The sequence below is a fragment of the Tasmannia lanceolata genome, unplaced genomic scaffold (assembly GCF_043159265.1).
Source record: "Tasmannia lanceolata isolate RefF3 unplaced genomic scaffold, GAP_Taslan_0.1 ptg000012l, whole genome shotgun sequence".
In the NCBI taxonomy this organism is placed as follows: Eukaryota; Viridiplantae; Streptophyta; class Magnoliopsida; order Canellales; family Winteraceae; genus Tasmannia; species Tasmannia lanceolata.
In genome coordinates, this window is record NW_027518689.1 from 6,670,620 (window position 1) to 6,812,203 (window position 141,584).

Below are 141,584 nucleotides of genomic sequence, written 5' to 3' on the forward strand. Positions count from 1 at the left end.
CCACCCCTTTGGCCCTTCATGACTCCTTTCTTGTCTCTTCACTTCTCATGGGGTTTAGGGGTTTCCTCTCCTTCGTGATCATTATTTCTTACAGGGTTCGGGGTTTCTTCTTCTTCAGGTTCACTCTCCTAGGGATATTACTCGAGCTTCGGGATTCCATCGCTTATAGGGACATTTCCTTGGGTTTCTTCTTCATTCAAAGTCATTCTCCTCATGTTCCTCGGGATCTTTTTCGAGTTTCGGGATTCCCTCAATTATAGGAATGCTTGTTCGGGTTTAGGCGATGATGGACGGCAACCTCTTGAGCCAAAACCCCATTTCAATCAAAAGGGATAAAAAAATACATAAAAATGCAAAACAACAAAAACTTAAAAAACATTCAAAGCGTATTTCAAAAAGCTGTTTCAAACTACGTTGGCTTGATCCCTTTCCACAGGGTACGTAGGCAGCTTGGGATCTTCATCCCAAGCCCAGTCAAACTTTCAATAAAATTATTTAAACCCTTCAAAAAATCATTTAAACATCCAAAAAAATCTTCCAAACCTTTCAAAACAAAAACCCAAAATGGGCAAGGATGGTAATTGCCAGGTCATTCGGAGCCCTCTTTTCATTCAATTTCCGATCTTGATCGTGGTCTTTCGGTTTTCATCGATTTTCTGACGTTTTATCAGGTTTTGGGACAGGTGACGACGTAGCGTGGCTCCTTCACAAGGATTGTCCTCGCTAAGCCCAGCGATAGGCTATGATGACCGCGAGACTTGTCCGATCTTTAGCGGATCAGGATCACTGAGCTCGATTCCTTTAGAATCGCTCCCTAAGTCTATCGTATGTCCCCTTTTCTTTTCCCGGGCATTTTGGGTTTACGCATACCATCGATTTTTTGATTCCTTTCTTTCCTAGCATCTTTTAGCTTATCATGTGTTTGCCTTTGGTTCCTTGTGTGTTTACTTTCAGCTTGCTTATTCCTTGTGTGTTTAGTTTCACACGCTTATTTACATGCTTAGCTGTAGATATTTACTGCTTTCCGGCTTATCATATCTGCTATATTACCTGCTTAGATGTAGCTGTGCATGCGGATGTTACTGCTTTCCTAGATGTGATGGGTTAGGAGTAGATGCGGTGAGTTAGGATTTGGATGTTTATTTTCTTTTGCCCATCCCCGGGTCGTGCATGCTTAGATAGACGTTTTCTCAGGGATACTCGTTCCCATTTCATCTGATTTTTGCCCAAAACTCTTCAAACTTAATAATAAATGGCATAAGAGACCAGGTGTTCGCACTTGGGTGAATTGGGGGTGCTCTTCGGATCTTCCTCATTCGTCACCAGGCACAGACTTTTGTATCTCTGGTTATTCGTTGCGACAGAGTATTGTATGGGATCCAGGGCCCATTTCCTTGGATAACGACTCTTCTTTGTTATAGGTACATCTTGGTTCCTGGCTAGTCCGTGAATCAAGAAGTATCTCATTTATATCGCCACCCATGCTGTGAGTGGCATTATTTCGAGAGTTCCTTGGTAGAGCTCTCCTTCACATTGTGGAGATCTTAGAGGATTGATGTGGGATCTCGTATCCCTCGCTCACCGTCCTCGGAATCGGGGTCCACAGCGACTCCCATAAAAACCCGATGTGGTGATCCCCTGTCGTCCTGCACAACAAGGGAGAAAACAGGATACCGCACTATTGTATTAAACCATGGAAGTTGTTCAAGGAGAACCAGAAATAGTTTTTCATGGTATATAGAGCCTCCTTTTATATTGAAAACTACAAAGTTTAAAATTTTAAACAGGTAAAGATTAAAAAAATTGAAAGTTCGATTTTGAAATTACTAATGGGTGATGGATAGTTTAATGCAAACATACCCTAAGATGATGGGATTATTACTAAAAAATCTGTGTAAAAAATTCTTGGTGAGATGATAAGATCTCAACGCAAGAAAATCTGGCATAAGATCAATACAGATGGGAGATGGTAAAAATCAACACAAGGAGATCAGAATATGGTCAGTACAGATGAATCTCAAATGATGTGGTAAAATTAGTACGAATAAGAGCATGCAAATCAAAATAGAATTGAAGGTTCAGGCCTTCCCTGTTTGTAAAGACGCCCGTCGACCCGTGCGCCTGCCGAATGCAAGTAAGAGAGGGGATTGAGGCAGGTCATCTAACCCTTGTTTGAAGACCTTTTGGATGCCGTCCGGTTTTTGCCCCGGTGTTGTAGATAGCAAAACGCATAAACGGGAAGAAAAAGAAAAGAACAAGAGAAATGAGAATAAAATAGTTGGAAGAGAGAGATTGTTGCTATGGTATTCTCTTGTGAGAATGTGTTGTGTTTGTAGAGAACCCTTGTATAGGTTTTTTTAGAGGAGAAAGGGAGAAAGAGAGACGTTGAAAATAATCAATCAAGGGATTTTGGTGCTTTTTAAAAAAAAACCAAACTATAGATATGGGATTTGATGCAAAATAGAAGGTTTGGGTTAGGGTTATGGGTTTTTGAATTGATTCGATCATTTAGGGAAGGATTTTAGAGTGAAGATTGGGATTTGGGAGGTTTTTGCAAATGGGAAGAGGAGATTCACGTTTTAGGGCCCAAGGGCATTTTTTGTAAATTTGAAGAAGTTTAGGGCTGTTTGGGTACTTAATAGGTAGGTGTCATGGGTTGAAATATGTGAAACAATGAGGGCTTTTCTCCTTTGTTTGATTTTGTTTTTTTTTTTAAAGACGTGTCTACATTTGCCCCTCTTTGTCACTTATTGAGTGCAATAAGTAACAAAGAAGTGAATAAATACAAAATGGGGTTCCTAGTTTTAGGTTTGATATTTAGAGTGAAAGTGAACGCCTATGTGTTGCCCCTCTTAGCTGCCCCATGTGAAGACATGGGGTAGCCAAGAAGATAGGTGCAAGATAGAGAAAACAAAACGCAAAGTAGTATTGAAGTGAAGCGTAGGGTAGAATAAAGGAAAAGGAGGAAATAAAACTTTGGGTTATAAATAAAGTAAAAGAGCAGGAAGAGAAAACTTGGGGCAACAACGTACATCGACATCTTTGTAGTCTTCATGTTGATATGGCAATGGAGATATGTGAGAATAACTACAAAGCTATCTCCATTTATATGTCTTGCCGTTAATGCTATGGATGCAATTTTAGAAAATGATGCAAATGAAAGCAAAAGTACTAAAGTGAAAATATAAATTTTGTAATTTGGTAGCAAAGTGAGGAGCAAGTTGCTCTTGTTTAAAGTAGTGGGTTACCCCAGTTGAAAATTAGTATGCCGAAAATAAGTGCGTTGATGCAAAGATGACTTTGGAAAAATGAATTAACTTATCCGAGGCAACATGATAGTGTGTAATTCCAGTGGAAGAAGAAATGTAAAGTATCTAGCATGTGTGACAAGTATAGCAAAGCAAAGTAACACGGAATGTGCTTTCAGTATAGACAACAACAAGAAAAATGTACTACTATGGGTGTAAGAAATGAGCATATGGGAGTCTCATGTAATAATGTGGTTGCAAGGGAAAGTAAGGAAAGGGAAATGGATATGAAATAGGAGGAGGAAGTGAAAAAGAAGACCAATAATATGGAGGGAAGTGATAGCCTATAGAAGTGTAGTTGTAGCTGGATCTTTTTGGTGTTCGTTGATTTTTGTGAGTATTTTGACAGGTAGTTTTGAGAGGTTTAGGGTTGGCCCTCGGTGAAATCTTTGGTTTTGAAGTTTGCGTGGAGGTGGATTGAGGGAGTTTTAGTGTGAAATGTGAATGGTTTGAATGAGTAGGCAAGATGTGAGGTTGATTTATTTTTCTATTTAGATTTTGTTTATGGTTAGTTGAAAGTAGTGTAAGCCCAAGGGTTCCCATGGGTTCAAACATTCACCTTACCTTCTTGTTTTGATGCTAGCAAACCCAAATCGATTAGTTTTTATGGACTAATGTGTTGCTTTGAATTGTTGTGCTCTATACAGGAATTTGATATATCATATCGCCATTACACAACTCATCTCAATACATGGCTTGCGGATCCACACACACCGTGATCAAAGAGCTTGCACTCATAGTGAAGACATCAACCTTTGAAGGATGTTCAAGTCAAGAAGCTCGAGACGATGATCCCACAAGTTACCTAGCAAGTTCAAGTAGAAGCTTGGAGATGAACCAACATGGTGACACCTCATGCACCATTCAACATGCATTGAAGATTGGAGGGAGTCACAAGAGCCAAGACAAGTTGAAGATGTTAAGTCACAAGTTGAAGAAGTCCAAGGAAGTGCAAAGGGGCCGATACATTCCAAGAAGACTCAATGGTATCATTTTTGAATGTATTTAGAGTCCTCTTGATCTTATGTTAAATGCACTTTCAAAAGGTTTTCAAATTGTTTCATACTTAACTTTTTATATCTTTGAAAACCATACACAAACCTAAAAATGTGTTTGAAAACCTAGGACTAAAGCCCAAAGACCATGGAAGCCCCTAATTTTTATAAGTTAAAAAGGAATTTTATACAAGGCCGGTCGACAGGGGGTTTATCGGGCGACCGCGGAAGCAAGGCTGGAAATCCAGCACTTGGCTTCAAATAGCGAGCCGATCGACTGGGGTGATCCGGGAGACCGCGGAAATGGTTCTGTAACCATTCCAGCATGGTTTGGGGCGAACGACCGCCATAGTCCGATCGACTGTGGATAGTGTTTGAGCTTAAATTTTAATCAAACTGATTGCCCTCGTCGGGTGACCGCCATGGGCCGGTCGACCGCGACGGTTTGAAATTTAAAAATATATAATTGAGCCCGATAAGGGCGGGCAACCGCCATACCTCGGTTGACCGCCGCGGCCTGAAAAACTAGCTGTTGGGGCTTGCGTAGGTTGACTTTTTCTACCCAGTTTTTTACTGTTTTACCCCCAAACGGTCATATCTATTTATGGGCTATATATACAATATCAAAACCTTTCTAAATAATGTTTTACAACATCATTGAACATTCTTTTGAACCTACACTTTCAAATCAAAGGTTATTCCTCTTCTATGCTTTGAATTTGCATTTTCATTTATCAAGAGGATCTCCATAGGGCTTTATCTTTCTTATCTTCTTTGGAGAGTTTTGTGACCTACCATCTTTGTAATCAACCTATCAAGAGGCTTGAGAGTTTTTCTTTTTATTTGTTCTTCGATTGTATTTGAGGGTCTCCGATTCGGCCCGATAAGAAAAGTGAATCGTGGAGTTTTGAGAGGGATTTTTGCTTCAGCCTTAAGGAGAAGCTTGATTGTTGTAGAGAGTCTTCGATTCAGCCCGTTAAGAAAGGCGAATCAAGAATTGTTAAGGGGGTTTTACACTTCGGCCCGTGAGAAAGGAGAAGCTTGACATTGTAAGAGGGTTGCTTGATCCGGCCCGATAAGAAAGGAGGATCACATAGTGGAGTACCCAAGGAGCTAAACTTGGAAGAGTGGAGTAGGCCTTGTCGATAGACCGAATCACTATAAATCTTGGTGTCCATTGTGGTGTGCTTCTCTTCTCCCCTTTGCTTTTGGTGATTGGTAATCTCTAACCTTTATTTGTACTTACACTAAATTGAACAAGGGTTAGTAAATACACATACGAAGTAATATCTAAACCCTAAGTCGATTATCTTGCTATTTGAACAAGGGTTAGATTAATAATTACTTAATTAGCAAATTAATTTTGATGATCCATCTAATTAAGCAAGGAATTTTTAATTAGCCAGTTCACCCCCCCCCCCTCTCTTGGGTTGCCCTACTTGTATTTCAAGTAGTTTGTAAAGTAGATGGCAAGGAAGTAGAAATGGGAAGACTTTGTTGTTGCGGAAAAATTTGGATATTGTTAACTGCAGAGTTTTGAGGGAAATGTAGAGAAAAATGTGTAATATGTTGTAAATCAGATGGTGTCATAGTGGGTGAGACGAAGGTATTTGAGAGTATGTTATTGAAGGTTGACCTATGGGCTAAGGAAGATTGGAGTAGATGAAGGAGGGAAATTCTATTAGCTTGTGTGTGAGTAGCTTGTATTGGTTGTGTAGCGAAAGGCTGAGAAGTAAATGGGGGCTGTGAGTGTGAATGTGTAGATGAGTGATAGATTCTTAATGTGTTAACTGAGGTTGATTGTGTTCCTAATTCCAATTGTTGGTTTTGTGTAGAGGAGTGGTCGGTTGAGGAGGTGTTTTGATCGATGGATAGTTTCTTGGTAGCAAGTTGGTAGCAAGTAAGTCTTGTACAAAGTATTTAAAAGCATGGCAATTTTTGACTAGGTGTCCGAGTGTTTTATGAAATTGGCAATATTCGTCTTCATGATAGTTTCTGTGTTTAGCAGCATTGGGCTTAAGTTTTGGATGTTGGATCATGTTTTGAGACAGTAGAGTGTGGAAAAGATCAGTGTAGTTAAGATTGAGTGGTCTAAGAAGTGGGTTTGACCATTGAATTGGTTTGTATACATTTTGTTGGTCTATGTTATTGATTGTGTGTGATTGGGTTGATATTTTGAAAGAAGGATCGATGTTGGATTGAAAAGGAAATTCTCCACTAGCTTCAAAGGCTTTCTGAATGGCAATGTCATGTCGGATTACTTTATCGAAGGAGGTATGACATAAGGTAGATAGTTGAAATCTCATTTTTGGTGTAAGGACACGAAGAAATGTAGAGACGAGGAAAGGCTTGGGGTGGTGTCCTGCTAGTTGACTAGTCAGGGTTCACCAACGGTTATAAAATTGAGTGAAGATTTCATCGTGATTTTTTTTCATGGTAGTGAGGTCATCTAATGTTATTTCCGTATCTAAATTGTAGTAAAAATGTTGAATGAAGGCGCAAGATAACTTGAGAAATGAAGTAATCGTAGTAAAAATGTTGAATGAAGGCGCGAGATAACTGGAGAAATAAAGTAATCGACTGACTGGGAAGGTGTGAGAACCATGCGAAAGCTAGGCCGGTGAGGCTTTGGGGAAAGAGTTGCATTAGCAAAGCGTCATTTTGTTGGATGGTAATACACTTAATGATAAATGATTTGATATAAGCATGTGGGTTTCCAGTCCCGTTATGAAGGTTGAATTGAGGAATGACAAAGTTGGTAGGGAATGGAACGGAAGAAATATAGTCGGGGTATGGAAATGAGCATATATCATGTAGGGAGAGTGAGTGGTCTTCATGAGAAGCTAGTTGTTCAACGATAATGTCTCGAATGGTTTGTTTTAGGCGAGCATGTGAAGGTTGAGTAGCTGGAGGATCTATGTTTTGTTTTTTACGAAGATTTTGAGAGGGAGAAGTTATTGGGGGTGTGGGTGGGGATTGACTTTGGTGTGATTGAGTGTAGTGATGGTTCTTAGAGTTAAGTTGATTATGAAGTTCAATATTCTCAGTTGCCAGGGCTGCAAGTTTTTGGTTTAAGGCTGCGATGGCCTCTTCATAATTAGTTTGGTGAGAGCCATCGATGTTTAACATATGTGAGTATCAGTTGGTATATCATGGAAGGTAAATTGTCCAGGCATGGTGATGTTGCTAGTGCTTTTATACTTAGGTTTAGATTGTAAAGGCTTGCGCTTGACAAACAAAGATTCAAGGAATATTATGTTAATTAATTGAATAGGTTGGGTTCGTAGTGTGTTGATTTGAAAAATTAGGCGAAGGGGGGAATTCGGGCATGCCAAATGAAAACTGGAAAGTTTAAAATTTTAAACAGGTAAAGACTAAAAAAATTGAAAGTTCAATTTTGAAATTACTAATGGGTGAGGGATAGTTTAATGCAAACAGACCCTAAGATGATGAGATTAGTACTAATAAATCTGTGTAAAAAATTCTAGGTGAGATGATAAGATCTCAACGTAAGAAAATCTAGCATAAGATCAATACAGATGGGAGATGGTAAAAATCAACTCAAGGAGATCTGAATATGGCCAGTACAGATGAATCACAAATGATGTGGTAAAATTAGTACGAATAAGAGCATGCAAATCAAAATAGAATTGAAGGTTCAGGACTTCCCTGTTTGTAAAGATGCCTGTCAAGCTGTGCGCGTGCTGAATGCAAGTAAGAGAGGGGATTGAGGCAGGCCGTCTAACCCTTGTTTGAAGACCTTTGGGATGCCGTCCGGTTGCTGCCACGGTGTTGTAGAGAGCAAAACGCATAAAAGGGAAGAAGAAAAAAAGAACAAGAGAAATGAGAATAAAATAGTTGGAAGAGAGAGCTTGTTTCTGTGGTATTCTCTTGTGAGAATGTGTTGTGTTTGTAGAGAACCCTTGTATAGGTTTTTATAGAGGAGATTTTGGTGCTTTTTTTTTGGGAAAACCAAACTATAGATATGGGATTTGATGCAAAATAGAAGGTTAGGGTTAGGGTTATGGGTTTTTGAATTGATTTGATCATTTAGGGGTCGTTTGGATACACAGATTTTAGAATCCGGGATTTCTTCAAAATTGTAGCTAAGAGACAAGAGGTGAAGAGGACCAACCGTCGTTTTTGACTCATTTTTTTACTTCTTGCCCTTCTTTCCATCAGCAAGAGAGTGGCAGATCCTCCCATATTTCCAAGTTTTAGAAATCTCATAATGCAGGAGAGGTTTTTAAAACCTGAATTTCTCACTTAAAATCCAAGAAACGCTGTCAGGACACAACAGCTTGATCATGAACCCACTTTAACACTGTTTTCAAACTAAAAACCTAGATTCTAAAATCCGCATAGCCAAACGGCCCCTTAGGGAAGGATTTTAGAGTGAAGGTTGGGATTTGGAAGGTTTTTGCAAATGAAAAGAGAAGATTAACGTTTTAGGGCCCAATGGCATTTTTATAAATTTAAAGAAGTTTGGGGGCTGTTTGGGTACTTAATAGGTAGGTGGCATGGGGTGCAAATATGTGAAACAGTGAGGGATTTTGTCCTTTGTTTCATTTTGTTTTTTTTGGTTTTTTTAAAAGACATGTTTAGAGATATATCTTGGTTTTGTTTTTCTTCTGGAAATTCAGTCGAGAGAAAACTCTAATGAGAGGTGTGTAGTGTAAGAGGAGGGACTAACTTCACCAGCCTTAGCTTTACTTCTTTTGCTAATTCCCTTATCCACTTAATTGCTCTACTATCTTGTTTTTCCATTTTCAAGCAACAACCTGAGAGAGAGTTCTCATACTTGATATGCATCACTCTCTCCAAAACCCAACGGCGAAGATGTTGAGATCCGCAGTGAAGCGAAAAGCCTCCTCTAGGCCTCAAACTGTGAGGCCATGGATCGCTAAATGGCCTCCTGCATGTGAGCCAAATCCTAGCGAGTGCAGAACTGAGATGTATCTTGTGACGGCTGGGGTACCGGTGCAGCCTGGTCCTCGGCTTCGTAGCCTCCGCCATCGTCAGAATCAATGTCAATCGCTGCTTGCTTAAGAGCCATGCGGTTAAAGGTCTGAACATCAAACGGGATAGTAGGAGTCATGGTCATCTCTCCATCCAAGATGATGCCAAAGTGGCGGAAGACACGGGTGAGAATCATGCCATAGGGTAAAATCCAAGTAGAGATTTGGTTTGGCAACCTAGAGGGGGGGTGAATAGGATGTTTATAAAACTTTTACCTTTTGAAAACTTTTACTAATTTCACCCTAGTTTTATCCCTTGGTTAATTAAGTTGAATTAGTTAAGCTTAACCAATTTTCACAAACGTATATAAGCTTAAAAACCCTTGTTTAAACAACCAACTTAATTATGAGAGTTAGTGGGCAAATTAGCAATGTAAAGATATTCACGTTGGATGGCAATGCTAACTCACTCAATTCTAAATAATAAGACAAGCACAAATAAGAGAGTGATAGAGGGAGTGAGAAATCGAGAAATACCAACGCAAGCGGCACAAGGATTTATAGTGGTTCGGCCAACGGCCTACTCCACTCTACTCAAGGTCGCACTTGAGGATTTCCACTATTGAGACCTCCACGACACCATGCTCCAAGGCTTTTACACTCCAAGGGAATTAAATGAGGATGCCCTTCCACCTTTACAATGACTCTCCTTCTCCGCCGAGTTCTAAGCGCTTCACCCAAGGGAATTAAAAATAACGGATGCCCTTACCACCGATCGAAGAAAGAAGAAGAAGAAGTATTAGCCTCTTACTAGGCTTGATTACAAGTTGTAGCTCCAAGGATGCTCTCAAAGATAAACAAGTTTAAACCTAACCAATCTCAAGTGGATTTTCCCAAAGTCAAGGCACAATGAAGGATTGGTGAGAGATTAACCCAAAAATGATTCACAAATGGATTTCTAGGGTTTATTAGAGTTGGACAATATTCCTCATGTGTTTTGGACCCTTGAATGGGTATATATAAAGTCCCAACTCCATGTGACCGTTTGGGGGGTAAAACAGTCAAAACTGGGTCAAAAAATCAACTAGCCGTTGCACTACAACGGCTATATTTTTTTTGAAGAAAAACATTTCTCGAAGTTCCGAGAATTCAAACAGAGCTTTTAATTTTAGAATCTGGACCATTTCTCGGAGCTCCGAGAATGTTCTCGGAGTTCCGAGCTCGGAGCTCCGAGAATAATTCTCGAAGTTCCGAGACTGGATTTCCAGCAAACACTGTTTCATTTGAAAATTTCGTATCTCCCTCATTTCTCGTCGGATTTCGATGTTATTATACTCTACGGATATGAGAAAAATGAGAGCTATCTGTTAAAAATATTTTCAAAAATATTTGAAAATGTTTTAAATAAGTTTTGGTAGGATTTAGTTGCTGGTCCAGGTTGTTGCTTCGGAACTCTGTTTTGTTCATTCTTGTGTTGAATGCCATATGGGTCCCAACATGGTGGTACACCACCATGGCCATTCACTTATCCATTTAAGTCCTTAAAGGGTGTGTTAGTCTCTTTGAAAAACATATTTTTAGGGGTTTAAACAATGTGCCTTGACAAGAAAATATGCAAGAGAGATAGGAATACATGCTACCCTTTCTATCACTCTCTTGAACTCTTCTTTTGAGCTGGGATCTTCTATGGTTGATCTTCCATGCTTGACATCTTCAAGTTGTAGTACAGGCTCCTTGGTCCTTTGCATTAGGTTCTTGATCCTCCAGCTTTGGCCTTCATGAACTTCTCTGTATGTTCAATGCTTGATATGGATGATGTTGAGCTTCTCCTTGGTGGATCCTCCAAGGTGTGATTTGTCCAAGAATGCTCTAGCTCCTTTGTCCATTGGTTGGTTCATCTTCAAGCATAGGCCAACAAGGTATGTGCTAGTATGATTTGACTTGTGTAGGACCTGTCTAAAGCACAACACTCAAGGCAGATGATTAGTCCATAAACGACTAATCAATTTGCGTTTGTTAATCATCAAAACAAGGTGATTGAATGAACCCATGGGGAACCCTTGGGCTTACAATCTCCCCCTTTTTTATGATGACAAACCAAATTGATTAGATAGGTGGGAGGAACCTCTTATGAGGATTAGATAGACAATTTAATCATTACTACTCCCCCTCAACATATGCATGAGTTATATTTAACAAGTTATAATACAAGAATGCATATGATAATGGATCTAATCAATTATACAAATTCTCCCTCTTTTGGCATTAGCAAAAAGGAAGGATTAAGTGTTTAAGCACAATTACATAAAGCATAAAAGATATTCAATGAGAATATGATGCTCCCCCTAACAACTTATCATGAGTTACCAATTAAAATCAAAGTATAATCCAAAGCATATTGGCATGATAAGAGCATATCAACATAGGAAACGAATCGACTAAGATAAATCAAGCCTATGTTAGAAAAATAAAGAGACATTCTAATTTTAGTACACATTCTTAGGGTATATCTTAGTATATATATAAATCCAATATAATTCTACCCTATGACCCGTAATATAATAATAGATTAGCAAGTTAAAGCTTAAATTTTACTTATCATGAAAGAAAACAAGCAAGTTTAAAGTTTAGCATGATAAGCCCCCTTTTTTTAAAAAAAATCTAATGATATGTTTTTTTTAGCATAATTAGTGAGAAAATGCTTGAATGGATAGTGTAAGCATCTTACAATGATCCATATAAATATAAAGATAGCAACAATTAGCTCTCCCCCTTAGTATTTGTCATTGGCCTTAGATAAACCTAAGATTTAAGGCATGACATGACATAATAGGCCAAAGATATGATAATGGACTACTTGGCCACCAAAACTTATTCTTGGAATAGATGATATCATATTTGATCATCCAAGCTAAGTCACAAGCCTAGAAGGATATGACTCTAAGACCTAGGCTATGGGCTTCTTGTCTTAAACTCTAAAACACACATGAAAGCACAAGACAAGCCCGAACAACCCATGTGGAGCAATCATGCTCCAAATGAGTGTACTTATCATATGTGAGGTGATAACCACATTAGAAATCATATGATAAGTAACTAAGGACAAATTTACCTTTAAGCTCCCACTTTGAAAATGAATCATGCAATGCATGAATCCAAAGGGATGTCTTTGCATAGACTCCAAAGGTTTTTGGATATATTTTCCAAAAGATACCAAGTTAAACTCAACCCTTGGGCTACAATGACACTTACTCTCCAAGTGTTGGTTTATCATGATAAAATGATAGCCATATTCTTGCTCATCATGATAAACAAGCATAGCACAAAAGATTTTCAATCTTTGGCTCATGCTCCCCCTAAATGTGATATGATATTTTCAAATTCACGCTTTACTTCCCTAAGTATGTAACATACATAACTAGCTAGGGAGATCACATATAAATGTATACCTATTCATGTTTGAGATGTTGGCATAAGGCCAATTTGTTAGATATTTTAATTAAGGTGAATGTACCATCTCCCTCTTAGAATCTAAGAAAGCTAAGGACACCAATTGAGTGACTTTTAAGATTAAGGTTTAATATCTCATACGTGTAGATATTATCAAACAATGGGTGATAACTATAGAATATATATATACCAATTTGAGTTCAATTCTATAGGACTAAGACATAGTGAGAATGGTCAATAAAATACCATGTCTTAGAGAGACATCCATGATTCATGAAGGTGAGAGTATACCTTATGAGAAAGAAATGATCATCAAGCTTTCCATGAATAAACTACCATGTTTGGACACAAAGGACATGACACATAATGTGCATGGTCCAAACATTACACCCACATCCACAACCACATGTAAAATGACAAGGCATTAGGCACAAAGTGCATGAGCCCATTCAAAATCAAAAATGTGTGGGAGGCACATGTTCCCATCACAATCTAATGTATACAACCACCTTAGTGAATTTTAATTTTACTCAAGTGAGTAAATGCCCAAATATGATTCTAGATTTCTATGATATTTTCATTTCAAGTCATACATTGAATATAGATTCATGATTTAACTTTCCTATATAATATATATCCTTTTATGAACTTAGGAAAAGTTCCAAGGATTTTATAATATATATGTATCAAATGATGCAAACTACCTTGGACACATGTATTCCATTTATGAACTTTCATGACTACTTGAACAAAATTCATTTAACATATCTATACATATTAGGGTTCATCTTAGTCATGAGATATCCAATTAAAGCTCTTTGAAAATACACTAATTTTTAACCCATCTATGATTCTTATTATATTTTATGAAAATTATTACGCATGTAATAGAATGGGTTTGATAAGACAACTAGGTGCAAAGTAATAAACAAGTTTATTCACCTAGGGCACATAAAGATGTTTAAGAAAGGATTTGAGTTGATTTATTAGACAATGCATTAAATATCTTAGTTTTGCTAGAAATGATATGATTATTTAACCTAACTCCTAGCAATTACCAAAAAAGGTTCAAGTTTTGAAGATGTACTTGAAGCTTTAATTTGAACACATGGGCAAGAGGTGTGGTTGAATATTCTATAAGCACAATTTATGGTTTTCACATTGAATGCTTTATTGTGGTTGTCATGTGATGAATGACATATTCTAAGTGCATGATGATTTTTAAGTATATGTGGGCACTTAAACTAAGAAACTCAAAATGATATTCAATTAGGCTCATCATATCAAAGTCTCAAATTAATTACATTTAAGCATATAGACTTTGAATTTTAAGGTGATATATAGATATATGTTAAGTAAATATGAGCATATGATATCTACATACACATGTTTTGGAAGGATTTTTAATTTTAGGCACAACATGTATTGATATAAAAAAAATTAAACAAGAACAAGCACATTGTATCAACAAATATATTTTTAAATGATATTCAATTAAAGCACATCCCCTAATCTAAAATAAACACAATATAGATCATGTTAGGGGTTTTGGAACCCAAACCATCTTGGTTCCAAGCAATTTTGTCCTAGGTGATAAGTCCTTTTTAACCCAAACAAACTTACTACTTTTTACAAGTTTAAATGTACATTTAAACTTGTAATGTCCAAATCTACCACAATAGTCACAAGATGCATAAGAGTAGGTAGATGGACGGGATGAACATGATGAATTACGAGAGTGATCATGATGGTAATTGAATTTTACATTCTCTTGTAACTTACGATTTTCCAACCTTAATGTTTCATTCTTGATTATCAAATCATTGATTTTCATTTTGTAGTTGATTGATTCAAGAGATTGAAACATTTTTATCTTTTCTTCTTCTTCTTTAAGGAGTTGGTTTTCTCCTCTTAGTGATACAATAGTTTCATTTAATTCAATAAAATTATTTTTACGCATTTTATTTTCTTCACTAAGATGTGCATGATCTTTTTCTACTTCCCTAAACTCCTTATTAATACTAGCTAAATTATTTTTCAAGTTTGAATTCTTAGCTAGTTGATCCTCAAGTTTCTTATTCAAATCTTGAAAAGCACAATGTAGTTCTTCAAATGTGAAATCATTTTTCAATGCATTATCATTAGACTTCTCGATTATTCCATTTAAGCATAGGATTTCACTTTGACAAGATTTTTCAAGTTTGTTTAAAATCTCTTTAGCATTAGTACATGATGATACCTTCTCATAAATGTGTGGTGGTAATGCACAACATGTTGCAATTAGGGCTTTTGTATTTAATAAAGATAATTTTTTATTATATTCATTTAATCCTTTAGATTTAGCATTTAAAATAAATCCATTTTCAATTATCTTTACCATATCTTTATCTATACCTTTTAAGTATGTCTTCATATGGATCAACCATGATCCATAATCCGAACCATCCAAAATAGGTAGTCTAGATCCCATCTTTTAAGTTGCCAAAAAAAAATGATCTTTTAACTCTTAACCGGTTAGGGTCTTAATCAAGAGCCCAAGCTCTGATACCAATTGAAATCCAAGTAGAGACTTGGTTTGGCAACCTAGAGGGGGGGTGAATAGGATGTTTATAAAACTTTTACCTTTTGAAAACTTTTACTAATTTCACCCTAGTTTTATCCCTTGGTTAATTAAGTTGAATTAGTTATGCTTAACCAATTTTCACAAATGTATATAAGCTTAAAAACCCTTGTTTAAACAACCAACTTAATTAGGAGAGTTAGTGGGCTAATTAGCAATGTAAAGATATTCACGTTGGATGGCAATGCTAACTCACTCAATTCTAAATAATAAGACAAGCACAAATAAGAGAGTGATAGAGGGAGTGAGAAATCGAGAAATACCAACGCAAGCGGCACAAGGATTTATAGTGGTTCGGCCAACGGCCTACTCCACTCTACTCAAGGTCGCACTTGAGGATTTCCACTATTGAGACCTCCACGACGCCATGCTCCAAGGCTTTTACACTCCAAGGGAATTAAATGAGGATGCCATTCCACCTTTACAATGACTCTCCTTCTCCGCTGAGTTCTAAGCGCTTCACCCAAGGGAATTAAAAACAACGGATGCCCTTGCCACCGATCGAATAAAGAAGAAGAAGAAGTATTAGCCTCTTATTAGGCTTGATTACAAGTTGTAGCTCCAAGGATGCTCTCAAAGATAAACAAGTTTAAACCTAACCAATCTCAAGTGGATTTTCCCAAAGTCAAGGCACAATGAAGGATTGGTGAGAGATTAACCCAAAAATGATTCACAAATGGATTTCTAGGGTTTATTAGAGTTGGACAATGTTCCTCATATGTTTTGGACCCTTGAATGGGTATATGTAAAGTCCCAACTCCATGTGACCGTTTGAGGGGGTAAAACAATCAAAATTGGGTCAAAAAATCAACTAGCCGTTGCACTACAACGGCTATATTTTTTTTGAAGAAAAACATTTATCGAAGTTCCGAGAATTCAAACAGAGCTTTTAATTTTAGAATCTGGACCATTTCTCGGAGCTCCGAGAATGTTCTCGGAGTTCCGAGACTGGATTTCCAGCAAACACTGTTTCATTTGAAAAATTCATATCTCCCTCATTTCTCGTCGGATTTCGATGTTATTATACTCTAAGGATATGAGAAAAATGAGAGCTATCTGTTAAAAATATTTTCAAAAATATTTTAAAATATTTTAAATAAGTTTTGATAGGATTTAGTTGCTTGTCCAGGTTGTTGTTTCGGAACTCTGTTTTGTTCATTCTTGTGTTGAATGCCATATGGGTCCCAACATGTTGGTACACCACCATGGCCATTCACTTATCCATTTAAGTCCTTAAAGGGTGTGTTAGTCTCTTTGAAAAATATATTTTTAGGGGTTTAAACAATGTGCCTTGACAAGAAAATATGCAAGAGAGATAGGAATACATTCTACCCTTTCTATCACTCTCTTGAACTCTTCTTTTGAGCTGGGATCTTCTATGGTTGATCTTCCATGCTTGACATCTTCAAGTTGTGGTACAAGCTCCTTGGTCCTTTGCATTAGGTTCTTGATCCTGCAGCTTTGGCCTTCATGAACTTCTTTGTATGTTCAATGCTTGATATGGATGATGTTGAGCTTCTCCTTGGTGGATCCTCCAAGGTGTGATTTGTCCAAGAATGCTCTAGCTCATTTGTCCATTGGTTGGTTCATCTTCAAACATAGGCCAACAAGGTGTGTGCCAGTATGATTTAACTTGTGTAGGACCTGTCTAAAGCACAACACTCAAGGCAGATGATTAGTCTATAAACGACTAATCAATTTGCGTTTGTTAATCATCAAAACAAGGTGATTGAATGAACCCATGGGGAACCCTTGGGCTTACATAGGGCAAGGAAGAGCGGTAGCGGCCAGGGGTCTGAAACATGCAGCGAAACATGATATAAGGCAGACAAAGCTAGCGGCCCTCTAGGATGATGTAGATAATATAGGCCTCTAAGGGTCTTAGGGCTTCACGCATCCCAGCACGAGGGATGAAGATGTGGTACATGAAGTTATGGAGCATGCGCACAACCGGAATGAGGTCGGCAGATTGTACGGGCATATTAGAGTGGTAGCGCCGTGTAATCCGACCATAGACAGTGTCATGATCAATATCATCAAGTGAATGTGTCCCATCTTCCGGCCAAAAATAGTGTAAGAGACCCTCATGGCTAATCCCAAGAAGTGTGGCAAAAGTGTGATAGGAGAGTTTGATGACAGTTTTCTTGACCTTAGATTCAATTTTGAAGAAGGAAGGGAAAATGGTGAGATTGGTATAGAAGAGACGCACCAATCGAGGGTAAACGGGTTCGTTGAGGTGAAGATGAGGGTCCAATGAAGGGCATCAAATTTGGCCTTTAAATCAAAATTTTGAAAGACAGGGGGATCAATGTACCTGCCGGTGAGGATGCCCCTAGTGCCGACATCAGCCCAGAGTTTCTTGGCCTTATCCCCAGTGAAAAAGGAGTTGGACACAACCTCGGCCACCACAGCCTTCGCCTTCGCCTTCTTCCTCGGAAACGTCTTCAAGAACGTATTCGGGGTCAGCAACTTGGGAGGAGCCTCCAATGTTGAGATTTTTGGTTTTAGGAGCCATGGTGAGAGGAAATGGGGGTGGAGAGAAGGATAATGTGTTAAAAAAAAGAGAATAGCCCTAAAATGGAAGAAAATAGGAGAAATGGAGAAAGGAAGAAGGAAAAAATGAAAAAGGGGTGAAATCCTAGGGTTTGAATGGAAAAAAACTAGGGTTTTAGGAAGAAGAGAGGGATTTTGAAGGGAGAAGAGGGTTTTGGAGGTGGATGTAGGGGGAAAATGAATAAAAAAAAAAGGAATATGGAGTTAGGGTTTAAAGAGTAGTGGAAGGAAGAGGGAAAGAAGAGAGAAAAATAAGAAAAACCGAACCAGGTGCAGGGTTTTTAACGCTCCTGGCCCGATTCTCGGAGCTCTGAGAAAAATTCTCGAAGTTCTGAGAACACACGTATTTTTTTATTTTCTACTGGCCCGAATCTCGGAGTTCCGAGAAATTTTCTCGGAGCTCCGAGGACCACCTGGACGAAATCTCGGAGTTCCGAGATATTGTCTCGGAGTTCCGAGAAACTTTCCAGGTTCCCTCTGTCCCTATTCTCGGAGTTCCGAGATTTTTTATTTTATTTTATTTTTTTTGAAATGTATGGAGGACATAGTTACATGATCCAATGCATGTACAAAGCATGTAGGTGACATTGCAAGTAATGAATTACACATATGACTTACCGAAGGTTTAGATGATGGCACATGGCCAAAGTTTTAGGTATCTTAATTAAGGGTGATGGTACCGACTCCCCCTTGAAATGAAGTGGGATATGGGTACCAATTGAGTGAGTTTTAGAGTTAGGGTTGGATCATCTAAAACCATGTAGTCACTATCAAAACAAGAGATATATATATAGATATATACAAGGAGAAATGTGTCTTCTATTCATGCTTCATGTGCAAACTCTTTCACTTGATCCAAACTCCAAATGTTGAGTCCACTCCTAAGGTCACAAAATCGATCCTCATTAAGGGGTTTTGTGAAGATATCCACCAATTGTTCATTGGTGTGGATGTACTTAATTTCAATATCCCCTTTTTGAGAATGATCTCTCAAGAAATAATGCCTTACCTCTATGTGCTTAGTTCTAGAATGTTGAATTGGATTTTTTGTCAAGTTGATGGCACTTGTATTATCACAATGGATTGGAACATTACTAAATGCAATATTGTAGTCCATGAGAGTGTTCTTCATCCATAGGATTTGTGCACAACAAGCGCCGGCCGCAATGTATTCTGCTTCAGTAGTAGACAAGGCTACTGAGTTTTGTTTTTTGCTAAACCAAGACACTAAAGACCTTCCTATAAATTGACAAGTGCCACTTGTGCTTTTTCTATCAATTCTACAACCGGCAAAGTCGGCATCCAAAAATCCTACTAGGTTGAATTCATTCGATCGTTCATACCATAAACCTGAAGAAGGAGTTCCTTTGAGATATTTGAATATCATCTTAACGGCACTCAAATGAGACTCTTTAGGACCCGATTGAAACCTAGCACTAATACACAAACTAAACATTATATTCGGCCGACTAGCGGTCAAATATAATAGACTACCTATCATTCCTCTAAACTTTTTTCTCATCAACCGGTTTTCCACTTTCATCCTTTTCTAATTTGGTGGAAGTGCTCATAGGGGTTGGCTTGATTTGTGAGCTATCCATGCCAAATTTCTTAGGGAGTTCCCTAGTATACTTCTCTTGGTTGATGAAAATTCTATTTTTACATTGTTTGATTTGAAGTCCTAGGAAATAGGTAAGCTCTCCCATCATACTCATCTCAAACTCTTTTTGCATGGATTGTGCGAATTCTTCACACATCTTATCATTGGTAGCACCAAATATTGTGTCATCTACATAGATTTGATCAATAAGCATATCTTTTTCTTTTCTTTTAATGAACAAGGTTTTGTCAACCGTGCCCATTTGAAAGCCACTCTCTAATAGGAAGGAGCTAAGCCTCTCATACCAAGCTCTAGGAGCTTGCTTTAGACCATACAAGGCTTTGTCCAACCTATATACGTGATTAGGGTATTTGAAATCCTCAAAACCGGGAGGTTGTTCAACATAAACTTCCTCCATAATATACCCATTTAGGAATGCACTCTTCACATCCATTTGATACAACTTAAAGTTTTTATGGGATGCAAATGCAAGTAGCATCCTTATGGCTTCCAATCTAGCAACCGGAGCAAAGGTCTCATCATAATCGATACCTTCCTCTTTGTTGTAACCTTGGGCTGCCAATCTAGCTTTATTCCTTTGAATATCTCCATGCTCATCGAGTTTGTTTCTAAACACCCATTTAGTCCCAATAATCGGGTGATCACTAGGCTTAGGAACTAACCTCCATACTTGGTTTCTCTCAAATTGGTTTAGTTCCTCATTCATAGCAATCATCTAAAATTCATCATTTTCAGCTTCTTTTATGGACTTGGGTTCTATTTGGGAGATAAAGTCCATGTTGGCACAAACATTCTTATAGTGAGATCTTGTCTTAACTCCTTGTGAGGTTTCACCTATGATTTGAGTAGAAGGGTGACTAGACATGATTCTACTATGTTTGGGAAGACTTTCTACTTCAAGTTCTTCTATAGGTTGACCTTCTAAATCAAGATTTTCTAAGGGTTGAACAATAGACTCTACTTGACTATGAGGCTCTAGAAGATTGACACCATCATCATCTTCATTAATGACTTTAGAAGGTTCAAATGACTCGTCAAATTTGACATGCACGGATTCTTCCACAATTTGAGTTCTTTTGTTGTAGACTCTGTAAGCTTTACTATGGGTTGAATAGCCTAAGAAGATACCTTCATCGAATTTTGAATCAAAATTGTGCAAGGTGTCTTTCATGTTTAATATAAAATATTTACAACCGAAAACTTTGAAATAGCTAACTTTGGGGGCTGTTCCACTCCATAGTTCATAAGGTGTTTTGTTTAGGTGAGGTCTAATGAGCACTCTATTTAAAAGATAGCAAGCCGTGTGAACGGCTTCCGCCCAAAAGTTTCTTGGAACATTGTGCTCATTTAACATAGTTCTAGCCATTTCAATAAGTGATCTATTTTTCCTTTCAACTACCCCATTTTGTTGGGGAGTTCTTGGAGCCGAGAAATTGTGCTTGATTCCATTTTCATTACAAAAGGTATCAAACTCAATGTTCTCAAACTCGATTCCATGATCACTTTTAATTTCATTTATGAAAACCCCTTATTCAGTTTGAATTCGCTTGCACAAGTTGACAGATTTCTTGAAGGTTTCATCTTTACTAGTTAAGAATAACACCCAAGTGAACCTAGAGTAGTCATCAAAAATCACATATACATATCTGCTGCCTCCTCTACTACGAGTCTTCATGGGACCAAATAGGTCCATGTGAAGGAGTTGTAGTGGACAAGAGGTAGATAATACACTTATGGTTTTAAAAGAGTCTTTAGAGTGTTTTCCATGAATGCAAGCACTACAAACTTTATCTCTAATGTATTTGAGTTTAGGTAACTCTCTCACAAGATTCTTAGAAGATAATCTTGAAATCAAATCCATATGAGCATGACCAAGTCTCCTATGTCATAACCAAGGGTTATCATCCATGGCGGAGAGATATTGGATGTTTTGATTTTCAAGGTCTTCTAATGCTAATGAATACATATTGCCATCTCTATATGCAACAAATTCAACTTCATTATTCTTATCCTTCAAAATCTTACATCTATTTTTTTCAAAAAGAACTTTGTGACCAAGATCACATAGTTGACTAATGCTTATCAAATTAAATGAAAGACCATCAACGAGCAAAACATGTTCAACTTTAATGTCCTTAATTTTAATGGTACCTTCACCGATGATTTTGCTTCTTGTATCATCCCCAAAGGTGACATTTCCTTGATGACTCATGGTGACAAAGGCGAACTTGGTTACGTCTCCCGTCATGTGCCTTGAGCAACCGTTATCCAAGAACCATTTGTCCTTTAAGGGTTTTCCTTTCAAGCACACCTACAAGAACCAAAACTCATGTTAAAGTTTTAGGTACCCACTTTTTCTTGGATCCTTCAAGGTTAGCAACATCATAAAGCTCATCTTTTCTAACCCACATAAATTTAGATGCTTTTGATTTCTTAACATTGCATGCAAACCTTAAGTGTCCTATTCTACCACAATAGTGACAAGCAGGAATAAAAGCACTAGTGTTAGCATGGATGAGGGAGGAATTCATTATAAACTTATTTTTGAAAGAGGCTTCTCCTTTAGAAAGGGGTTGGTAACCAAGACCATTTTTTTTAGAGAGACAAGCTTATTTTCAAGAATTTCATCTAGTTTGTTTTTGCCACATGAGAATTTTATAAACGTTAAATCAATTTCTTTGCATTTTAAAACAAGTTTCTCATTTTCCTCTTTCAAGCTTTTGTTTTCAAAGATTAATTTGTCTACTTCTTCATTCAAACCTTTGTTTTCCAAAATCAATTTTTCACTTGTATTGGTTTGCAAATCGAATTTCTTTTTCAAGAACCCAAAATCCCTAGTTATATCTTGTAAGGACTTTTTCATTGTTTTGTTTTTGGCAAGTTGTAAATCCAAATTTTCATGAAGTTTTTTACAATCAAATATTAGTTCATCATTAGAGAATTCATGAGACATATCATCAACATCATTTACCTCGGATACGGAGATATCTTGTGTCACATCGGCGAGTCCCATGAAGCAAAGGTCATCTTCATCCTTTCCGTTGGATTCATTTCCGGATGAAGCACTCCCTTCATCCCAAGCCGCCGCACACAAAGCCTTTTTGCTATTTCTTCTATTCTTCTTATCCTTGTCATTGTTGTTGATGAGTGGGCAATTTAGCCTTATATGACCAACCTTGTTGCACTTATAGCATCTCATCTCCTCTTTGCTTGAATGCCTATTTCTTCCTTGGCTAGAGTTGCCTCCTCTCTTGAACTTGAGAAATTTCTTGAATCTCTTGGTGAAGAGAGCAAGATCATCTTGTGTGTCTTCTTCACTCTCTTCCTCTTCACTCTCAACTCTTGCTTTAAAAGCTATTCCTTTCCTTTTTGTATCTTCCTTTTGTTTGTTTAAGGTTTCTCTTCCTTTTAAAACCATTTCAAAAGTTATTAAGGACCTATTAAGTCTTCTAAGCCCATTTTTGATACGTCTTTTGCTTCTTCAATGGAGGTGACCTTGGGATCCCAATCTTTAGGTAATGACCTAAGTATTTTGGTGACTAAGTCATTGCTAGACAATTGTTTACCTAGTGATCTCAACCCATTTGTTATGTTTGTGAACCTAGTATGCATTTCGGCAATGGTTTCATTAGGGTCCATCATGAATAGTTCATACTCTCTAAAGAGAAGATTCATCTTGGACTCTTTCACTTGATTTGTCCCTTCATGAGCTATCTCTAACATATCCCAAATCTCCTTAGCGGTTTCAAGAGTAGAAACTCGATTGAACTCCTCGGGAGATAAGGCACAAATCAAGGCATTCATTGCTTTTGCATTGATAGTGGACTCTTTCCTTTCATTTCATCCTATAGTTCCATATCAACACTAGGTTCTTTATATCCATTTTGGATACTTCTCCAAACATCAAAATCTAAAGATTTCAAAAACACTTTCATTCTAGCTTTCCAATATGGATAGTTTGAGCCATTGAAGAAGGGAGGTCTAGTAGTAGATTGCCCCTCATTGCTATGAGAAAAGGTTGCCATTTGGATATTTTCCTTGTAGGTTCTCAAAGAGAAATTCTATGTAAGAGCCTATGCTTTGATACCAAGTGAAATTCCACTTAGCAACTCAAGAGGGGGTGAATTGGGTTTCTTTTCAAATTTTAAGGATTTTGAAAACTTAGATTGCACTAGTTTTAGATTGAATAGGAAATCAAAAATAGTATTTAAAGCAATAGTAAAATGCTTACCAAAAGAGAAGAGGTGAAGAGACAAAGAAGCTTTGACACAAGGATTTTTATAGTGGTTCGGTCTTAGCTCAAGACCTACTCCACTCTTCTCAAGTTACTCTCCTTGAGGATTCCACTATCTTCTCAAAGGAACTTAAATACGACGTTCCTTCCGCCTTGTACAAATCGAGCTTCAAGCTCCAAGGGTCTTCTACGGCGCCATTCGTGCCAAATACAAAGAAGATGAAAGGTTTTAGCTTGCTTGCCTCTAGATAGGCTAATTTACAAGTAAATTTCACTCACTCTCATAAGAACAAGATGAACAAATGAAAGTCCTAAAGTCTCAAGAATAATCTTAAGGTAAATGGCACAAGAGAGAGATTGAGAGTGAAGATCTTGAGGAGAAGGAGAATGAATGCCTTTTAGTGCTCTTAAAATATTTGTAAACTCCTTAGGTAATGTTCCAAGAGTCCCAAGGTTCATATAAATAGAGGGGAGAAAAATACACAATTTTTAAGCTCCCCAACGGTCTTCTCAAACTCCGGGCTCGGAGCTCCGAGTCCCTTTTTTTTTTAACCTGGAACCATTCTCGGAGCTCCGAGAATTTTCTCAGAGTTCCGAGAAGCCTACGAACAACAGATTTTTTCTTATATTTTTGTTGTCTTTGTTTGGGCTTTTGGAACTTTAATTTATCAAGTTAAATGGAATGTCATGAGGGTCCAACAATATTGGGACACCACTATGAACATTCACAAACCCATTAAGTTCTACTTAGTTTGATTTTAACTCTCATTTGTACCATAGACCTAGATTATACATGAAGGACCATTTACATTCTAAATTTACTTGGTCTTCAATCTTGTTGGCACCTTGTAGAGGCTTTGACATGTCTTCACTCAGCTCCATTGATGCTTGAGCCAAGCTTGAACTTTTGAGTTGATTACCAATCTTGTTAGGCTAGAGTTCAACCTTGTCTTTGAATACCTTTGAGATGGTGATGCCTTCTTCATGCCTTTGATATCACTTTGAGCTTGAATGATTTGCCATTTGTCATGCACTCTTGAGGATGCTACGCTATCAGCACCATAACTTTGCCAATGAAAATCATTAGTGTATAAAACCTTTATTTTATAACAAATTGAGTTTGTTAATCATCAAAACATTTTAATGGGAGTACTTGTTGAACCCTTGGGCTAACAATCTTGCTAAATGGATACCTATGCAGAAGTATCGAAAATGAAAACCCAGAGACAGAAATGGGTTTTCTTTCTCTAGGATGTTTTGAGTTTTCGGTGGTGATAAGATAATAGATCGCGATGGAAATCTACAGTAGTCCAGCCGAGATGCATGAAAGACATGTATCTGATGCCATGTTAAAGAGATTTAGTGGGATTCTTCATCTTGATGGAGACAACGAGTAAGTATGATTTGGAGTGAATACAGAGGCAAGAAGCTTTCCATATGATGGAGAAAGTGGAAGAAGACAAATAGATTCTGACCGGCAGGATGGGCTTTGGAGATCAAGCCATTGTGATCAGCACAAGGTGGATGGATCCACTATACCATGCTAATTTTAGGATTTTTACTTTTCTTGAATGATTTATAGAGAATGAAACACTGCTTATATAGAGAACTTAGATGATAAACATAAAATCAAATCTAAATAATAATTATAATCTAATGCACCTGCCCAATCTAATCCAACTACTTAATCTAACCCAATCTTAGAAGAGTTGATCTTATTCTAAATGTATTTGATTTAGTCTCTTATAATTCTGTCTTTTCTTTCTTAATAGAGCTAGAAAAAAAATGAAATAAAAAAAATTATACAAACCCTAAAGAAAAGAAATTTACGAAAAAAAGAAAGAAAAGAACTAACATGCGTTTCTTCTTCTTCTATTCGTGCTTTTTCTTCGTTTGTTATAGCAAGAATAGATTCAACAGAGAAGGTAATTATTAAGATCCAGAAGATTTCTTGCATTAGGAGATTTCTTCTTTTCCTTTTATCAGGAGATTCTTGCTCGGAGATTTCTTGGACTGAGATGAGAAAGGCGATAGATTTTTTTTGGAAAAACAAAGGTGGAAGAAAATTTTTATGTTTATGCGGGAAGAAACTGCGATGGTTTATAGGTAATTGATGAGACAAAAAAGGCAGTATATAATTGTGGGACCCGATCCCGCGAGGGGGGCACGACCTGCCTCCCTCTTTTGGTCTCTCGTACCCACACGATTGACATGTGCTTTTTATTATTGATATAAATTATCTTTTCCGTGAACTTGGGATCACTAAAGCAATCCGAATTTCACACAAAAGATGATGACCAGAGTCGCCACCTAGGTAAGACAATAAGGACCCATAAGTGACACTGTAATGATCTACGGTCCCAGAAGTCTAGATTCGTTACCTGATTACGAGAATGAAAGATATGATGGATTACCACCACATGCACCATTCTTGCCCGATAATCCGGTCTTCTATTTCAAAGATTAACTCATTTAAATCTCTTTTAAAATGCTCATTTAAACTCCCTTGATGCGATCTATGTGACATGCACCCTTAAAATCTAATTTCTATGTGGTTCCTAGATGCGTCTTTTGATTCTCTTAAATTGGTTTGATTCGATCTATGTGAAGATTCTCCTAAAATCTAATTTTGGGAAAAATCCTACGTGATTTGATCAATTTAATTTAAGGTTTGAAAAATGATAAAGAAATAAACAAAATAAACCTTAAAAACCCTACTGGAGTGTGTAGGGCCGACTCGTGCATGGAATGTCATCCCAGCATCCAAGTTGCCTACGTACCCAAGCCTTACTGGGATCAGAGTCGACGTAGTTCGGTACCTAAACTAAGCTATATGCCTAGCTAATCTAAGACACCAATCTAAACTAGACTAACTGTTTCAATAGTTTAAAGGAGATTATTTATTCAAGTTGAGTAGTTGTTATTATCCTTAAACTTCATCTAAGATGTTATATGGCCCTATCTTAGTGCAAGATATCCCCTTAGATTAATGCATGTAAACCTACATCTTAGGTTAACTAGGCTTGTCCTATGGGAAAATGGTTAACTAGTGTAACTAAATCTATGGCCCAATTGCTATCAATAACAATCGGCCGTTATGAGGCTGAACTCCTAACTCTAGGACACCCTAAAACCTAGATCGTGACGTAAGGATTTCTACAGAGGGCTCTAATAGTTCTGACGATGTGATACAATAATCCAACGGTTCCAAAATGATTTAAACATTGATTAATCCAACTCAATTTATTAAGTAACTAGTTTTCGGTTCTCTTAAGGTTCATAATGTATAAAATTTAAGAAAATCCTAAGGCTCTAAGGGTTAACAAGTTTCTTGCTTAGGTTGCACTCATGGAAGGAAATCGTGCTTTCTATACTTATACAATTTGGCATATAAGTTATAATATCTTATTGCCTGGCATGTTCTCAGGATTTTCGTGGACAACAACCTCAGAGCCAACTACATATTATAACTTAGACTTAAACCGTACAAGATATATCGGAATTAGTAAACAATTATGAGTACAACCCATGTACCTAAAAGACCTACAAAAGTAAATTTTCAAAGGAAGTTGCAGACTTTTAAAGTTTCTGTTTAAGTGCCTTAAGGATTAGATGCATATTGAGAAATTAAGATATTTTGAAAATTTTTGAGACTTTTGGATTTAAATTAGATTTTTAATGGATTTATCAATTTCAGACCAGATTGTGATTTTGCAAATCAACACATACCAACTCCATTCCAATTTGACTCAAACTTTTATATAAATTCAATAATGATACAATATGACATTCTGAAAATTTTCATGATTTTTTGGAATTAAAATTTTATAAGGTTTTTTCTAAATCCGACCAGGTAGTAAATTTACAAAGCAACATATATAAATCCTATTCCAATTCAATCTAAAATTTTACAATAACAATATATTAATATTATACGCCCAGGGTAAAACGTTCATCGATTTTTATTATGATTTACCACCAATTAAAAATTAGATAAAATCTAAAAATTTTGAAAGAAAAACCAAGAACATATATCAATTCTAATCCTAAAATCATAAAAAATTCACAAAAGATTAAATATGAATCATACTATTTTTTGTTCACATTTCAACTTCAGAATATCATAATTTAATCGAAAAAAATAAATTTTATTGAAAAAATAGCAACTTTATGCACAAAACGAAGTTGTGATTTTAAAACAATGAAGGAAATTTATTTTTCAAAATTTTCTTCTACGAAAACTCTTAAATATTTATAATATATTATTCTAGAAAGTTCTGTGATTTTTTAAATTCATTTAATATTTATTCGAATTAAAACAAACCTTAAATCAATTAAAAATCATATTAAGTAAATTTGAAAAATCATGAAATTTTTGAGTGATCTGGAACTAGTAACAAACTACTAGAGCCAAAATTTCAGCCAATCTGACATGTTTTGCTATAGATTTGATTTTTTCAAAATTACTCTTTTCTGAGCAATTGCTCGAAGAGCGATATCGGCGTCAAAACGAGCCAATCTTGGCTAGGAATTTAGGTTTCCAGAAGTGTTTAATTATGTTTTAATCTCACAAAGAATCAAATTTGAAGAAAACTATTGATTCAAACCACTTGCTTTGAAAATCGGATTTAAACCCATATCGAAAGAGTTTTGAAAAAAAATTAATTTTTAAATCATAGAAAATTAATTTTCCAACAAAAATCTGGATTTAAAATGAATATGATTCATATTAGATCATGTCAAAATTTCATCCAAAAATGCATCCATATGCATCATCTATGAAAGAAAACCCAAAAACCTAACCTAGCATGCTTTTTCTAGTTCCTAGTTTTCAAGGAAGATGAATACTAACCGTTGATTGCTTTTTCTTATCTTTAGGGCTGGTAATCCAAGATATACGCTTTGACCAGCCCTTAATACGCCTTAGAAAATCTGAAGATCGAAGAATTATAACCCCAAATTGAAGTATGTTGAAGAGGAGAAGAATATATCCAAGTATGCTTCAATGGAGCCCCGTTGAAAGTGATGAATTATGGCCCAAATAGTGTAGGACGAATTTTTTTTAAAATGGGGAGTGTTGCAAGAATTGCAAGAGAGCTTTTGGGTTTGGTTGATGTTGTTTATATAGAAAAGGATTAAGGTTTGCAAATGATAAGTTGTTTCCATTGTGTAGAGTCATTCTTTTAATTAGTTTCCTTATGTACACACTAAGCTTCATTTTCTCTTAGTTTTAAAATTAATTTGGATTCTAATTGGGATTCCTTGCAAGCCAAGGTATACTATTTTACATAAAGTACATCTTTCAAGACTCTTCTAGAAGCTCTCATACAATGGAAATAACATATATATCAAAGATTCCCGTCCAAAAAGGACTGTCCAACATTGAAGCTCATTTTTCACCTATTTAGGTGTAGAATCAAGAAAAGTCATAAACTATAAAGTTGTAGATCTTTTCGAGTCGTTCGAAACAAGTATAGGTAAAAATTTTTAGAAGAGAAGGTAAAACGTTATGGCCGTTTTACTAACCTGACCATATTAGCCCTTTCTTTTATTTTTAGCAACCAAATATGATGTCATCATCCATCTCACCTCATCAAGGTTGGACGCCCAAGCATGTGGGCCACCCATGTGGGGCACCCCACATGGGTGGGTCCACATGGGCTCCCACCTTGTGGGCTTTAGCCCAATGGGCCTTATGACATGTATTATGGATTTTTTTCAATGAAAATTTAATAAAATCCTTTAAATTCAAAATTTTTATTGATGAACCCAACTCATATGACATTTATGGTACACCCTCAACATATGGTTGAATCATCCCCTTTAAAGAAATAATTTTGCGGACCAAAATGCCCCTGTTTGATCATTACGCACCCAAAGACGACTAAAAACGACCTTAAATTTGATTGCCCCCAAAGGGGACAGTTAAAAATAAAAAGTATTCATTGTCAAACTTCAAAAATAGAAAGTTTTTAAGTTTGCTTCTTTTTGTGGGTAATATTAAAAATGATCATTTGGCATTCCCTGAAAATGCCCAAAATGCTCAATATTTCCAAATCAAGCGAAACCCCTAAGAGGTTCTAGATTTAGTAGGTTTTTCAGAATTCATGAAATCACTCAAGATTTCTCAGACACAACCCGAGGGTCAAATGAAACACATTGGAAACGACCAAATTACTCCTGTGGTGCAAAAATTGATAAAATTAGGGAAAATCCTAAGAAATTTCAAAAATAACAGGTTTTCTTACTTGATTGGAAACTTGAATTCTCATCTTTCGGAGACTAATGGAACCCCCTAGAGACCTTCGGGATTGCGAATCAACTTCAAAACACCTAAAATGAAATTTACCATAAATTGCAAAGATGCCTACCCTAATGCAGAATACTGACTCGGAATTTGAACCAAATCTTTCATTTTTTAAAGTGTAGCAAAATGGGTGTGTCTACAATAATTCCCAATTTTGGGCGCAGGGTGGCTACTTAAAATTATTAGTAGAACTAACTAGCCTTGTCTTTTATTACTTATCTAGTTGTCACTCGTTTATTACAATTCATGAATAGCTCTATGAAGCAATTAAACAGAAAAGACAAGGTGAGTTGGTGCAATTATCAAAACATGGTAGTGCAAGAATCGTTAGGCTAATGAAATCTTTTAAATATGCTTGACTATTTATTTAAAAGAAAATTGCAAAAAAACAAATCATAGAATTAATTTTTGTGTGCGATTATCCATTGGGTCTCACTACAATTACAGGAGGCCCAACTTTGAACAAGACAGTCAAAATGAACTGCGCGGCCCACACCATAGGATGATCCTAACTTCCCATTTGATGGACTACAACATTAGTGGGTTGTTCCCCAAAATATCATTTCCACATGACGATCCTATCCCTCTGATCTATAGAGAAATTTCATATTATGGAAACCTCTATAGATCGGAGGGCTGGATCATACCATGGAGATGATTTTGGGGCACAACCTATTTACTTGCCAATCAAATGGACGGTTTGGATCATCCTATGGTGTGGCGTACAGTCCATGCGGGCTTACATCATATAAAAACTCTTTCTCACAACAACCGGTACTCTCTTGCTTCTATCTTTGAACATGAATCCTTAGTGGTGCCCACAATGAATGGTTAAGATCATTGAAGAAGATGGGAACCATAAACATGTATTTTTTTTATAAAAAAAGAAATCACTTGGGCTTACTTTGTCCGAAGATCCAAACTATTCAAATGTTGCGACCCAAAGCAGGTAGGCCTTGCCCCAAAAATCATCTCCCTAGGATGATCCTAACTCTTTGATTGGTAGAGATTCATGTATGGTGTCACTGTATTAGATAGGAGGGTAAGGAACATTGAGATGATTTTGTGAGCACAAACTATTTACCTTGAAGCTCAACAAATGAATGGTTTGGTGACCATGGTAGAGGCAAGATTACCAAGTCCTTGATGCTGGTGGGAGCCGCGAATTTCCCGATAAAAATGGCTGTGAGTAACAATGGATCCTCGCGCGAATTGTCTTTCGGAGCTCTCTGAAAGGTACTTCCCTGAGAAAGGTGTGAATCACAGTTAGTTCTGAAGTAAAAATGAAAGGGTGAAGCACCCGCTCCACTAATAAGGTACTTCCCACTGCACCTAGCCGCCTACTTCCCTATCTCACTGTGGTTTCTGCATTTAATTTCATTCAATGCTCTTAAGACTCAAATATGCTAGTTTAACTATGGTTTCTTCATTTAACTTCATTCAACATTCTGAAGACTCAAATATGCTAGTCTCACTGTGGTTTCTGCATTTAACTTCATTCAACGCTCTGTAGACTCAAATACGCTAGTGCCATTAAAAATAAAACTTCAAACTCATAGTTATGAATGTAAAAAAGCCACCCAACCTCATCCACTTAAAACAGAAAACCACTGGACGAGCTTCTGGAGGAATACAAAGAAAGACAACTTGAAAATAAACATACCATGAAAACCACACTTCAAGAGAAGTCCGCGATGGGGAAACACCCAGAAGCAAACCCAAAAAATAATTAGGGGGGGATCCTCTAGTGGAAAGAAAAAAATAGAAACACCCAGAAGCTAGAAGCCAACTTATAGATTCCGAGTGCATTGTACTTATGCAAGATTATCTTCCAATTTCATGCGGAAATAATAAAGGAAAAAATGAAACAATATGCACATATTCAAGAACCTGAAAAAACATGAGAAACCCAAAGTGGAGGATTTTCTTTCGATTGAACTTCTTGTGCAGCATTACAATACACACCCATATATAGCAAACCAATAAAGCAATTACAAGACATAGCCTCGTTTTTTACACTAGCAGCCATACTTTTTTGATAAGGCAATAGCAGCCTCTTTTTTTGACAAACCAAATTGAGCATTTGCCTAACTTTCTTAAGACTTTGGCAAATCCATGTGAGAGTGGTCGGCCATGACCATTAGCAGTTCTCTCTTTTGAAAATTATTTATTTATTGGTTGGTGAAGTAAGGTTGGTGGAGCATCACTTTCAACACTCGTCCCTGATGCTCTTTCCATGCACTCTGAATTTGCTCCATAGTATTTAAAATTTTGCTTTTGGTAGTGCCTTGGTAAAAATATCTGCAATGTGGTCCTCGGTGCTGCAGTGGATGAGACTGATTTTACCTACGCTTTCAGCTTCCCTAAGAAAGTGAAATTTAATTTTGGTGTGCTTGGTTTTCCTGTGTTGGACTGGACTTTTGGCAATCGCAATTGGCGACTTGCTCTCATAATACAATTTAGTAGGCATTTGCTAAATTTTACCCATATTAGCAAGAATTTTTCTTACCCATATTGCTTGATTTGCTGCTGCACAAGCTGCTATTTATTCAGCTTCTGCAGTAGATTGATCCATTGTTTCCTACTTTTGTGAAAGCCATGAAAATACACCGTTGCCAAAAAACTATAACCAGATGTGCTTTTCATATCATCAAGTGAACCAGCCCAATCACTGTTAGTGTAACTAACCAATTCTGTGTTTTTTGTGGTTTGAACCAAATGCAAAAATCAGCGGTACCCTTGACATACCTGGGTAGTCTCTTGGCAAATCATAATGCAATTGTGTTGGCTTCTGCATAAACCTAGACAACATGCTTGTTTCAAACATGATGTTTGGTCTAATCGTTATCAAATACAACAGACTGCCAATCATGCTTCTGTACAGTCACTCATCTGCACTTGGTGAGCCATCTTCTTTCATCAATTTTTCATTGGGAACCAGTGGGGTTATGATAGCCTTGCAATCTTCCATCTTGAATTTTTTGAGCAAATTCTTAGCATATTTTTCTGGCAAATAAAGATGCCTTCATTATTTTGACCGATCTCCATGCCTAGAAAATAGCTCATCAAGCCAGGATCTATCATCTCAAATTCTTTCTTCATATCTTCCTTAAACGATGCAATTATAGTGGAGCTGCTTCCAATAACAAGCAGCAACATACAAGGAGATAATCAAGATGTCAGAAGTTCTTTGAGACTTTATGTAAAGTATGGGCTCGCTATGACTTTATCGAAAGCCACAATCACTGAAATATGAATCAATCCTACTTTACCAAGCTCTTGGAACTTGTTTAAGGCCATATAAAGCCTTCTTGAGCTTAAGGACTTTCTCTTCTTCACCTTTAGCTACAAAGCCTGGCAGTTGCTTAACATAAATTTTCTCTTCAAGATAACCATTGAGGAAAGCTGATTTGACATCAAGCTGATATATCTTTCATCCTTTCTGAGCTGCAAGTGCAAGGATGGTTCTCACAGTATCTTGTCTTGACATTGGAGCAAAAGATTCATTATAATCAATTCCAAATTGCTAACTGAAACCTTTTGCAACCAATCTGTCCTTAATCTGAATTGAGCATCTAGATTTACTTTTGTCTTGTAAATGAATTTAACTCCAACGACATCCTTGTAGACTGGTTTGTCAACTAGATCCCATGTCTGATTTTTCTATATCATTTTTATCTCGTCCATTACAAGCCGCCATTCTCTGTGCTGATCAGCTTCATCATAACTGGTGGGTTCATGAATATCTTAATGACATGACTCACAAGCTTCTGAGAATGCTTCGTATATCTCAGACAAAATTCTTGTGCTTTTCGGTTGAGATTCAAAGGATGAAGATTCATCGCTTCTCGGTGAATTCGCTGGGGATGATTAGGTTGAACGTTGCCACGATTCGTCAGGATTTGGATCTGAACCATGAATTTCTTAGGTAGGAATATCTTGACTTGGCGGTTGTCTTGATTCCGCATTTTGTTGAAATGTCGAAATTACCGTCAACCTTTATCCTCCTTCTTTTCATCCCAATCCCAAGAAGCCTCTTCATCAAATGTAACATCTCTGCTCACCGGAATTTTCTAAGTTTGCAGTTTGAATATTCTATAGCCGTTGGATTGAGAACTATAACCCAAGAAAATGCCCTTTTCTGCTTTTGCTTCCAGCTTGTGCCTTTTTTCTGCTGGAATGCTCCTGTCACAATACAACCAAATACCTTCAAATGTCTGACGAAGGGCTTGTGTGCTGACCATGCTTCAAGTGGGGTCATGTCTGGAATAACTTTAGTGGTGGTCTTATTTTGTAGATAAACAGCGGTATAAACCACTTCAGCCCAAAACTTGTTTGGTATACCTTGTCTTTTATCATGGATCTGGCCATATCATGATTATTTTGTTCTTTTTCTCAGAAATGCCATTTTATTGTGGTGTGTACGCGACGGTGAGTTGGCGATGTACACCTTCTTCATAAAATTTATTGAATTTCGAAGAAGTGTAGCCTCTGTCGCTTCGAAGTGTCTGGATCTGATAGCAACTTTGGTTTTCCACGAGCTTCTTTAACCTTTGAAAAATTCGAGAGATCGCAGATTTTTCTTTCAAGAAATATACCCAAGTCATTCGGGTATAGTCATCAATAAACAAGATGGAGTATTTACTGTTGTCCAATGATGGAGTTCTCATTGGACCACAAATATTAGTGTGCACTAATTGAAGTTTTTGTGAAGCGCACCATGCCTCGCCAGTGGGAAACAGTTGTCGGTCCATCTTGCCGACTTGACAGCCTTCACAAACTCCCTTGAAATCACTGATGACGGGCAGATCTTTCACCATGGCTGCAAACACCCCCATTTTGCTTCACTTTAACTTACAATATTTCACAAAATTTCACTAATTTTCACACTCCCGGAGTCTAAAATGTCTGAAATGGGCTACGAAAATTACCCGGTAAGCTAGTTTAATCTGCAAATTTGGTAAAAGGTCTTATTTATAGTACAAAGTCATGTGAGAGGCCTATTACCATGTACTTTTATACTTTAGGTCATCTAAACCATTATCAGACCATACCAATAATTAATTGAGTCGAAATTAGCTAGGGTCAGTTCACATTCAGAGCCCTAATTCCATTCCGAGATCCGATTTTTTAAAAATCATCAAATCGAGGGCTGAGATTAATTTGGGTATTTCTATCAATGATTTAGGGTCATTTGATCAAAATTAAATCAATTAGGGTCAATCCCAATCCCGATTAAGCATTGGAACACTTAATTGAGCGAAAACTCTGCGAAAAGCTACGGATCAATGCAGATAAATGTGCATCGTCGAAATTATTAAATCTAATAATTAATGATAGAACTTTAAATATAGTAATTGATTTCAAAACATAATTTACTGGTTGGGATCATCGATCCAAAATTAATTAGGTATGATGGTCATTTCCACTACTTAGGGGTATTTTGGACATTTTCACATGATATAGGAGTATTTCAGTCATTTCTCGTGATGTAGGAGTATTCTGGTGTTTTGACTCGATTCGGCGTATTTAGATATTTTTTATGTTATGGGGGTATTTTAGGACATTTTGATTTTATAGGATTTCAAATTCAAATCCAAAAATCATGGTCATCCCTAGATTTCAAATCGGATTTCAAATCCATGGATTTTTTAAATCCAAATTCACCTCCAAATCCAAATTCAAGGGGTATATATATCCAAACAGTCCCCTCAATATAGGGTGAAAGTGTATTTCTTTAAAAAGAGATCTCCACAAAGTCTCCTATTTTTAGAATCCTAACAACATCTCTCTCTCTCTCTCTCTCTCTCTCTCTCTCTCTCTCTCTCTCTCTCTCTCTCAGAGCAAACTAGACAAACAACATTGAACAAAGAAATAACCAAAAGAAATGATTTTCTGGAAATGATATTCAACACAACCATATTTTGATATTTTCACTAACCCATCTTGTCTTTTAGTATTTAAAGAGTTGTCGAATGGTTATTGAATTTCCCATAAATGCCCTCACGAGCCAATTAAAGAAGAAAAGACAGCTGGGTTTGTGTAAATATCAAAATATGGTTGTGCTGATAACATTTCCCAAAAAATAATTGCCACAACATCCTCAAAAGTCAAAACAAACTTTAATTACTTTTCCATGTTAAAATTTTTAAAATGACAAAATTATCCTCACCCCATCGCACTACCTGGTAAAATAGGTTGTTTTTGGCTACCATTCTTAAATGGGCTGGGCTTTCCCTACTTTTTCAGAAGCAACAAATGAAAAATACCAAAATTACTAAAACCCTGTTCTGTGATCTCGACCCAAAAAGGCCCACTTTCCCTTTCTTTCTCCTTGTTGTGCAATCGAAAAATGAAGTTTTTTGGAGCGACTCAGAGTTGTTTTGGAAGATTCTCATTAATCCGATTTTGCATTATCTTCATTTAGTCGGTCAGGATGAGAAGCCTTATTGAACGCGCCCCAATATTTCATGAAAAAAGGTGTCCAACATGGCCTTAGTGTAAAATTAACAAATCAAAAAGTTAAAAAAGATGATGGTATATAGAAGCATCTACAAATTGAAGAGTTAGGACCGATCCTATATGATGATCAACAAGTGAATATGGTTTAGATTATCCAAATTGGTAGGCCGCATTGTTTTTTCTGCGTATACATTCCCATAGAAATTGGAAATGGACATCTCTTTCACATAGTGGCTGGCCTAGGTTGTACACTAGTGTTTTTAAATGAAAATGAAGAAGATTTATCATGTTTTGAGGTGGAAAGTATACCTATTGACGTGGGTGGGTGGGTCGGTGTTTTTTTTTTGGGGGGTTGGGGGGCGGGGGAGCGAGGATAGATCTCAAATCAACTGAACTAAGCCTTTGTCGCAAACTAGTTGGCGTCAGCTAATAAATCCTATAAAAAAAATTTCATGAAGAGGGTGAAAGAATCTACCCATCTCAAAGTGACTAAATATAATCCTGACACTAGTTGGGTTCGTCTGCACGGATCATTTTCTTCCATTCTCTCCTATTCAAGGTCATGTTCTCTTATGTTCCTAGCCATCAAATCTTTCCTCACTGTTTCTACCCAAGTTGTTTTTGGTCTACCCCTACCTCTTTTTTCTCTATTAACCGTGCCCATGCAGAGGGATAGACCTACCTTGCCAAAAATCTAATGGCTAAATCTGGCCGACCATTGGGATCGTTGGATACGGCCAAAACTGTGCCCTAATTTCTTCACTAATAATGAAAGGAACACAAATGACTACAACAGAATGTTCGAACTAAAGGGTGCACCTACGCCGCAATGGCTAAGCCCATTGGCACCGTCTGTATCCACATTCCAACTAATACCAATGTGATTACTAGGGGTGCAACTCGGGTCAGGTTGAGGCCAACCCTAACCCAACCCGAGATAGCATTCCCTCAACCCTAACCTGACCCAACCCGAGCCTCGGGTTGAGGATGGTCAACCCTAACCCAACCCGCCTCGAAATCTTGTTGGGGTGATTTGGGTTGGGTTCGGGTCATCTACGACCAAACATAAAAATACAAGAAAGAAAAACAAAATCCTGAGAAAATCACGATAAAATTAGATGATGGAGCTCGGGTTCGGATCGGATCGGTTGCCAAGGCCTCAATCCTAACCCATCCGAATTTAAGTGCACGTTTGGCGTACCGTTTAAAACACCGTTTGGCGTTTGAAACACCGTTTTGAGGCCAAACGGCCGTTTGGGAGTGTTTGGGTGCGCAGCCACCATTTGAAATGCCGTTTGAAATACCGTTTGAAACCCTCAAAACGCTGTTTTGCAAACGGAGGGGGGGAGGTCCGTTTGCAAAACGCCGTTTTAAACGGAGTTTTTAGGCTGTGGGTTTTTACATGTTTGCCCTCACCAAAACCCATTTTTACGTATATGAACGCGATTTTATGCGTTACGTCAAATACCAAAAAAGTGGGGGTGTTAATATCATTCTTGAGGACACAAATTTGTTAAATTGTTAATATTTAATTCAAAACAAGGGGCTGCTAATATCATTATATGATCTCTTAATTTTGATTTTTTTAGACAAAAGAATTAAAAGAAACCCTATTTTCTTACTTTCTTCATTTACTTTGCAAAATTGCAAACCCTCTCACGCCTCACTGCCTCAACGCCTCCACTCGTCCGTCAAATCCGGCTGTTGACAAGAAGAAGGAGAAGAACCCCAAAGGTATAGCCATTTATTTTTTTAGCAATGATGTTTAATTTTAATAGTGTTTGAATCAGATCCTAATGACCTTTTAATATTGGGCCTAATGAGAGAGTAGTTGAGTTACATTGAGGCCAACCAAATAATGCCCTTTTTGGTCATTTTACCACTAAAACTCCGTTTTGGGGTATTTGCAACCAAACACACAATACCTCCGTTTGCCGTTTAAAACGCCGTTTTGATCTAGTCAACCAAACATGAAAGCGCCGTTTGGCAAAACGCCGTTTTGAACCAAAATGCCGTTTTGCAAAATGGCGTTAAACGCTATTTGAAACTGTAAGCCAAACACACCCTAAATCGGGTTGGCATTTCCCAACCCTAACCCAACCCGAGAAAATGCCAACCCAAACCGAGCCAAAATCGGGTTGAACCCGACCCAAGTTGCACCTCTAGTAATTACGTTAGGGTCTTTGTACTTTGTATAGCTGTTCTACTCAATCTCTCTTCTCCTTTCTCTCATGGCTTCTCTTTCCCCTCTTTCCTCTCTCTGCATCCAACCCCATTCCGCTTTCCGCATCAAAATTCAAACATGTCGTTGTTTTCTTAGCCTCTATTCTCGCCCCCCTCTAATCTCCAAATCCCGCCCCCCTTTTCCTCTCTCCTCTCGTTATCCTCTCTTGTCTACCAGAAGCTTCTCCTCCCATCTCCACTCACCTGGGTCCGAAAAGAGCAGCGCTTCGAAGCTGGGTCCAGGTCCGGGTCTCCCCCATTTTATTGGGCAGGCCTTTGTCACGTCCGAAACCCAGCAAGAGTAAGTTCCCCTATTTGTTTTCTATGAGAAATTCTATCGAATATTTTTTGTATGAAAGGTTACAGTGCAGTGATAAATCGACTCCCAAATATCTTAAATCGACTCCCCATGTGTCTTTCTCTCTCCTCTAGGTTAGAGAGAGAAAGTGGAGAGAGAAAGACACATGGGGAGTCGATTTAAGATATTAGGGAGTCGATTTATCACTCCCCTTATTCTATCGAATATTATGTCACTAATGATTCTGGTTTTTCTTCTCTGAAATCAAATTTTCAGACTCTGGTTTCATGATTACGTGTTTAGGATAATTGCATTTAGTAGGATTAAATAAATTTCTTCAAGGACATCGTATATAGAAAAAAAATAAAAAAATAAAACAAAGGGTTTTTTTTGCTAACGACTTCCCTTGATAAGGTGCATTGAAAACATAATTTTACATAGGTTTTGAGAAAAAAATTCTCAAAACATTTGAAAAGTCTCGGAGCATTCTAAAGACATGTGTAAAATTACGTTTCCAATGCACCTTAATGAGTGCCCTTAGCAAAACCCTAAAACAGATATCACATAAGAAAAAGTTATATCCCCACAACGGTGGTTTTAATTAATTTATTTAAATAGTTGTTTATTTGTGGGAGCATGAGCAACAAGGGTAGCTTGTTTGTGTAGTATCTGAAAAGCAAAAGTAAACGGTGGTAAATCAATAGATCTGTTCTTCATGCTATTATACGCGAACTCGGTTTGAGCTAGAGCAAGTTCCCATTGCTTTGTTTTCTCGCTTGACAGACTCCATAGCATGTTGCCACGTGTCTTGTTCGCCATCTCTGTTTGTCCATCCATCCAGGGGTGATAGATAATGTTATATTGTAAAGAAGTATCGAACCACCGCCATAAGGTCTTCCAAAGCAGCTCAGGAACTTAGTATCTCGATCTGAAGTAATCTTCTTGGGCACTCCATGAAGCCATACAACCTCTCGAAAGAAGAGATTTGCAATGTTTGCCTATCCTGTGTCTTTTTTCAAGGGATAAAGTGCGCCATCTTAGAAAACTGATCAACTACCACAAATACGGAATCCACAACTCGTTGAGTCCCTAGAAGACCCAACACAAAGTTCATAGAAAGCTCTTCTCTTGATGCATATGGAATTGGAAGAGGCATATATAATCCTGTATTCTGAGATTGCCCCTTTGTAGTCTGACATGTAATACTTCTCTCAATAAACCTGGCCACGTCTCGTCGTAATTTAGGCCAAAAGTAGCGCTCCTCAACCATAAATGTTAGGTACATAACCAATACGCCAAAAGCTCTAGAGCCGATGGAATGCATTGGGCTAGGTCCTTTAAACTTGTCCCATACCAGCACGAGTCCTAGCAAATCTCATACCTTAGGCAGGCCCCCAATTATGTCCTTAACATTCCTCACACTTCCGTATCGATCATCCTCGGTTGTCCACTTTGTGGCAGCTTTCACTCTAGCCTTTTTTCCATATAGCCCTTTCCACTGGTCGCCCCTTCCACGGTTGACCACTCTGTTGTAACTTCATTCTAGTGGCTTTTACTCTAGCTTTTTTACCAGGTAGTCCTCCCCACAGATCACCCCTTTAGTGACTCGAACATAGGATGTGGTGGATGCTCATACCACTTGGCGTAGCTGGAAGTACAAAGAACGAGTCGGGGTCGATCACCGTCGAAGACTAATCATTTGAATCCACAATGGGAAAAGCACCACTCACTAAGGAAGAAAGCAAGAGAATTTTCTTGATTTCAGCAAAAAAAGAGAGAAAAAACATGCAAACAACCCTTGCACATAAGTATCCAAGGATACTAACTCCCTGTTTTAACTATGACTCAATCTTAACCATTTGTTTGGTCTAACAGTTGTTACTAGTTCCTAATCCACAACAATTACTCATAGAAGCAACCACTCCTATACTCATATTCCTACTCGGGCTCAAACACATAAAACAGAAATCTAGAAGAGTTCTGTTTTCATTTGGAGTCTTTGCACTCATCTACCCCCATACACTTTTAACAAATAACAAATAACCAAATCTAGCTGGACTGGACTTTCAAAATAGAAACATATTGCAACTTGGATTTGTTTAAATCCTTATCCCACATATACTAAGGAGACATGGATACGTCAGATCTTGACTACTCTCACCTTCACTCCTTGGCATGTATTATGTCCATGTTCCATCATCTACATGGCAAAAGTTTTCTTCAAAGGCTGTTACATGTAACCATCATAAGGGATGCATTTGCTACTTTCTTACTAAACAGAAGGTTCTAATCTCATGTAGGTTCTAATTTCACGTCATGCGTCATTTGATAAGTCCTACATTTGTGATCTATTCACCATTGGACGTGAGATAAGGGAAGATTAAGTCCTCTCCTCGCATGGCTATCACACCGACATCCACATTGAAATAAATATCTCCTACACATGTTATAAACACTCTTATGAAGCCATATGCCAAGGCCTATGTTCATCAAAATAAGGACAAGTGCTGACAACACAGGTTGTTGGAGGGGCTGGGGCTGATGTGCTCACGACATTCACAGAGGCTATTTCTGACGACAGGTGGATAAAAGCTATGTAGGAGGAAACGAGATCCCTTTACAGAAATGACACATGGAAAATAGTGAAGAGACCTATTAACAAGAATGTTGCAGGCTGAAAACAGGTATACATGGTCAAATAAAAGCCAGATGGAACCATTAACGGACAAAAAAGCGCTACTAGTGGCCAAAGGGTACAATCAGAGATATGGTCTTCACTCCGATGATACATTCAATCCTGTAGTTAAGAGCACTACGGCGAGATTCTTGCCCTGGCCAACATCTATTGATGGACTCTGAGTCAAATGGATGTGAATAATGCATGTCTTCATGGTTCTATGGAGGAATGTATGGAGCAACTAGAAGGTTTTGAAGTGGCATACATGGGAAAATATTTATGGAGACTCAGGAAGACCAATTTATGGTCTCAAGCAGAATCGTAGAGCGTGTTTTGACAAACAACATCAGGAAGTCAGACACAGTGGGGGTTGGGCCTGTAGCTCAACGGTTGAGGATTTGTTTCTCAACCCTGCAGTCGTAGGTACGATCTCATCTTACCTACCAAAAAATAAAATAAAATCAGACACAGTGGATACAGGAGAAATATTTGTGATAGCTCATTGTTTGTCCTCTATATACTGTCAAGGATTGTTTTGGTTCTGGTATATGTTGATGATATCATAATCACAGGAAGTGGTAGTGGTGGCATTCAGAAACACAAAACAACTTGAAAGAATCCTTTGACATAAAGTATCTGGGACTTCTTCACTATTTCCTTGGAGTAAAGTTGAAAGAACCAAAGATGGAATGCACCTATCTCAAAGGAAGTATGCACTTGATGTAGTTGACAAATTTTGTATGATAAATTGCAATCCTGTAAATACTCATGCCATTTACAACAAAAAATTTAGTGCTATGGAAGGCAAGAAAGTTAAGGGATACAATGATCATCATAAGGGATGCATGTGAGGCTTTGACTTAATAGAAGGCTCTAATCTCACTTCATGCGTCATTTGATAAGCCCACTTAGTGGACTTGAGATTAAGGAGAGAACATGTCTTCTCCTCTCATGGCTGTCAGCCCGTCACACTGATATCCACATTGCAATCAACACCGCTTACACATGCCACATACCACTGGCACTCTTATACAACAATATGCCAAACACCATGTTCGTCAAAAAAGAAGGACAAGTAAGCACTGACAGCACAGATCATCATAGGGCTTGATGATCTTGTAACATTCACAATTGTTGTTTCTAATCAGAGGTGGATAGAAGTTATGCAGGAGGAAACAAGAGTCCTTTACAGAAATGATGTGTAAAATAGTGAAGAGACGCAGACAGGGATTTTGTTAGCTGCATGTGGGCCTTCAAAGTCAAATAGAAGCCAGATGGAACCATTGACAGACACAAATTATGACTAGTGGCAGACGAGAAATGATATATACTCAAGCAAGACTCTAGAGTCCTGGACTGTGCTTTGACAAAATAAATGCACTAAGACACCATGGATACGGGATAAGTATATTTGGTAACACACTGTTTGTCAAGCATACTTAGTCATGGATTGTTTTGGTTCTTTTATATGTTGATGATATTATCATCGCAGGAAGTGATAGTGATGGTATTCAAAAACTAAAAAATAGCTTGAAAGAATATTTTTCCTTAAGGATATGAGAGTTCTTCCCTATTTCCTTGGAGTGGAAGAACCAAAGATGGAATCCACCTATCTCAAAAGAAGCGTGTACTTGATTTAATTGTCAGTTTTTTTATGATGAATTGTACGCCTGTGGATACTCCCTTCTGTTTATAACAAAAGTTTAGTGCTAGATTAGGCAAGAAAGTTAAGAGTCTCCATACGTATCAAAGTATGGTAAGGGCTCTGACCTCTGAGTATCTAAGACTCACTAGACCAATACTTCTTGGACCGTAAATCAATTTTTCAGCATTTGCATGACTTGAGAAGAAAATTTAAGGGCGGTGAAGCTTATTTCAAGATACCCTATAGAGACAATAAATCATTGAATACTTTACATAATCAGTCATGACAAGCGAGTTAGGATATGCGGTTAATCGGATTCTGATTGAGTTGGTAATCCAAAAACGTGGGGATTTGTTATAGGATATTGTATATTGATGAATGATAGCTTGATCTATTGGAGTATCAAGAAGCAGAAGATAGTAGCCTGTTTGGGTGCGGAAGGTGAGTATAGAGCAATGACCACAACTACTGCAAAGCTCATTTGGCTAATAGGCTAATACATTTTATGCATGAGCTCCATCTCAAGTCAGAAACTCATGTCCTGTTTTGTGAGGAAGTGGTGAGTGTTGGAGTATTTTCTTGTTATGTTACAAGTCATCAACAAACCGCGGTTGTTTTCACTAAGGGGATTACATATGATGATGATCATCAATTAGTTAACAAGCTTAAAATGTTTATTGGACCACAGGCAAGGGTTAGGATTGGTCAAAATTCATGTAAGTGGTATTGTGGTCATTTTTTGACTAACCCCATATAAATTTCAGTTGTAGCTTGTAACCTATTTAATTGTTGTTAATGTCTATGGCTTGACCATGGAGAAACAAAGACATGAGAGAAGAAGAAGATGAATCTTTTTTCTGAATGGTAAGAAGAAGAGAAATCTTGAAAGAAGAATTTTCTATCTCCCACATGAATCTATACACACATACACACATGTGTATATATAAATAATGTATGTATGCACATATACACACACATAGGCTACTGATATTGGCACCGTATTGGCTTCTGAGAGCTTTTTGGGAACTGTAAGCCATTTACAGCTGTTTAAATAATAAAATGACAAGATAAGCTAGTGCAATTATCAAACGTGGCAGTACCAATATCACTAGCGGACTAGCCTATCTGTATGCATTTTTACAATACATGCTGATTTGACTAAAATACCACCCTACACAACATATTATATTCTAATACTCGTCACGTTGGAAACGATATAACATATAATCCCAGCTTGGAATCAATGAAGTCAACACATCTTCGATTCAATGATTTTGTAAACACATCAGCTAGCTGATCTTCAAAATTTTCAGCCAGTGTAGATACATCTCCACGTAAAACCTTCTCTTTCATGACGTGTCAGTCAATTTCAATATGCCTGGTATGCTCATGGGCATCGGATTAGAAGAAATGTGCAATGCAACCTGATTATCACAAAATAACTTCATTGGAAACTTCACTGAAAATCCCAACTACCAGTCTCTGCAACTAAAAATTGAAGAGGAATTAGAGACAAACCCTCATCAACAAACTGAATCTCATCAGAAAATTAGGGAATCAATTAAGAAAAAGGTCATGTCAACACAAACATAATGACGAAGCAGCACATGATTGAAACACTTGAATGTGGAAGTAACCCAAGAACACACATTTGACAGCACGATAATCCAATTTATTAGAGGCCAAGTCTAACCGATGGACTAAACAAATACAATAAAAAATAAGAGGGGGAATGGAAAACTAAGAAGTACCAGGAAAATGGACAGTGTGGAAGTTGACCTTTCAAAACTGACGAAGGCATTCAGTTAATAAAAAAAACATGCATTTAAGAGCATCACTGCAATTAAACTTAAATCTGCATGTGAAACAACAAGGCACGAGTAACCTCAAGATGACGTTTTTTCTTCTGGCCATTCCATTTGAGGGCTATTGGCGCATGATGTCCGAGGTATCATACCATAAGCAACCACAAACTCATCAAATGAATGAGGTGTATTACTTCATATAGACGGATTTAAAAATAACAAAAATTCAGTATCCTTTGTTAAATATAACTAAGTCATTCTGGAATAATCATTTATAAAGATAATACAATACTTAAATTCCAAGTAAGAGATGGCACTGTTAGGACCCCATACACATCTAAATGAACCAATGGAAAAGGGCTAGAAACAAGATTATGGGCTCTAGACGAAAAACACAAATGATGGTTGTTATGGGTAAGTCTCCCAGCCGAAGAAGAACCGACTCTGACCCAGCAGACCCAAAATCCACTATGGATGCTGTACGTGGATGGCTCCTCCAATGCTGGGGGCAGTGGTGCCGGCCTGGTCATAACAGGCCTAGACAATTTTATTACTGAGTACGCCCTACGCCTAGATTTCAAAGCATCCAATAACGAGGCGGAATACGAAGCTTTGATCGTGGGAATAGCTCTCGCCACTGAATTACAAGTCAGTCGGATCAGAGTCCACAACGATTCGCAATTGGGAGTCAGCCAAGTAAATGGCTTCAGCGAAGCTAAAGAAGAACAGATGGTCAAATATCTGGAAAAGGTAAGAAAGGAAATCTCTGCCTTTGAGGAATTCCAGATAGTACAGGTTCCCCAAACCTTAAATACCCGACGCACTCTCCAAGATGGCCTCATCCGGAATGTTTGAGCCAGGAAACATCTACACCGAGACTCTCCCCCAGCCTAGCGTTGAGAGAGAAGAAGTCGTACAACTCAGCGAGGAACCTAGCTGGATGGACCCTATAATACGATACCTGAAAGACGGTATCGTACCCTCGGATAGAAAGGAAGCTTGACGCTTGGTTGCCAAGGCCGCCCATTACATCCTCGACGGACAGAAGCTGTATAAGCGTTCCTTCTCATGGCCCTTGTTGAAATGCCTCTGACCCTCCGCCGCGGAGCTCGCCATGAGGGAAGTCCACGAAGGAATCTGTGGCGATCACTCGGGAGGGAAGGTATTGGCTCACAAGATCCTCCGTCGAGGTTTTTTCTGGCCAACCCTCTAGCAAGACGCTTCTGATTTTGTTAGGAAATGCGAACAATGCCAGAAGTTCGCTACCGTATCCCGTCTACCCGCAGTTCCCTACAAACCCATCTCCAATCCAGTCCCGTTTGCGATGTGGGGAATGGATTTATTAGGACCTTTTCCTAACTCGACCAAGGGGCACCGAATGATGTACGTCGCCATCGACTATTTCACCAAATGGGCCGAAGCCAAGGCAGTAAAGAATACTTCCAAAGAAACGGAAAACTTCTTCTATCATGATATCATTTGCAGGTTCGGTATTCCGCGGGTTCTTGTGACCGACAACGGGACCCAATTTGCGAGCCGAAGATTCAAAGATTTTTGCGGGAAACTCGGTATCGACCAACGATTCACCTCAGTCGGTCATCCACAAGCCAACGAACAAGTTGAAGTGACCAACCGAACTCTCTTACAGGGGTTGAAGAAACGCGCAGAAAATGCCCGAGGCTTATGGGCGGAAGAATTACCGAATCTCCTGTGGGCCTATCGAACCACTCCCAGGACCGCGACAGGAGAATCACCATTCAACCTCGCCTTCGGAGTAGACGCAGTCATACCCGTTGAGATTGGAGCCCATTCTCCGAGGCTTGAGGCATACAATGAAAGGACCAATCCCAATTACCTGAGGAGCAGCCTCGACCTCGTTGAAGAAACCAGAGAAAAGGCTCGAGTCAGGATGGCCTCGTATCAACACAGGGTCGCCCGATACTACAACTCTAAGATGAAGGAGAGATCAGTAAGAGCGGGCGACTTGGTGCTCCGACGGTCCGAAGTCTCCGACCCTCGCAACTCCGAAAAATTGGCTTCCACTTGGGAAGGACCCTACCGCGTCTCACGCACTCTCCATCCAGGGTTGTACCAATTGGAAGACTTAGAGGGCAACTCCATTCCCTGCCCTTGGCACATTTCGAATTTGAAGAAATTCTACCAGTAGGCAAGAATGCAATTCGTTTTCATTTTCTTATTTCCAATAAATCTTCGTGTTTGTTCTTTGTCTTTATGATATTGCAGACATGTAATCATTCCCCTCAAGTAATAAAATCTCCTTCTCGACTCTCCATCCGCAAGAACGATTACCTCCCAACATCGACAAATCTCCACATTAAACAAGTTATGAACGAAGATTGAAAGATACGACCCATAAACCGATGCCCCAAGAGGCTCGGTAGAGCGTCTATCTACTCGAAAGATACGACCTATAAACCGATGCCCCAAGAGGCTCGGTTGAGCGTCTATCTACTTAAAAGATACGACCCATAAACCCCTAGAGAGGCCCGATAGAGAGTCTATCTATTTGAAAGATACGACCCATAAACCGATGCCCCAAGAGGCTCGGTAGAGCGTCTATCTACTTAAAAGATACGACCCATAAACCGATGCCCCAAGAGGCTCAGTACAACGTCTATCTACTTAAAAGATACGAGCCATAAACCAGTGCCCAAAGAGGCCCAGTAGAGAGTCTATCTATTTGAAAGATACGACCCATAAACTGATGCCCCGGGAGGCTCGGTAGAGCGTCATCTACTTAGAAGATACATCCCATAAACCGATGCCCCAAGAGGCTCGGTAAAGCATCTAAATATTTCGCCAGAATCAAGAAAAAATTTACTATCACCAGCAAAAGGTAAAAGTGTTTCAAAAGCACCACCATGCGTAGGGATCGCCTCGAAGGACGAACCCTTCCACCACACACCAAAATAAAGTTAAGGTTTTTACGGACCAGTTCATGAGAAAAAAGTAAAAGAGAATTGCAAGGGCCCTGTCCCTACACATCCTCTCTAGTAGAAGGTACAATGACAGGCGGCACAGAGGATTCCACATCCGGAGAGGCAACCACCGGATCCGCCACGTTCGTTTCGGTCACCTCGTAATCCTCTCCCTCGGAAAGTTCGGTTCCCGGTGGTCCTTCCAGCCTCTCAACTGGAAACTTGGAGTCTATGGATGCGTGAGTGTAAAGAGATTGGTACTTGTCTATGCGTCGCGAGGTGTGAGCACAAATATCTGACAACTGTAGGCCAAAAGAGAGAAGGTCAGTATTTGCAGAGCCTAAAAGATATTGGGAAAATTAAGAGCACGCACCTTCTTCTCCAACATTTCTGCTTGCCGTTTGCTATGCGCGGACTTCTCCGGAGAAGCGGCATCCTGGGTCCCCACGGCCAGGGCCGACCCTTTGCCGGCCTTAGCTGCCTAGCGCTTCATGGCTCTATCCTGTTTTTGCCGAGCCGCTTCCTCGGCCTTCAATCTCCTCGCTTCTTCCATGGCCAAGGCAGAAATATTAGCGCCCGACCCTTGTGCCGCCATTCCTGCGATAAATCTAGGAAACAAATCACGACACAATAAAAGGGAAACGAGCAAAAATACGGAAAAGAAGGTCGAAAAAGAGAATCACGAGACTGACTTTCGTCAGCGCTTGTGTCGTATTCCTCCCTCCCTTCGTCACCTTCACTCCAAGCATCATCCTCCGAGTCTAGCACAACGTTGCTTAAACCAAATTTCACCAATACTTGTTCGGATTTGAAAGCCCGAACGTCAAACCCCTCCTTTCCCACGTCTATACCCTACCCACGACATCATTGAAAACTAGCTGACTCAAGGTCCCTAAAGAAAACCTCAACTCCATTTTCTCCTCGTTGGGCTCTCTCCAATCAAAGGGGAATCGCCACCCGGCTGTTTGAGGCGGTTTCACAAAGAAGAACTTATTCTTCCACCTTTTAATAGAAGAGGGAGCCCCGCCCATGATCATCAGTGTCCGCCGTTGGGCCACATCTACCTAGTCCCCTTTCATCTTCAAAAGGAAACATTTCCGAATAATATCCAAGGATAGGGGGCTTTCACCATTTTACTTTTCACTACGTACGCCAACAAACCCCTGCACCCATTTGGAAAAATCTGGGACGGTGCCAGACCAAAGAAATAAAAAAAGTCTATCAGAATCAGATAGAGAGGGAAGCGGACACCTGCTTCAATAACCTCCTTATAAAAGGCCGTCTCCCCCTCCACGCTGCTGCTACACGCCCGTTCATCAGGAGTGGGAAGCCGAACTTCATAATCATCCGGAATGTGATACTTCTCCCGCATACGGTCGAGGTTCGAAGGTTGAAGGATACCTACTGAACTCATGGCTACCTTAGGGCGGTATACCCCGCCATGGGGCACCCGAGGCTTATGAAGTTCCACAGATTCCTGGGCCAGAATTTTGGCCTGAACATCCATCGGTGCCGAGCGAGAATTACTCCTATCCTCCCTCAAAGCGGCAATTACGGGAGCATCGCTCGGAACTGACTTTGAGGAGGTTCGACGGGAAGAATCGGATCTACTTCCTTTCTTGGCCGTGGCGCTACCCTCTTCATGGACCCTCCGCTCTTTGCGACCGTCGTGCCACCGCCAACTTCCTTGGCCCTAATTTTAGGCCTTATCTCCGACGGTCGCCCCAAAGCGCTCTCCGCTTCCATCTCCGACGGTCGCTCTAGTACACTCTCCGCTTCTATTTCCGGCGAGACTTGAGGAGAAGGGGACGATTCCTCCATCCCCACAGGCTCAATCGACCGATTTTGTGAATCCGTATTCTCCGACATTATTACTTTAAAGAAACAAAATGAAAAGTTTGGGTTGAGAAACGCACCGGTGAGATTGGAGGAAGGAAACCGTGAAGCTCGCCGGAGAAGACGAACCAGCACCTTGAAAGAAAGGGGAAATCAAGCCGAGAAAAAAGCTTAGAGCCTTCCAAATCTCTGGTTAACGCAAAGGGACGAAGTTAAAAGGGAGATTTTGGCAGAAAAAGGAAATGAATCACTAGGAAAACAGCGAGTGCCTCGCCGGAATGAGGGAAGAAGAGAAAGAGAGAGAAACTATAAGGAAAAAGAAAAAACGGGCGGGCTTTTATAGGTCCACGCGCGGGAAACTCAAAAGTCACGTCACTCTGACGTTATGCGACACGTGGCGCCCCGTAATACGAGCACAGATATCGAGACCATTAATACGTCGTTTCATCATTATTGTTTAAAGCGCCAAACCGCCATTTCCCAAGAGTCGCGATCGTCACACGTGTCTCCTCGAAGTACCCTTCAGGACGTGTTAACAAGCACTTACAAAGCAAAGCGTCATCCGGTTCCGAATATCGTTTGGTGAAAGAAGAAGACCATACGACACGCCCAAGCAGTATTACGTCCACGCCAAGGTTAGAGTACGATCGGGACCGAAACTGCTCATTTGTGCCAAGGGTGTAATTCCAATTGAAACGATAGTCCCTCGTAATGTGATACGCAAGTCATGATGGTCGATTCCGATTATTATTAAATAGTATGTTCACAATACATCTACGAGCTACTGTGGGCGTTGTATAAAAACATGACAAGGAAACGTAGGAAATAACGAAAATCCTTTTATTCACAAGTAAAAGAACTTTTACAAAAGGTGGGCTTCTAGTCCAGATACAAGAAAAGGAAAATACATTCGGTGCCTTACTAAAACTGCGACTAACTACAAAAGACGGAAGGAAACTGTGAAGAATCGACGCCCGGAGCTTCAGTATCATACGTCTGGTGAACCGCCAAGCGCTACCGGACATTGGACCTCAGCATCGCCATGGCACCCACTTGGCATGATCTTCTTTGCCTCGGAAGGAGGCTTCAAAACCGACTGTGCCAAGGTCGTGGCCGAAGGTCCTATCATTCGCCCAGATCTTCCTCCGGATCTTCTTCCGGATCCTCTTTAGGGTCCTCCTTCGGTGAATTCGCCTCCAGATGAGGCTCGAGACCGGGCGACGCGGAGCCGACCCTCGTGCCACCTTCTATCACTCCTTGCAGCATCACCTTCAGGGCCTCGTTCTCCATCTCCAACTTCTCGACTTTGGCCCTCAGCCGGAGAACCTCCAAGCCTTGCTGGAGAAGTTGATCCGCCACCCCGTGTCCTCTCTCCATGGTATGCTTCAGGGACCGCTTATAATTGGCAACAAAGTGGGGAACGTCACCAGGAGCAAGGAAATCCCTGGCAACGGTAGAACCCGAATGTTCTGGGGTCTCCGCCTTCCGTTTCTTCTTACTTTGGGGGCCGCGATTCTCCCCCTCAGTTGCGGCCGATGAAGAAGCCACCGCCACCGGAGTTACCGTTTCCGGTGGACTAGGCTCCACCGCTGGCGATCCTTTCGGCCTTTGCGACCTCCTTGTTCTATGGGCCACCGGTTCCCTAGCAACGAGAGGGTTTCCGCCATCCCCGTCCGAAAGCGACTCCACTTCCACCACCGGGACTATCGCCCCTAGTTGATCGTCACCGGCGGCCTCTTGAGACATTTTCAGCAGAAAAACGATAAGGGGGGGAAAAGAAAAAGAAAGAGATGACGGATATCTCTCTCCCTCACCTCTCTTTTATAAGGGTCACCAGGCGAAAAAATCGAGCGGGATTTAATGTCCCGCCGATTTTTGAAATCTCCCATAAAGCGGGAAATAATAGCCCGACCCGTTTTTTGAAAAAACATGTGAAAAATAGGTGGGACATTAAATGTTTCCGCCGTTTCCCGAAAAACCTTAAGGGTAGTATAACGCGCCTGTTAAATGATGTGACATTGAATCTACCCGCCGATTCCCGAGGAAGACGCTTCGACTCCATCACCTCTAGAGGATCGGCACCGGCCCACTACTTGAAGATTTAGCTACTTCCTTGACCCTTACAAAGGGACAAGAAAGTAGGGGGTAGTATGTTATGGGTAAAATCGGAATGTACGGCACCGAACCTCAAGCCCCTCCTCCACTATTCAGACGGATCGGAGCAGTCCCCTCAGCAACACTCGGTAATGAACATTAATCAAACCTCCTTGATACTTCTTCCTTGAGCAGTACCGAACCACCAAGGGAATCAAACACAATCGCATGGGTCACACCCCCAAACGGGAAATCCGGACGGCCGTTACACGTAAAGCACGGTTTTTGAATTCAAGACATCCCGTCTAAATCACCATCCACAATCTTCGCCCAGAATCATCGGAAATCACATCTCCACGTACTTATTCGCCAGCTATCAAGCTCCACGTGGGTTAAATCTAATGTATGATTGATGTCTCCACGATCTTATTCTCTCGCCATCACGCTCCACGTGGGCGAAATGAAAGGCATGATTGATATCTTTGAGATCGTGGATCTCCACCCCTATAAAGAGGGGACTACGCACTCAAGCAAAATGATCCAACTCTCCCTCTCTCCCTTTTTGGTCTGGTAACTTGACTTAGCCCTCTCCCATTCCCCGTCTAATGTCTGTGATTGCCCGTCTCTGACTTGAGTGTCGAAGTGGCCATCCGGAGCCACAACTCCGGGCCCGCTAACGCTTTTTTTGTGAGTGCAGGATTACAGGTTCTGCGAAGCTAGTTCATGCAGTCAAATATTGGGCGTCATCAATGGTGTTTCCCAATCTAACAAGCTCAGTTGACTCCAAGTAGGGGTAACTCTTATAATTTGAGGAAATAAAAGGGGAAAGATAGTGAGGGCCGATGTGTCAAGAAGGGGATCACCACAACCACTATACATTTTACCATTTGCCACTTGGCATGGGGACCACGGCAGCTGGAGTGCTGGACTCACCATGTTAAGTGATGACACACGGCATCCTAGGTGTTATGTACTTGAAAGATTCTACAGCTCCTTCCATCCTCTATAAATAGAGGTGATGGATCTCGTTTGGGGACTTCTCGGAGTTTGGTGAAAAACAAAGGAGTTCTTGGAGAAGAAAAAACGGTTCGTGTGAAAGTCTCAGAGCAGCTCCCTTGGAGCTGGGCGTATGGCCCTTTGAGGTGAGAAATGAGAACCATTTCTCCAATTATCCCTCTTTTTATCCGTAATGTCATCCTATCAGTCCATTCTACCCTTTATTTTGTATTTTTTAGACACGAGTCAAATTTCTGTTTCAATAACAGTCCTTGAAGTCCGATCACTTATGTCCTGCTTTTTTTCCTTTTCTTACGAATTCCAATTCAATTTTTAATACTGAAATTCATAATAATATTCATGGAGAACTCGTGCTCAGGTCAGATCTGAGATTTCTTTCAGATTTTGATCTCAAGTTGACTGCCATAGATCATTCCTATAAGATTGAATTCACCTCAGATCTCTCCCTGATGCTTCACTTGAGCTACTATCTTTTATAGCTCTTCGAGGATCTAACGGAATTGCAAGATTCTGATCTTCATTTACAGACCGCAGTCAAGGAAGATTCAGGAGATCACCTCTGATCTTAGCTATACTCTTTCTCTCTCGGTTTTCTCTGAAATTCCAATTATCTTGGCTTAAATTCCTACTATCTGTGTTCATATTGATTTCTTGATTTCATCCTTCAAAGATCCATACGAACTAGCAAAATTTAGCAGAATTCTGCTCGGAACTTAGCTGAGTAATGTGAAGATCATTTCTTGAAGACCTACCATTGATCGCACATAACTCGAGAGAGAAATATACACCTCTTCGCTTAAGACATTTTCTACTTGCACAAGATCTGCGAAAATACTTCTATATAAAACCTGCGGAACCTATGATGATTTCGGATCCATTGCCATAAGTCTTCCAACGAATAAGCGTGGTTCCGAATACAAATCGAACAGGATTTAGGCTTCGACAAAACTGTGAATTAGTTTCCTTTCAAACTTTTAGTGTTCCTACAGTTGAATGCAGCTTCTCGCCTCTGATCCACATCATCTGGTATCAGAGCTTCCCTTATCACCATCTGTCCAGGATCTAATTCTAGTGAAGAAAAGCTTCTGCAGCTGGAAAAAGAGCAGCTCTAATACTTTGGAATGCCTCGTTGATGGCAATCTTGTGGGTTCTCTGGAAGGAGAGGGATGCAAGAATATTTGAGGGCTCCTCTAAGAATGCCACCTTCCTCTACTATAAAGTGGTAGCCCATGTTATCGCTTCATCGAGGACCCTGACGTCTTTTATGTTTGTTTCAACTTTTGACCTTTGGTATGATTGGCGAGGGACTTGCGATAGTACAGATCGGCACACTAAGGTCTTGGTGGCATGGGTGCCCCGTCGTCGGGTTTCCTAAAACTTAACTCTTGATGGTTTGAGCTTTGGGAACTCCGGCCCGACGGGTATTGGTTGGGTTTTGAGAGATCATGAAAGGTTTGTGATTTGGGCTTTCGTGGGCCCCATTGGCATCGCCGATTGCTTGTGAGGAGAGTTGACAGCGGCTCATCAAGGTATAAAATTATTGGCGGAGGGTTGATGGGACAAAATTGTGGTAGAGTGGGGTTCCATTAAGGTGATAAGATGGCTTAGCAGATTGCTTGGTTGCCCATGGAGATTTGATCGTATTTTTGATGAGATTCTCGACTGGACGGGGGCAATGGAGATCTCCTTCTGCCACGTCAAGAGGTCGGCAAACAGTGTAGCAGGTGGGCTTGTGAGAAGGGGGGTTTCAATGGAGGAAGTGGAGTTATTTGATCATTTACACCCTAAGTGTCTGCTGCGTTCTTATTTCATTTCTGTATCTTTCCCTCTGTCTCCCATATCTTCTTTCTTCTCTTCTATTGATGTATGACCATCTTGGTCCCTTCATCTATCAATGGAATTTTTATGATCATTAAAAAAAAAAAGCTTCTGCAGCTGATCCACATCACTTCTGGTCAATGAAGAAACTTCATCATCCTGAATTTCCTGGAGATACCAATTTCACGCTCAGTAAAATTCAGAAATCTGAAAATCTTAGACATGAATGATGATGGATTCAAAGCTATCAAATTTTGGCTAACTATAATTTCTGTGACGTGAACCCATAGGGTCTGAAATAAACCTCGAAGAAATCTGTCTCAAATCAGATGTCATCTTAATGGATTGTACTGTTTGAACAAGCAGCAGATGAAAGGAATTGGCAGCAACTTGTAGGATTAAGAGGAACTGGCAGCAAATGAACTTCAAGTTCTGAAACTCAGAAACTCAGAAACTAGGACAACGAAGTGAAAAGCTCCAGCAAAAAGGAGCATTATAAAAAACATCAATATTCCAATATAAACAAGCAATCCTAAGCTGACAACAATCTTAATGTAACCCAAGAAAGAAAAACTAAGGTTTCCAAAATAAAAATCAGAACAGACTTCTATGAAGGAAAGTAGTTCTAAATCAACTAAAACTTTCAAGATCTCATGATTTTCAATCCCATTTGGTTTTCATGTTGGAGAATCTTTTCCTACCAAAGTAATTCAGAAATCTGCTGTAGAATTTTATTTAGTCCTGCATCGTCACAATTTCTGTGTTTGCATGCTGTGCAATCTATCTTCAATAAGGACTCCTCAAGTACCTATTTAAACTATTCAAAAAATCTCTGGAAAATTACTCGTAATGCACAGCACCTCAAAACAGCAGGTTCTGGAGCTTTTCAGTCCTTTCTGATCATGTGGGACCCTCCTGCTTGATCATCTCATGTCATGTTGACATATGGTTTCCCATGGGATCCTTTTTCCATCTTGCTCTTTCTTCTTCTTCTTACATATGTTGTGATGATTTTCAGTTCGTTATTGGCAGCATCATATTGTCTTATTAAGGCAAAATTATTTGCAGTATCAACCATTTTCCAGCATATTTTAATAGCACATAAGATGAATATGGTAGTTCTGTTGATGAACACTGTTTACTAGTTATATGGGCAAGTTTTATGTAATTATGAGGTGATCCTTGAAAACATATGATCAAAAATATGCTATAAAGTTATGTTCTTCACATTCATCTTTACTCAGCCTTTTATATAGTGCCCTGGTGTAAGATAAAACTCTGACTTGTATTTTTTGTCTAGTCTTGTATCAGCTTCTTCTATACCTTCCAGAGGCCGTATCTATCATGAGACTTATGGATGTCAAATGAATATTAATGACATGGAGGTTGTCCTGTCTATCATGAAGAAATCCGGATACTCGGAAGTTGTGGAGGATCCAGAGAGTGCCGAGATTATTTTTATCAATACTTGTGCTATCCGGGACAATGCAGAACAGAAGGTCTGGCAGAGGCTGAATTACTTCTGGTTTCTGAAAAGGCAATGGAAGAGTAATGTGGCTATTGGAAGATCACAGTCTACACATCCCCCAAAAGTGGTTGTGTTGGGTTGCATGGCCGAGAGGTTGAAAGATAAGATACTTGATTCAGATAAGATGGTTGATGTCGTCTGTGGGCCCGATGCATACAGGGACTTGCCCCGTTTATTAGAAGAGGTTGACTATGGTCAAAGGGGTATCAACACTCTCCTTTCTCTTGAAGAAACATATGCCGATATTAGTCCAGTACGGATCTCGAGCAATTCTGTTACGGCATTTGTCTCTATAATGAGGGGATGCAATAATATGTGCTCCTTTTGCATTGTACCTTTCACTCGAGGTAGAGAGAGATCTCGTCCAGTGGAATCAATTGTAAGAGAGGTTGGTGAGCTTTGGAGGGAGGGCGTGAAAGAAGTTATGCTCCTTGGTCAGAATGTTAACAGTTATAATGATGCTTCCGGGGATAATAAAGATGTTGAGCCAGGGGCTAATTGGAGATTTAGTGAAGGATTTTCAAGCATATCCAAAGTGAAGAATATGGGTTTGCGCTTTTCTGATCTCTTGGATAGACTATCCACTGAATTTCCAGAGATGCGGTTCAGATTTACATCCCCACATCCTAAAGATTTTCCAAATGAATTGCTATCTCTAATGCGGGACAGATATAATATCTGCAAAAGTATTCATTTGCCAGCGCAAACTGGGAGTACAACAGTACTTGAAAGAATGCGTCGGGGATATACTAGAGAGGCGTACTTGGATCTTGTGCACAAAATACGGGACATCCTTCCAGATGTTGGCATAAGCAGTGATTTCATATGCGGTAAGGATTTGTAAATGATTTCTTCGTATATTCTTCTCTTTCTTTTATGGTTTTTAGTCTTACATTTGGCTACTTTAGAATTTTTGAGTAATTTTATCATCTGGCTTTCTGTCTCTGCCTGAATAACTCAACAATTGATCACATATTTAGGAGTCATTCTTAAACTAAATGTGCATAGGATGATTATTTGATTGGCGAAGAGCTCTACTTTCCCATCTCTTATTTGATCCTTTTATTTTGTATGGAGTTTTGATTTATTGATAAAAAAATTGATCATAGATCAAGAACTCAGCATGATACCCAGGTAAAATTAATACATAAAAGAACAAACATCTCAGTAAAGACTGTCTTCTGGTCCCTATAACAGCCAAAGTAATCTCTCTCTAAAAGATAGAAGATGGACCAATTTTTACATATAGATTACACTGCATAGTGCCCGTTTCTGAGGAGAGGACATATTTTGGAGGATGGTAGCTATATGTTTATAGCGTTTTTTGGCAGAAGTATCTTCAATTTAGAGCTCTTCTAGGATAGCCACAAATTCTGCTTTATGCACAGGTTAGGGATTATGGACTAATTTGAATGAACTATGTCTACACACTAATGGTGGACATAAACTATGTCACAAATGTCGTTCTCGGGAATTTCTCGGCAAGGGAAAATCTCGGGATATATTAATTTTTATTATTTTTTTTCGGGTTTATAACGGGAAATAAACGGTAAAATTTAAATTATAAAAAATATTAAATTTAAGAAAAATATATAAAATAAAAATATCGTAAAAATATCGGGATATTATCGGGATATTTTATGATAAAAATGAAAATATCGCTATATTTTTAAAATCTCGGGATTAGTTTGGAATTTTGTCGTTTGATCAAAATCTCGCGATAAAAATGCTATATTTTGAAAATACCAGAGATATTTGTGACATAGGACATAACATTCTAACATTTTTCCAAAGGGAGATGATTTTTTTTCAAAGCCCACAAAAGCCAAATGATTAACTTGGTAAATTACATAATTTTGAATTATAATAAGACTTTCAACTTTTGCCACAAAGGAAAAGTCTACATTCTGTGCCTCTTGGAAAAGGGAAAGAAGAGAAGAACGGCTACGATTTTGGCTTTCTTGGGAGAGAGAGAGAGAGAGAGAGAGAGAGAGAGAGAGAGAGAGAGAGAGAGAGAGAGAGAGAGAGGTGATTTTTCCTTGGGTTCTCTAACTTGGAAAAGGAGGACGGCGGCGAATCTCGTATATACGAGAGGTAAGAGAAAGATTTGTATTCTCTTGTGTGAAGTCAGAAAGGGATTTTGTTGAGGGTTGCAAGGGAATGATTTGGGAATCGATCGAGTGTTGGATCGATTGAGGAGCCTATTGTAATCTTTGTAACTTCTTGATTAGTAGAATATTTTCTCTTGGATTGCCCGTGCAAGTAGGTCTTTGTGCCGAGAGTAAAACGAGTGTGTTCTTTATGGGTTGCAATTGTGGTTTGTTTTATCTTGCTTTTGATCATGGATTTTGATTGGACCTTTATCCGTCGATTTTTTACACTATTAATTTCAAAGAAAGAAACAAACAAACCCATGTGGACAAAATTCAATCGAATAGAAATATGCTGACTCCTACCTCAAAGGTTAAAGAACGAGTCTATGTACTATAAATTTCAAAGAAGAAAAAGAAACCCAGAAGGAGAAAATTCAATCAAATAGTAATAATCTCAGTTTACGCTTCACATGTCAAAGAAAGAAAACCATATGGAGAAAAGATCAAATCAAACAACAAAAAACTCAGTTCCTTGCTTGAGTCTCTTCTTTCAATGCTATTGAGGGTGGCTGGATAAAAGAGGCCTCTTCTCTCATTGCTGTTGAAGTTGATTTGGTGAAATTTGAGGAAAATATGTTGGTGAAGGAGATTGAGGTTCGAAAGAAAACAGAGGACTAAAGGAAGGAGTTCAAAGATTTGCGTTTGTGTTATTTATCTAGTGGTGGGAAGAGTGAGGGAAGTCGAATTTGATTGCATAGAAAGAAACTACAAATTAGGAAAGAAACTATAAATTCGAAAGGAAAATGATATCACCATTACCGTATTTTGATGATCGAACTTCTGACTTTGTTAAAAAGTATGGTATGGCCCTCACCATAGGATGATCCAAACCGTCCATTAGATGGGCCACAGCCTAAGTAGGTTGTGCCCCAAAAATCATTTCCATCGGTTGATCATAACCATCCGATCTATAGCGGGATTGAATATTAGAGGGTAGGTCCTAACCCTCTATAGATCGGAGGGTTAGGGTCAACCTATGGAAATGATTTTTGGGGCAGAACCTATTTAGGCTGTGGCCCATCTAATGGACGGTTTGGATCATCCTATGGTGCGGGCCATACTGTACTTTTTTTAATGAAGTGAGGAATGCGATCATCAAAATACGGTAGTGTTGATATCATTTCCCATTAGGAAAGAAACTATAAATTAGGAAAGAGAGAGACGTATAAAAGCACGTTGGAGAAAGGAATTGTGACAGGGGCTTTATTTATGAAGCGAGAAAAGAATGAAAAGCGGCGTTAGATTAAGAAGGGTTTATGAAGTGACAAGTAGATCTTGAAAAGCTTTCATATGTTAGGAGAAAATACTAGTGGGGACCACTCGTTCGATGATCCAAACTGTTCACCTATTGTGCCCCAAGAATAAATGGGCTATGACCCAACTACGCAAGAATCCAGCAGATTATTCATCCAAAACCCTTGATTTGTTCCCATTAAATGGATGGTTAGAAAATAAAGAGCAATGGGTCACAAGTCTTCACAAGTCATAGAGCTAGGATAGTTGGATGGACTATGTTGCTAAAGAATGGCTGATCCATAGTGGGGCCTTGCATATGAATGTTTTGGATCACCGAGTTATGTGGGGCCCACAATTAATTTTGTGCTTTTGCTAGCTATTGTATTTATCAAGAAGAGCCAAAAGGAGAAGTCAGGAATTAACAGTTCAGATTGATTCTTTTGTGAATTTTAGATTATGCGCAGGTTAGGGATTATGGACTGATTTGATTAAACTATGTCTACATACTAATGGTGGACATAACATTCCAACAATTTTCCAAAGGGAGATGATTTTTTCACCCCCTCTGTAGGGAAAAGTGTTAAAGTCGGAAAGTGATTTGACGTCGAAAAGTGTTAAAGTCGGCCCACAATTCACGTAAAAGGGGGGTGTACCATCCATTGGGTGGGGGGTGAAAAAATCATCTCCCTTTTCCAAAATTCTATTTTTGTTAGGTAGTTAAGCTGGGATTGAACCTGTGTAGACAGTTTACCTGCGTACAATGTAGGTAGGACCTAAGACACTCTGATGAACAAAATTATTAATCACTCCGACACTGAAAATAAGATCCAAAAGGGTGGCCCAGTGCACGAGGCTCCCGCCATTGCGGGGTCTGGGGAGGGCTAGATGTACATAGACTTACCCCTGAAAATAAGATCCAAAAAAGGACAAAAAATTACTCGAAATATCAATTGACACTCCTAGTCCATGTAAAGGAATTGATAACCACCCTCTTTGAGCTTCATGAGCTTATTCAAGATGATTAGAGTGGGAATGGGTATCTTAAGATGCATTTTTCTTTCTTTTAATTAATCTGATCATGGTTTGCCTAACTCACCTCCTTGCCTACTCAAAAAAGGATAAGAAAACATGGTCCTATCCCATTTTAGGGTACAAAACATTGATCAACTCTTGCATAGAAAAAACGCCTTCTAAATCTAAGCACTTCTTTTGATTTTAAAAGATGCATTAATTCTTGATGAACCTATCACATAGAAATATCGACAAGGCTGGTTAGTAGTGGCCAACAGATCAACGGACCTGATCATTATGTGGCAGGCCACATTGTCTGTCACTCCCCAAGACTCTCGGAACACGTGGCAGGTGCCACACACGTGCTAGGGCGAGCCTCGCATGCGTGCGAGGCCAAATCTCGAAACCGAATCACGTTAGATCAGATATCAATGGTACAGAATATAAATCAATACCAAAGCAAAACTAAATAACCAAACTGATCCATATATGTATATATATACATCTGGAGTCTAACAAAAGTACACATATACAAGATCGAAAGAAAATACTAATCTTACCTGACCAACTACGGAACTCCTAGATAACTGGGTCTGCACTGAATCGATCTCTCTCTGGGCTCAGTCACTGAGTCTGAAAAATGCTGTTTAATCCACATCAGTTCCACAGAACGGGCAAGTAAATAAAGCACAAATATAGCATGTCCAATACAAGTTTGAAAATAACAGTTATCAAATATTTTAAATCATATCTATCGCTGGGCATGGCTAAACATATATACAGAACATACTATCAAATCCATGATATATAGCTATAGCTCACACAAAAATGCTCATGAAACAGAAGGTAATAAACTATCGTTGCGGATCACGCGGGTACAAAGCAGATACATGTATACATGGTCAATTATTTTTTCCTACCTCCATTGACAAGAGGGCCAACAGATTTATATCCCATTGGCGGGCTTACTGATATTGTTCAACTTTTCATGAGCCAGATATGAGCAACACCGAGTGTTGACTTCGTAATCTAAAATTCTTACATACCCTGGAGTTTCAAAGCACATCTCAAATCATAATATATAGAACCAAAAGCATGGAAGACAATGCAAGTTTTTACATAGATAATCTTTTCATGTCTCACATGTAGGGATAATGCTATTAGTGTGCTGAATTACTCACCTTCAAATACTTTAGTTTTTCCTTTATTTTTCATTCTTTCCCTTAGCTCTGTGCTCTGCACCCCTACATAATAGGGCTTATGCAATCAATAGATATTTAAATACTGTACACAATACATATACAAACTTGAGGAGGGAATTCATTTCCCCTTTTCTCTTACAAACAGAGGAGATGGAGAAGTGAATAGTGAGAGTTAGGACCTTTTGTCCCTCATGATCACAATTTATATTTACGAGTGATTTAGATAGAAAAGACTTAAATACCCCTAATACAATACTCAACACTCCCGTTCAAGCTGGAGTATGTATATCATACATTCCCAAATTGTTAAATAAATCGCTCAATCTAGCCCTGCTCAATGGTTTTGTAAACATGTCCGCTATTTGATCATTTGACCCTGTAAACACAGTGCAAATCTCTCCTTCTTGGATTCGATGACGGATAAAGTGACAATCCACCTCTATATGTTTCTTCCGCTCATGAAAGACTGGATTCATGGCTATATTAATGGAGGACTTGTTGTCACAGTGGAGCGACGCGAGAGAAGAGTAGGGTAGCCCAATCTCAGACATGAATGACCTCAACCAGATCAACTCGCAACCTGTATAAGCCATGGCTCTGTACTCAGCTTCCGCACTCGACCTTGATACAACTTCTTGTTTCTTGCTTTTCCAAGACACTAAATTCCCTCCAACAAAGGTACAATAGCCATTTGTAGACCTCCTGTCTGTTGGAGATCCTGCCCAGTCGGCATCCGAATATCCCTCAATCCTCATGTGATTATGTTTTCTGAAGAGAAGTCCTTTGCCTGGAGCTTTCTTCAGATATTCTGAATGACTGCTGACCAATGAGATGTTCGTGGTGCACTCGTATACTGACTAACCAAGCCAACTACATAAGCGATATTCGGACGAGTGACGGTGAGGTAGATCAACCTCCCAACTGCATAAGTGATATCCGGACATGTATCTGCCTGGATCCTTTACTAACTCCCCCTGATCAGGTGAAAGCTTGACATTTGGGTCCATAGAAGTCTCCGCAAGCTTTGCTCCCAGAAGACCTGTCTCCTCCAATGCATACTTTCTTTGTGATAGAGATAGTCCTCCACGTGAATATGCTACCTCTATCCCAAGAATGTACCGCAGATGACCAAGATCCTTAGCGCATAATTCCTTTTGAAGGAAGTCCTTCAGCTTTTGTATATCTCCACTGTCACTCCCTGTAATGATGATATCATCTACATAAACGATCAGGAAGATCCTCCCATCTTTGCCCTGAGAGCTGAACACTGAGTGGTCTACTACACACTGTTTCATTCCAAATCGTATCACTGCCTCACTAAATCTCCCAAACCAAGCATGAGGAGATTGCTTAGGACCATATATTACCTTTTGTAACTTGCAGACAACATTCCTCATCTCCCCCTGAGCAACGACATTGCTCCATATATACCTCATACTGTAGATCAGCATGCAAGAAGGCATTCTTGACATCCAACTGGTAAAGAGGCCACGACCTGTTGACTGCAAGGGATATCAAAACTCTGATAGAAGGAATCTTGATCACAGAAGAGAATGTGTCCGTGTAATCAATGGCATATGTCTGTGTATACCCCTTTGCAACCAATCGAGCCTTCAGTCTTTCTACCGTTCCATCTGGTAGATATTTCACTATAAATACCCACTTAGATCCAACCACTTGTGCCCTTGGTGGAAGAGGGACCAACTGCCATATGTGATTCTCCTTCAGAGCCCCCATTTTTGCGTCCATAGCTGCTCGCCAACCTGGATTAGCCAAAGCCTTGACAACAGCGTGAGGAATAGAAACAGAAGATAGGGATGACAAAAAAGAACTGTAAGGAGACATACGAGCATAAGAAACCATATCAGAGATAGGATGATGAGTGGTACGAGATCGTGTGCGAGATGCAATTGGATCTGCATCAGGAGAATCACTTACCTTAGGAGCAGGAGGTGGTCCAGCGAGCTGTAAGGCGGGGGGAAGGGGGGGGGGGGGGGCTGGAGGACATGAAGCGGCATCTTGACAGGCAAGTTGCTGACGACGGTGAGAATAAACCTGCAGAGGTTTGGGTTGTATTAACAGATGATGAAATCGATACTGAGACAGGTAATGGGACAGTTAATGGCAACAGAACCTCAGGGTCAGAAACTGATGTAGAAATCGGTTCATTAAAATAAGGCTTATCCTTAAAGAATGAAATACTGGCAGGCACATAAGCACGACGAAGCTGAGGACTATAACATATGTAGCCCTTATGAGTGCAGGAATAGCCGAGAAAAACACATTTAGTCGCTCGAGCGTCCAACTTATCTAATCCTAGAGTGAGATCGTGAACAAAACACGTGCAACCGAACACTCTGGGAAGTAAGGGAAATGGATTTCCAGAGGGATGCAAGACGAAGAAAGACGACCGATTGTCGAGAACGGATGATGGAAGACGGTTCGCCAGAAAACAGGTTGTGAGAGTGGCTTCAGCCCAATATGATTTAGGAATATGCATCTGATACAGAAGAGTCCTGGCTATATCCACAAGATAGCGAATTTTCCTCTCTGCAAGACCATTTGGCTGAGAGGTATGGGCACACTACGACTGATGAATAATACCATGACTAGATAAAAACTCTTGAAAACTATTAGAAATAGAAAATATTCATGCGCATTATCTGTGCGCAAGCATTTAATAGAACAAGATTACTGATTAGATATTTCAACATAAAAAAAGCAAAATTTATCAAAAACTTCAGAACGATCTTTTATTACATATAACCAAGTCATCCTTGAATAATCTTCCACAAAAATAATGAAATACCGACCACCAAATATAGGAGGATCCCTACATGGACCCCACACTTCAGAATGAACTAGCTCAAATGGACGTAGGACACGACTAACTGAACGATACTTGTAGGAAACACGATGTTGTTTTCCATACTGACAAGACTCACACTGAAACTGGCTAACCGGACCAGACACAAATGAAGAATATTGCATACGATCAGCTGGAGGGTGACCAAGATGGTAGTGCCATATGTAAGAATCAACCGAAGTACTCAGCGCAATAGGTGCAGTATCATCGCCATGGTAGTAGAGTCCATCCACTTCATGACCTGAGCCAATCCTCCTCCCAGTCGCTAGATCCTGAAAAGAGCAATAAGATGGAAAGAATGTCACCGAACAGTTAAGACGACGAGTAAGTTGGCTAACAGAAAGAAGATTGCAGGGAAACTAGGAACACACAAAACAGACGAAAGAGATAAATGGGAACTAACAAATGTGTCCCCTACGTCAGAAATAGGGCACTTTGCCCCATTAGCCAAAGTAACTAATGTCGAAGAGGAATTAGGCTTAAAGGGGCTAAGTAAGCTACTGTTACCAGTCATGTGATGAGAAGCTCCAGAGTCAATGAGCCATGTACTGGAATGACTCAGAGAGCAAGGTGGGGTGCTACCTTCTTTCGCAAGAGTTGCAGTTGGTTGTTTCCCTTTTTCCTGTACGCGTAGAAGAGCCTCATATTCAGTGTGGGAGACCACCAAGGTGTCAAAAGAAGCAGTAGGAAACTCTGAGGGAGTCCCTGAAACATGATGAGCAGCGCGAGAGGGTCGCAACTCTGGATGTAAATCATAACAGAAATCAACGGTATGACCCTTTATATCACAATGGGAACAATAACGGGCTCCACAACCACTAGCCTCCCCCTGAATCACGACCAGTAACTCTGCGACCCCGACCACAACGACGACCCCGTGTGCCTTTACTGTAATTAGACTGAACAGTCAAGGCAGATTGCTCACCAATAGAATCACCATAAGCATCAACACGTAACGCTCGTTGAACACGAAAGAAGACCTCATCCATGTTCGGTAAAGTACCAAGACCTAAGATCTGCTGACGAAGAGGGAAAAACTCACGTCCCAGGCCATCCAAAAAACTAGTAACATGCAGCTCATTTTTCTGTTTCGCTAACACGGCAAGATCGGTGGATGGAGGATGATAGATGTCCAGCTGCTCACATAGACCAACGAAATCAGAATAGTACTCAGAAACAGATCTCTCGCCCTGCTTCACACTGAAGAAATCAATGTAAAAATCACAGATCCGAGTGAGATTATTAGTCCCCGAATAGAGAGTCTCTGCATGTAACCAAACTGCACGAGATGTATCCAGAAACAACATATGAGTAGCAATCTTGGGCTTCACTCTGACATAAGAGGGACTGAAGAAGAGCATCCTCCTGACTCCACTTGTTGTAGGAGGATTCCTTAGGGTTGGTGGATCCGATGTAATAAAATTCAACTTGCCCTGCCCATGGAGATAAAGCTGAACAGATCCACTCCATGCAGGATAGTTTGACCCATCAAGCTTGATGGACGTCATAGAGGTCACATGAAACGAACCAGAGATGATGACGATGTGGGAGGCACATCCATTTCGAAGAGCTACAAGGAATCGCAATGGCAAGGATCTTTGAATCCGCGGCAATAGCCCAAGCAACACTGGCCACCAACCACCACTCACAAAACTCCACTCAACGAACCAAGAATCACATAAACCAGCCAACAACTACTAGGCACATCCAATCACTACCAATACCAGCCACAATAACCCGAATAAATTCGCGTTGATCCACCAACACAAACGCAACCAACCATAATCATCCGTACACATTTAACAATCATCAGTGCACGTTGATCACCAAAATCACTACCATCCGCAAAAACCACAACAACAAACCATCACCAATCACACCAAATCAACAATAAGTACCACCACCAACTGATCCTCATCAAATAAAAAACAAAACACCAAGAAACAACCTCCACCGATGCTGTATCATAATCGAACATACGGTTCCAAGATATAAATAAGCACCGACACCATGAGCAAACATTATTATCATAAGAAAAACACTAAACAATTCCCTTGAACCAACTACAAGATGAAAATCATCAACAAAAGGTTGTCTAGAACATGAATGGTATGTGATGGAAGTTTAGAGTTAGGGTCTGTAAGTTTAGAGGATTGTGAATAATGAAATAATATGGGTGGATGGGTTGTGGCAACGATCAGCTGCAAGGAATGGGTGCGATTAGGGTTTAGATTGAGTCCTTATAATGAAATAATATGGGCTGAGGGGTGGCGACAAAGATCTCAGATGCAAAGAGGGTGTGGCGGCAAGAATCAGATGCAAGGGAAGGGATCACGGCAATGGTCAGAAGTAAGGGGAAGGGGTGGCGACAGTAAGGAGATGTGTACTGATGAGAGGGGGTTTAGGTTTAGAGTTAGGTTTAGGTTTAGGAGATGTACTGATGGATTAGGTCATACGATTAGGGTTAGGTTTTGTGTACCTTCAAACTTTGAATCTTCGATCAACCTTGCTCTGATACCATGTTATTTCTACATGGTATTTAGAGAGAACAGAGTAGATGGAGAAGTGAATACGTGAGAGTTAGGGCCTTTTGTCCCCCACGATCACAATTTATATTTATGAGTGATTTACATAGAAAAAGACTTTAAAGACCCCTAATACAATACTCAACAAAGTTTAACAATGGGATTCGCTTTAGGGTTTACTCAGGGGTAAGAGTTAGATTCTGGCATGACAAGTGTGTTACAGTATATGCCCTGAAAAGCCAGTAGAATGACATTTATTAATCAATAAAGATTTATTTCATGACATAAATAGGTATTATATTAATGAATATGTGTGATGTGCTTATTTTATGACACATGTTCGTCCTTAGGTAGCATAGTAGAAATGCCATGCTCAAAGGATTCACAGATCCAAGGGAGCAAGGAGATATGGCATCTCGATTCTATGCAAGCCTTAATAGTTCCTAGTTAGGAAAGAGACTAGACATCTCTTTCTGTATACAACTAGCACCAGTCGTGCCTACATGCACGTGTCGTGAGGTGGCTTATCTCGGTCATCTGGGTAGTGGACCCTAAGCAAGAAGAGTGGGTCCGATGATTGGATCGCGCAACTGAACCAGATCAAATAAAGAACAACTTGTGGACAAGAGAGTATAAAGTTGTTCTTCCAGACAGGACCCTTCACATGTACTTAGACCTGAGGGATCTTATTGGTCTGTCGGCTCGTTCTAAGGTCTTAGTCTATCTCATAGTGATTCTAGTTTAGAGCATTCAGATAGAGTTATATTCTAGAGCAAACACTCGAGAGCAATAGTGATACTCAACAAGGGATTCTTCGCCCTAAAATTTAGGGATTGACATCTACAATTTTGTCAGAGCGGTACGCCTATTAAATAGCCTGGCCAGGCGGACTTGATAAAAGGTTTATATGAATGTTTTATAAATATTGAAATATTTTTCAAAGGATTTTACAAATGCATTACACTGCTTGACCAAAATGGTATACCAAAAGGGGGCCAAGGGGGTAAGAGATATCCACCCCCCGTATGACTCAACTCATTAGATGTAGTCAAGAAGAAAAAACTTGCACATACAAGACATGATTAGGGTAAGATGATCTGACAGTCATCTTCAGGTTAGTTTTGATGGAGGCTACTAACCTAATGCGAGTGTAGTTTAACTACAAGAGAAAGATCACAATGGGGCCTACCATAGGGTTCTGCAGGATCGACTGTCGGATTCCTTCGACGATCTCACTTATAACTCGAATGACCCGATAACATCCAAATGGATCATGGTTCCGCATTTTATGTAATTGCACGACGGATACGATTCATTAGATCAATGTGGATATTAATTAAGTAAAGAGTGTTGATGCCCGAAGGATAGATACACTGCAATGCTTAGAGGCCAAAATCAAATCGGAAATCATAATCATAATATGATGGATTAGATGAATCCACTCATATTCAACAAAGTTGTTGTTGATGAGCATATGATGCCCATTGGAGAAATCATGTTATTTCTCTTGGTTTATGTGTTTGAGGGGCACATAAATGAGATAAACAATGGGCAATACCATTATAGATAAAAAACCCAGATCTAATTGTTATATGTCATGATAAAATCTAAATGGTTAGTTTTGCTTATTTTATGCCTCATTTCCTTTGCATTAGATATGACATCCTTCAATCCATTAGCTAGGATCTTTGAAGACTACAAACTTACTAGTCCAAACTATGTGGACTGGAAGAGGAACTTAACCCTAAGGCTCATAGCAGCAAAAGTTTATTGACTACTGAGGCACCTGAGTTGCCTGGCCCCGATGCTCCCCAGGATGTCAGGGACAGAGCCACAAATTGGCATGAAGATAATGAACTGGCTAAGTGCTATCTCCTTTGGTTGATGTCGAATGTGTTGCAACATGTCAGAATGGCTTTGTGCAACGATATTATGTCCAATCTTAGGGAGATGTTTGGAGAACAAAATCGCAGTGCCAGACAAATAGCCATTAAGGGCCTGGTTTCCACTAAAATGGTGGAAAGAACCCCAGTTAGAGGTCACATATTGAAGATGATGGGCTATCTAAATGAGCTTGAAGTTTTAGGAGCCATGTTAGATGGAGAGTCGTAAGTCGACATGGTGTTAGCATCCCTACCACCATCATTCGATGACTTCCTCATGAATTACCCCATGAACAAATTGTCAATGACGTTGGCAGAGTTGTTGAATCATCTTCAATCTACTAAGGATTTTCAGAAAGAGAATAAGGAATCCACTTTCTTAGTTAAATCTAATTTAGTATCAACTCACAAACCGAAAGGCAAGGGAAAAAGAAAGGGTAAAAGCCAGGGTTCTAAGAAAAATATTTCCTAAGTCAAGAACAAGAAGACTTTAAAAAGAAGTCAACAAAATCCAATGATGCATGCTTCCACTGTGGAAACGTTGCTCACTGGAAGCGCAATTGCAGCGATTACTTAGCAACTAAACAGAGCAGCAAGATCTCTCAAGGTATGTTGCAAATCTTTGTTGCAGAAACCAATTTGATTGGTCCTGCTTATTTCTGGTGTGTGGATACTGGTGCGACCTCATATGTATGCAACTTTTTGCAGGGGTTCAGGAAAAGCAGAAGGTTAGCTGAGGGCGAACTCTACCTACAGGTTGGAATGGATGCAACAGTTGCAGTTCAAGCTGTGGGTGATCTACTATTAGCATTTTCAGGAGGATATTTATGTTTAAATAATGGTCTTTATGTACCTTCCATTAGAAGGAACTTGATTTCAGTTTCTAAACTTTTGATTGATGGTTATTCAACAATTTTTAATAAAAGTAGTGTTTTTATCAAACACGAAAATTCCTTGTTTACAAAAGGTACATTAGTTGATGGATTATTTATATTAAATGCCTTAGAAAATGCAAGTAACATTGAGGATATTCATATTCAAAATATTCCAAACCTCAAAAGGGCAAGGAATACTTCTAATCCCTCACATCTATGGATGGCATCTTCGATTAGGCCATATTAACCTAGATAGGATTACAAGATTGGTAAGAGACAGTCCATTGGATTCTATCCAAGTGGAACCTTTTCCAACTTGTAAACCATGTCTTCAAGGTAAAATGACCAAAATTCCCTTTAGGGGCAAGAGTAGAAGATTCCAAGATTTGTTGGAGATTATACATTGCGATGTATGTGGACCCATTTCTCATCCGGCAAGAGGAGGGCTGATATACTTCGTGACTTTTACGGATGACCATTCAAGGTACAAATATTTGTACATTATGCGACATTAGTCTGAGACATTTGAAAAGTTCAAAGAGTTCAAGAATGAAGTAGAAAATCAATTAAACAAAGGAATAAAGACTCTTCGCTTTGATAGAGGTGGAGAGTAAAAATAGAATTATCTCTCAATGGATCCCACCTGCAACACCAAAATTAAATGGTGTTTCAGAACGTAGAAATAGGACTTTGTTAGACATGGTCCGGTTTATGATGAGTTTTGCAGAAACACCTCTGTTTCTATAGGGATATGCTCTAGAAACGACGCTCTATGTCTTAAACTGTGTCCCAACTAAATCAGTACCATCTAGTTCATATGAGATATGGATTGGCAGGAAACCCTCATTAAATCTTATGAGGATATGGGGGTGTCCCGCATATGTTAAAAAGATAAGTGCTGAAAAGTTGGAGACAAGAACCGAAAGGTGTATTTTCATTGGATATCCAAAGGAAACAAAGGGTTATATATATTCTATAACCCAAGCGAGCAAAACTGTTTTGTAAGCAAGAATGCAGTATTTTTGGAAGAAGAGTTCACGCAAAATACTGTAAAAGGGGATAGGATTTCCTTGGAAGAGCAACATGAGATTCCAATGGAGAAAGGGAAAGACACTGAGTAAGAACCCACAATACCTCTACAAACACTCTGTCGTAATAATAGGGTGATCAAACAACACGATAGACTTGTCTACTTGGGTGAGACATAATATGATCTCAGATAAAAATGATAATGATCCCCTCAACTACAAAGAAGGGATGTCAAACATCGATGCGGGAAAATGGATGGAAGCTATGAAATCCGAAATGGACTCAATGTACACTAACGGGGTTTGGACTTTAGTTGATCCACCAGAGGGCATTAAGCCCATTGGATGGAAATGGATCTTCAAGAGGAAGAAAGGCCCTGACGGTAAGGTAGAGACCTACAAAGCACGGTTAGTGGTGAAGGAATACAGTCAAAAGGTTAGAATTGCCTATGAGGAAACCTTCTCACTGGTAGCCATGTTAAAGTCTATTAGGATTATATTAGCTATCTCAACACACTATGACTATGAGATTTGGCAGATGGATGTCAAAACCGCTTTCTTGAATGGAAACATTCAAGAGGATATTTATTGCTTTGTTTGGTTGCTCATTTTGGGGGGGTTGTAGGAGCTTCAAATGCTTGAGATCTTTCAAAGATCTCCCCAAAGCATGTTTGGTTGTCATTTAGACCTTTGACCACCAGACAACTTCTAGACATCATTATTGATTTTTATCCTAGGTGCGGCCTACGTGGCAGAGATTTTCCCCCCCATAATCTTCGATGTCCCCCCCCCCCCCCATAATCTTCTCCCCAAATTTCACCATTTTGTTGGAATTTGAGGAGATCTCAAGAAGTTCTTGTCTTATTCCTTTTTTCTCCCGTTCTCTCTCTTCCACCCTTCATTTTGGTAATGGCACCCTAGATCTTCCACTAATCTTCTCACGGATTGCCGCGTACCCAAACACCACTGTAGCAATCTTTCTCATTTCTTCTTCCAATCTTCCTTGCTTGTCTTCTCTCCTTTGACCACTTCTACTAATCTCCCACTGAACTTCAAGCAACCAAACAGAGCATATATGATATAGCCAGAAGGTTTTGATGTTGCCGGAGAAGGAAGTCAAAAAGTGTGCAAGTTGCAAAGATCCATTTATGGATTAAAGCAAGCATCCCGCAGTTGGAATCTTCGTTTTGATCAAGTAGTCAAAGAGTTTGGCTATACTCAAAACGTAGATGATGCTTGTGTTTGCAAAAAGGTCAATGGGAGTGCTGTGACTTTATTGTTTTGTGTGTAGATGGCATTCTACTCATTGGGAATGATGTTGGAATGCTATCTAAAATGAAAGTATGACTTTCTAACACCTTTGCTATGAAGGATTTGGGTGAAGCGTCTTATATTCTAAGCCTGAAATTGTTTAGGGACAGTAGGAATATGACACTTGGACTATCACAGGAAGCTTACATCGATAAGATATTGGCTAAGTATAATATGGTGGATTCTAAGAGAGGGTTAATACCCTTTAGGTATGGAATCAAACACTCTAAGAAGATGTCTCCTTAGACATCTGTAGAGAAGGAAAAAATGAACAGGGTTCCCTACGCCTTGGCAGTGGAAAGCTTGATGTATGCCATCTTATGCACAAGGCCAGATATTTGTTTCTCTATAAGCGTAGTTAGTAGATATCAATCAAACAAAGGTCTAGAGCATTGGACGACAGTCAAGCATATTTTTAGGTACCTTAGAAGAACTAAATATTACTGTTTAGTATATGGAGGAGACGAATAAGTCGTTTCTGATTATACTGATGCGGATTTTCAGTCAGCTGTTGACGACATGAAATCCTCATCAGGATTTGTCTTCACCTTAGCTAATGGAGCAGTTTCATGGAGGTGTTGCAAGCAAGACACCACGACAGACTCCACGACTGAGGCAGAATACATTGCTGCGAGTGATGCGGTGAAGGAGGCGGTATGGCTGCTAAAGTTTATAAACAAATTTGGAGTTGTACCCTCTGTTTAGAGACCTATTACATTGTATTGTGATAACTGGGTGATCGCTCAAGCAAAGGAAACAAGGTCTCACCAGAAGTCAAAGCACGTCCTTCAAAAATATCATGTGATACGAGAGATTATCAACAGAGGGAATGTGTCCATATCCTTTGACCAAGACCCTTCGTCAAAAGGTTTTTGACAAGCATCTGGAGGGAATGGTCTAAGATACATGCATGACTGGCTTTGAGGCAAGTGGGAGATTGTTAGAGTATATGCCCTGAAAAGCCAATAGAATGACATTTATTAATCAATAAAGATTTATTTCATGACATAAATGGGTATTATATTAATGAATGTGTTTGATGTGCTTATTTTATGACACATGTTCGTCCTTAAGTAGCATAGTAGAAATGTCAGGCTCAAGGGATTCACAGATCCGAGGGAGCAAGGAGATATGACATCTCAGTTCTATGCAAGCCTTAGTAGTTCCTAGCTGGGAAAGAGACTGGAGATCTCTTTCTGCATACAAGTGGCACTAGTCTTGCCTACATTCACGTGTCTTGAGGTGACTTATCTCGGTCATCTGGGTAGTGGACCCGAAGCAAGAAGAGTGGGTGCGACTATTGGATAGCGCAACCGAACCGGATCAAATAAAGAACTACTTGTGGACAAGAAAGAATAAAGTTCTTCTAGAAAGGACCCTTCACATGTCCTTAGACCCGAGGGATCTTATTGGTCTGTTGACCTGTTCTAGGGTCTTAGTCTATTTCATTGTGATTCTAGTTTAGAGTCACATTCTGATAGAGCTATATCCTAAAGCAAACCCTCGAGACCAATAGTGATATTCAACAAGGGATTCTTCGCGCTAAAATTTAGGGATTGACATCTATAATTTTGTTAGAGCGGTATGCCTATTAAATAGCCTGGCCAGGCGGACTTGATAAAAGGTTTATTAGAATGTTTTATGAAACATTGAAATATTTTTTTCAAAGGATTTTACAAATGCATTTGGAGGCTGAACACCGCTTGACGAAAATGGTATATCAAGAGTGGGCCAAGGGGGTTAAGAGATGTCCATCCCCGGTTGACTCAACTCATTAGATGTAGTTAAGAAGAAAGGACTTGAACATACAAGATTTGATTAGGGGTAAGATGATCTGACGGTCATTTTCAGGGTTACGTCTCGATGGAGGCCATTGACCTAATGCGAGTGTAGTTTAACTACAAGAGCGAGATTGCAGTGGAGCCCACCATAGGGTTCTGCTGGATCAGCCGTCGGATCCCTACGACGATCTCACTCAAAACTCGAATTACCCGATAACATCCAAACGTATCAGGGTTCCGCATTTTATGTAATTGCACGGACGGATACGATTCATTAGATCAATGTGGATATTAATTAAATATATATATATATATATATATATATATATTTGTTAATAGTTAACAAGAGACAATGATAGAATTTTTTGATGATAAATGGGAGCCGAAATAACTCCCATTGGATGTGAGTTAGTAATTAATTAATTGGATAATTAATTATTAATTAAATATTCATTTATTATACATTATTAATATGACTAAGAATATGTATAATAAAGTGAAATCCAAATGAGGATTATTATTACCAAACCTGTTTTGCAAAAGTTGCGGAATTGGAACGGAATTGGGAATTGGGATAGGAGTACACATTTGGATAAGCTTGGTGGGGGCTCACCACATGCCAAAGATCAAACCAAACTCTCATTATTATTTAAGAGAGAGGGCTGGACGAATTTGGAGATATTCCATCTCCAAAATTCGTCAGCCACTTCTCCTCTCCTTGGAAAATCGTTTTCCACACACTCTCTTCATCTTCTCCAATTGTTAGAATTTCACTCCATATTTTCAAAGAGAAAGGATTCCAATTCAATTCTCTGATCTTTATATCAAAGGTATAGACCTGTAGACACCCCATTTTGACCGTGCCCTAATCTTTCCAAATTTGTGCAAAACCCCATCAAATGATTGAATTAGGGTCTCAAAATTCACCCTAAGCTAGGTTAGGGTCCCAGCTAGGTCCCTGCAAAATTTTGTCGAAATCCGAGCACGTTTGCCTAGCGAACGAGCCGAGAGAGTGTCGTAGTACAAATACAGAAGGGGGGTGAGTTTATCCTGGAATGGTGCGACCTAAATCCGAATAAGACACGCAATTTCGCGTGTCAATCACAAATCCGTGCGCTTTATCAAATTGGAGTGCAGTTATCAATCTCTCGGATTACCTATAAATAGCATCATTAACCATAAATAAAGAAAAGGAGGAAGAGATTTTTCCCCAAAATTAGAGAGAAACTCTGAGAGAATTAAGAGAGAGAAAACGAATCTCGTTCAACAAACCCTAACTTTGGCCATTTTTCCGATCAAATCCACTAGATTCCGGTCACATTCTGGTCATCCTCCGGCCATCTCTTCTTCCTTGAACTACTTCATTTCTTGTTAGTTCTAATTTTCAGTTTCTTTTCAAGGCAAAACCCCTAGTTTCGGCCATTGAAACCCTAATTCCTTTCACTTTCTTCTCCGACTAAATTCTTGCTGGATTCCGGTTGGATTCCGGCCAGTCCTCGTTGACAGCAACTTTGAAACCTTAGATCCCCCATTTTCGTTCAACTTCGGCGAGGATCCGAGCTTCTCCGACAAGATTCCATAGCTCCAAGTGTTTTGTCATCAAAAGGATCTATTAGATCTCTGCAATTCGTCAAGAATTTTAATTTCTTATAGTTCAGAAGTTCAGGTAAGCCGTATTTCTTTAGTATTTTGTTCCATAGTATTTAGAAAAGTGTTTTGATATATTTAGATGCTCTATTGAGAATTTATTAATTTTGATGAAATAGTAATTGTGCAATTTTGTCCATTGAATTTTATAGTATCTATGTGAATATATATTATTTTTGATTTATTTTGATAAAAAAAAAGAGAATGAAGATTTTCCCCCAAAATTTGCACAGAGAGAGAGAGAAAGAAAATCGATCCTAACCTTATTCCTTTGTTCTTCTTCTCCGATTTTCTCTACAAGTTGATTCTTTTGATGTTTGATTTAATCATTCTATCTTGTTTTCTCATCTGTAAATCCTAAATTCATGTCTCTAAGCCCTAGATCTGAATTCACAAGTGAAAGATCATAGATCTTAGGTTTAGCTTTAGCGATTTTATAAATCTGGAGAGTAAGAATAGTTTTGTAATGTTAGTTAAGCCATGGAGTAAAAGGAGGAGCTGCAATTCCAATCTAAGCTTTTGTCACTCGTAAGACCAGAGATCTCATTGTTGCTAAGAAGTGGATCAAGGAGTAAAGAAGAGAAGTAAAAAGCAAATTTTAGAAGTAAGCATCATTAATTAATAATGTGTTCAAAAGGTTCTTTTAAAAAAAAAAAAAAAATTTCATGATAATAGGAATCTATTTTCTGTGTTGAACAATTCACTAGATCTCTTGTTTTCATGAATATTATAGTTTAGAGAAAAATATGATGCTATGATTTTATAATATCAAGAAAGAAATTGCATGTAATTTGATAATTATCTTAGAAATTCTCCTCAGTTTTTAGTAAATTCAAAAGATCTATGTATGCTTTAGCTTCATTCAAGATGCAAAGTCACAGTTTCGATCTGTTCATTATTTTGAATAATGTAATTTTTTTTTACCATTATAAATTGTGCTAAGGGAAAAATGCATTAGTTCTGAGTTATTTCAGAATTAAATTAGGGCCAATGTATGTATTGGAAGGGTGGTACTGGTCCAGTTAGATTATGAAGTCTGTACTGTATTGCATATGTAAAAGCAAAGTTATTGTCCCTGTTGTAATTTCTTCTTTTGTGTCTTATAGTTTTAAGAAGGAATTTTAGGGATGGGTAGTAAAATGAATTTCGCTTATAAGAAACTGGGGGAATAACTAGCAGTTCTTCTTCATATGCCATTTAAGGGCATATATGTGCTTTTTCATCTCTAAAGAATTATGAAGACCTGTTTCTTGGTTTTAATTTTGTAAATTGATCTTAGGAAAAGGAAATAACTTGCTATTATATATTTGAGCCTCTTTATGATCCTTATTTTTCATTTCATTTCTGGTTTTAGTTTTGTATTCAAAATTTTTGAAGGCCAAATCTTATAGTAGCTACAATTTTTTCTATGCACTGTTCTTATGGTAATCTCATCTCTTAGATATCAAATTTTCAAAATTCCTATTCCTTTTTGTGCATTTGATGTTGACTTTATCATGCTTTGTAATTGTGCTAAGTCAACTTGTCCCTTATCAAATTTTGATATGACTCTCAAAGAGCTCGTAGAAATCAAGAGGCAAAGAGAATGGAAATAATAATCAGGGCATAACAATGCTGATATGTGTTAGCCTCGAATAGAATCTTTGTTTCCTTTCTTTTAGGAAAGAACACATCATAGTCTGTTTCGCCTCACTAATTGATGAGAAATAATCTCAGCCCAAATTTTAATGTTCTTAGATGCGAAGCACACATTTTATTTTATTTTTTCTATGTTTTGCCATAACCCAGTCTAGCTATGTATGTATCAACAAGTGCAATCATTTTTAGTCCATTCCCCAAACTCTGGAAATGCATGAGATCATATTGCCTACTAATGCGAACCTGTACAAATTGATGACATAATGAAACCAGCAGTTTAATGCTTTGACATCATCATAATCGAATTGGATTTTAGTTACCATTGATTTCTCTATGTTTGAGTTTCAAAAATTTTAGTTCACACCTTGCTGTTGTAAAATTACCAAGCTGAGAGTCCACTTTCTTTATACGATACCCTCTTGATTGGTTGGTTATTTTCCCTTGTTCTACACCAGCTATTGAGTCACATGAATTGTCCATTATATTAAAACTCAATTCCAGTATGTCCAAAGAAACTTTTCTTAAATGGTGTTAGTTTCATGCAATCAGTTCAGAGGGATATTTTTTCTTGTGCTGATATCAGACCCCTGTTCTAGAAGTTATCATGATCATGATCAAATAATCCAAACCTTTGTCTTGTCTCTTCCTTTCTCTTGGTTGATATATGATTTTTTTTTTAGAATAAGTAGAGAAGCCTGACAAAATTGGTTGCATCATTTTTTCTAGAATTTGTTCATCAACTTCTTGCATCCCTTGGCTTTCTTTATCAACTGTTTCAACTTGCTAAGTCATGTTTCATTGCATATATCTGATAATGATTTTTGTGTCAAATGGCTTTCTTTGGGTCTGTTATTGTTGGGAATCATGAAAATAGTGTTGCATATATCAATGACTTGAGAGGATCATTCTTTTCTACATGCTTTGCTCGCTATTTAAAGGTAGAACCTGAACATCAGGGTGCTGTCAGAACTTGTGGCGTATTTTTTTTTAAGTAGCAGTTGCTTGAAGTAGTAAATTTTACAAAAATAATGCCTTTGCTTATAAGATCACAGATTTTAGGATTTGGTTTGTAAGTGTGAGGGTGAGGCATAAACTGTAGGTTTAATTTGCAAAAGTACATGAATAATTAGACACGCCATGTGTGAATGGTTTAAAATGTATATCACCTATAACTCTGTTCATCTCTCTGTTATGCCTTTTAACACGTAATGCAATGATTAGTAGAGCTGAATGGATGTTCTATATACATAAGTATTCTTAATCACAATTATAATTAAATCCTTTATAATTATTTTTGCTTCATTTGTATAGGGGATGAGGTTAACAAGGGCAGTATATATATATATATATATATATATATATATATATATATATATATATATATATATATATATATATATATATATATATATATATATTGTGATTTTGTTTATTTCATATCAGGAAAGTTGGAGTGTTCTGTTTTGAAGTACAAGGAGAATAAGATTAGGATGGTTTGACAACACCCTTATTTAATGATACTCACAATTAATCTCTACTTATTGATACTTATGCTATTATGTTTAGTAATTGTAAGCTCAACTTGTTATTACTATTGGTGTTTAGTAATTGTAAGCTCAACTTGTTGTTACTATTGGAACTATTGCCTGGAATTTTCTTTTCAAAAGTTGTGGTGGTGATTGATTGTTGTATTGGATAAAAAAACAATATAAGTTGGTGTATCTTTTAGAAACATAACTGTTGTGATATAATTGATTTGAGGTTTTTTTTTTATAGAAATATTGATGTTTTCATTACTATATTGTGATAATAGTGTTATCATGCTCCTTTATACTTGTTTGGTTTAGTGAGTAATTTACTTACAAGTTGTGTTATTTATAAGGTCAATGTTTGGATAGATGAATGGATTTTTATTGTTAAAAGGATTTTATTTCAAAATTGTACTATGGATAAATTGATATATGTTATTAATAGAATTGTCTCATTACCAGGGGCTATGAAGGCGTTAGCCTAAGCTCACCATGAGGGGACTTGCTCAGTCCAAGTAGCATTCCCCTCTTTTATTTAAGAGATTTGCCCAGTCTTTTGGAAGTGTACCATAAACATTAGGAGCCTTATCATTGCAAAGGCATTGAAAGAGTCATCTAGAGCCCATCATTTTAGAAGACAAGCTATGTCTCGGTAGAAAGTCAAATCATTTGGAGACAGGCTTTGTCTCATCAGTGAGTCAATCCATAGGAGACTATTCAAGTCTCACAAAGTTGCATCCCTAGGAGACTATCTCACTCTCATGCTAGAGCATTTCCCCCTCATTAGTCAGAGGCTAGCTTAGCCTTTTAGATACATGTCCTGATATATCATTGCAGGGGCGATGATAAGAATACTTGGAGCCCATCTTTGTGTTTAGGAGACTTGCCCAATCTCACTAGCACCCTTCTTCTCTCCTCTTCTTCAAGAAGACATGCTTTGTCTAGATAGCACCCTCTCATATAGTTATCAGTTCAGAAAGTCTTTCCATTAGCATTGGAGTCTATCCTTAGCTAAAGAGTCAGTCCTTCTTTCAGGAGTCTGTCCTATCATCATAGGGGTTAGGATTCCGTCCAACCTCTCATCAAGTCATGTGATTTTTCACTCCTACAAGGTATAGGATGCTGTCCAACCCTTGCAGAGTCATGATTCTGTCCAATTCCCCCGCAAAGCATATGATGCTGTCCAACCTTTGCGGGATATCAGGAGTTTGTCCTCCCCTTATGATGATAGGATTCTGTCCTCTTGTGTCAAAACAACAAAAACATTTCAAAAACCAAAAATCTTAAAAATCTTGAGTCATTCAGAGTAGTTAGGAGAATCTTTTCCGAACTACGTTGGCTTGATCCCTTTCCACAGGGTACGTAGTGCAGTTTGGGATCCACATCCCAAGTCCAGCCAAACCTTTAAAAATAAACTTGTCAAACCTTCCAAAAATTTAAAACTTCTTCAAAAGCCTTTTTCAAAAAGATCTTCCCATAGAGTTAGGAATCTGTCCTAGATATTTGGGGTGTTTTAGAGTTAGGAGTCTGTCCTGTTTGTATTGATATGGTGTGTCTTATCGTGTGAGTGTCCTTAGAGTTAGGAGGCCTCGAGTTGATCGGTTAGACATTTAGTCGAACTGATGGCTAGACTAGGAAGCATATAGTCAGCCCATGGTTTTCATTAGGTTGCACAACCTAGCTACACATAGGATGTAGGGCCCACCTGCATTAGCTTAAGGCTAATCAACTTGCATTAATTAAGGCATATAGAGAGTCCTAAAAATTACAATTCACTTTAACTTAAGTAAATCGTGCAAAAACTTTAAAAATCAGTCGAGTCTAGTGGATCGAGTTTAGGATAACGGTTCTAGATGATTAGGCATCGTAGTTTAGAATAGGTCATCGAACTACGTTGATTTTGATTCTTCCCGAGGCCGGGATACGTAAAGCAGCCAGGGTGGATGGCCATTCTGGTCCGAGTCAAGTATTGCATTAGAGTTTTAGGATTCGTCTTGTCGAGTCGTGTATATAATTGAATTGTGTTGTGTGTTTTGCTGTGTTTTCTTACTTTCATGTACAGACCCTATACCTTTAGCTGTAGCATGCTTGTGCTTGCACACCAGAACTTAGACTCCAATTAGGTACGACACTCATAATCTAGTTGTTCTTAGGTGACACTTATTTCATTTCTTTTATGTGTGCTTATTATTCATCTCCGAGACATGCATGATTAGGTAGACGTCTTCTTGGAGACATGTGTTCCCATTTCACATGACTTTCTCCCAAAACTCTTCAAAATCAATAAGTAAATGGCTTAAGAGACCAGGTGTTTGCACTTGGGCGGATGAGGTGCTCTTCGGACCTTCCAAATTCGTAACCAGGCACGAACCTTATTTTATATCTCTGGTTAGCCATTGCAACAGAGCATAGTATGGGATCCATGGCTCATTTCCTTGGATGACGACTCTTCTTTGTTTGAGGTACGTCTCCAATCTGAGCTAGTCCCCGAATCGAGAGGTATCTTACCTTATATCGCCACTCATGCTGTGAGAGGCACATTCTTTCTAGAGTTCCTTGGTAGAGTTCTCCATTCACGTGGATGATCTGTAGAGAGAGACTTCTCCCGTGGGGGCTCGTCCCCCGCCTCTCTCGGATCGGGGTCCACACCAGACCTTAAAGAAATGAATAAGTGTTATTCACATCCACGATCAACGGTGCAAAGAAAAGAATCCATCAGTTCAACTTGCGAGGTTTGCGGTGTTGAGAATGATCGCAACTGTTCGAGGAGTTGATCAAGCAGCGTGGATCGTTAATTTCTTCTTCAAAGAGGTATTTCTTTATGTTTAATTAACATAATTAACTAATCCAGACTCTAGGATATTGGGCAATAGCAAGATCGAAAAGAAAAATTTAAAGTTCTATGCGATTTTTACTCCGCTGCGCATAGCGATCTTGCCGGAAGGGGATAACCTTTCTTCAAAGTGGTGTGGTGAGGCTTCTTTTATATGCTTGCGTTTCGGATTATATGCTGCTTGGGGAAAATGGTATTGCTTGGAACTTTAATTTTCGTAGAATTTTTTTTCGATAGGGAGTTAGAGAGGATAGCTCAACTTCTGGAGATGCTAGAGTCGCAGTACTGCAGTACATAAGCTATTCGGTGGCGGACAAAAGGGATTGGATTTGGTGCACTTCAGGAGAGTTCAATGTCAAGTCATTATCTCCAGCTCACTACTTGCATGGGATCTCTGCAGGAGGCTAGAGTTTGGAGCATTCCTGCTCCCCCCAGGGTGTGTGCTTTTGATTGAATAGCGATCCTAGATAAGATTCTAACGGTAGATCATCTTAGAAGGCGGAATTTGTCGGTAGAGGATCATTGTGCATAGTGCATAGAGATCGGGGAGTCTGTGGACCGCCTCCTCTTACATTGCAAATTTGCTCGTTCCGTTTGGAGTAGGATCCTTCAGAGGTTTGGATTGGTTTGGGTTTTCCCCGCCAAGTTGGTGGACTTGGCCAACTGTTGGGATTTCTCCCATTGGTGTAAGAAAGGTAAGATCTAATGGAGTTTATATCTATTGGCTGTGATTTGGTCACTCTAGAACGAGAGAAATGCTAGAGTTTTTAAAGGTGTGAAGAAAAGCCCTCACTTCGTTTCCACCATGGTTGTCACATTAACTATCTCGTGGTTTAGAGCTCTCCCCGAATTTAGATTCAACTCGGCTTGTGATCTTTGGTTTGGTTGGAGGGAGGTGTGTTCTAGTAGTGAACGTGAAGAGTGTGGCGGCCACAATGGAGCCCTCCTCCTCTGGGGTGCCTTAAGCTTAACTTTGACGACTCTAGCTTAGGCAACTCCGGTCCGTCAAAGATTGGTGGCCTCCTTAGAGACTAGCTGGGGAATACGGTTTGGGCTTTCTCTGGCCCGATAGGAGTGGCGGGTTCTAACGAGGCCGAGATCTGAGCAGCCTTAAGGGTATCAGACTAGCTGAGTCTATTGACTTGGCAAAGGTGAGTGTGGAGGGTGATTCGCTTAATGTCATTTGGTGGTTGAAGGGTAATAAGCCCACCCCTTGGAAATTTTCCAGGTGGATTGACGAGATTAGGGATCGGTTGGGAGATTTGGAGGTAGGCTTTCACCATGTTAAGAGGTCCACTAACGCTGAGGCAGACAAGCTTGCTTGAGCTGGAGTGCGAAGGCAAGAGCTTGAGCTCTTTGATTTTTTGCCTCCTTAATGGCCGTGTTTGTAGCGATGCTTTTCTGATTTTCTCTGTATCTTGCCTTCTTGGTTGACCTTCTTGGTCAGATTTGCCTTGTATATTGTTCCTCTGCTTTTATTTATAATATAGTACCATTAAAAAAGAGGAAGTCCATTTATAGACCGGAACAATCCCCAATAGCCTAGTTCGAGAGATTTAGTCACTCAATCAAGTTGGTGGGGTATTTACAGAGCATATTTTGAAATCAAATACCTAGGGGAACTGTAACTTTCTTTGGGTAAAAACAGTCATCTTTCCAAAAAAAAAAAAAGTAGGGGAACTGAAATACTTCTGTGGCATTGCGGTAACGAGTTCAAGGGCATTTTCATTTCACAGACGAAGTACACTCTTGATCTAATGAAGGATCCTTGGAAACTAGGGGCAATGGTTGCAAAAGCTCCAATTGATCCAACTGAAAAAAAAACCTCCAATTGATCCTAATCATAAGCTGGGTGAAACTGATAGGGAGCTTCTACAGGATAAGGGGCAGTTTTGGAGATTGGTGGATCGCCGTCTGTACTTGTCCTTCACTTGTCCTAATATTGCATAATGCCATCGGTGTGATTAGTTGGTATGTGTATGATCTGTGTCATGTTTTAAAGTTTTTGTCGAAACTGACACTAAACAACCAAATGTTTACATTTTTATCCCCGGTGAAATGCATACTGAAATCAAAACACATAAAAAACAAAACTGTAAGTGTATTAGTGGTATACAATGAAGCACGAATACTGGTACAGGGTGCGGGTACGACACAATACGGGTACATGGATGTGATTTAAAAAAGAAGAAGATGGGGGTACGTTGGGGGTACGCGGAATATAATATATTTTTATATTTATAAAAATAAAAAATTAAATATTTTGTTAAAGAATTCAAATAATTTAATTAGAGAACAATCAAATAACAATAACATCACCAAAATCTAATATTACTTCTAAGTTCTTAGATTTTTAATTACGGAATATATATATATATATATAAATATATATAAATATATATATATATAAATATATATAAATATATATATATATATATATATATATATATATATATATATATATATATATGAGAAAATGGTTCCTACACATGCGTAGATAACTTATTGTATTTTAAGAAAACGGCCCCCATTGTATTTTAAGCTAGTGTGTAGGTAACTTATCTACACGTGTGTAGGAACCGTTCTCTCATATGAGAAAACGGTTCCTACACATATGTGTAGAGAGTTCTCTACACACTAGCTTAAAATACAGTGGGGGCTCACATTGTTTGGGTGATCCAAGCCATCAATTTTAAAGGCCCTCACATAGATAGGGTGTCCACAAAAAATCAGATCCATAGGATCATCCCAACCCTACGATTTGTGGAGGTAAAATGGATGTCTTTAAACCTTCACAAATTAGTCCATTTTTTGCCTCCACAGTTCGAATGGTTAGGATGATCCTATGGATCTGATTTTTTGTGGACACCCTATCTATGTGAGGGCCTTAAAAATGAATGGTTTGGATCACCCAAATAATGTGCCCCCCCATTGTATTTTAAGCTAGTGTGTAGATAACTTATCTACACAGATAACTTATCTACACATGTGTGTAGGAACCGTTCTCTCTCTCTCTCTGTCTCTCTCTCTCTCTCTCTCTCTCTCTCTCTATATATATATATATATATATATATATATATATATATATATATATGAGAAAACGGTTCCTACACGTGTAGATAACTTATCTACACACTAGCTTAAAATACAGTGGGGGCCACATTATTTGGGTGATCCAAACCATTCATTTTTAAGGCCCTCACATAGATAGGGTGTTCACAAAAATCAGATCCATAGGATCATCCTAACCATTCGAACTGTGGAGGCAAAAAATGGACTAATTTGTCAAGGTTTAAAGACATCCATTTTACCTCCACAAATCGTAGGGTTGGGATGATCCTATGGATCTGATTTTTTGTAGACACCCTATCTATGAGAGGGCCTTTAAAATGGATGGCTTGGATCACCCAAACAATGTGGGCCCCCACTATATTTTAAGCTAGTGTGTAGAGAACTCTCTACACATATGTGTAGGAACCGTTTTCTCTATATATATATATTGATATATTCAGCCCCCCCTTTTGTTAATTGGGACAACCCCTTTATTGTAAATCTGTAATTTTCGATTTAATTCGAACCGGGTACGCACTCGATACGTACACAAACCCCCAAACTGGATTTTCATTTTGTTTGTTGTTTGGGTGGGCAGCGGGCACACACCCAAAAAGTACCCAAGAGCACCCGCACCCGATACACACCTGACACGGGTGCGTGGGCCTCCGGAGAATACACATGCTTCTTAGGTGGTATACTAAACCATCATGTAGCGCACATCCATATTTATATGAATTGCATGTGAAATGTGGTATATGTATTACAGTCTTTATTTATATGAATCAAATGTGAAATTTGGTTTGTACCAAATTATCAAACATTTGCAACAATGCATGTCACTAGTTTTTTTTATGTTGTTAAACCATCATGGGTGGTTTTTTAGTATGTATTTATGCTTATTCTAGCACTTTACGAAGTTTCATCTTAAATATCAATCATTTGCATATGTTTCCATGCATTTCCATGATTTTGCAAGATTTACACCGAAATGTCCATATGAAACTGGCATGTTTCCATTTTTGTCATGACCGAAACACACATCGAAATTAAATCTGAATTCTTACTCCGTGGACATCACATCTTGAAGCTACTTAGAGGCATGGCTTTAAATTTCGACCGAAATCCGAACTTTCGGATTTCGGTTGGGACCGAAACCGAAATTTTCCGAAATTTGATTTTTCGCCATTTACCAAATTTCGGACCGAAATTTCGGTAATTTCAGTCCGAAATTTCGATTAAATGCCATTATTTATTTTAATTTTTTTAAAAAGTGTTACAAAATTTCTGTCCGAAATTTCGGATTTTGCCAAAATTTCGGTTTTCGGTGGGGTCCGAAACGGTTACTGAAACCGAAATTTTAAACCATGCTTAGAGGCTACTGAGTTACTTGAAAACAAGTCGTGGAAAATGGCTTCTATTTAGTAACGACGGTCACCTACAAGTAGAAGCCTACAGTGAAACTGTCTAGGATGGATTTGTTGACGACCTGAGGTCTACTTCTTGCTACCATACCTGAGTGGGGTAGCAACCTTGTGACTTGGCACAACACGGAGCAATCTTTGGTAGCAAGGTCCAATGCAGAAGCTGAATATAGAGCAATAGCTCAGGGAGTTGCAGAATTGTTGTGGTCACATATTATTATGTCTGAACATAGGATAGAGATTGAAAGACCATTGCAGCTCACAATCATGTTTAGCATGATCGACTATGCATATTGAGGTGGAGAAACACTTTGTTAGAAAGCTAGTCACCTCCAAAGAAGTTTGTCTGTCGTTTGTATAGACAAATGATCAAATAACAGATGCTCATACTTACGGTGTAGTGAGTCGGACGTTGCATTCTATATTGGATCAAATTGGGCATGTATGGTTTATATGCACCAACTTGAGGGGGAGCGTTGAATCATGTTGAAATGAGCCTATATGAGTCATAAGGCCATTTTTGTATTGTTTTTATTTTTTTATTGATATAAAAGGTTATTTAGAGGGTGTAGTAACTAACTCTCTCCATCCCTTCAAAATCCTATTTCCCCTTTATTCTATCTTGTTCTTCCTTATTTCTACCTGTGTATTATTCATCACAACTTGTAGAATGACATAAATGCATGAATCAGACGAACTGAAGTCATAAATAGGGGAATAGGAAGTAGTACCTTGCAACAGTAACAGGGTCTAGATGGGGCGTGTTCAACTCTCCAACAGCTTACATCATGACAGATTGTGACCAAAGGAGGAGAATGTTACATTCAACATCATGTGTTTCGGGTCTCAGGATTCTCCAAATGAGGTGTGATCCTCTCTCCTCTCCTCGCCTGGATCATCAACATAGCCACTAAACCTTCTGTCACAGAGAGTTGAAGCAGATCTAAAATCAGTTATTATTAGGAGAACCCTGCAAACACACCTATGAATATGTGGGTGAAACATCTTATTCTAATCCGTAGTTTCATGGTTATGAATGCACGTACATCACATATAACCAAATCCACTGCTGCTTCTTGAGATGCTTGGAAATCATGCCAGTTTCCGATCCAAAATCTTAGTGGATGGATACGTTTTAACTGTTAAGGATTTGACCTTACTTGTTGGGCATCCAAACTCTTCAGAAGGCAGCCATATGAGGCTTTCTTTTCTTTGTATCGTTGGACTTACTACAGTTTTATTGACGAGTACAAAAATAAAGATGAAGAAAATCTATAATCCAGGCCAAGGATTGGGAAAGACTTCCCAATGCTCGAGATGGTCTAGACACTCCATTCTCAGCCAAGATTTCTGCCTCTCTTGTTGGTTGCTGCTTTTGATAATGTAGGTTCATTTGCTTTTCTCAGAAAAAGAAAACGCTTGTCTACTGTCTACCAATTGACAAATTGGTTGACTTACTACATGATTGCTTTCATTGCAGGCTTTTGCGGAGAAACAGAGGAGGAGCACGCAGAAACTTTGAGCCTTATAAAAGCTGTTGTTTATGACATGTCATACATGTTTGCATATAGTATGAGGGAAAAAACCCATGCTCACAGAAACTATGTGGATGATGTTCCTGATGATGTCAAGCAGAGGAGATTGACCGAACTCATCGAAGCCTTCCGTGAATCAACAGGTCAGCATTATGACTCCAAAATCGGAACCATCCAACTTGTTTTAGTTGAAGGGCCCAACAAGAGAGCACCTGAAACAGAGCTGATAGGCAAGAGTGATAGAGGACACAGAGTCTCATTTGTAAATGTTCCTTTCCCAGACAATGAGGGCTCACATTCGGGCAACCAAGCTGGGGAACGGAATCCGAAGATCGGTGACTATGTAGAAGTTCGCATCTTGAGATCGACGCGAGCGTCACTGTTTGGGGAGGCACTTGCTATAACAAGCTTGAGCAATTTTCACAACAAATCAGATATTGCTCTTTTTGCTACATCCAGCAGGTAAATCATCGTCAGACCCATTTATATGCCCCATGAATGTGTGCTGCAACTCTTATGAATAAAGCAGGGTCTTTTAGCTCTTTGAGGACTCAGAGCAGGGTTAAGTGTTTAACAAATGGAAGAAGGGGATTGAAGGGTATGTGGAAGTCTATTTGAAGTTGATGTTGGATAGGCTCTTGCTATCTAGAAATTCATTAATTTTATTGATGAATGTTGTGTACCTGTGATCCTTCATTATCATCTCATTGTTGTAGTCCAAGGATAAACCAAATTTTGGAGCGGAGTATTCCCAAGGGATTATGTGAAGTTGTGAACAAAAAAATGCTCTTCAACCCCAGTATGATTTTCGAAATTTGATCTCGCTGTTGTAGGGGGCTCTAGCCAAATCCTTGAAGTGCAAATTGACCCAAGATTAGATCTAATTCTAAAATTAATAGAACAAAAAACTTGTCCATTACGGGAATTTCATGTTTGTTATCAGTGCATTCTAGTCTCCATCTTACTTCGAACTGGAATTTGACTGTAAATCTTTCTGAACGTTGAATGCATATTAGTTTTATCTTTTGATGTATGATTGATTTCTATTTTAGGCCCACACATATCATAATCTATACCAAGAGATCAATCTGAACTTCAGTCCCCATCGTGGGTGTTCCACGATGCAAAAATTGCACCTTTGGATAATTCTGCCGAACTCAAATGTAGCCTTCGGCCTGCCGAAATTTATAACTGTTTCTTTTGATATGTTGTAGCTTGGGTGCAACCTGTTGCTTGTTCTTTTTTTCCGCTCAACGGGCTAACTATCGATCGAATCGTCAGGATCAAACAGATGGGTGCAACTTTCAGGTTATGTTCAGTGTAATATGATTATGAGGACCACTGGATGAATAGTGCAAGTCATCATATAAATACACATGACAATCTTTATAATAATGCCTGCACCCAGAACATATAATTCTTAAAATGTAGGGAAAAACACACTTAGACCCCCTCAGTTGACGGTTCGTCCACAGTTTGAAGGGTTAGGATGATCCTATGGAGCTGATTTTTTAGGCACACCCTATCTATGTCAGGGCCCATCAAATGAACGCTTTGGATCATCCAAACAATGTGGACACATACCCGAATCCAAACACTACCAAAACACAGTGGACACACATTGTATGGACGATCCAAAGCGTTCATTTGATGGGCCCTGACGTAGATAGGGTGTGCCCAAAAAATCAGCTCCATAGGATCATCCTAACCCTTCAATATGTGGACAAACCGTCAACTGAGGGGGTCTACCTTGCACATTGAAACCACATGGGGTCTACTTGTAAACTTTTAAACATTAGGGGTTAAGTTGAATGTGTCAGAAACCACAGGAGGTCTAAGTGTATTTTTCCCTAAAATGTATATCGCCAAGCAAGATATGACTCAAATTTGTGCAATATTTTGGTTAACCAGAATATCTTTTGGGGCCCTTTGCCCACCAAAGGCTCACTAGATAGATGTTTAGATCAATTATTTGGCTGCTGTGTGGTTGGAGAGAATATAAAATAAATTATTTTATAAACTTAGGAATGAGACTGAAGGGCATCCTTGCAAAAACCAGTTACAAGGGTGCCCCATTGGTCCTTAGCAACAAAGTGCATTTATGAGGGCTAGAAAATGTGTAAATGATGTTGACAAATTTAAAATTTAATGAACAATAAATGCACTTTGTTGCCAAGGACCAATAACAGTGCCCTTGGTTTTTTTGCAAGGGCGCCCTTGAGTCTATCATTCCTCTAATTGTAGATATATTGTGGGAATGCTAAGTTGTAGGGCACCCTTGCAAAAGAAACCCTGCTGCAATGACGCCCCCATTCAATTAATTATACATTTTTCAGTGCTGTTATAAATGTGGTTGGATGAGTGTATCGTGGCAATTTAGCATTCCTCGGATAATTAGATATAATAGGGATTTGCTAGTGACTTTCGCAGAAAGACATTTTACGGGTGGCCATTGCAATAGAGAGCAGACACCTCAGATGAATTAAATGAATAAGACAATCTGCTGAAAAGTGAGCAATTGTGGATGCTCTCTCATGCAACAGCCAGCCGCGAAATGCCTTTCTGCTAAAGTCCCTCGCAAATTCCTAAAAAATATTTATGAATACGATGTTCAAGCTTTTTTTTATAACGGCAGCCCTATCTTTAATTCGCATTTTTATTGGTTGTTGGTGGTCTTTTAGGAATTTCAACAGGACGGCTTCTTATACAATGGATGTGCATATTTTTTCCTAGCAAAAATATTAGTACAAGCTGGAGTCAGTCGCTCAATATACCAAATCATTTATTTTCTAGGCCTTGCTATCGAAACAGGGCCACAAAATAGAAGGGTTTCTGGAAAGTTTAGGAAAAGAAAAACTTTTCCAAAATTTAATGCTTTTCCACTGTTTGATTAGACATGAAAAAAAGGAACTTGACCACCACAGCTCAAGTTATATTTACAGGGACTTTTAATCTATAAAGATATTATGATATCCTTAGAATTTATTATTTCCATCTAAATTTTAGAAACGGAGGTCGGGCTCGGGTTGCCAAGGCCACAACCCTAACCCAACCCGGAATTAAATCGGGTTGGCTTTTCCCAACCCGAGGAAATGCCAACCCAACCCGAGCCAAAATTGGGTTGAACCCCTTCGGGTTCGGGTTGAGCCCAACCCAAGTTGCACCCCCTGTATTCTATATTTATTTTGTCAAGCCCATGTTTGAAACAAGGGACTGATATCCATAAGACCATGTCTTGATAATGGGACGTACTCACCTTGTTTTACATTCTTTAAGAAGCTGTCAAACGCTATTACAATTCCCATAAAAGCTATCAGCAGCAATTCAGAGAAGTGTAAAACAAACTGAGTCGTCTCATTATTAAAACATGGTCGTGCAGTTACCAGTAGCTTTGGGAAATTCAGTCTTATATTTTCCCTTTAAAACATCAGGTCTGTCTATGAACTCCACCATCTGTGTGCTACCTTATAATGTTTGTAATTTGTGGCCTTGCATAGGCTGAAAATCTCCATGATTAGCAATGTATGTAAGGCCCATTAGATTATTGGCAACTTGCTAATTAGCTTAAGAATTTGTAAAGGATGTAGTTATTTCACACTTGGGATCTTTTTAAGAGAGTGAAGGTAGGAAGAGGTTGTGCTATTTTTAGAATGGATGAACTTGGTGGGAGCTCATCCCATCTGTAAGTATGCCCATAGGTCTCTCTTCAAACGGGTCTTAGGGCCCACTCAACATCTTCTACCGTTTTATGAGGGTTTTATGACTCCCGAATGTTCTTGATTTTCGCTAACTACCTTTAAAGTGTGTATAAAGGCCCATTTTGCATGTTTTGGGGTGTCCTTTTCTCCAGATAAGAGTAAGACCATGGTTCTTATGGGTGGTTTAAGAAAATATGTACCAATCACCAAAATGACTCTTTTATTAGGTACACCTTCTCTTTGTGGTATTCCACCTCTTGCTTGTTTTTTGTCCAAAGATGAAATTCTAATGATAGTCGATTGTATTCACCGATTTTCGCAATAATGGGTGATTTATCATCTCTGACATCTACCAATGCTGGGATTCCAAATCAACAGATTCATTAAGCAACTCGTGAGAAAAGTATTAGTCACGAGAACATAGGTGTAAGCTTTCGCTCAATACTAAAATTAACAATTGAAGCATCTAAGGTTGCATTGATCGGGATACATGACAGCAGGAATTGTTCTGTCTCCAAATATCACCTTCGCCATTTTTTTCCTTAGGCTTTGGGCAAACTCTTTGTATGTTATATATGCATGTTTTGGAACATCATTTCAATCCCCATCAATTGTCAAAGGTTGTAATCAAGGGTCCACTAATGTTATTTTCCCTAATTGAGTAAGATGGTCATCTGTTGGCTAGTTTAATTTTCTTATTCCGTATATTTGTGTACGATCGGATTGGAATTACCATGTGGATTTTCTCAACACTTTCAAATATTTGTTTAGCAACACGACAAGGAAAAGTAACTGCTGATATACATTTCATGTAAGAGTTTTAATATGTCATTGCAATTCCTATATTTTAAGAATAGGACCACATACATAATTAAGTTGGTTGAGGACAAGTGGTTGCCTTAATATTTCAGTAAGGACCGGAGGACCATTTCATTGATCTATAAGGACCATGTAAATCTCTCTCTCTCTCTCTCTCTCTCTCTCTCTCTCTCTCTACGCCCTTCTGAAAACCCAACCAAAGGGTGCCCTCGTTGGATCACATCACCCAACTGCATTTATAACTCCTTTAATTTTACATTTTCCACTGTCATTATAAATGAGGTTGGGTGATGTGGATCCAATGGGGCACCCTTGCAACTGGTTTTTGCAAGGTTGCCCTTGCGTTTAGCATACATATGTACATACATACATACATACATACATATATATGTTTCTGTGTGTGTGGAGTGTCTGTGTGTCTCGCATTTTTTTACTATAAATAAGGTGGGCCCACATTGTTTGGGTGATGCAAACCATTCATTTGATGGGCCCTGACATAGATAGGGTGTGCCCAAAAAATCATCTCCATAGGATCATCCTAACCCTTTGATTTGTGGAGATTTAAAATGACAAATTTGTGAAGGTTTAAACCCATCCATTTTAGCCTCCACAAATCCAAGGGTTAGGATGATCCTATAGAGATGATTTTTTGGAAACACCCTATCTATGTCAGGGCCCATCAAATGAATGGTTTGCATCACCCAAACATTGTGGGCCCACTTTATTTCGGCCGTTCCGACCAAATAATTTATCTAGTTCGACTGGCTAGAAACGTTTTTCCCTTTATATTTATATATGAGCAAAGTGTTTCTAGTCGGTAGGCTAGAGAACCTTCTCTAGTCTGCCGACCAAAAACACAGTTGCGCCCACGTTGTTGGGATGATCCAAAGCATTCATTTGTTGGGCCTCGACATAGATAGGTTGTGCCCAAAAAAGCATCTCCATGGGATCATCCTAACCCTTCGATCTGTGGACGTTAAAAATGGACAGTGGAGGTTAAAAGTACAGTGGACCCACGTTGTTTGGATGATTCAAAGCATTCATTTGATGAGCCCTGACATAGATAGGGTGTGCCCAAAAAATCATCTCCATAGGATCATCATAACCCTTCGATTTGTGGAGGTTACAGTGGACGCGTATAAACCTCCACAAATCTGTCCATTTTAACCTCAACAAATCGAAGGGTTAGGATAATGCAATGGGGCTAATTTTTTAGGCACACCCTATATATATCAGGGCCCATGAAATGAATGCTTTGGATCATCCAAACAATGTGGGCCCACTGTGTTTTTGGTCAGCGGACTAGAAAAGGTTCTCTAGTCAACCGACTAGAGACACTTTTCTCTCTCTCTCTCATATATATATATATATATATATATATATATATATATATATATATATATAGTGAGACACAGAGAGAGAAGAGTTTCTACTCTATAGAATAGATAACATATCTACTCCGTCTGCCCAAAATACAGGGGCCCACATTGTTTGGATGATCCAAACAATTCATTTGATAGGCCCTCACATTGATAGGGTGTGCCTAAAAAAATCAGCTCCATAGGATCATCCCAATCCTCCACAAAGCAAAGGGTTGGGATGATCCTATGGAGCTGATTTCTTGGTCACACCCTATCTATGTCAAAGCCCATCAAATGAATGATTTGCATCACCTGATTGTTTAGGCCCCACTGTATTTGGGGCCGACGGAGTAGATAACTTATCTACGCTATAAAGTAGCCACTCTTTTCTTATATATATATATATATATATATATATATATATATATATATATATATATATATATATATATATAAGAAAACAGTGGGAAAAGTGATCACACTCGGTCGAGTAGATAAGCTTATCTACTCGGTCGAGTTAAAAACTGTGTGGGCCCACATTGTTTGCGTGATCCAAACCACTCTTTTGAAAGGCCCTTACCTAGATACGGTGTCCACAAAAAATTAGATCCATAGGATCATCCTAACCCATCCAAAAGTGGAGAGAAAAAATAGGCCGATTTCTGACACCAGTGTCTGCCCATTTTTTTCCAGTTTTACCATGCATTTTTGGATGGGTTAGGATGATCCTATGGATTTGATTTTTTGTGTACACCCTATCTAGGTAAGAGCCTTTCAAATGAATGGTTTGGATCACCCAAACAATGTAGGCCCCCACTGTTTTTAACCCGACCGAGTAGATAAGCTTATCTAGTCGACCGAGTAGGATAAGCTTATTTACTCGACCGAGTAGGATCACTTTTCCGTGTGTATATATATTTATGAGAAAAGTGTATTTACTCGATCGAGCTTATCTACTCCGTCGGCTTAAAACACAGTGGACCCACATGCTTTGATGATCTAAAGCATTCATTGGATTGGCCCTCACATAGATAGGGTGTGCCCAAAAAATCAGCTCCTTAGGATCATCCTAGCCCTTCAAACTGTGGAGGTAAAAATTGGACAGATTTGTAAAGGTTTATACCCATCCATTTAAACCTCCACAAATCGAAGGGTTGGGATGATACTATGGAGTTGATTTTTTGGGCACAGCCTATCTATGTGAGGGCCCATCAAATGAATGGTTTGCATCACCCAAAGCATGTGGGCCCCACTGTATTTTAAGCCGACGAAGTAGATAAGTTATCTACTCGATCAAGTAGATACACTTGTGTGTGTGTGTGTGTGTGTATCTATATATACTATGGAGCTAACTTTTCATTTTTTTCATTCGTCTTTTCAAGGAAAAGTTCTGGATTTTTCAAGAAAAGTTTTTCCCGTAGAGTATTTTCCGTCCAAATGGCCTTCGTGTTTGGCAAATGGGAAAGGTTTTTCCCGGAAATGATTTCCCCCGCAGAAGTCAACAACTGCAGGTGCTTTTTGAATGCGAAATTACGAAACGCGGGCGCTAATGATATAATACTACGGCTGGGGGCGCTTTGCAAAATATTGACTATATCAAGTTATTTTAATTACGGATTAGGGCACCGTTCAAACAGTTGACGAAAACATGGTACTTTTTCTAACATGTGGGATGTGCATGTCATCCTAATGGGCCTCTCCACTTTAAGCCCATGCATAAGGGGTGGACCTGTCTACCATTTGACATGGGCTTATTGGTTGGATGGGGCCCACCTCTTGCACACAATTTTTAATAGTTTGGGTTTCACCACTTTAGACCCATGCATAGCATGGGTCACCCCCGGGCCCACCGATGCATGGCATGGGCCTGCCATTTTACATGGGCTTCTCCATTGGATGGGGCCCACCTTTTGCACATCATTTTTTATTGTTTGGGTATCACCACTTTAAACCCATGCATAGCACGGGCCAACCATTTTACAGCTCCTGTACCCATGTGATGGGGGCCTATTAGTTTACACCCATGCATAGAATGGGTCTCGCATACTAGTATATATATAAGTATATATATATATATATATATATATATATATATATATATATATATATATATATATATATATATATAGAGAGAGAGAGAGAGAGAGAGAGAGATGTGTTCCTACGCTGCAGCGCAGGGAGCTTCCCTGCGCTTTAGTGGCTTATAAAGCCTCCCATTGGTTTGTATAGCGGGTCCACCTTTGCAGGTCCACAAAAAGTGATGAATGGGAGGCTTTATAAGCCAATAAGGCACAGGGAGCTCAGCGCAGGAACACTTTCCTCAAATGTAATGAGAGAGCATACATGCATACATAATTAATTTACCCTTCTTCTCCCTCTTTCGTTACATAAAAAAGAACGGGGAAAGATAAAAGAAGTGAGAGTTCCCTCTTTTTTTATTTAAACCTTTTTCTCCCCCTGTTTTATAGAATACATGCCTAAGTAATTATAGTACTAATCAAGCAAATAGACATGTTCATGGTCTTGATGAGGTAATAAGCCAACGGATTAAATATTTTAATTAGAAAATGAGTGTACACTCATTACGAAGTAAGAGGACTAAGAGTACAAATTGAGTAGATTTTTTTTTAAAATTAAATTAATATCATGACCATGTAGTCTAAACACACAACCATTAAGTATATAGAATATATGTAGATGCATGCATAGTTTAAAATTCTTTTACCTGTTGAAGTGACCACATATTCAAACTACTTCTAAGATCACAAAATCTCTCTTCACTTAGAGGTTTGGTGAATATGTCAGCAAGTTAAGCATCGGTGTGAATATACTTAATTGATATGTCACATTTTTGTGAATGATCTCTAAGAAAATGATGCCTTATTTCTATATGCTTTGACCTAGAGTGTTGAATAGGGTTCTTGGTTAGATTGATCGCACTTGTGTTGTCACAATGAATTGGAACACAATTAAATTTTAGACTATAGTCTTCCAGGGTGTTCTTCATCCAAAGGACTTGTGCGCAACATGCTCCTGCCACAGTATATTCGGCCTCCGTAGTGGATAAGGCGACCAAATTTTTCTTCTTACTAAACCAAGATACAAGGGATCTACAAAGGAACTGACAAGTGCCGCTTGTACTTTTTCTATCCACCCTACATCTGGCAAAGTCAGCATCCGAATACCCTACTAGGTTAAAATAATTTCAACTTTCATACCATAAACCTAGGCTAGGAGTCCCCTTAAGATATTTGAATATTCTTTTGACTCCTTGCAAATGGGATTCCTTAGGGTCTGACTGAAATCTAGCACATAAACAAACACTAAATATAATGTCTGGTCGGCTAGCAGTAAAATATAGTAGACTCTCTATCATACCCCTATACTTTTTTTGATCAATAGATGGGCCGAGATCATCTTTGCTTAGTTTGGTAGATGTACTCATAAGAGTAGGCTTTGTTGGAGAGCTATTCATCCCAAACTTCTCAAGCAATTCTCTAGTATATTTGTCTTGATTAATGAATATGTCATTTTTCAATTGATGAATTTGTAGACCTAGGAAATATTTGAGTTCTCCCGTTATGCTCATTTCAAATTCATCTTGCATGCATTGAGCAAATTCTTTGCACATACTCTCATTTGTTGATCCAAAGATGGTATTATCAACATATACTTGTACAATGAGTATGTCATTTTCTTGACGTTTGATGAAAAGGGTTTTATCATCCTTATCCATATCAAAGCCCTTGTCTAATAAGAATGGACTAAGCCTATCATACCAAGCTCTAGGAGCTTGCTTTAATCCATACAAGGCTTTGCCCAATTTATAGACATGGTTAGGAGATTTAAAATCTTCAAATCCGGGAGATTGTTCAACATAAACTTCCTCTATTATGTATCCATTTAAGAATGCACTCTTGACATCCATTTGACATAGCTTGAATTCTTTATGGCAAGCAAATGCAAGAAGCATTCTAATGGCCTCTAACCGGGCTACGGGTGCAAAGGTTTCATCATAGTCGATTCCTTTTTCTTGATTGTAACCTTGGGCTACTAATCGAGCTTTGTTCTTTTGAATATCCCCTTGTTCATCCAACTTATTTCTATAGACCCATCTAGTGTCAATCACGGGATGGTCTCTAGGTCTAGGAACTAATTTTTAAACTTTGTTTCTTTCAAATTGATTTAGTTCCTCTTGTATGACAATAATTCAAAAATCATCTTTCCTCGCCTCATCTATATTCTTAAGCTCTATATGTGACAAAAATGCAGCAAACTTACACACATTTCTATAATGAGACCTCGTTTTGACTCCTTGAGAGGTATCACCTATAATTTGAGTACTTGGGTGACCGGATAGAATCCGTTTTCCTTTCCCTTGATCATCAACCTCTTTAGGATGACTTTCTAGCTCTAGTGTCTCTAAGGTTTCACTGATATTATCAACAGGTACTTCATTTTCAATTTTGTTTTGGTTTGTGTTTCGGGGGGGGGGGGGTAACTTCGTAATCTTTATCATCATGTGATCTCTTCATTTCTTCACTAAGTTTATCACATTTCACATGAATGACTTCTTGAACACATAGTGTTCTTCTATTGAATACTTTATATGATTTACTTCTAGTAGAGTATCCAAGAAAAATTTCTTCATCGGATTTAGCATTAAATTTGTGAAGGTTATCTTTTATATTCAAGACACAACACTTGCCCCCAAACACCTTAAAGTATTTAATATTTGGCTTTCTATCATTCCAAAGCTCATAAGGTGTTTTGTGAGTGTGAGGCCTAATCATGACTCTATTATGACGTAATAAGTCGTATTAACGGATTCCGCCCAAAAAATTTTAGAAACATTTTTGTCATGAAGCATAGACCTAGCCATTTCCTGAAGAACTCTATTTTTCCTCTCCACTACACCATTTTGTTGTGGGGTTCTAGGTGTCGAGAAGTTGTGATCAATTCTATGTTCTTTGCAATATGAACTAAAGTGAATGTTTTCAAATTCGGTTCTATGATCACTTCTAATTTTTAAAATCTTACAACCTTTTTCAACTTGTAATCTATTGCATAAAGTATAATTTTTTTTCAAAAGTTTTATCTTTGGAAGCAAGAAAACAAACTCAAGTAAAACGAGAAAAATCATCAACAATTACAAACACATATCTTCTACCATTAAGACTACATGCTTTCATTTTCTTTCTTAACTATGCATTTGATGTTTTTAAATAAAACTTCACAATTAACATTTCATAGTTGGCTAATACTTAGCAGGTTTTGATGCAAGCCTTCAATAAGAAACATATTTTTTTTGTTAAGGTCTTTGAATTTAATAGTACCTTCCCCAATGATTTTTCATTTGCCATTGTCTCCAAAAGTGACATGTCCTTTGTCTCCATGATAATGCTTGAGAATTTGGTGGGTCACCTGTCATGTGTCTTGAGCATCCGCTATCCAAATACCATTTGTCTGTTGTGGATCTTGAGCTCAAACACCCCTACAAGAAAGATTTAGGTCTTGCCCTTAGGTACCCAAGCTATGTTGGGTCATCCAATGTTAGTATCAAAAGACCTATCTTTTCTTACCCAAACAAGTTTAGATGATTTTCTCTTTCTACATGCATAGTTGTAATTTCCAAGTTTATCACAAAAATAGCATGTAGGGGAATAGATGTTGAAATTCTTGTAAGGGGTTTTAGACTTGACAAACTTGTTTTTGTAAGTAACCTTCTCTTGGGGCTCTTGGTAGCCAAGACCTTGTTTCTTAATAGAAAATCTCATCAAGTTTGTCTTTTCCACATGCATGTCTAAGAACAAGTTTATTATTATCACTTTTAAGTTTCTTGTTCTCATCACATAATTTTTCAATACCAATATACAATTTTTCATTCTCTTCTTTTAAGTGATAGAATTTACACCTTAAAATTTCATGCTTCCCTTTAAGCAAGGTGTTTTCTATGAAAAGTTTATCGTTTAAGGAAGATTTTTCATCGCGTTTATTCTTCAAGTTTCCAAAGTCCTTGGTAATCATTTCAAAGGACTTCTTCAATTTTTAATTTAAATTAATAAATGTTTATTTCATGATATGAATGGGTAATTATATTAATGAATGTGTGTGATGTGCTTGTTTATTGACACATGTTTGTCCTTAGGTAGCATAGTAGAAATGTCTTGCTCAAAAGATTCACAAATCCAAGGGAGTAAGGAGATATGGCATCTCGGTTATATGCAAACCTTAATAGTTCCTAGTTGGAAAAGAGACTGGACATCTATTTCTGTATACAACTAGCACCAGTCTTGCCTACATGCATGTGTCGTGAGGTGACTTATCTCTGTCACCTGAGTAGTGAACCCTAAGCAAGAAGAGTGGGTGCGATGATTGGATCGCGCAACTGAACTGGATCAAATAAAGAACAACTTGTGGACAAGAAAGTATAAAGTTGTTCTTCCAGACAGGGCCCTTTACATGTCCTTAGACCTGAGGGATCTTATTGGTGTGTCTGCCCGTTCTAGGGTCTTAGTCTATCTTATAGTGATTCTATTTTAGAGTTACATTCGGATAGAGCTATATCCTAGAGCAAACCCTCGAGACCAATAGTGATACTCAACAAGGGATTCTTCTCCCTAAAATTTAGGGATTGACATCTACAATTTTGTCAGAGCGGTAGGCCTATTAAATAGCCTGGCCAGGCGGATTAAATAAAATGGATATCGGAAAGTTTTATAAAATATTGAATTGTTTTCAAATAATTTTACAAATGCATTTGGAGGCCGAACACCGCTTAATCAAAATGGTATACCAAGAGTGGGCCAAGGGGGTAAATGGTGTCCACCTCCCGTATGACTCAACTCAGTAGATGTAATTACGAAGAAAGGACTTGCACATACATGATGTGATTAGGGGTAAGATGATCTGACGGTTATCTTCGGGGTTACGTCTCGATGGAGGCCACTGATCTAATACGAGTGTAGTTTAACTACAGAGCGAGATCGCAATGGGGCCCACCATAGGGTTCTGCAGGATCGACCGTCGGATCCCTGCGATGATCCCACTCATAGCTTGAATGACCCGGTAACATCCAAACGGATCAGAGTTCCGCATTTTATGTAATTGCACATACGGATATGATCTGTTATATTAATGTCGATGTTAATTATATATATATATATATATTGATATATGTATATATACATGTCTTTGTTAAGTAACAAGAGGCAGTAAGAGAATTTTTCGAAGATAAATTAGAGCCGAAATAACTCCCATTGGATGTGAGTTATTAATTAATTATTTAATTATTATACATTTTATGTATGATTAATTTGATTAATAATAAGCATAATAATGTGTAATCCAAATGAGGATAGTTATTCCCAAACTGGTTTTGCAAAAGTTGCGGAATTGGAACAGAATTGGGAATCGGGATAGGACTACACATTTGGATAAAATTTGTGGGGCCCACAACACTCCTAAATCAGTTGGAGAGCTGGAAAAAAGAGTCCCAATTGCTCAAGGACTTTGAGTTACACTCAAACTCTTTGTTGGATAAGAATTGCTAAATTATAGGATCTACAAAGCAAGCAATTTGTTTCCAACACCAACTCTTATGAGATAAGGCCACCAGGGCTAGAGAGAAGCATCCATACACGTTCTCCCATGTATCTTGAGTGTCTCCACATATCCTTGGAGGTTTGAGAGAGTCACATTCACTCGGGGAGTCTCAATTCAAGTTGGTTTCTCAATTGGCTATTCCAAATCTAATACAAAGGTTTTAACTGGGAACTAGGAAATTGATGGGTCAATATCTGTGCGGATATCTGTGCAAACACCTTTAGCAAGTTCCTTCATTCAGTTTTATTTTGGGCTTGTAGGGAGGTTATTATATAATTTTTTCTGATCTTATAGTTTGATAATCAAATTTATAGATCTTGATAATATTCATATAGTTACTTCATTTTAACTGATAGTATATATCATTATATGGTTTGAGTAAGGCTACTTGAAATTTACTTCATTTCTTTCAATGCATTTTTTTTGTGTTAGCCTAGATTCCTTATTGGGAACACCTCCATAGAGATACTATTGTTTCTGATCTTAGTAATGTTTTGATATGAAAATAGTAAAGTCTTTTGCACTTGACAGTTGATTTCCTGATAATTATTTTGCTCATAGCAGCAATACAAGTAAATATGCAATAATGGCAAGGTTTTCTTGAAACTATAGTATGGATAATATTGTAAAAAGATGGATTTTGGATTCTTTAGTGAAATTGTGATTCACCTTTGGTACTTTAGTAATAATCTTATACATAATTTAGTGTTTATTTGATGATTCTTATGAGCTATTATCTCTAGTGCTATTTTGACTTTAGACATTTAATTATTATGAAATGTATTGCCCAAAATATGTGATGTTTGGTTTATCTAATTGTATATATATTAACTCTTAGTTTTGGTTGATAAATTCAATTTCCTTTAGTCAACTACATATTCTGATCCTTGTAAAAAATTCTAATGTATTTGTTCATTTACCCTATTTTATAGGTCTTTGACTAGCTTAAAAGTGATACATTATTGTAGGAATATTATGATAAGTCGAGGGCAATGATGGAGCTATCGGGGCCTCTCCCTTTTAGGAGACAAGTTTTGTCTCATTTGAAAAGTTCCCCCATTAGGAGACATGCTTTGTCTCATTGGTAAAGTCAACCCCTAGGAGATTGTCGAAGTCTTAGAAATAGAATACACTCCCTATTAGTTAAAGACTAACCCAGTCTTTTAGATACCCTATTTTATCATTGCAGGGGCAATGATAAGGTTACTTGGAGCTCATCTCTGTGTCTAAGAGACGTGTCCAATCCCTCTAGCACCTCACTTGTCTTCTCTTCTTCTAGGAGACATGCTTTGTCTTATTAGCACTCCCCTTTATAGAGTTGTTAGTTAGGAGTTAGCCCTATAGACTAAAAGTTAGCCCTATTGACTAGGAGTTAGTCCTTTAGACTATGAGTTTGTCATTAGCATAGGAGTCTATCCTCTATTTAGGAGTCTGTCCATTAGTATAGGGTTTTGTCTTATAGTTTAGACACCTTCCCCTTCTTATAGACTAGCTTAGTCTTGATAGATACACCTTATTGGGATCACCATTTCATTTTCCTTGGGACACTAGTTCACTTGTTTAGGGATTACCCTTAGGCTCTAGGGATTCTGTCCTTAGCATTGACACTCTGCCAGGCTGTGGATTACGGAGTGTGGTCTTATAGGTTCCCTTTAGTTGAAAAGGTGAAAACATCTTAAAAACATAAAAACATCAGAAAATACAAAAAATACAGAAACGTTAAAAAAATTTAAAATACAAAAGTTAAAAGACACTACAAACATATTTCGAAAAATCTGTTTCCAAACTACGTTGGCTTGATCCTCTTCCACGAGGTATGTAGGCAGCTTGGGACCGTCCTCCCAAGTCCAGTCAAACCTTTTTAGAAATCTTTTTACAAAAACATTGTCAAACATTGGAAAATAAAAATCTTCTTCTTATGCAATAGAAATCTATCCTAGATAGATAGGAGAGTCATAGAGTTAGGAGTGCCTCAGTCAGGTCAGTTGTAGACATTGTCAACTGATGACTAGAATAGCATTCACCGGATAGCTCATCTTTTTCTTTAGGGTAAAGCTTAGTCACACTTAAGGATAGGACCCGCCTTCATTAGTCCAGGATTAAACTTGCATTTAGTTAGGAGCATGTAGAAAGTCCTAAAATTCAATCAACTTCAACTAAACTAAATATTTTTAAGAAGCTTTAATCACTAGTCCAGTCTAATTAGTCGAGTCTAGTTTAATGGTCCTAGGCATAATAGGCATCGTAGCTTAGAACAGCGCTACTGAACTACGTTGATCTTGATTTCAAAAGAAGCTTGGATACGTAGGCAGCTTGGACGGCCATCCAGGTCCAAATCACCCTATGCACATTTTTTAGGGTCTTAGAGTTTAAGGGTTTGTGGTCTGTTACTTGAAATTATCTCTAGTATAGGGGCATGCCAGGGTGTTTATTTCTTTCTTCTGATTATCTTTATCTCTTGCATAACCTTGCATATTTACATGTACTTAGCTGTAGTATTATTTGCTTCATTGTTATGATTACATGTGAAATACAAGGTGACAACCCAAGAGGGGGGTGAATTGGCTAATTAAAAATTTGGCGCTTAATTAAGTGGATTATTAAAATCATTTTACCAACTAAGCCTTAACAAATCTAACCCTTTATTATTCAACAAATATAATGTAGGATAGGGATTGGATATAACTTTATGCTTATATACTCTAACTCTTGTTCAATGAAACATAAACATAAGTAAAGGGTAGAGATTACCAAATACCAAAGTGCAAAGAGAAGGAGAATAAAAGCATCCACAAGGCAGAAGTTTTATAGTAGTTCGGTCACGACTTGACCTACTCCACTCTTCTAAGTTTTACCTCCTTGGGATCTCCACTACAACATGAGATTCTTCAACCTGCGAATCTCAAAACCGTACACCAACTTCTCCTTCAAAGGGATCACACCCTTTTCGCACAAAGCCTTGTGAGGGCACCTTCTTCTTACCATGATTCACCTTTCTTAACGGGCCGAATCGGAGACCCTCACTAACAAATGAAGAAATAAAAATAAGAACTCTATTTGCCTCTTAGATAGGCTGATTACTACTTTGAAAGCTCACAAACACTCCAAGAAAGATAAAATGTAAAGCCTATGAGTACCTCTTGATAGAATATACAAATACAAGTTCAAAGAGATTTTAACCTTTCATATGAAAGTTTAGGTTCAAGAAGATAGGATTTTTAATTTTGCAAAAAGGTGTTTAGAAAGGTTTTGGATAATGTATATATTAGGGCTGCAACTCGGGTTGGGCGGGTCGGGTTTTGGAGAACCCAACCCTACCCAAGAAATATCTCGGGTCGGGTCGGGTCGGGTTTTTTTTTCGGAAAACCCACGATTCCCAAACCCGGCCCTACCCATGATAAATCTCGGGTCAGGTCGGGTCGGGTCGGGTTTTTTCACGTTGACGCAATTTTTTAAGGAAAATTCTTGTTTGGCAAGGCAACTCAACTCATAGAAGCAGAAATTACACTCACATTACACTTGAATCAAACAATGATGTAATTACACTCACATTACACTTGAATCAAACAATGTTGTAATCAAACAATGTTGTAATTACAATCAAACAATGCTAATCAAACACTTGAATCAACTCAACTCATAGAAGCAGAAATTACACTCACATACAATAACAGTGAGTGTGTGGGTTTTCACTTTTAACTTTTAACTAACAGTAGAAAAAATGTACATACTATAACTTATGTAACTCGGGTCGGGTCGGGTCGGGCCCCTTCAAACCCGGCTCGACCCGAGATTCATGCCGGCTTTTCAATGCTCGACCCGGCTCGCCCGAAACCCATGAAACCTGAACCCAACCCAAGCTATTTTCGGGTCGGGTCGATGCGGGTCGGGTAAAACCCGGCTCGAGTTGCAGCCCTAGTATATATAGCCCAAAGGAAATATGATCATTTGGGGGTAAAACTGTAAAATACAGGGTTGAGAAAGTCAACCTGTGCAAGCCCCAACAGATCTATTTCCATGTCGCGGCGGTCGACCGAGGCACAAAGGTCGCCCGCCCTTATCGGGCTCTTAATTTGAATTTCAAAATTCATACAGGCGCGGTCGACCGGCCCTAGGGCGGTTGCCCGACGAGGGCTACCTGTTTGAAATAAATTTTCGGCTTAAAAACACTATCACGGTCGACCGGACCTATGGCGGTTGACCTCCAAGCCCAACTTGGATGTTTTCTGGATTTTTAGAAAACATATCCGCGGTCGCCAGTCTTACCTCTGTCGACCGGCCCGATAAATTTCGAGATGCCCTAGACTTCCAGGTAGCATCCCGCGGTCGCCCGGCATAGCCCGGTTGACCAGTCTTGAGTAAAATTTTATTTTTAACTTTAAATTCCAGGGGCTTTGGGCTTTGGTCTTGGGCTCAAGTCCTAGGCTTTCAAACACATTTTTTAGGTGTGTGTATGGTTTTCAAAGATATAAAAACTTAGGTATGAAAACCTTTTGAAGGTGCATTTAAAAATAAAATCAAGAGGACTCCAAATACATTCTAAAAGTAAGAACCTTGAGTATTCTTGGAATGTCTTTGCTCTTTCCACTTCCTTGGACTTCTTCAGCTTGAATGAACATCTTGAACTTTGTCTTGGCTCTTGTGACTTGTCCTCCAATCTTCAATGCATGGTACATGAGGTGTCACCATGGCCTGTTCAATTCCAAGCTCCATCTTGACACTTGCTGGGGAACTTGTGGGATCTTCATGTTGAGCTCCTTGACTTGATCATCTCCAAATGGTGATGACTCCAATGTAGGTGCAAGCTCTTTGTTCTTTTGTCTCTTGATCCACAAGCCATGTGTTTTGAAGAGTTTGTATAATGGCGATTATGACATGAAATTTCTGTATACAACACAACACCTCTAAGCAACACATTAGTCAATAAAAGCTAATCAATTTGGTTTGCTAGCATCAAAACATGAAGGTAAGGTGAATGATTAACCCATGGGAACCCTTGGGCTTACATTCTCCCCATTTTTTATGATGGCAAACAAATTTATTAGGGAGAAAGGAGATGTTAACCAAATAGATGAGTATGTATGACATGATATATACAATAGAGCATAGCTCCCCCTCACTATATGCACAAATATAATTAATGATTACAAAGCATATGTGTAGACACCCTCATTTTGCTACACTTTAACTAACAATAACCTAATATATTGATCCGTGGAATTTCATTGGTAAAGTATGCATCCTCAAATTTTCTGAAAACCGAAATGATAAAGAGATGTACCTGGTGAAATGATTAGATCCGAAAAATTGAAAAATACCCTTATTGGTGAATTTAGTGTGTTACATCCATGTGAGATACCCTCTATCATGGATTTATATGTTTTAGGTCATTAATATCTCGATCTGACTTTACGGATCATCAATCGGGACAAAATAAGCTAGGGTCACTTCACAGCCCGGGACCTGATTCCATTCCGAGACCCGATTTTCGTAAATCGTTAGATCAAGGGCAGATCTTAACCTGGGTGTATTTCCTTACTAAGAATTTGTGATCATTTAGTCAAAATAGGATCGATCAAGGTTAATCTCAAATTCAGATTAAACATTGTGTCACTTAATTGAGCAAAAACCCAGTGAAAAATCACGGATCAATGTGGGTGAACGAGAGCCGTCGAAATAATTTAACCAAATTATCAACAACAGTACTTTAATTGTTGTCAAAATTCATATTTCAAAGGTTAGGATCATTCATCAAAAATTGATTAAGTTGGTTGGATCAATCGAATCGTCAATTTGATCAACGGTTGGAAAAACGATTCGTTGTTAAAAACCGACGGCTCGCATTGGTCAAAAATTCTGAAAATAATATTTCTATGGCAACATTGGGCTGGCAACATTGGGCTTAAATGAAGGAGGAAAAATCAACGATTTTAATGGCGAAAGAATTATCGAAATCGGACTTCAAAATCTCCTGAAAACTGCGTTTTTCGATTTTTACATTCAAAATATTTGAAAAATCTTTTACAAGATTCTAGGAGATTTGGAGGCATCATCTCGTCCATTCTTTCGATCGAAATTGATCTCAACCACCCAATCTTATTCCATATCATTGCAAAGATTTCAGGATATTTGGAGACCCGATCTCGCCCGTTCTTTCGATCACATGGAGATTGCAGTTAAGCGCAACCATCCAAATCGTTGCCATTCTCTACAAAGGCAACCAAATTGGACATTTCCCTTACCTTGAAATTTGCTTCCAAAATCTACAAAGATTCCAAGGACAAATGGCATCATCTTGGACCTTAAATTGTTCCTAAATCTTTAGTACTTGATCCTGGCCGCATAAGTGCCTGCCATTTTTAACATAGCCATGGCTTAAATGGAAGATGCCAAAGAAGAGGGAGAATATTCTAGAAAAATCCGATCTTGGCCATTCTTTCCCCTTCCTTTTTCCATCACTCAATCTCCACCCTACACCTCTAGGCCCTAAAGATGGCAACCTGGCTCATCCCTCACCTATAAATACCCATGCTCTCTTCTTTCAAAAAAGGAGAAAAAAAGAGGAAGAAGACTCAAAGAAAACTACTAGAGAAATCCTCCATATCCCTGCCTTCAAATCTTGTCATATTGAAAGGATACCCAAAATCTCCATCACAGGTAAGTGCACTATTCTCAGATTTTTTCAGGATTATTTGATATTTTTTAATGTATTTTTGCACAAGTTTTAGCATTTAATTGAATTTAATTCAATATTATATGTGTGTGCTCAAAATCACGATCTACATGAGTGTTTCAATTCCGATTCGTCCTGAAATTTAATACACTGATCTATTTAAATAGACTAAAATAACCATCGGATTGGATCGAACATTGAATCAAAGGATTTCAAAAATTTGAGTGATGAGTGGAATTTTATTTAAAATAATGGCTGAGAAATTACAAAAATCGAAAAAATAGCCATCTTGGGATGATCTATTTTTTGGAATTTAAAATTTTTCTTGTATTCATCATATCAGAACAAGATTAAAAAATATTTTCCGGAGTCGTAATTTTCTCGAAAATCGTGTTTTAAAAATAGAAAACTCTTCAAAAATATTTTTTTGACGAAGAAAATAAAATTATACACTAAACGGATTCGAAAATTAATGGAATTTCGTGGGAAAATAATATGATACTGGTATATTCTACCATGAATATTTGAGAATTTTTGGAATTGGTTTGGTATATAATGTTATGCTTTCTTTGAAAATTATCAGATTTTGAGAGAATTGGTACAGACATCAGATCACAGATAAAATTCCCAAAATTTTTACAGTAGTCTTATATTCCATATTTCTAGTTTCTGTAAAATTTTCAAGTGATTTAGATCTTGTTTCATATGGGATGTAGTGTTAATTCATAATCTGGTCGGAAAATTGAAAAATCCGAAACTGATAGTAAATAGTTTCTAAAATTCATGAAAATCTCACAGCATACTATATTTACTCATATCTTATTTCTGAAGAAATTTCATTGAATTTAGATTTCTATTTGTAGTATTTTCTGTGTTATTTTTGCAATCTGGTCAATTAATTGTTAAATCAAAATTAAATATGAGCTTAATGTAAAAATCTGTAAAAATCTTCCAGTAAGCTACATTTCATCATATCTTGCTGCTGTAGAAGTTTCAACTCATTTCGAATTCGTTTGCAACGGTTCCACTTGTAAAAATCACTCATATGTTTAAAATTGATAAAATTCATTGAAAATCCAAAATTAATTGAAAATCATCTGAAAATCTCTAAAGAACCTTAAATCTCTGTCAAATATTAACTCCTTAATCCATTAAAACAGAAATTTTAGGGTCTTTAGATTTTCCTGGAAAAATGGCCAGTGCATCCATAATCGTATCCCAATTGCACTCGATCTTTGACAATTTGAATATTTAAGCTATAGCATGTTGTTGGCTCCGAGGTTCACTGTCCACGGAAATCCTGAGATATGCCAGGCAATAAGATGCTATAACCTAAGTATTAAATTGCACAAGGAAAGAGCGCACGATTCCCTTCCTTGGATGCCATTCGAGGCTGAAATTGGTGAACCCTAGAATCATTGGTATTCCTTAAATATCCAGAAACCGAAAATCCTTGAAATCTGAAATTAATTAACCTCAAGAACTTGAATCGATTTACTTTGTGTCTTTCGGAACCGTTGGATCACGGTTTCCGTCATAAGAACCATTAGAGCCCAATTTAGGAACACTTGTGTCAGGTCGTGTCCTAGGTTTTAGGGAGTCTTAGGTTTTAGGGAGTCCTAAAGTTAGGAGTCCAGCCTCATCACGTACGTTTGCTATGGATAGCAACCGTGCCTTAGGTCTAGTTACACTAGTCACCCACTCTTTCCCTAGGACAAGCCTAGTAAACTAGGATGTAGGTTAACCTGCATTAGTCTAAGGAACCACTTGCATTTAGATAAGAATCATATAGCATCTTAGATGAAATCTTAGGATAATAAAATCCTCAACTTGAATTAAATAACTTCTCCTAAAACTGTTGAAACAGTCAAATCCGTCTAGGTCGGTGTCTTAGTTGAGTTAGGCATATGTAGCTTAGCTTAGGTGCACCGAACTACGTCGACTATGATCCCAGTGAGGCTTGGGTACGTAGGCAGCTTGGATGTCTGATGGCATACCAACCGCGAGTCGGCACTACAACAAATTGTGGTGTTTTAAATATTAATTTTCTTGTAAATTCTTAATTAAATCACTTAGGATTCCCCATGAAATTAGAATCTTAGGAGAACTTGCACTTAGATTGAATCCAGACAAATTAAGAAATCAAGATACACATTTAGGATTCACATTCAAATTAGATCATAGGATGCATGTCCCGTAGTTCGCACATTAACAGAGAGTTGAATGAGCCATTTAAAATAAATTTAAAAGAGTTAGCTTTTGGAATCGAAGACCGATTATCGGGCAGGAATGGTGCATGTGGTGGATAACTCCCCATACCTTCCATTCTCGTAACCAGGTAGCGAGTCTAGATTTCTGGTTAATTATGGGTCCTAGATCCCACATCTAGGTGGCGACTCTGTCAGTCTCTTTTGTGTGGAATTCGGATTGCTTTAGTGGTCCCAAGTTTACATAAAAGATGAATTAAAATCAATAATAAAAGAGCACACGCCAATCGCGTGGGTACGAAAGACCAAGAGAAGGCGTGGCGGCTCGCGCCCCACCCCTCTCGCCGGATCGGGTCCCATAATATGGTGCATATACAATTGGACTACCTAATCAATTCTCAAAATTCTCCCCCTTTTGGCAACAATAAAAAGGTAGGAATCAACAAGTGAAAGTGCAAGTGGGGTGTCAAGATGAATAATAGCTTGTCTAAGCTATGTGCCTTGTATGTGATATGCCATTCAAGCTCTAGGAATGCTTATTAAAGAGAAAACAAAAATGAAATGCATGATAAGCCTCCTTTTTTTATCAAATGATTTGCAAGTTAAGCATAAGAATAGGAGAAATAGACCTTGTGAGCACATCACAATGATCTATAGAAGCATGAAGATATATCCATTTGGCTCTCCCCCTATGAATTTGTCATTGGCCCTAGATGAAACCTATGTTATAGGGCATGACATGACAAAATGATTTGAATACTTGGGTTTCATTTGCAACTTTTTGAAGTTTAAGTTGTTTGGCCCCTATTAAGTTTAAGCATGAAGATATATCCATTTGGCTCTCCCCCTTGTAGACACCCCATTTTGACAGGGCCCTAAACCCACGTATTCGAATGAAATCCCGAGGTCAGGTGGAAAATGAATGGAATTAATCCGAGCCTAACCCGATTGCCAGTTGAAAATCTCAACCCGAATTTAATGAATCAACCCAAGTCGCATCCCAACCCGTGTCTCGAGCTCGAGCTGGGCGTAGTTTAAAGAAATATGAAAAGGGAGGATGAATTAGCAGGGCATGGGTGTGCCAATACTAGCTTACCATGGGCAAATCAAAGAAGGAGAAAATTTATTCCGCCCCCTTTTTCTACCCGAGCCACCCCCCTGTAGAGATAAGAGTAGTTAAAATACACTAGATGGGGGGTTGTCTAGAGCAAAAGAGGGGGGTCGGGTATTTCTTTCTTCTCTAATAAAAAATCAAAAGTAGAGGTGTGGGGCCAGAAGGAAATAAACCCATCTTTAAGGGTATTCTTGGATGTGCTCATTGCTTCCTCTATAAGCAATGAGCAAGGACCCTAAGATCAAAAGGAGGACAAGTGTAGGGCCATGATGGAAAGCATGTTTAGGGTTTCAAGCTCTTAGCAAAAAGAAGTGATCTAGGCCATCAAAGGAAATGGATGGTGAGGATTAGAACTAGGTCTCTAACCCTAGTCATAAAAAAAATAGAGAGGGGAAAAAAAAGGAAGAGCTCATTTTTTTTCTTTTCTTGCAAAGGAAGCACAGAGAGAAGGAAAAAGGAGGACGGGAAGAAGCTCCGACCATCATCCTCCGGTCACCCTTCCTCTCCTCCCTCCATCTCCTCTACTCATCTGTCATTTCCCCACTCCAAATCCACCACCTCCATTTCTCCACCATTTTTCCCCAACCTTAAACCCTTCTCTGCAATTTCTAACCTCTGGTCGGAATCCGGCAAGCCTCTCTTATTCCGGCCAAGCCTCTCCCACAGCCACCATACCCCATTTCCCCCATTTCCCCCGCAGCCACCACCACCGGCCAGCTAAACCCATTTCAAAAAGAAAAAAAAAGAAAAAAAAAACCAAATACCTTCTTCTCCGGCAAGCTTGCCGGAATCCGGCAAGCCGCTTCCCACCCCCACTTTCTCCACTCTTCATTTTCTCCACCTCTTCTTCCCCCATTTTCTCCACCACCTCCCTCGTCTTCACCCTCTCCACTACCACGGCCAGCCGGAATCCGGCAAGGCCAAACCCATCTCCGGCCGGCAGACCCACCGAAATCCAAGCCACCATCCCCCTCATTCCATCCCCTCCATTTCCACCTTCAAACTCCTCTCCCCTCCCATCTCTACCCAAAACCCAGCTCCAAACCCACCCCGGCCGAACCCCCTCTGCAACTCCTCCACCCCCAAAAACAAAACAAAAAACAGAGGTCAAGGCAACAGAAAGAGAGAGAGAGAGAGAGAGAGAGAGAGAGAGAGAGAGAGAGAGAGAGAGGGGAGGGAGTGCTCCGGCAACCTACCTTGCCAGAATCCGGAAACGTCACTCCGGCCGCTCCACCGAGCCATCATCCCCAACCTCTTCCCACCTCCTCCAACCACCGAAACTCATCGAAACCCTCTCCTCCACCTCGTTATTTTTCCTAATCCCCATTAAACCCCAAGCCTCCACCCCAAATCTGCAAACCCATATCCACCTTCTTCCACCTCCATTCTACCACCGCCACCTCATCTGTTCATCTGGCGTTCACCCATCTCCTTCACCGCCCATTTCCACCGATTAAACCCAAACCCATTTCGGAAAAACCCCAAAAAAACCACCACCACCTCCACCCACCTCCACTTCTGCGAATCCGACAGACCACCACCACCCCATCCATTTCTTCTTCTTCTGCCAAACCACCAAAACCCGTTTTCTTCCCCAAGCCCCTTCCACCGAGCCTCCATAACCCCCATCTCTACCCAAAACCCCTTCAAACCCTCATCACCAGTGTCTTCTCCTTCTTCTGCTTCCTTCAATCACATCTCTCCCACCCCTCAACTTCCAGCCACCCCCCTCGTTGGGTCAAAACCCATTTCGTTTTTAAACCTCTTCCTATTCCAATTTTTGTAACCCATCGTCACCATCATCCGGGTCCACCTCGGCAAACCCGCAAAATTCGGTGGACATTCACTTCCACTGCCGCCTTCGTCGTAGAGTTGTATTTGTGGTAAGAGATCCCATCCCGGGAGTCTCAGGTCCCAAGGCTGTGGAGCTGATTTGGATATAAAAAAAAAGGGAAAAAAGAGAGACTCCGAGCACTGTCAGGTAACATCTCTGTTCTTCCTTTGGTATATATTCGTAGTGAGGATCAATGTGATATTCGTTTCTCCTGCATTTATTTTTACCATCATATAGTCTTGCAGATTTGGGAAGTAAGATAATGCTATTGCTCTAATCTCTTAAGTCCTAATCCGAAGTAATGAAGTACTCTCTTCATTTCTTTTGATCGCATAAATTCAGCTAGCTGTTTCTTCTCTGAACTTTTTTAGAATTATCAATATTTGCATTGAGAGTTCATCACGATTGCACAAAACTCGTTTTGTTTTCTATTGCAATTAATTTCTGTGAGCTCTCGAAGTGGCTGCCTTCTTATATCAAATATCATTTCCGCAAGAGGTGTGTACCATTTCACTGTAGTAGGATGAGTAAATTTGGGAAATTGATCTTATCTTCAAGGTACTAACAATGTCTGTATGTTGGGTTTTACAAACTATGCGAAGCTCAATGTTTAAATTTATTGGATTCTGGATATTTTCGTACAGTACCCTTGGGGCCCACCTCATTCCATCATATATTCATTTTCAGATGTGTTGAACCTGGTACCCATTTCTTCTCCATCTTTCGTACAGTACCCTAAGTACCTGTGTTATCATGATTCATTGGCTATGAATCCACCTTGATTACCTATCAGTTTGGAGGTATTGAGCGGCAATGTCCATTGATTGCCTCTTTATTCCTCCCTAGGAGCTTGGTTGCTCATCCCTTCAGGGTTTACATATTACTCTTGGGTTCATATTTTTTAAGGCCTTGAAATTACAATCATCTTCGCAATCTGTTTCGTGTCTCGGATACCTCGCATATATGCCATTCTTAAGGTTCCTTACAAGGTCTAAAGTTCCATCGATTCAAAGAACTAATTTCCTTTGGGTAGGCTATGACGGAATGCTTCTTGAGCCAACCTCTTCCCTTCCTGCCTTAGAGTTTTCGCAGGTTAAGGGATTTCTTCCTCTTTAGAGTCTGTCATAGAGAGTTTAGGATTCCGTCCTTCCATCTTTCAGAGTCAGTCTTTCAGGAGTCTGTCCTATCATCTTAGGGGTTAGGATTCTGTCCAACCTCTCATCAAGTCATGTGATTTTATCCAATCTTGCAAGGTATAGGATGCTGTCCAACCCTTGCAGAGCTGTGATTCTGTTCATTCCCCCGCAAAGCATAGGATGCTGTCCAACCTTTGCGGGATATCAGGAGTCTATCTTACCCTTATGATGATAGGATTCTGTCCTCTTGTGTCAAAAATTCAAAAACACTTCAAAAACATCTAAAAACCAAAAATCTCAAAAATCAAGAGTCATTAGGAGTAGTTAGGAAAGTCGAGTCCGAACTACGGATGGCTTGATCCCTAGCTGAGGGGTACGTAGGCAGCTCAGGCGTGCTGCTGGCATCCTGAGTTCAGTCACCATCTTTGTAAATATTTCTCACAACTTTCACAATTTTCACAACTTCAAAACCTTCCAAAACTACAAAATTTCTTCAAAATGACCTTGCAAATCGGTTTCAAAAGATCTTCCCATAGAGTTAGGAGTCAGTCCTAGACTTTTGGGGTGTCTTAGAGTTAGGAGTCTGTCCTGATCTTGTGGATTTGTCATGTCTGGTCGTGTGAGTGTCCCTAGAGTTAGGAGGCCTCAGGTCGTGGTCGGTTAGACACTTAGTTGAGCCGATGGCTAGACTAGAACGCGCTTAGAGAGCCCATGGTTTTCCTTTGGACGCACAACCTAGTCACACATAGGGTGTAGGGTCCACTTGCATTAGTTAGGGCATATAGGGAGTCCTAAAAATTACCATTCACTCGAACTTAAGTAATGGCGCAAGAAGCTTTAAAAACTAGTCAGGTCTAGTTGATCGAGTCTAGGATAGCAGTCCTAGAAGGTTAGGCATTGTAGTTTAGCATAGGTCGCCGAACTACGTTGGCTCTGATTCTTCCCGAGGCCGGGATACGTAGTGCAGCTAAGATAGATGGCCATCTTGGTCCGAGTCAATTATCGCATTAGAGTTTAGAGTTTGTCGTGTGGAGTCGTGTTGTGTTGTGTGTTTTGCTGTGTTTTCTTACTTTCATGTACAGATCCTATACTCTTAGCTGTAGCATGCATGTGTTTGTCCACCAGAACTTAGACACCAATCAGGCATGACACTCATAACCTAGCTATTCTTAGGTGGCATGCCATTCATCTTTTTTTTTGTGTGCTTCTTATTCATCTCCGAGACATGCATGATTAGCTAGACGTTATCTCGGGGATATTCGTTCCCATTTCACATGATTTTTACCCAAAACTCTTCAAAGTTAATAATAAATGGCATAAGAGACCAGGTGCTCGCACTTGGGCGGATCGGGGGCGCCTAATCCCTTCCCCATTCGTCATCAGGCACGGACCTTTTATATCTCTGGTTATCTGTTGCGACAGAGCATAGCATGGGATCCAGGGCCCACTTCCTTGGATGGCGACTCTTTCTTTGTTTAAGGTGCATCTCGAATCCGGGCTGGTCCCCGAATCGAGAGGTATCTCACTTCACATCGCCGCTCATGCTGTGAGGGGCACTCTTTCGAGAGTTCCTTGGCGGAGCTCTCCTTCACGTGGATGATCCCGAGACTCGCGTGGGGGCGCGTCCCCCCGCCTCTCTCGGATCGGGGTCCACAGATTGGCGACTCTGCTGGGGATTTTTTCGAAACATTGCCTAACTCTGTAAAAATGCCATTTTAATTAATTCTGAAGAAATTTGGGTCAAAACCAAGCTAAATGGGAACTTTATCGTTAGAATCCAGGGGCACCAAGTAGGTGCGTAATTAAAACGAGGGATTCACACACTACACATCATGCATTATCATATCGTTTATTCTTTATTTCTTTCATTGTTTTTCATCATTATTGGCTCCACGGGATAGATTCAGTGCGTGCCCCACTGGGATGTTGTTACACCCTGATGGTACTGTTGAATCTATTTCCAAGCTATGCGCCGGTGCTGCAGCCGTAGACATTGGGCGTACTTTTGTCTACAGCAGCCGATGGGCAATGAAGCATACTATGTATAACATTGGGCGTACTTTTGTTATACATATTAAGTATGTTTCATACGCATAGTACCCGATAGATTGAGTCCGGAGCCCTACTTTGTTTTATATATTATGTATATACTTACTGACTTAGTGAAACCCAACTAGGAAGTACCTATGTTTATATAAGTATATTGCATTCATATAAGGGTCGGACATGTGTTGCTTACACATGTCAAGCCTAGAGTTAGGAGCTCCGTCCCCTTTGTAGACTAGGGTAGTTCATTTTACATGGCTACAGCACGGTCCTAGTACACTCATCACTCTGTCTTGAGTCGAGACTTCCTTGACTCCGCTAGATTAGGATTAGGGCTGGTGCCCCTGGTTAGGATATGCGTATGTGTATATTTGTATACTGATTATATAGGGTTCTCCTCTTAGTTAGAGTCCCTCATTCTTTTCAATCAGTTATACCCATTCATTATTCAGATCTGGATCTGATCAGTGGCCTTTTGCTTGCCATTACCTTGGCCATGCTTTGTCCTTGATCTGTTGATTAGGGGATTTGACCCGTTGTCATGTGTTCTCACCTATGGTCAGTCCTTCATTTGCTCACCTTTCTTTGGCAGCCATATTTCGTTTTCCGATTAGGAGTTGTTTTTACCACCGCTATTCATATACCTTGGGTTGAGTTGTGGGAATCCTTTCTAGCGTCGTCATGCTGCCGGATTTTACCCAAAATATTTCGAGCATGACCGCTACTCTTCGGAGTTAGTTAAACCATGAGTTTACCTTATCCTTCTTGTCTAGCCGTTATGCTGTTGAATTTTTCGCAGCACATTTTGAGCATGACGACTGTTCTTTAGAGTCAGTTTTCCTTCTCCTGATTCCCAGGTATAGCCTTGATTTAGCTTAGAACCCATTTTGGTGATATATGTTCGTCTGTATACTTGTTTCACCCCGAGATCTAGCCGATAGCTTATCGCTGTCCCCATGGCCATGGTCTACCTTTTTGATCCTCTTGATCGTAAAGTTATTGGTATTCAACGCCAGACTTAGATCCGGTTTATGACCTACTTCTGTCATCTTATGGCCGTGGTCTATTTTTCTGATCTATTGTTTACCTCTCATCTTGGATGAAAAATTCATTGTCTCAGACGGTATCCTTTTCATAAAACTGATTGCCGAGTCAGCCTTGTCATTTGTCTGCGCACAGTTATTCCTATTCCTTCCTGATCTTTGTCCTATTTGAACGATAGGTCTGATCATGGCGAATAATTTGTTAGATAAATGGATAGCGGAGACTGTTAAATCTTTTCCGTTAAGATGTGAAGAAAGGAGTGTGGCTGAGCATTTCATCGGTTCATTTACTCATCTGAACAGTCGCGGTATAGATTGGAAGTTTCTTCAAGCAGCTGCTGAATGTTGGGACCCTGTCTTCCATGTCTTTCGATTTGGGTCTTTTGAACTTTGTCCTATATTCGAAGATTGGTGTGCCTTGCTAGAGCTTCCTCCTGGGGGACTTTGGATCTGACCTTCAAGCATAGGCTCCCCTCATGACCTTTTTTGCAGATTATTCGAAAATAAGATTGTGAAAACCCTGCATTGTCTAGCAGAGAAAAATGTGCAATTTCAGACCCTCATTGAGTTGTTTTCCAAAAACGTCGATCCAACTGACTCCCGTTTTCAGGAATGTCGACGTAATGCTCTAGTGTTTGCTGTCTTTGCACACCATGTCCTTCGCAGAGACTCTAGTGCTGCCCCTTTCACTTTGTTGACAATAGTAGATCAGATAAATGAGGGGAGGAATCCTGTCCCTACAATGCTAGCCGAAACCTTTTATGGCTTAGACCTTATTGCTAGTAAAAAGGTGCAGGATAATTTCTTCGGATGTGCTAAGCTGTTATATGTGTGGCTATGTGAGAAACTCACTATCCTTCAGCCACAAAACAGCATTGAGTACACTCTTAAGGGTTTTCATTCTTGGAAGACAAAGATTAAGCACCCCCAGGTTAATGAGTGGCACCATTGGCTGCAGAATGTAGGGGTAGACCAATTTCATTGGGTGAGTCAATCTTGCCCAAAAATTATCACCAGCACCTACCCATACTCATTTGTCTATCTTATGGGTTTAGAAAAATCATCTTTCTATGCACCTTTGTGTTTCCCTTGCCAGATTAATGCGAGCTCTTGTGCTCCTAAGCTTATCACACCACCTCACTGTGAAGACCTTACTCCTGATCTCATTACATCCATAGTAGCTGCTTGGAGAGACAAAATCATGGAGAGGAGATCTGCTTTCGTGTCTAAACTTCGGAAGGAAGGAATGTCTGGAGGGCCTGCAAGCCGAAAAGCTCGGATTGGTGAACCATGAGTATTTTCGGCATGAGATTATCATTTCTTTACTGTCTTCACCTGTTTTACTTGGACATAATCAAAGTCAAAGATTGTAATCCCGGTCTCATTATAGATGAAAATATAGAGAAAAGAGTTTTACTTGATACATGTTATAAGCAGTTGGCGATTCAAAGTTTCATCAATTTTTATGTTGCCAATCGTTGTCATTGTAACCTGTCTCGATATAATCAATGCAAAGTGTGTTTCTTTTCTTTTCTCTCTATTTGTGGAAGCTACCTGATTTCAATTATCAAATGTGCAATCTAACTTATTAACTTCCATTCAGGAGTCTTAGCGGGACATCATCGCTCCCAAGAAAGTCAATTCAAAATCGGCCTGGTCCCGTCAGTCTTCAGATTCCAGGCTGAATAGACTTTCTTTTTCCCCAGAATCCTTCACCTCTCCTGCGCCGCTTCTCCTTGGTCGTCCAGAAATTCTTTCATCCTCTCCACTTGCATCTGAATCAATGGAAGGAACCGGAAACAACAGTCCTGATACAAATGAAATGATGAAGGCTATTCTCCTTCAGTTGAGTGCCATGAAGGATGATATAGCCCTCCTGAAGAATGATCGTCTTTCTACCTCTAAAGACCCGGCCAATCAGCAATCCCCAGTTATACCTTCCGTTCCTCTTGTTTCTCCCAGGCCAGCTGTATTGCCTGAAGTCGAAGACTTTGATGAGTGTCAATACGCAGCAGAGAACTGTCTTCCTAACCTAGGAAATCCTGATAAAGCACAGGAATTGGTCGACCAAATTGAGAAGCTGACCCGGGATATGGAAACCATGAAGTGCCAAGGTCCCAAAAATTTGGATATGTCTGAATTCATGATAGCTCCAGGGGTCGTACTTCCGCCCAAGTTCAAAATGCCAGACTTTGACAAATACGACGGAATGGGGTGCCCTCGTAGCCATCTCAAGTCAGTCATTCCTCTGTTGCAGCAGCACGATTTATCCCCAGAGCAGATTGCTTTAGTGTTCCCTAGGACTTTGACTGGGACAGCCAAGAAGTGGTTTTTGCATCTGAAACCAGAAGAAAGCAGGACCCTTGAAGGTGTGGCTAACAAATTTGTCCAGCAATTCTCCATGGAAGAAGGGATTGACGTGACAAAAAGGGACCTGAAATCGCTGAAGCAGGGACCCAATGAGACCTTTACTTCCTTCATTCGGCGATGGAGGAGAAAGGCAGCCCAAATGACCCACAAGTTACCGGATGACGATCTTATCAAGATTGCCGTCAAGAATCTTTCCCCCTTTTACTTTCCTCATATGTCCATCCAGTACTTCAATGACTTTGATCACTTGATCAAGACCGGTACTAGAATCGAAGACATATTGGCTAAGGGCGGCCTGAGAATTAGGGCCTCCTCATCAGATGTCAGAGAGGGGAAAAGGTCTATGGCGCCTCCGAAGGAAGTTAACAATGTGAATACTGCTCGTCCAGTTAGGAGAGAAGGTCCCGGAGGAGTTCGTCAGGAAAGAACCGAGCCCAGACAATTCACCCCTTTACCCTATTCTCTATCTGTGGCTCTCAAAAGGCTGTTGAGGGACAAGAAGATCACTCTACTAGAACCCCGGGAAGCCCCAAATCCTCTCCCGAAATATTGGAGAAGAGATCAGTACTGTGAATATCACCAGGGTGTTGGGCATTTGACTGGCAGATGTATGGCACTAAGGCATAGGATCAAGGATAAGATCGAGGCAAAAGAAATTGCGGTGGAAGCTCTCCCTAATGTCACCAGGAATCCATTGCCAACGCATACTATGCCTCCTCCAAATATCTATGCTATTCTCACTGAAGAGGTTGTCCTGGATCATTCCCGTATATGTGCCGTTATTTCTGATGAGCCGTATATCCTGAGATGGGAATCCGATGATGAAGACGTTAAACGTGAAGAGCCTTATGTCTTGTCCTCTGCGCAAGAAGTTGGGGAATCCTCTGGATGCCCTTATGTCCTGAGATTCGAGGGGGAGGAAGAGAAAGGCGAAGTCCCGTATGTCCTTAAGCTTGAGGATGATGATTTGCTTCTGTTGAACGATCCCTGTGATGAGGTTCGCCATGTTACTCGTGGTGGATGCGTCTTTAAGCCTCCCGAGCTGAGAGCAGAGAATCCCGCTGAGATTGCCAGAGCTGTTGAAAATCAGAATCAGAGGTTGCATCCTGAAGAAGATGAAGACGTTTTGTTGAAGCAGCTTAGAAAGACCCAAGCTAATGTTTCTATCTGGGGTCTGTTGATGTCATCACCTAAGCATCGTCAGGTTTTACTTCGTGAACTGAATACAGCACAGGTGTCTGTGAATATAACCCCTGACGAGCTGGTTGGGCTCGTATCTATGGCCAGAGCAGCTATGACCGTATCTTTTTCTGATGAAGATCTGACTCCGGAAGGTAAGAATCATACAAAATCCCTCAGAGTTACCGTCGTGTGCAATAAGAAGAAAGTGCCGGAGGTTTTGGTTGACAACGGGTCAGCTCTGAATGTGTGTCATTTGAGCACCGCTACTGCCTTGGGGTTTGGGCCAGATGACTACATTCCGTCAGAGCAGGGGATATTGACTTACGATGGGACCAGAAGGGATGTCATTAGAACTTTGGTCACCGAAATCGAGATTGGAGGTGAAATGTTTGACATAGAATTCCAAGTTCTGGATATCAAGACCTCCTTCTTTCTCCTTCTCGGCCGACCTTGGCTTCACAAAGTCGGAGTGGTTCCTTCCACTGTCCATCAGAAGCTCAAGTTCATCAAGAATAACAAAATTATCACAGTTAGAGGGGACCCAGAATCAGAGGCTGGACAGATATCCGAAGAGCAGATTGGTTCAAGCACCATAGATGTCAGTCTGACTGGGTTTTCACTCGAAGTTTTGACCATTACTATGGAAGAAGCTATGAGCGAAGAAATTCTGTTTATGTCCAGTGCAAATGCGCAGGTAGCCCGAATAATGCGCAAATATGGGTATATTCCTGGAACTGGTCTAGGGAGAAATCTGCAGGGTTTAACTGAGTGGCCGGAGCTGAAGGTCGCAAACAATCTGTTTGGGTTAGGGTATGAACCCACCAAGAAAGAGATCAGGGAAAGAAAGCAGTACATGCTGAAGTGGGCAGAGCTGCGTCGTCGGGGCCTAGAGCTGCCTATGGGACCATTCAGTCTGTTGATGAATGGTAGGTACAGGAAAGAAGGAGCTGATCGCCCGTTCTGTGGTTTTCCCGAGCCGTGGTTGGATGAGTCTGGGAAAGAGCTGCCAGGTTTTGAAATCTTTTTCGCTGATGAATTGCCGGATGAGTACTTCCATGGGCAGATTACAGCTGTCGAAAAACAGAAATCTGATTGGGCAGAGAACTTAGAGCCGCGCCTTCTAGACTCCCTCTTCGAGGTTGAGGCACCGGTCATTGCCATGATCGGAGAAGATGCGCACATCCTGAACCCTAAGGGCCGAATTACCCCAGCTGAGGTACCCCTTGATAACTGGACCTCTCAGGTCATTCCTCAATTAGTCCTTCAGCATAGTCACGTTCCTCCAAAAGAGTCTAAAGTTTCTAAGTATGTGTCTGTTTCCGAGTCAAATATAAAGTCTGTTATTTCTAACAATTCTTTGGATGCAGGTACCTTAGGAAGCTTAGACATTCCTGGTGTGGGTGGCGAGTCCTCCGGTATAGATGTTGTCTATGAAGATGAGTCTGTTATAGAATATACCACAAAGTTCATACATAGTCCAGTTGAGTCAGGTGTCAACATTTCAGTTGACGATACAAACTTTTCTTTTGAGCATACTGTAAAGCCTGCTGTGGGCCAATTGATCAATGATGTAAATTTTGATTCTATGAATGAAATGAAAGACTCGTTTCAGTATCTTCCTGTCTCTGTTTCTGCTTCTCAAATTGATAAAACTAATAACAATGATCAAGACTCCCCCTCTTATGAGGACGCCGACGAAACTCCCCCTGAGATCAAACACATGATCACTCAGGAGGAGCAGCGTCGGGCTAAACCACTTGAAGAAGAAATTGAAACCGTCAACATTGGTGATGAAACCTTAATCCGGGAAATACGGATTGGCAAAACGTTATCCCCGGAGGAGCGTGAAGAATTAATCACTTTGCTTAAGGAATACAAAGAAGTTTTTGCTTGGTCTTATGATGACATGCCGGGATTAAGCGAAGACATTGTCCAGCATCGTCTTCCCCTAATCCTAGGTGCCAAGCCGAAAAAGCAAAAACTTCGAAAATTAAAACCAGAATGGGAATTGAAAGTCCATGATGAAGTCAAGAAGCTGTTAGATGCGGGCTTCATTCAAGTGGTTGAATATCCGGAATGGCTGGCTAACATAGTACCGGTGCCCAAGAAGGACGGAAAAGTCAGAATGTGCGTGGATTTCAGAGATTTGAACAAGGCGAGTCCCAAGGATGACTTTCCTTTGCCGAGCATCGATCTCCTGGTGGATAATACAGCTGGTCATGCTTTGCTATCCTTTATGGATGGATTTTCCGGATATAATCAGATCAAGATGGCCCCTGAGGACATGATAAAAACTGCGTTCACCACTCCATGGGGAACATATTGCTACAAAGTGATGCCATTTGGGCTGAAGAATGCTGGGGCAACCTATCAAAGGGCGGCTACCACCTTATTGCATGACATGATTCATAAAGAGGTCGAAGTTTACGTCGATGACATGATCGTTAAATCCAAGACTCGACCAGAGCACGCCATAGTCCTGGGGAAGTTTTTTGAAAGGATCCGGAAGTATAAGCTTCGCTTGAACCCGAGCAAGTGTGTATTCGGGGTCACTTCAGGGAAGTTGTTGGGATTCATGGTCAGCGAAAGAGGGATCGAGGTAGATCCTCAAAAGATCAAAGCAATCCAAGAGATGGAGCCACCGAGGACTGAGAGGCAGATCCGTGGTTTCCTGGGAAAGGTTCAGTACCTCAAAAGGTTCATAAATCAGTTGACAATGACGTGCGAACCCATCTTCAAGCTGCTGAAGAAAAATTCTCCAAAGAAGTGGAATGATGAGTGTCAGGAAGCATTTGAGAAAGTCAAGCAGTGTCTAACTTTGCCTCCTGTCCTGTCACCAGTTATTCCAGACCAGCCACTGTTGCTGTACCTATCTGTCACTGACACAGCTATGGGTTGCATGTTAGCCCAGCAAGACCCTGAGTCGAAGAAAGAAAAGCCTATCTACTACATCAGCAAGAAGATGCTGGAGTACGAAATCAAATATTCTATCTTGGAAAAGACTTGTCTGGCACTGGTTTGGGCAACTCAGAGGCTTAGGCATTACCTGCTATCAAACAAGGTTCTCTTACTCTCACGGATGGATCCGTTGAAGTACTTGTTTGAGAAGCCCGCCCTCACCGGGAGAACATCCAGATGGTTGCTGCTATTGTCTGAATTTGATATTGCCTATGTAACCCAGAAATAAGTTAAAGGGCGTGTGATAGCTGAGCAGTTGGCTGATGCGCCTGTGGATGAGAATGCAGTTCTGACGGCAGATTTCCCTGATGAAGAGATCATGACTATAGAAGATGAGGTCCCAAGCACCAGGTGGTTGATGTATTTCGATGGTGTTGTGAACAACCGAGGTCAAGGGGTTGGGGCAGTGTTGATATCTCCGAAGAAAGAGTACATCCCCGTATCCATCAAATTGCAGTTCAAGTGTACCAACAATGAGGCCGAATATGAAGCGTGCATTGCTGGTCTCGAAGCAGCCTTAGCTTTGCATATTCAAGAGATAGATGTTTTCGGGGACTCAATCTTGATCATTTGTCAGATCAATGGTCAATGGAAAACAAAGGAGGATAGATTGATCCCGTATCACACGCATCTGGATTCCCTGGTCAAGAGATTCAAGAATGTTACATTCACTCATCTGTCGAGGACAAGAAATCATTTCGCGAACGCTTTGGCTACACTGGCCTCAATGTTAGATATCTCTGCATCAATGGAAGTTCAGCCTCTAGTAGTGCGGTTACAATGGGCTCCAGCGCATGTGAGCGCTATAGAGATAGCAACTCGATGTCCAGATGGAAAGCCATGGTACACTGATATAAAGAATCTCATTCTAGGCCAAGGGCACCCCCCTGAAGCATCAGGAAAAGAGCGGAGGTCTCTCCAGAAGTTGGCGGCTAACTTCATTATCTGCGGCAATGAGCTCTTCAGGAGGTCATTTGATGGAATCCAGCTTCTTTGCGTAGATGAAGATCGAGCAGCTAATCTCGTAGAACAGACGCATGAAGGAGTCTGTGGGCCTCACATGAACGGGAAGATGCTGTCGAGAAAGATCCTGAGACTTGGGTACTACTGGTCAACCATGGAAGCTGACTGCTTCGCATTCGTGAAGAAGTGTCATAAATGTCAGGTTTATGCGAACCTCATTCATGTGCCGCCTTCTGAGTTACATTCTTTGACTTCGCCGTGGCCGTTTTCAGTCTGGGGAATCGATATTATCGGAAAGGTGTTTCCGAAATCTTCAAGTGGGCATGAGTACATCCTGGTAGCCATCGATTACTTCACTAAGTGGATCGAAGCCGCATCGTTCGCATTGTTGACTTCAGCCTCAGTTGCCAAATTCATTCGAACGAACATCATCTGCAGATATGGGGTACCGCATGAGCTGATCTCAGACAATGGATCACACTTCAAGAAAGAAGTGGTACGCCTATGTGAGGAGTTCAAGATTAAGCATCACAAGTCCTCACCATACAGGCCCCAGACAAATGGAGCCGTCGAAGCTGCAAACAAGAACATCAAAACCATCATCAGCAAGATGACAGAGACGTACAGGGACTGGTCAAATAAGCTACCATATGCTTTGTGGGCTTACGAACGTCGATCAGGGCCTCTACGGGAGCTACTCCATATTCACTAGTGTATGGGATGGAAGCGGTCCTACCAGTTGAGCTGAGAATTCCTTCGTTAAGGGTAATGATGGAAGCTGGTTTGCCAGAATCAGAATGGGCAAGGGCCCGGTATCAGGAGTTGCAGATGATTGATGAGAAGAGGCTCAGAGCTCTGTATCATGTCCAGGGATATCAGCGTCGAGTTGAGAAAGCCTTTAACAAGAAGGTGAAGATCAGAGATCTCCAGAAAGGTGACCTCGTTTTGAAATCCTACAGGGCACCGGTACATGATCCCCGAGGGAAGTTCAGACCAAACTGGTCGGGTCCTTACATTGTCGATGAAGTCCTACCTGGAAAAGCCGTCAGACTCCTTGATCAAAATGGTGAAAAACTAACAGAACCCACAAACCTTGATCAACTTAAAAAGTATTATGCCTAAGACACCAGGAGGCCGTCCTTGGTCGATCTGAGCTTCAAATCCAAAAATCCAATTGAAAAATAAAAGAGAAAAGTCAAAGACCGTTTGCAAACCCTTTGAGCCAATAAGCAAAATCAAAATTTCTTTGTCACCCTCAAACCAGGGGCATCTTTTATGACTTACGCCATAAAAGATGCAAAGCCTGAACTACGCCATGACCTGATCCCTTTCCACAGGGTACGTAGGCAACTTGACAACGTCGGGTTCGGTAAAATCTTTCAAAGCGGTTGAAAAGAAGAAAAAAAAAACAAAGGAGAGAACTTTCAAAAAAAAAGAAAAAGAAAAAGGGAAGAAGTCAAATCAAAACAATCTCAACCCAAAGTCCCCAATGGGCGAACTACGCGGACCTGATCCTCACTCTTTGGAGGTACGTAGGCTATCTGGAAGGGTCCATATTCGGTCCAGTCAATGCAAACACCCTGATCCAGTTCTTTCAAACCCTAACCCACCTAGAAGTCCTCCTGGTGTGATAAGGCAAAGGTTTGTGGAGAAACAGAAGAAGAAAAAAATAATAATGGAGTCTAAGACCTGCTAGACTGAAAACCCGAAAGGGCGGTCTAGGCAAAAGTTAGGGTCATTCACCCGCTAAGCTGAAAACCCGAAAGGGCGGCTTAGGCAAAAATCAGGGTGCAGAGCCTGCTGGATGGAAAACCTGCAAGGGCGGGCAGTCCAGGCAAAAATTAAGGCAAGCGGTCCGCCAGAGTGAAAACCCAAAAGGGCAGTCTGGTCATGGCAGTGACTTCTCGTAAAGGACTAAATTTCAGAAGCTAGCAAGACCTTCATACCTGTATCGGCCTCACTTCAAGGTCTGAATAGTGCCAGCAAGGCTTCCTTTGATATTCCTCTAAGCTAGGGGTTAAAACTGAACAATCCAAAGGGTATAATAACCAAGACTAAATACCAGAAAGAGGCGGAATCACCTTAAAGTACGGTATTCAAAGAATTCCAAGAGGGGTAAGCTGTACTATCTTAAAACAATTATCAAATTAAGAAGCAGATTCAGTCTTTCCTGAAAGTCGGTCTTGTAACTTGGTCGTGTACTCACCAAAAGTCCTGTGTCAAGCGGTTGTCGAGGTCATTCTTTGTCAAGTCAAGGTCATGTACTCAGTCGAGTCAGGTGTGTCCCAAAATGACCTGTTCGGTCCAGTATCCTTTCAAGCGTTGGGGTAACAGGTACCAGAAAATGAAGTCGCATCTCCAGAAGGCGAAATGACCTATACATGGTCTAGAAGCGCAGCGAGCTTTCAGGCCAATTTGAAATTCCTGCAACAGGCAGGGGGTTGAAGATATGTCAAGCAGAATCAGTCTGCTTGGAAGTTGAAAGCCATTGTGACCTGAAATTCTGACAGCTGGTGGAAAAGTGAAAGTGTTTCAGGCAGAATCAGTCTCTTGTGCATTTTGAAAGCCTTTGAGGCTCGGAGCCCTGCTATTGACATAAAAGTGGTAGACCTTTCAGCAAGAGTCAGTCTCTTGTTCCTTCAAAATCTTTGTAACCCAAATTTCATGAAAGAAAGCTTGAATCCATTCGAGTTTTGTTAAGGTTCCTGAATCGGAAGCGAAATTATACTAGGGGCATCTTTTATGTTCTGATGAAAGTCAGACCATAAAAGATACCTAGCTTGCATTGATAGTTGAGATAGCAGTCTTAACAAACCAAAATTCGAAAAACTTCAGCTCGTTTTTCTAATCAAATTTCCAATTTAGGAATGATCATGATGCCGTCTAATCTTTCCGCCTTGTCTATCTGTTAAGAAGATGTCTTCTCAGATCCTAATTCAGGTTTGATCATGATGCTGTCTAATCATTCCGCTTTGTCGATCTGTCAAGATGCTGTCTTCTCAGATTCTAAATTCAGGTTTGATCATGATGCTGTCTAATCATTCCGCTTTGTCGATCTGTTAAGATGCTGTCTTCTCAGATTCTAAATTCAGGTTTGATCATGATGCTGTCTAATCATTCCGCTTTGTCGATCTGTCAAGAGGCTGTCTTCTCAGATTTTAAATTCGGGTTTGATCATGATGCTGTCTAATCATTCCGGTTTGTCGATCTGTCAAGATGCTGTCTTCTCAGATTCTAAATTCAGGTTTGATCATGATGCTGTCTAATCATTCCGCTTTGTCGATCTGTCAAGAGGCTGTCTTCTCAGATTCTAAATTCATGTTTGATCATGATGCTGTCTAATCATTCCGCTTTGTCGATCTGTCAAGATGCTGTCTTCTCAGATTCTAAATTCAGGTTTGATCATGATGCTGTCTAATCATTCCGCTTTGTCGATCTGTCAAGAGGCTGTCTTCTCAGATTTTAAATTCGGGTTTGATCATGATGCTGTCTAATCATTCCGGTTTGTCGATCTGTCAAGATGCTGTCTTCTCAGATTCTAAATTCAGGTTTGATCATGATGCTGTCTAATCATTCCGCTTTGTCGATCTGTCAAGAGGCTGTCTTCTCAGATTCTAAATTCAGGTTTGATCATGATGCTGTCTAATCATTCCGCTTTGTCGATCTGTCAAGAGGCTGTCTTCTCAGATTCTAAATTCAGGTTTGATCATGATGCTGTCTAATCATTCCGCTTTGTCGATCTGTCAAGATGCTGTCTTCTCAGATTCTAAATTCAGGTTTGATCATGATGCTGTCTAATCATTCCGCTTTGTCGATCTGTCAAGATGCTGTCTTCTCAGATTCTAAATTCAGGTTTGATCACGATGCTGTCTAATCATTCCGCTTTATCCATCTGTCAAGATACTGTCTTCTCAGATCCTAATTTAGGAGTGATCATGATGCTGTCTAATCATTCCGCTTTATAATCTCCAAATCCCTGAGTGGCACAATTAGAGGCTGTCTAATCATTCCATTCTGCAATTTGTGAGAGTCTGTCTCACTATCCCTTGAGAGTCCGTCTCAGTTTTCTGTTCGAGAATCTATCTCGTCAGTTCATCTTATCATTCATTCTCGATGAGAATCTGTCTCGTCGATCCATCTCGTCGCCCCCTTGCATCCCTTCCGTTTGAAACCTTGGGCCAGTCAAAATGTGTTGTCTGCTCGGCTTTGGCTTTCGTGCGGCAAGCGCACTCTGCCAAAGAGGGGCATCTGTAGACACCCCATTTTGACAGGGCCCTAAACCCGCGTATTCGAATGAAATCCCGAGGTCAGGTGGAAAATGAATGGAATTAATCCGAGCCTAACCCGATTGCCAGTTGAAAATCTCAACCCGAATTTAATGAATCAACCCAAGTCGCATCCCAACCCGTGTCTCGAGCTCGAGCTGGGCGTAGTTTAAAGAAATATGAAAAGGGAGGATGAATTAGCAGGGCATGGGTGTGCCAATACTAGCTTACCATGGGCAAATCAAAGAAGGAGAAAATTTATTCCGCCCCCTTTTTCTACCCGAGCCACCCCCCTGTAGAGATAAGAGTAGTTAAAATACACTAGATGGGGGGTTGTCTAGAGCAAAAGAGGGGGGTCGGGTATTTCTTTCTTCTCTAATAAAAAATCAAAAGTAGAGGTGTGGGGCCAGAAGGAAATAAACCCATCTTTAAGGGTATTCTTGGATGTGCTCATTGCTTCCTCTATAAGCAATGAGCAAGGACCCTAAGATCAAAAGGAGGACAAGTGTAGGGCCATGATGGAAAGCATGTTTAGGGTTTCAAGCTCTTAGCAAAAAGAAGTGATCTAGGCCATCAAAGGAAATGGATGGTGAGGATTAGAACTAGGTCTCTAACCCTAGTCATAAAAAAAATAGAGAGGGGAAAAAAAAGGAAGAGCTCATTTTTTTTCTTTTCTTGCAAAGGAAGCACAGAGAGAAGGAAAAAGGAGGACGGGAAGAAGCTCCGACCATCATCCTCCGGTCACCCTTCCTCTCCTCCCTCCATCTCCTCTACTCATCTGTCATTTCCCCACTCCAAATCCACCACCTCCATTTCTCCACCATTTTTCCCCAACCTTAAACCCTTCTCTGCAATTTCTAACCTCTGGTCGGAATCCGGCAAGCCTCTCTTATTCCGGCCAAGCCTCTCCCACAGCCACCATACCCCATTTCCCCCATTTCCCCCGCAGCCACCACCACCGGCCAGCTAAACCCATTTCAAAAAGAAAAAAAAAGAAAAAAAAACCAAATACCTTCTTCTCCGGCAAGCTTGCCGGAATCCGGCAAGCCGCTTCCCACCCCCACTTTCTCCACTCTTCATTTTCTCCACCTCTTCTTCCCCCATTTTCTCCACCACCTCCCTCGTCTTCACCCTCTCCACTACCACGGCCAGCCGGAATCCGGCAAGGCCAAACCCATCTCCGGCCGGCAGACCCACCGAAATCCAAGCCACCATCCCCCTCATTCCATCCCCTCCATTTCCACCTTCAAACTCCTCTCCCCTCCCATCTCTACCCAAAACCCAGCTCCAAACCCACCCCGGCCGAACCCCCTCTGCAACTCCTCCACCCCCAAAAACAAAACAAAAAACAGAGGTCAAGGCAACAGAGAGAGAGAGAGAGAGAGAGAGAGAGAGAGAGAGGGGAGGGAGTGCTCCGGCAACCTACCTTGCCGGAATCCGGCAACGTCACTCCGGCCGCTCCACCGAGCCATCATCCCCAACCTCTTCCCACCTCCTCCAACCACCGAAACTCATCGAAACCCTCTCCTCCACCTCGTTATTTTTCCTAATCCCCATTAAACCCCAAGCCTCCACCCCAAATCTGCAAACCCATATCCACCTTCTTCCACCTCCATTCTACCACCGCCACCTCCTCTGTTCATCTGGCGTTCACCCATCTCCTTCACCGCCCATTTCCACCGATTAAACCCAAACCCATTTCGGAAAAACCCCAAAAAAACCACCACCACCTCCACCCACCTCCACTTCTGCGAATCCGACAGACCACCACCACCCCATCCATTTCTTCTTCTTCTGCCACACCACCAAAACCCGTTTTCTTCCCCAAGCCCCTTCCACCGAGCCTCCATAACCCCCATCTCTACCCAAAACCCCTTCAAACCCTCATCACCAGTGTCTTCTCCTTCTTCTGCTTCCTTCAATCACATCTCTCCCACCCCTCAACTTCCAGCCACCCCCCTCGTTGGGTCAAAACCCATTTCGTTTTTAAACCTCTTCCTATTCCAATTTTTGTAACCCATCGTCACCATCATTCGGGTCCACCTCGGCAAACCCGCAAAATTCGGTGGACATTCACTTCCACTGCCGCCTTCGTCGTAGAGTTGTATTTGTGGTAAGAGATCCCATCCCGGGAGTCTCAGGTCCCAAGGCTGTGGAGCTGATTTGGATATAAAAAAAAAAGGGAAAAAAGAGAGACTCCGAGCACTGTCAGGTAACATCTCTGTTCTTCCTTTGGTATATATTCGTAGTGAGGATCAATGTGATATTCGTTTCTCCTGCATTTATTTTTACCATCATATAGTCTTGCAGATTTGGGAAGTAAGATAATGCTATTGCTCTAATCTCTTAAGTCCTAATCCCAAGTAATGAAGTACTCTCTTCATTTCTTTTGATCGCATAAATTCAGCTAGCTGTTTCTTCTCTGAACTTTTTTAGAATTATCAATATTTGCATTGAGAGTTCATCACGATTGCACAAAACTCGTTTTGTTTTCTATTGCAATTAATTTCTGTGAGCTCTCGAAGTGGCTGCCTTCTTATATCAAATATCATTTCCGCAAGAGGTGTGTACCATTTCACTGTAGTAGGATGAGTAAATTTGGGAAAATGATCTTATCTTCAAGGTACTAACAATGTCTGTATGTTGGGTTTTACAAACTATGCGAAGCTCAATGTTTAAATTTATTGGATTCTGGATATTTTCGTACAGTACCCTTGGGGCCCACTTCATTCCATCATATATTCATTTTCAGATGTGTTGAACCTGGTACCCATTTCTTCTCCATCTTTCGTACAGTACCCTAAGTACCTATGTTATCATGATTCATTGGCTATGAATCCACCTTGATTACCTATCAGTTTGGAGGTATTGAGCGGCAATGTCCATTGATTGCCTCTTTATTCCTCCCTAGGAGCTTGGTTGCTCATCCCTTCAGGGTTTACATATTACTCTTGGGTTCATATTTTTTAAGGCCTTGAAATTACAATCATCTTCGCAATCTGTTTCGTGTCTCGGATACCTCGCATATATGCCATTCTTAAGGTTCCTTACAAGGTCTAAAGTTCCATCGATTCAAAGAACTAATTTCCTTTGGGTAGGCTATGACGGAATGCTTCTTGAGCCAACCCCTTCCCTTCCTGCCTTAGAGTTTTCCCAGATTAAGGGATTTCTTCCTCTTTAGAGTCTGTCATAGAGAGTTTAGGATTCCGTCCTTCCATCTTTCAGAGTCAGTCTTTCAGGAGTCTGTCCTATCATCTTAGGGGTTAGGATTCTGTCCAACCTCTCATCAAGTCATGTGATTTTATCCAATCTTGCAAGGTATAGGATGCTGTCCAACCCTTGCAGAGCTGTGATTCTGTTCATTCCCCCGCAAAGCATAGGATGCTGTCCAACCTTTGCGGGATATCAGGAGTCTATCTTACCCTTATGATGATAAGATTCTGTCCTCTTGTGTCAAAAATTCAAAAACACTTCAAAAACATCTAAAAACCAAAAATCTCAAAAATCAAGAGTCATTAGGAGTAGTTAGGAAAGTCGAGTCCGAACTACGGATGGCTTGATCCCTAGCTGAGGGGTACGTAGGCAGCTCAGGCGTGCTGCTGGCATCCTGAGTTCAGTCACCATCTTTGTAAATATTTCTCACAACTTTCACAATTTTCACAACTTCAAAACCTTCCAAAACTACAAAATTTCTTCAAAATGACCTTGCAAATCGGTTTCAAAAGATCTTCCCATAGAGTTAGGAGTCAGTCCTAGACTTTTGGGGTGTCTTAGAGTTAGGAGTCTGTCCTGATCTTGTGGATTTGTCATGTCTGGTCGTGTGAGTGTCCCTAGAGTTAGGAGGCCTCAGGTCGTGGTCGGTTAGACACTTAGTTGAGCCGATGGCTAGACTAGAACGCGCTTAGAGAGCCCATGGTTTTCCTTTGGACGCACAACCTAGTCACACATAGGGTGTAGGGTCCACTTGCATTAGTTAGGGCATATAGGGAGTCCTAAAAATTACCATTCACTCGAACTTAAGTAATGGCGCAAGAAGCTTTAAAAACTAGTCAGGTCTAGTTGATCGAGTCTAGGATAGCAGTCCTAGAAGGTTAGGCATTGTAGTTTAGCATAGGTCGCCGAACTATGTTGGCTCTGATTCTTCCCGAGGCCGGGATACGTAGTGCAGCTAAGATGGATGGCCATCTTGGTCCGAGTCAATTCTCGCATTAGAGTTTAGAGTTTGTCGTGTGGAGTCGTGTTGTGTTGTGTGTTTTGCTGTGTTTTCTTACTTTCATGTACAGATCCTATACTCTTAGCTGTAGCATGCATGTGTTTGTCCACCAGAACTTAGACACTAATCAGGCATGACACTCATAACCTAGCTATTCTTAGGTGGCATGCCATTCATCTTTTTTTTTGTGTGCTTCTTATTCATCTCCGAGACATGCATGATTAGCTAGACGTTATCTCGGGGATATTCGTTCCCATTTCACATGATTTTTACCCAAAACTCTTCAAAGTTAATAATAAATGGCATAAGAGACCAGGTGCTCGCACTTGGGCGGATCGGGGGCGCCTAATCCCTTCCCCATTCGTCATCAGGCACGGACCTTTTATATCTCTGGTTATCTGTTGCGACAGAGCATAGCATGGGATCCAGGGCCCACTTCCTTGGATGGCGACTCTTTCTTTGTTTAAGGTGCGTCTCGAATCCGGGCTGGTCCCCGAATCGAGAGGTATCTCACTTCACATCGCCGCTCATGCTGTGAGGGGCACTCTTTCGAGAGTTCCTTGGCGAAGCTCTCCTTCACGTGGATGATCCCGAGACTCGCGTGGGGGCGCGTCCCCCCGCCTCTCTCGGATCGGGGTCCACACCCCTATTAAGTTGTTTAAGCAATTTCATATGCTCAGATCTATAACTTAACCTTTCAAGTTCACAAATTGCATTATGTAGGGGTTTTCTTGTCATATGGCATACAAGTCTCTTCCTGAGCATGAACATGCTCAGAACTATAAAATAACTTTTGAGTTTAAGTTGTTTGGCCCTAGATAGTTATACATTTGCAAGTGAAAGCTCCCCTGACTATGTGCATCAAATTTAAATGTAAAACGTTATAAGTACATAGGCCCAGTGATATGAATCACTTTAACCATTCCACATTTGCTCCATTCAAGAGGTATTCACAATTTGAACATGAATGGATGAATATTAGACAAAATATGATGACCTTGAGGCGAATTCAGTCTAATAAACACATGGATACCAAAATAGTAAACAATAAGGGAATATGCATCCATGGCAACCAAAAGATCATGTATATATAGGAAACATAAAACTCCATATACATGAACTAATAGATGGAAGAGACACACCCTCTTCTCATCACGTCAAAACATCATCAGAGATACATGAATAAGTGTGAAAGACATGTACTAGATACCACAATAGATACATTCATATAATCTCTGAGACATGAACCAAAATAAAGCATAACGCCCTTTACTGAGCACAGAATATCCATCACCTAACCATAAAGCCCACACTGGGCATCTAACCAACAATATCCACAAGCCCATCTAGGGCAACATCCACACAGTCATAAAGCCCATACTAGGCATATACATCCAGATATAAAAGCCCACATCGAGCATAAATGACATCCATGAAGAGAGAAAAATATAAACATATTCCAAAAGCCCAAACTGGGCAAGAAGAAGGCTAAACAAAAAAACATGATAGTCAGCAGCAAGATGTGATCGACTATGTCTGCTGCAGGGAAGGTGTTGTCTATCGATCAGTCCTGAGGTGGAGGCTGGTGCTCCTCACGAGGTGGAGTCCTGGAGGTGTAGTATCTGGTGGCCTGACTCCGCTGAAAGCTTGCATCATCTCCCTATGCTACCTCGCCATAAGCTCCATAAGTCTATCATAATCAGAGGCTCTCTGACTCTCTGCAGTCGTAAAGGCAGTAGAGAGGGAATCAAACCCAGTAGTGAGGGTGTCCATGCCAGACTTCAATGATGCGATATCTCTGGCAAGAATCTCATTTGTACCACTGGTAGGGGGCTGATGCTACTGAGCCTGTGCCTGCTCATGTGCTCTACTCTGCTCCTGCATGAGTGCCACTCGTTCAGCCTCTTCTATGTCATCTTGTGTAACCCCACTAGGACCACCTACTCCTGGTATAGGAATTCTCATAAGGGTAATGGTGGAGTAGTTGAGTGGAGGACCAGGGTTTGTTGAGAAGACATTTTCCTGATTGATCTTATGGAGCCTTAGGAGCTTAGTAATTTACATCCCATAAGGTAGACCACCATGTCATCTCTTGACTGCCTCATCCATATACCCCAACATGATGAAGCTTAAATGTAATTGGATCTTTTTCATAATGCAATAGATTATGAGGGCTTCAAAGGGCTTCACTACATCAAAATTTCCTGCTCTAAAGGTGATATTGTATGCCACAATTTTATGAATCACCCTAGCCGCATCATTCATTTTACTAGCCTTGATGTTTAACTTATCCTTTGGAGGAGCAACACCTAATGTCTCACATACCTCTTCTCTTGAAAATCAATTTTCTATTTCATTTTCCCCCCAAAAGAAAATTATTTTCCCTGCATTAGGTATATCAAGCCAAGCACAGATGTTCTTAAAATTTAACCCAAATTTGTCTCCTTGAAGATGGGTATTCATTACTACTCCTTCATATAAAATATCCAAATTGGCATAAAAATACCCAACTATCTCAAGATAGACTGGAGCGCTATAGACTAGAAAGAATGACCAACCTTGGAATTCAAAAAGTGATAGAAGATCAAATTTGTTAAAATCTTGGAAAATAACTTTTCGCCCTGAGATGACAACTCGATCTATGAAGGCCTGGTAACGCTCATTGGCTTGTTTGTTGAAGAAGAGTTCAGTGGGGAACACCTCTTCTTTCGGTTCCGTTCTTGCTCTCTTCCCTTTTTGAGCTAAGGTTTTCCTTGACATTTTAGTTTCTAAGGTTTTTAGAGAAAAGTTTTCGAATCAAGGTGAGAATCAAGGGGATTTTGAGAAAGATGATGAGAATAGATGAAAAGGATGGGAACAAGTAGAAAATGAACGATTTGTGGGAGAAAAAGGCGAGAGAAAAGGAGAAGAGATGGAATGGAAAGATTATATGGATGAAAACAAGAAAGAAGATGAGAAAATGAGAAGTAGAGAAGGAAGGATGGATCAAAACTCACTTGAATGCTTTAATCTTGATTATATTCCACCGAAAATGGCTTGAGAGCAAGGAGGGAAGAAAATCCTAGGAGAAGAAATGAGCGGCGGAAGTTAAAAATGACTAGCGGTCGACGGAGCTATATCGGTCGCCCGCCGTGACCCGCCTGACTCTTTTTATTTTTTTTCATTTCGACCATCCGCAATCGACCGGGTTCACGCGGTCGTCCACCGCGTCTAACCTGTTTCGATTTATTTTTCTCCAAGTTGCCTTCCGCGGTCCGCCAAAGTTCGGTCGACCGTCACACCCCTGTTTTCAATTTCTTGATTATTCTTCAAGGGATTTTGTGGACAAATCGATTTTCTCCTATTTTTCTCGCATTTATAGAATTCTAATGAACATGTAAACTTGATCCCTAGGCTATGTGAGGACATCTAAAAATTCATTTCTATTTTTCTAACATTTAAGCTCAAGAAAATGAATGGACATATTTTCAATGAAGTTCTTTGTGGATGTGTGCTTGATTAATTTTGCTAGATACAAAATGTGACAAATGTTAGATCTATGTTTAGCAATATTTGACATGTTAGCTCATCTAGTTGAGGATGCTAAGTGCATATGTGTGTGTTCTTGCACTTAGATGGGTTTTTCTAAAAGATTTTCAATATAGGACAACATATAGTCTAAAGAGGTAATTTCTTATTTTCTTTATAGACTATAAGTGATATATGATGTGATCATGAAGCTTAATAAGCAATGATACATTCTATTAAAAACATGACTAATGATATGTATCTATGCTTAATTACAAAATGATATATCATTAAAGTACAAGTGATCTAGATATATTGAATGAACATTGAAATAGTATCTAGATAGAATTCATATGAAATAACAATTAAAGCGCAACCCATTTAATCAAAGTGTTCAATGAATATTTGAATGGCTGATTTTGGAACCCAAATTACTTTGGTTCCAACCAAGTTTGTGTGTGGAAGTGTATCTTTTCTTATCCACACAAACTTGTTTGATTTCACAAATTTAATCTTGCACCTAGATTTGTGATGCCCTAATCTACCACAATATATACATGAATAATCAAGGGTAGATGAAGAACAACTAGAACCACAAGAATACATATGTGAACATATATGTTTGTATTTATCCTCTTGTAATCTTTGGTTCTTTAGTGAGAGTTCTTTATTTACTAATTTTATCTCATTCAATTGACTTTCAAAACAATTTGTTTGTTGAGATAAATTAGCATTTAATTTTTCTTCATTTTCACAAACAAGTATGTATTTTTCATTTAGATTCTTGTTTATTTTTTCAAGGCTTTCTTTTTCTTTTCCAAGAATAATGCACTTTTTAATTAAGTCATCATTTTTTTTATCAAGATTTTGCTCAAATGACTTAATTTTTCATTTCTTTCTAAACATTCATTAACCTCTGATTCAAATTTTCAATTTGTTTTTCCAAATCGAAAATTGAATGTTTGAAAGAATTTTCCTTTGCAAAATATTTTTGTAGTCTCTTTTTGTTCAAAAACAATATTTTTATCATTTGAAGAGAGACTACTATTTTTCTCATAAAGATTTTCAAGAATAGTCTAAATATCTTTTGCATTTGTACATGATGAAATTTTCTCAAAAGCATTAGGACATAGTCCACAACATATTATAATTATAGCTTTTAAATTTAATAAAAATAATTTTGCATCATTTTGGTTGCATTTTCTTAGAATAGAAAATCCCCTTTCAATGACATCTAAGATGTCAATGTCTATGGATTTGAGATAGGCAAACATCTTTACTTTCCACGCTCTATAATTTGATCCATCAAAAAATGGAGGAATTATAGCGGATTGGCCTAACCCAAAATCCATTTGGATTGTCACGGATCTTTATCTCTTGTAGATTTTGAATTTAAAGATCTCTTTAAGAGCCTATGCTCTGATACCAAATGAAATACAAGGTGACAACCCAAGAGGGGGGTGAATTGGCTAATTAAAAATTTGGGGCTCAATTAAGTGGATTATTAAAATCATTTTACCAACTAAACCTTAACCTAACCCTTTATTAATCAACAAATATAATGTAGGATATGGATTAGATATAACTTTATACTTATATACTCTAACCCTTGTTCAATGAAACATAAACACAAGTAAAGGGTAGAGATTACCAAATACCAAAGTGCAAAGAGAAGGAGAATAAAAAGCATCCACAAGGCACACGTTTTATAGTGGTTCGGTCACGACTTGACCTACTCCACTCTTCCAAGTTTTACCTTCTTAGGATCTCCACTACAACATGAGATTCTTCAACCGGCGAATCTCAAAGCCGTACACCAACTTCTCATTCAAAGGGATCACACCCTTTTCGCACAAAGCCTTGTGAGGGCACCTCCCTCTTACAATGATTCACCTTTCTTAACGGGCTGAATCGGAGACCCTCACTAACAAATGAAGAAATAAAAATAAGAACTTTATTTGCCTCTTAGATAGGCTGATTACTACTTTGAAAGCTCACAAACACTCCAAGGAAGATAAAATGTAAAGCCTATGTAGTACCTCTAGATAGAATGCACAAATACAAGTTGAAAGAGGTTTTAACCTTTCATATGAAAGTTTAGGTTCAAGAAGATATGATTTAATCTTGCAAAAAGATTATTTAGAAAGGTTTTGGATAGTGTATATATAGCCCAAAAGAAAATATGACAGTTTGGGGGTAAAACTGTAAAATACAGGGTTGAGAAAGTCAACCTCCGCAAGCCCCAACAGATCTATTTCCATGTCGCGGCGGTCGACCGAGGCACAACGGTCGCCCACTCTTATCGGGCTCTTAATTTGAATTTCAAAATTCATACTGGAGCGGTCGACCAGCCTAGGGCGGTCGCCCGGCGAGGGCTACATGTTTGAAATAAAGTTTCGGCTCAAAAACGCTATCGCGGTCGACTGCACCTATGGCGGTCGACCTCCAAGCCCAACCTGGATGTTTTCTGGATTTTTAAAAAACATATCCGCGGTCGCCCGTCTTACCCTGGTCGACCGGCCTGATAAATCTCGAGATGTCCTGGACTTCTAAGTAGCATCCCGCAGTCACCCGGCATAGCTCAGTTGACCGGCCTTGAGTAAAATTTCATTTTTAACTTTAAATTCCAGGGGCTTTGGTCTTAAGCTTAAGTCCTGGGCTTTCAAACACATTTTTGGGTGTGTGTATGGTTTTCAAAGATATAAAAACTTAAGTATGAAAATCATTTTAAAAACCCTTTGAAGGTGCATTTAAACATAAAATCAAGAGGACTCCAAATACATTCTAAAAGTAAGAACCTTGATTCTTCTTGGAATGTCTTTGCTCTTTGCACTTCCTTGGACTTCTTCAGCTTGAATGAACATCTTGAACTTTGTCTTGGCTCCTGTGAGTTGTCCTCCAATCTTAAATGCATGTCGAGGTACATGAGGTGTCACCGTGGCGTGTTCAATTCCAAGCTCCTTCTTGACACATGCTGGAAAACTTGTGGGATCTTCATGTTGAGCTCATTGACTTGATCATCTCCAAATGGTGATGACTCCAATGTAGGTGCAAGCTCTTTGTTCCTTTGTCTCTTGATTCACGAGCCATGTGTTGTGAAGAGTTGTATAATGGCGATTATGACATGAAATTCCTGTCACATAACACCTCAAAGCAACACATTAGTCCATAAAAGCTAATCAATTTAGTTTGCTAGTATCAAAACAAGAAGGTAAGGTGAATGATTAACCCATGGGAACCCATGGGCTTACAACATGCCTACATGCTTAACTATAGCATACTTGTCATTATTGCTTTGATCACATGTTTAGTTGTAGCACATTATCTCTTTACTACTTTGCTTACATGTCCATTTACATGCTTAGCTGTAGTTATTTACTGTTTACTTGCTCATTATTTCTTGCTCATCAGCTTAGCTGTAGCTCTTTATTGCTTACCTGCTCATTATCTCTTGCTTATCAGCTTAGCTGTAGCTCTTTATTGCTTACCTGCTTATTACCTCTTACTTATTCGTTTAGTTATAGCTCTTTATTCTCATTTCATGATTTTTTACTCGAAATTCTTCAAAAGTAATAAAAATGGCATAAGAGGCCGAGAGTTTTTCGGGCGAGTGGGGTGCCTAACACCTTCCCCACTCGTAACTAGGCACGGACCTGTTATTTTCTAGTTATTCATTGCACAGAGTATATTATGGGTTCCAGGCCTTAATCCTGGATGACAACTCTTATTTTTCAATTTCACATCATATCTTTGAATATGTTGGGGACACATAGTTAGATACGTCTTGGTTTCGAGCTTTGACTCCGAATCAAGAGGTATCAAATGCCATAGACTCATGTTGTGAGGGACACTATACTTTGAGAGAGCCGCAGCGGAGCTCTCCAACTCGTGTGGAGATCGAGAGGCCCGCGGGGTCCCATCCCGCTGTCCCGCCTCAAGATCGGGTCCCAATAAAATTAAGAAATTTTATTAAGCTAACGAGTGTTTATATAGAACACTCAAAGGATAAACATTGATTGTGAAAAGAGATAAAGATAGAAATATACTAATCTAACGTAATCACCCCATTTAGCCTAGTTGCTTAATCTAGTACCTTAATCAAGTCTCATCAAATCTAACTTCACAAATCTAACATCCTAACACTAAGCCTCCCGATAGATGCAAGGGTTTTTTTGCATCCAAGCATACCATCAAAAGGATCTATAATTCTCTAGGTTGTTTAAAATAAATCTATAAGGATTTTTGTCCTGATTATCAGAATATGAGATGCACGTTTATCATATTTATTAACAAACGATAGTAAAAAATCAAAATAAATATCCTCATCAAACGACATTCAATCACAATATACGTACGGGTATTGTCAAAATATTAGAAGTAGATGAGACATTTATTGTTTATTAACGAGAGAGAGAGAGAGAGAGAGTAGTAGTCGTAGTAGTAGTAGGGACTAGGGACGTAGCTAGGTAAGCTATAAGATTAAACTGCAAAAAAAAAAGGTGGGCGGAGAGTGATGAAGACAGGACGTAGGAAGGTTTGCGTCCAAAATTCAAACAAGGCTGACGATTTCGGCGCATGGGTCTGTTAGAAAAAAACCACTCTGCACCCTCACGTGTTGTCTGTGATATCGAGAGTTTTTGTGTTGGTGTTGTCTGTGATATAGAGAGTTTTTGT

At 39.7% G+C, this 141,584-nt stretch overlaps 1 protein-coding gene across 1 annotated transcript; it reads left to right on the top strand.

Annotated features, from left to right (window-relative positions):
- Positions 1–38,688: 38,688 nt before the first annotated feature.
- LOC143887598 (Methylthiotransferase) lies at positions 38,689–88,949 on the top strand. Its single transcript, XM_077391697.1, has 3 exons — positions 38,689–39,032; positions 56,161–57,218; positions 87,862–88,949. The coding sequence occupies exons 1-3, from the start codon at positions 38,740–38,742 to the stop codon at positions 88,380–88,382; spliced, it is 1,872 nt and encodes a 623-aa protein (XP_077247812.1). The 5' UTR covers positions 38,689–38,739; the 3' UTR covers positions 88,383–88,949.
- Positions 88,950–141,584: the final 52,635 nt, after the last annotated feature.

Excerpts from the sequence above, each read along its gene's own strand:
- LOC143887598 (XM_077391697.1), top strand. The coding sequence starts at position 38,740 with ATGGCTTCTCTTTCCCCTCTTTCCTCTCTCTGCATCCAACCCCATTCC. Across the intron at positions 39,033-56,160 it reads ACGTCCGAAACCCAGCAAGA|TCTTGTATCAGCTTCTTCTA; the intron begins GTAAGTTCCCCT and ends TTTTTTGTCTAG. Across the intron at positions 57,219-87,861 it reads AAGCAGTGATTTCATATGCG|GCTTTTGCGGAGAAACAGAG; the intron begins GTAAGGATTTGT and ends CTTTCATTGCAG.